At 36.9% G+C, this 136,798-nt stretch overlaps 1 protein-coding gene and 2 long non-coding RNA genes across 11 annotated transcripts; 1 reads left to right on the top strand and 2 right to left on the bottom strand.

The window, feature by feature from the left end:
- Positions 1–8,457: 8,457 nt before the first annotated feature.
- Positions 8,458–70,244, bottom strand: SCEL (sciellin). 9 transcript variants are annotated; one of them, XM_026120891.2, is made up of 19 exons: positions 69,970–70,244; positions 65,554–65,753; positions 58,576–58,648; positions 54,453–54,570; positions 53,733–53,795; positions 53,351–53,419; positions 48,449–48,517; positions 46,694–46,759; positions 45,372–45,437; positions 40,965–41,000; positions 38,728–38,799; positions 24,086–24,181; positions 21,665–21,724; positions 20,018–20,104; positions 18,105–18,176; positions 16,425–16,499; positions 14,965–15,073; positions 11,967–12,069; positions 8,458–11,028 (listed from the first exon to the last, which is right to left on the bottom strand). In XM_026120891.2, exons 3-19 carry the CDS (start codon positions 58,616–58,618, stop codon positions 11,012–11,014), a joined length of 1,221 nt encoding a protein of 406 aa, XP_025976676.2. In that variant the 5' UTR covers positions 58,619–58,648; positions 65,554–65,753; positions 69,970–70,244; the 3' UTR covers positions 8,458–11,011. The 9 variants fall into 9 exon arrangements, with proteins under 9 accessions (XP_025976676.2, XP_025976674.2, XP_025976678.2 ...); XM_026120889.2 differs by having other exon boundaries at positions 53,351–53,422; positions 69,970–70,243; XM_026120893.2 differs by having other exon boundaries at positions 24,125–24,181; positions 53,351–53,422; positions 69,970–70,242.
- LOC135327132 (uncharacterized) lies at positions 49,730–79,863 on the top strand. The gene is made up of 3 exons (XR_010387194.1): positions 49,730–49,899; positions 63,855–63,993; positions 77,979–79,863. It is a non-coding gene; the product is annotated as an uncharacterized LOC135327132 (long non-coding RNA).
- Positions 79,864–81,624: 1,761 nt separating this feature from the next.
- LOC135327131 (uncharacterized) lies at positions 81,625–88,205 on the bottom strand. Its single transcript, XR_010387193.1, has 2 exons — positions 86,734–88,205; positions 81,625–84,175 (listed from the first exon to the last, which is right to left on the bottom strand). It is a non-coding gene; the product is annotated as an uncharacterized LOC135327131 (long non-coding RNA).
- Between the last annotated feature and the right edge of the window lie 48,593 nt (positions 88,206–136,798).

The raw sequence follows: 136,798 nt of genomic DNA on the forward strand, positions 1-136,798 counted from the left end.
CACTGAGGAGAATAAAAATAGCCCCCGGTGTATTAGATTGCAGCCAGATATCACTTAATCCAAAACATTTGTTTGGTCTCCTCTGTCCATTAGGAAGAAAGAAGTGAAAAAAATGTTAACAGTGTAGAAAATGCCTGGCCCCAATTCTGTCGCACATCATCAGAGTGAGTAATATAATCCAGTTTTTGTTACTACAGATAATCTTCATTCCCATGAGAAAAAGAGGAATGAGTTTAGCCCCAGGCAAAAGGCCTGTCTCTTAGGCTGTTATCACTCATAGTGGTACTAGCCTTAATTCTTAGAAGTATGTGTATGCTAGTCCAGTAAAATTTTAAAATGATAAAAAGATAATTAGCAGCATGTGTAATATAGAGTTTATTGGACATTAGTGATAGACATACGATGAAAAAAAAATTGTAATTTGTGATAATGATCCAGTGGTGGATAATGCAATGAGGCAGAGAAAATACTGAAAGAGGTTCCAGATTGGAGAAATTACTTTTTCTCTTTGAACCAGGCAAGCAAAGTTATTTAGAGGACCAACAAAACTGACATCTGATTGTTTAACCTTTCAGCTACATGGCATTCTTTCTAATATTTCCAAGGGTTTTAGCACAGTTTTATCCCTATCAACCTTCAATATTCAACATTAAGTGTGGACTGGCAACAATATTTTCATTATATGTCAGCTAGATTATCACTAAAGAGTATTGACAGACAAATGTCCTGAAAATACTAGCAATCCAAGCTCCTCTGACTGCCTGAACAGGAACACTGCAGTGTGGTCGGGACATTTTAAAGGCAAAAAAATCTAACACAGACACCAGTTTGGACATACATTTGGAGATACGCTACAGGTGTCATAGTACATGACCTTAAGAGTCACCATTAAAATACTTACCTCCAATTATGAGTAGAAGTAGTTTGTACGTGAATTTTCAACTACCTTTTACCATTTACACTGCTTACGTAAATGTTATATGCAGACGTTTGTTCAGACCTAGTTCCAGAAGGGACAAAGCTTAGGACTGAGCATGGTACCTTAGCATGGGGATAAAAACTTTTTCAGGCAGTTTGTACAAACTGATCAAGTTCACTACATCTAGTCCCCACAAAAATGGTCCAGAAGTTTGGCTCTCCCTGGGGTGGGGCTGCTTTGAGCCTAATCTTCACCCAGCGGTGTAGACAGAAAACAGCTTAAACTTGTGCATGCTTCAACTAGCATGCTCACAATCTGTGTGAGAGACCCCATCTTTTTTTGCCAGGCGTTTCCTGAAGGGTTGGTTCCAGTGAATGGAAAAAATCAGTTTCACTATAGCTGCTCTGTGTTAAATGCACAGGTAGTTTCACTAACATGTAATCTTCACTCAGAGGAGCTGGCAGATACAGTGTGTGTACATGAACATGCTATTTCATCGTCTTTGTGCTGGCCTCCAACAAAGATGGTTTTGACATCCTAGTCATTAAAATGTTTTGACCTAAATAAAAATGATTTTTCTCCAGTGTCAACATTACTAGTAACTTGCTTAACCAGCTCCATTCAGAATCCTTACACTTGCTGATGTGTTTGGTCAGCCCAGAACCTTAACAGCTCTTTACAAACCACAATGAAGACTGTATAAAGACTGTATTCCTTTTTTAAGTTATTGATAAAATGTGTTTTACACCGACCCATAACATCCAAACATGCCTATGAAACACATTATTCCTGGACCTGAGAAACAGTTGTAGCAGAGAAGATGCTGTTCTAGGCTGCTTATGTGACATGCTATAGTATAAATTTCTGAATCAGTATAGTTACTAATAGACACCCAGTGCAGAGAACAAAGAAGCAGGAAGTCTATAAATCCCATCTGCTCTTCTCTGATAATAAGCATGTTGCTTTATTCTGTAATAGCTGCAGGCTGAACCTGCCTTTCAGGCAAGCCAGCATAGAATGAACTGCATTTAATCCGGTCTGGGCTATACAAAGCGTGTGTTACAATGAAGTCAGAATATGGACGGTAAAGTCCAAGTCTGGTGAGATTATTAAAGCGCAGTTGCATTCTGGAAAGTGACTATGAAAGTAGTTTTATAAAATTAGAGCAGCTGCCATGTGGAGTCAGAGCAGAAGTCCATCTAACCCAGTATCATATCTTCAAGAAAGGCTAATAGGAGCTGCTTAGGGAAAAATATATCAGAAACAAGAAAAATATTGAGGGCTTCTCTCCAGTTTTCAGTGCTGGGTGGATGGGACATCTGGACCATTTATTTTTAATTGCAACCAATGTGTAATAACATTACAGTTGTCAAGCCCCATTTTTAAACCATTTATACATTAAAACCTTACAACACCCTGTGGCAATTAATGCTGCAATTTAATTATGTATTGTATGAAAAACTACTTCCTATTATCCTCTTTAAACCTGCTGCCTAGTAATTTAATTGGGTGTCTCCGTTCTGGTATTCTGAGAAAGACAGAATGATTAATCATTCTCTGTTCAGCTTTTCTTTGTCATTCATGATTTTATAAACGTATTTTCCCTCAGTTACTTCTCTTCCAAGCTGACAAACCCTAATCTATATAATCTTGCACCCACAAAAGTCAGTCTGTACCTCCCATTTTTTCCTGTCTTCCTCCATAACGAAAACAAGGGTTTTTTTCAACTCATTGTTTTCTTTCTTTTATTGCTCCGAGTTTTCTTATATGATGATAGCTTAGGGAAAGAACATAACAAAGACTTACTGAAAATCCAAATATACTCAACTAAATAGTTCACCTTAACTGAAAGCATATTGGCTCTTTCGGAAATACTACTATATTTATGAGCATGCCTTGCTTTCAGAAAGCTCTATGGTCTATGCTCCAATATATTTTAAATACCCATATGTCTGTATATTCTGTTATTTATTATAATTTGTACAAATTGGCTTCATTGAAAAGTCAGATTTACTGATCTGCAGTTCCCCAGAGCAGCTTTCATATTTTTTTTAAAGTCTGATGTCACAGCTGATGCTTCCAATTTGCTTGGCACCAAGTCTGCTTTGAGTGATAGCTGCCTGTAAGAAGTTCAACACTGTCACACTTAAGTTGCTTTAGAATTTTTTCAGGAATACTTTCTGGTCTGAGAAATTTGTTATTGTTAGCTTTATAAATTTGTTCTAAAATATCTGAGTGGTTAAATTTTTCCTTGAGTTACAACATAGATTCTTCATTCCCAAAGCCTCTTGCAAAAGTTTTGCCTTCTTAGTTCTTTTTTTTTTTTTTTAATTTTCTGGTAACTGGCTTTCTCATTTTTATAAAATTCCTTCTTTTTTTTACTATTATGACTATGACTTTCTGGCCTTTTCCTTCCTAAATTAATATTAAACTGGAGTATATTTTGGAATATATTGTAATAATTATTAGAATGGATTTTCTAAGGGATTAAATCCAGAATTGCATCATTTTCTGTGAGTCCCACTTGTTTCAGAAAATCAGCATTTATAGTGTCTAAAAATTGTGTCCATATGTTAAGCATAGGGTCTGCTAGTCTGTAGATTATCTAGCTGAAACTATCCATGACAGTTCTAGTTTAATGGAGTGTTACTTTATTTTGACTCATCAATTCCCTATCAAATCTCTCTGGCTTCCAAATGCATTGATTCCTTACCTTCTTTGTCCCTTCCCTTCCTTAAATTCTAGACAGAAAGCATGAACCTGAGTCTTATAAATCAGGATAGGTTGTTTTGTTTTTGTGAGTTTTCACCGATTACAAAGACTAATTATGCTTTTAAAGACGAACATTTGCTTGGTCTTCAGCACACGTGTATATTGGAGGATGTAATTTGGTTCACAGAACCCTATCACTGATGAATAAGAATTCACACCATCTCAGTATGTGCCTTTGGGGGTAGAAGGTTGAGGAAGCGATGTGCGGTTCAATGTTATTAATGAATGAGCAGATAATGTTATAGCAAAAAGTTTTGAAACAGCAGATAGGCTGTTTGAGTATAAAATGCTGAAGACTATAATGACAAATGTACCAAAACAGCTTACCTCCAGGAGGCTAAAAATCCATAACACACATTTTGTCAAGAATTCTGATTTCAGCTTGATTTGTCTTTAGAGTAGCTGTTGACACACAAAAAAATTCATGATGATGTAAATATACTGGCAGGTTCAACTAATTCTGGTCATTGCTTGTTTTCCTTTTCTTCATCTTCTGTCTTCTTTAATTCTCTCTATCTACATTCAGTTAGAGAAGCTGATTTAAGAAATTCAGCAGCTTTGCAATAAAGTGGAAAAAAATATCATCTATGTTAGTAACTCTATCATATGGATAACAGTAAGTGATTTTTTTTAATTTGGAAATTTTTAGTAAGTTTAGGCCAACAAACTGAATACTTCCTGATGCTGTAGTGGTTGGTTTTGAAATTACTACGTTAAAAAAATAAACAGCAATATGCTTAGCATTGGTCATGTGACACGTAGGAAAAATTAAATATCACAAAGCCCCCTCAGTCCAATAGAAAATACGTTTTTTGAAACGGAAAATCTGAGTGGCACTGATAGCATGGCTGAATCAATGTCAAAAGAGCATGGAATGTTTACAGTTGTTTGAAACTTTTTTGTGTTAAAATGTGTATGTGTTAAATTCTTAGATGGGGGAATGATTTAAAACAGTCAGTACCTGAACCTTCATGCAATTTCAATTTGATTAAGCACAAATCTTTGCTGAATATCCAGAAATGCTTGTGCAATTTATTTTTTGTGATTTCTTTATTTCCTGTCAGAAGGGATGAGAAAAAAGCCTAGCATGCAAAAAAACTGTCCTTGCACTATCAATAACCCACTGAATCACAAAAGAGACTTAGGCCAGGATCTAATAAATGGCAAAGAGACCTAAAATGGAATTTAGGTGGAACTAAAGAACCTAAATCCACACTTGTTATCCAGAGCCTTAATTTGTAGAGTACTTAAATCATTAGAGCAACATAATAACATTTACCATGGTGTTACATCTCCTGGATCTGGGTAGTGATGGATCACTTTCTGGCTCTGGATCGTTTCCATCCATTCTGCAGGTGTACAGTCAGTGTCAGACAGACCTCCAAGGCTGAAGGAGAGCTGCTCTATAATCAGTCCTTTACAAGACAGTTTGGAAATAAAAGAAATACTTGCACTGCAAAGGCATTTCTTAAGAGCATCCACTGGTTTGATGATGGGCATATGAATTAGAGCATTATGGGAAGAACGTATTCCTCTTAGGTAGATGTTACCCTTGTGTTTGATCCAATTTCTTTGTGAAAGGCAGTCTCTCCTATCTCCACTCTTTTGTTTCACCTTACATTCCTACTGAGGAAATCCTGTTCTGAATGAGAAGATATCTAACTTTTTAAACAGTCCTGATGATCTCTGAGGTAAAAAAACAGAAAATGCCATCCTCAAAGCATGTGCTCTTCTCTGGCTGAGTATCTGTCATGTCTCACACTACAGCTGAATAGGCAGAAAAATACCACTCCTGCCGTTTTCTTCCTCCCACTTTCCACAAATGTCATTCATGTCAAAACTGGTATGCTTCTTCCCATGGAAAATTTTGTCTTGAGAGAATTAATATTTTATGAGAAAAAGCTGTTTCATTGGTAAACTGATAAAAGCAGTGTTTAAATGCAGTACCAACTGTATAATTTTGTGGATTTCCCAAATTTTAGAATTTTTAATATTTGGCTTTTTGAGATTATAATGCTACAAGTATGGTTAGCTGGTTTTCCATTCTTAATTCCAAGATTTGAACTACATACAGGGATAACATAACTAAGTTCAATAGCTGGAAGCTCCCTAGAGGAATCAGAAGATATGAAGATAAAACAAAGTTTTCTAGAGTATTCCTCTTGCAGTCAAGTTTTATTGATTTCAATGGCACCGTATTTATGGCAACACCACAGTACTACTGCTTTTTAAATTGCTATCCCCAGTTTTAAAATCACTGATTCTACTTGTCCTTAATTAGTTTCTTCGTATAATGCTCTAATCTTTCTCTTCATCTTTTCTCCTTTTTCTGCGCCTTTTGGATATTTTGATATGTGAACACTAATCCTGGATTCTTTTGTTTCCCACTAGGAACCATACTGGCTTGAATGCCAGATTTTTTTTCTGTTTTCCAGAAACAACTCTCTCTTTCCTTTTTTCTTTCCAAGGAGGTTGTTTTTAAATGTTGGCTGCCCACTGTTTTGACCACACTAGCTGTCTGAGCTCCCTAAACAGATGTCTGATGACTGCACAGCAATGCCAAGACACAGACAAGGGCTTCTGGCAAAATTATATTCAGATACTGACTCTAACAGAACAAAAACAACCAGTTTTAAGTCTTGGCACATCTGTGAGAGTGTGGCTGTCAGTTAGAAACTGACACATTTATCAAAACTCCATGAAAAAGCGTAAATTTGCAAGTAGCTTGCTTGGAAAGGGAGATAGATATCTGAGTTTTTCTTGTGCCACAAACATAGGTGCAGCAGTACCGCCCAGAGGCTACTGCTATTCTGGGCACTGCACAAATGCAAAGTCAGTCTCTGTCCAAGAGCTCACAGACTAGGAAAGCAAGTAAGATACTAGGGCTTAAAAGAGATTAGCATATTCTTTACAAAAGTGAATGGAGGCATTTCTAGGACACTCAAATGAAATCCCAAACTTCCATTTTCAAGGAGTGCCCTCACCATCCTGCTCCAGCCGAACCTGAGTGCAAGCAATGCCTCTAATCTTGCTAGAAAGGAGCACAGAATTAACAGGCATAAATAGAGAATCATTAATATTACTTTTAATTATGAATTAGACCACTCTAATGAGATGGAGGAATTCCAGGATCTGGTCTTTGCTTCTGGGACTGCTTCTATATTTTCTATTCAACCATCTTTCCTGAGAGGTAGATCTAGGCACATAGGTAGCAACTGCACAGGCAGTACAGCCGTTTTGTCGTTCACGGACCATAAGCATCCAGGCTCTACAGGTCAGGGAACATGGCAAAAACACTAATGGAAACATCTATTTCATTCCACACACCAGAGTCTGTGTCATTGTGTTACACCACTTCATTAAAACTTAGGTACCTTGAGAGGGGAAACCGAACTTGGCCCTCCCAGTTTCTGAGACAGTGATCTATTCAAAGAGAGAAGCAACACCATCTCCATGATTTTAAGAAACTGCAGTCATCGCTGTATTTTTGTGGGGGTCTGATCTTAGCAGTACGTGCCAAGCATGCTTTGAGAATACCTACAGATTCTTCTCCCTAAAACATATGGAATGTTTCTAAGTCCCAATTTTACTTATGCAGGAGATAAGAACTGAGTCGTTCAGAGCAGGCCAACAGCAAAATAGAACAGCAGGCTTCTAGAAACTTTGAAATCAAAGAAGGAAATATCTCATGAGGTTAAGACCTCAAGGATTATGCATCCATTAAGCAGCCCAACAGAGCTATTTTGGTTAACAATTTCAGACTTTATGGAATAAAGCATGTCTCTGTTATGCTGCTGTAAAGAAAAATGAGGTGTTTTGGTGCAGCAGAAGGGAGAAAGGAAGGCTACATTTCTCCCTTTTAGTCTGAAACTGATGGGACTGGAAGCTAAAACCACCTCCTGGTGTAACAGAACAGTTGCAGTGAGCAAGAAAGTATGATTGGAAAGCAAAAACAAACAGGGAAGTGGATATTTTTTCCCCTAAGTAATACAGCTATGTTAATAATATCAAGGAGGGCAACATGGGGAGCACAGGTCTGACCTATATACATTCTGAGTAAATAAAGTGAAGACTCAATACTATCCCAACACAATGTGCATCTCCATACCAAGGAGCAAGGAGTAGAGCTGACCTATTGAATAAAAGCTAGGAGTCTTTGATGTTGACTGGGTTTTTATAAGCCTAGGTAATGAAGTTCCAGAAAGTAAGACAGAGCATGTCTTGTCAAACTCAAGAGACTTTTGCTACAAGAAGAAAATGATGAGAGAACAAACAATGTTGCAGACATTCATCAGCTTACTTCAAGTGCTGTGAGAACCTACATAGCATACAACAGAATATATTAATTCAGCAAAACAGTTCTTGTGACCTTCTTACTGCAAATATCAGTAGTTTTGAAGCCATCTTCATCTTTTAAATGCATCAATATGCATTGTATGCATTATTTTACCACTTTCCTCTTACTGCTTGATTCTCCCCCCTTCATAGCTATGCCCCTGCTTTGTAAAATAAAGAAGTATCCATTGCATATTGAGAAAATGAGTCTGATGAATCACAAAATCCACATAATTTAGCACATCATCTCTCAATACAGCTTTTCGGTCTAATTTAATGCATTATTGAGGATAACACATTCATTAAAACAGCTGCCAGCAAACTGTTCCTTTGGATTGTTTCATGGAAGCACTAGTCAAATAGAAATAAAACACCACATGCTAATAATATGCAAAAAGGACAAAAAACAATTGAGTTTTGATACATCGGTATTGAGATGTTAATATGATTTTTTTTTAATGAGTATTGCCATCCAGGCTTTTATATGGTAAATATCAAGCATCACAAAACTGGTGTTTCTTTTCAGCAAACTTACAACATATAATAAAAATAAAAAATAAAAAAAAATGGCAAAATTATCAAGGCTGTACAGCAAGGATGAATTAATGAGCACAGAATTACTATTTAATGTTTCTGTATTGCTGCTTTTCTGTCAGTAAGCATTTGAGTAGGAGATACTTGGATCCAGAGTTTTTTCCTGGTTTCTAGTGAAGTGAACTACAGTATCACATCCCCTCAAAAGCTAGAAAATCCTGGATTCTAGTGGTATGGCTCAAATGAATACCTAATATCTTCTATTGTAGTCAAGCAGGAGCAAGTAGTGTTGGTCTCTAAACAGGACCAAATTTGCAACCCACCATTAAACCTTCTCCACTAATTCTCTCCAACTCTTGTAGAAGTTTCATTGTTGCCTAGTGAAATGCAGGATAACATCCAGTACAGTTTAACTAAAATACATTATCAGCAATAGACACACACCAGGAAAAATATTTGTAATGTTTATAATAACATGTTTTATTAAAGCTACTGCCTTAAATTCTTAAAAATTTTCATAAAAAATAACAGACCAAATTATCTGCTCTTTCACAGCTCCTTCGTGTGTAGCAGTCTGAACATAATTTAAGACAAGCAACCCAGATTACATCCCTACTGAGGAGAGATTCCAATGGTTTAAATTACAGACATCCATACCACCTGTCTCCACTACTGCAGGTGCAGAAGGTGGCAGAAAGTTTGGCTGGGACAGCCTTTCAGTAGTCTAACATTAATCTGTGGCTTTGCTACTTTTCAACCTTTTAAACTCTGCTCAGATTCCAGCAGTCTTGGAGCATTCTGTTTCTTGTGCCAGGAAGCCACAATCAGCTAGATCATAGGACTGCAAAGGTGAACTTTAAACCCATAGGGCCACCACTTTCTAGAATATGTAGCCCCTTCATTCTTTTCACATTTATGTTTGTTATAGATAATTAATTGAACCATCTCCTAAGTAACAAGAAAAAAAAAACAGATCTATTTACATGTCTGTTTTCCTTTTGAACTAAATCTGCATTACTCTAGAGTTACTTTACGGGGAGGAGTAATCATTTGGCTAATGTGTACTTTACTTTTTTCAGCCATTGGGGGAAAAATAGATTCTGTCAAAAATAGATATCTAAGAAGCTCTTTTCAGCTGAGATAAAAGGGAGAAAAATCAATTCTGAATATCACTATCTGAAACATCCCAAGGCAGAGGATAGCAGTTAACACGTCCGTTAGTCCAGTAAACCCCTGAACTATTTATTATTTGAGGCAAATAAGACATACAACTATTGACTGTAGTGGAAACTTGTACTATAACAAAGCGTGAGCTCTTCTTTGTATCTCTGTATTTTAACACATATACTCTGTCCAAAAGAAAAAAAAAATGCTTTCATTGTAGTCTCCAGGGAAGGAGTTCATCTGGCCTAATGTAGATGTCTAGAAATCAGTTACTCACTCCAAGTTTATTGGCAGACAATGGAAAGGAAGACAGATTTCAGAGCATGGTTTACCACATCGTAAAATAGATGTTTGCAATTTGATCAGATGAATCACTTCCTAAAAATGTCTACTTCTCTGTAATGACTATAAAGACAGAATAGAACAGGTGACTTAAATGTAGATGCCTACACTGTAGATGTTTGAATTTAGCTGAGATGAACCCATTCAAGGCACTTACAGATTCAGCTTAATAAAGTAGAAAAGATTAATACATGATGTCATGCAAGGTATATATTTCATGACTTCATGGCAGCTATTCAGTGTGCATTTTTTTAAAAATAGTACTACAGTAATTGAGGATTAAAAACATGGAGATACTACTAACTTAAACTTTCTAATAATTTTTGTCTAGAATCCCTCTATAGTCAATAGAGATAGGTATTTTCCCAAGATGACTTGTTTGACCTTAAAATTATTACTGAAGTTACTTGGAAACAATCTCCCACTGGAGACCGATACCTCTCTTCAACGGTACAGAGGGAATCCACTTCACTCTGTATGAAACCAGTAGTTTAAACTAAATAATTGACTTTTAGATAGCTAATTGTAGAGGAGATTAATCCCATTCATGCTATATAAAGATAACAGTTCTTCATATCTGAGGAAACATGGTTTCAGTAAAGAGAATACAGCCACTGCAAAACTTATGTTAGGTATTTGTATAGGTATTTCCTGCTGTTCAAAACATTTCAATACATTATTATAGTTTTACATACAATTTAGCAGTTTCACACATCTCATGAATATACTAAACAATATTTTGTTTTGCTTTCTGGAACGTGTATATAAACAGATATTTAAATTCTACTGGAATTCATTCCTTTGGGAACCATGCAGTAGGACTACATTTAGAGTATTTTAGTTCTAGTAATAATGATCATTTTCCATAGCGGTTTGAATTAATAGACCAATACACTTAACTAGACACCAGTGGAACTTCTTTATCTTGCTTTGTTTAGGTCCAAATTAGTAGATCCATTTTTCTGCAAGAGAAAAAAGACTGGTCAGAAATGCCAAGCAAATCAGTATTCTCTAAATGTCACATGAAGAAACTTTAGGGCAATTTAATTGGTCAGATACTTTTTTCTTCTAAAGATTTATAACTGTCACAATGCCTTATGAATTTTTTTAACCTGATTAATTGGAAAATTCACTATTCCCATCAAATGTTGCAATAGCTTAATAGCATTATATATTCTAACAAAACAATTCGACTAATATAATTTTATTTAACATAATGCTATCTCAAAAGAAGTACATCATTGAACACTAACTTATCAGAATGTTTCATCTAGGTTTCTATTTGTCTCTATTTAATACAGAGGTCCTAATTTATAGTATTATGAATTAATAATTGCCATGAATAGTGAAGACTTAAAATCCTGCAACTCCTAGAAAAATTAATGAAAAAAGCTTCATTCTTTACTGCTTTGCATGTTTGTTTACTCACTATGCTCCGCACAAGGGTAGGAATGCTACTCACTGTAAAATATTTTCATTATGATTTAATAGATTTTGTAAATTCTTTTCATTGGTCAGAATGACTACATGAGGTGAAAAGAATCCAGAACCCTGGCGTAATCATTTAAACATAGCAAACTGATTCTCAGATGGCCTTGGAGCATATTCCTGTGACTTTCAGGGCAAGAATCACTATACACAGTGACTGCACAGGTAGGTGTCTACAATGAGAACTTAGAGATCTCACTCACAGATACAGAAAAAAACCACATGTCTAGAGCCTGGAGTTGGATATCATCCTAAGCAACTCAGTCTTACTTAGCGTAATATTTTGGAAAGGTTTAAGTACACAGATATAAGCAGAAGCAATAGCTGTGTTGCAATATATTCAAGTTATTGGAATGAAGTTCTACAGGTTTTTTTTCTTATTTTGTACAATATAATACATCTTCAATCTTACCTCTAACTTTGGAATAGCAAGGCTCACAGTGTACGGTTTGTCTGTAAATCCAAATGCTGTCTCCGGCTTTCAGATCTTTCAATGGTCTTTTGCATATTTCACACTTCAACACACAAGTAAAAGTAACAATAAAAATTAAAACCTTTCTCTATCACTCATTCCCAGCATGCTGTCTTCTAGCATGCTAACATTCCCAGATCAGAATAGGGGCTATGAGTACTGCAGTATCATCAATCTGATGAAAGAGTGGTTTTCATCAACACTAAATCTAAAAAACTAATCTTTAAGCTCCTGAAAGTAAGATACGTAAGTTTGGACTTGTTCCCTAGGTTCTCTTTATAGTCAGCAACCCCTCCTGCCCTGATGCTTCCAAAGGGTAATTTCTCTGTCTTAGCTTAGAAATGTATTCTAAGATGAACCACCCTTTGGAGATCATTTTTTGTTTTCATTGAGTAAAGGAAGCACAATCAGACTTAAATATCCAATTAAGAGTAAATGTTCTCATCTCAAGGAATCTAAACCTACTTATTTCAAAATGTTTTATGGTACCTTATCTTATCCATTAAATATATCCCCCATAAATGTTGAATTGTTGTATGTTGTACTTTAATAAATTTGCAAAAAAGTGAACTTTTGAGATAGAGGAGTATCTCCCGTGTTTCAGACAAAAATACACAGAGATCACAAGGAAACTCTACAGTGGATCAAGGTGCAAACTTAACTCATTCAATCTACAGACCAGAATCTTGACCGTTAGATCATCCTTTTTTTCTAGCCCAATAGGAGAATGGCAAATTCTAGCGTCTTTAGGTATTTTATCCATTGATATGTGAAAATTAACATTGCTTTTACAGTGCCGTTCAGTAACCAAATTGTCAGCTAGCCCAGAAAGGCATTTCCATAATTTTCACATGATGGCTGTCTATTCAGATAATTTTGGATTGAAAATCTTTGTTAAAGTAAAAAATAAACAATTTTACCCAAGATATCCCTTTGCAGCTAAATGAATAAAGAATTTGCAAGATGTCAGGCAGCACGGTGGATTTAAAAACATTTTGTTCTATCAGACCCAGGATTCAACAGATCCAGATAACACACAGTTGCCTTATATTACATATGCTGACTAGGGCTAGTATGACACTGAAACTGAGCACTCAATATTGATAAGTGTAACAGAGCACTGGAGAACATTTTCCTTTTTCTTTGCAGTTTTACAGAACTATGGGTTTTTTTCTATATCTTTTCTAAATAAGCTGTTAGTATTAAGGTACCTAAACTATTCAAAACAGTCTGCTCTTTCTTCTCTCTCATTTCATGTTTTCTTGTATAAATCACCAAAATGATGGGAATGTTTTCAAAGCTTTGATCACTGAGTTTAACTAGTATTTTTATATAGAGAAAACACTCTACAATGCAGATGAATTGCTCACTGAGCTTTTGGTATATAGCCTTCAAGGAAAACAAAGACCTTATACTCCTGTCAAATTACACGCAAATCTCTAACGGATACAAGAGATTTGTAAGGAACTAAATGAATATTAATGATGAGGTACTGCAGTACTTAGCTGAGTACATAACTGCAAGCATGATTTTTTTGTAAATGCTTTCATAAATAGGTAGTTACACAAAAGCTGAGTTTTTCTGGCTAGACAAGTTTCCATTTGGGTATAAGTAGCAAAAAGAATACCATTTAAAAAGTAAACTTCAATTTTTAAAAAAGAGTTCAGCCAATACCAAAAGAATAAGTTAATGCTCCTAAAACTGTGTTAGAAAGCCCTTTTTTCTTTATGTGGGCCAATCCATTTAACAAGAAGGGAATCAAACCACAGTTTGTTTTTACTTGTAATAATGCATTTGAGGAAGTATTACATGGTTAATATCATGGAAGAAAATTATATGTCTAGTGCTCACAGAGCCCAGAAAATCCATACGAGACAAAAAGCATACACAGCTTCACAGATGTTAAGTACAACCTTACTTCTGTGTTCTGGTTTGGATTACTTTTCATGCAATAACTAGGTAAAAGAACTGCTGTCAGAAGCAAAAGTGTAAGCTATGCAAGACTGGGCTGCAAATGAGCTATGCTAATGAGGTAGTTTTGCTTAGTATTGTTTGTCAGAACAATGAACTTTGTGCATAAAGATACAAGGAGAATCAAGACAAGCAGGGCAGCAAGAAAACACAGACTATAGAGCAGAGCTCTGGTAGGTGAACCCTGAGAAAAGATTGAAATAGAGTTTTCGACTGAGTGCAACTTAGGCTTTGGAGTTAAAAGCAAAAATTTGTCTCCCATTCTTTCATTCTTACTGGAAATAGGAAACAAGACTTTCTACATAATTTTAATAAAGAAGACTGAAATAAAGACTTACCCAATTTCAACATCATTTTATCAATACAACGGAAACAATTCATAGGACCCAAATTTTAACCAGTTCTTTGACCCTGAGAGATAAAATGATTTCATCTCTGTTGCCTTAAATACCTCTTACTAGTGACTTTGAATATAGCTCCTTTATAAGCCATGATTTTAGGTGTCATTTAATATAGAACAAAACACTTTATATAAAATAAGCGGAACAAAATTTTATAATATAAAGAAATTGTAAGTAGTATATACTAGATATATCAGACTGGAAGTGAACATAACCGAAGGCTTATAAACATGTAGGAGATTCAGGATAAGTGTCACCACATCCTTTATCCTCCTTGTGGTTTCAAGAGGACAGGGAGAGAAAGAGACAGAGAGAGAGAGAGAAAAGAGCGAGAGGGGGGAGAGAGAGAGGGAAAGAGAGAGAGGAGGAGGAAGAGGGGAAGAGAGAGGTAGAGAGAGAGAGAGAGAGAGAGAGAAAGATGGTATTATCTAGATTAATCTTCCCCTCCAGTGTGCAAGCTTTCCTTTTCTCCCAGGTGGAGAAGGCCTAATTCTCTTATTATATGTGTAACATAATGTAGGTATTCTATTTATTATATTTCTTAGTAGCAGATTTAATCGTCTTACCTTGAAGCAAGCTGAATGACAGCAAATTTGCAAGGCATCTAAGATCATTTTGGCATCTATGCCCAAGGGCTTCCTGCAGTATGTACATATGTCTTTTCCAATTATACTCCTGTGTATACAATATAACATCAGCTGTCAGGAAAAAAAGCTACCACTGAAATCTCAAGGAGAAAATTGGTTACCTTAGTGTATTACATGGGAAAGACAGTGTACACAGTACACTGTACAATGTACACAGTACAATGATCATAAATGGAAACACGTCACATGTATATTCTCTCCACTCTAGTTGACAGGCATAATACATATGCTTCTGTGACGGGCAAATTGATGAATATAATTGTCAAGTAGCAAAAATACCTTGATAAAAAGAATGGTCATCTTTGGTGAACTGAATGATTTCAAACAGTAACGAGACTGTATTAAATTGCTGAATTTATGGGAGCATGTACACAAAATGGGGGTGAAGTGGAATGTAATGATTAGAACGTTTTAATCACAGAAGCAAATTGGTAGTTGAATTTAAACTGCCATCGTGTGATCAGCCTGGTACAAAATTCTCCTCTGTGTTGCAGAGGTGGCTGCAAGCATTTTTTATTTTCTGTACGGCAGACAGAAATCCTCCTTTCATGGCAATTATAATGAACATATGAAATGAATAAAACTGTCCACCTGCTATTCATAACAATAATAATCTTTTCTTTTTAGCTTCCCAGTTCTTTTTGCACCCTCATGTGATATTGATCTGTGCTTTCTCTAGACACAACTGCTGGTGTTGTTTTTGCACTGTAAAATTAACTGATCTTGCTTCTTTCCACACATTGATAAACCATTGTATTCATATTTTAATCATTCCCAGAGTTCCTTTTACATACTTTAGAAATAATATAAGTTTTTATGATTCTGTATATTTCCAAATAATGAGAATATCTACATTATCTGAATTGAAAATGGTGAGGACAGTTAAAAATTTTCTTTGTCAGGAAGTAAGATATTACTGATTTCAGCAAATATCCTTCTTATATTTAGGAATATCTTAACTTATGTGAAAAAATAAAGCTTTTAACAGCATTATCATGCCAACTTATTCATCCATATCTATACTTAAACCTGATCATCACAGACACTGTTTTCACACAGGAAAGAAATTTTAGAGTAAGCAGCTACCAAAGGTAGAAAACTACAGAATCACACAGGCAACTCTATCACTTAAGGCGTTGGCCATTTTTTCTATAGATATTTTAAATGTCATCTGTGACAAGCCAAATGTAAGATTAGGCTTCAGAATTATGGTAATGGATGGTCTGATGGCAAGATCCCACTGAAAGGGAGCTCTTTATGAAAAGCTCTGTGACTAGCCTGATGGTGACTTCCACCGCTTTCTTTGTCTAAACACTTGAAAGCTTATGCAAAATGTCTAAGCCCTTTGATGCTGTACAGCATTCTTAATGTGTACTTACCGATCAGAAGTAGAGTAAACCGTTTTGATAGTATTTCCAGTTATATTTTCTTCATAGGCACCTTGTGATGATTTGCTGTGAGGCAGTCAGGGTATAACAATTGTCAAACAGTACTTTTTATTTTTAAAGGTTTCACTACACTGATGATAATATGCAAATTAAGCAAATGTAACATTTGTATAAATACACTGAGTGATTAATTCTTTTGTCTCTTATTTTCATGACTATCAAGAAAAATATACCAAATAAAAATTTATAAAGTAAAAGTATAATGTATCCTGTCTTAGACTGTATTCTGCTACTGTATGATTCTTCAGCATTTCAAAATGAAATCTATGAGCCCATTGAGGAAAACCTACAAATATGGTATTGGGTTTGCCTGCACTCATATCTTAGTCTAAATGATACATGTCAGGAAACAGTGACAGGCTTTGTTTTTTCCTTCTGTTATTCTTCTTTCATGAGTCCTCAAATAGCTGTCAAACAGCCAAACAAAATTACAGTGTATTCCTAGAAGTAGAGTGAGGGTCTTCAGAGCACAGGCTATTCAGCGTGTGATTTGTGTTTACTACAGTAACTGTGTTGTTCCTTATTCACAGAGTAGGAAGGAATATGCTGAATTTAACTACCAGGGAAGTTAAATCTTCCTTTTTTAATATTCCCTGTTCTGGTAGCTTAACTGTCAGTTTTGTTTGGCATGGAAGGGATGAGCAAATATGTGACAGCTATGGAAGCCATCTTGCCATACATGTTTTGAACAGTTCTGAGCTGATTTAATTATCTTATTTCTTCAGAAATGCATAAGGTATATGGTAATCATTACACATTTCCTGTTACTGTTGAAAGATATTTAGCAATGCTACGAATAGTTTTTTTATAATCATGTGTATTTGCAGAACATGCCTTTTTTCAGGGAGAGTGTAATAGAGTTCCCTACAAGTGATAACATGTATGTGGGAAGTGGCCCAGATACACTGTTCCATATATCTGTCTTCTGTAATGAATATGTCTTATTTGATTTCTATGCAACACCAGAAATGTATTAAAATTGCACAGTTAGTGAGAAGTTTAAATGATAAATGCTTATATATGTTTCATAAAACATAGCAGTATGTTTATTATTTAATAACAATGTAACAAGCCTGGATTTGCTCATCACAGAAGTAGTCCTCTCAGTTGAACACCCAGTGATTCATTTACATTGCAGGCAATATGAAAGTAAGCTTCCTAAATAGGAAAGCAAACTGAAGTGAACTGATTTCCTTAGTTTTGTCCTGGCCAAGCTAGATACATGTGCAAAACACATGTCACTGTATAGAGTATATTGGCAGATGCAACTAAAGTGCCTAAAGTTTCTTAATGCAAACAAAAGTTGCATAGTAATATCAACTCCATATTCCTAAAATGTACTGGCCTCTCTGAGCTTCTTTCTGCTGTTAAACTTATTTCTCTCAAATCTTCTCTTTAACTCACTGTATTTAGCTGCAGAATCTGATCCTGGGATATGCTGACTTTGCAAATCATCAAGGTTAAGAATGGCAATGTGAGTACTGTGCATGGCATATTCATGGATATCTGGTGCAGCATGCCTGACAATAATACTGTATATCTCAAGCATGTATTTTCAGAATCACTGAAAAGGTTGTATAGAGAAAAATACTTGAGGTATCTCTCCAGTACCTATTTTCCTCAAATGTCCTTGTGTACACACCAGTGTCTCTTGGATTTGAGCAACTGGCTGAAGTATTATAGCTGAAATACACAAAAACATGAATAACTGCATCTTTAAAAAAAATAATTGTACTATATAGAACAAAAAGCTATGAAACCATAGTAAAAATATTTTCTAACCATCAGTTACCAGTCTTTCCCACCCAAAATATGAGGAAGCTCAGAACATATCAAATAAATGCATAGTGTGACACCTTGACAAGACAATAAGTTAACACTGAGCCACAATGCAGCCTGCAATCTCCCTACCTGACCAAGTCCTTTCTTTCAGTCCCGATCACCCACTCCTTTACTTGCTATAGTGTGACTTGTTTCTACAGCAAAATACTCTGTAGAACTTATTGCATAAAAAATGAAAGAATAAACGGCAAATACAGTTCATTTAATAAGCTTTCATGAATGAAATATGGATTTCTATTGTAGCTTCGGGTAGTGATATATATTTTGTCATGTATAAGGTAACACTACACACTGACGCACATTCTTTGTCCTGCCATTCTTGTGTTATCTTTCTCTTTCAATTTTCAAAGATAATCAGAACATTATACCTGAGAAGCTGTATGTCTGCAAAATGCTGCAAAGTGTTAATTAATTCGTGTGTTGAACACTCATTATGAGTCTTAAAAGTATATGCTGTTTGACTTTTTTTTATTATCAGGCAATTTATGGGTTTGGCCTTCATGGCCATGCAGAAATTTCAGAATATGCAAATCCCAACCATGCTATCTCACCCCAACTTCTGCAGCAAATATAAGAAAATGAGAGACCAAAGACTTTGTGCCTAGTCATACCCCACCCATGTCAAGGCCAAGGTGTGGGTAAAGGCAGGGAGAGGGACCCTGGTCATCATTCCCATAAAGTACCAGACTGTGAGACATTTTTTCTATTACTAAGGGTCAATAGAAGATTTCTCCTTCCCCTTCCAGATCCTCAGCTTTGAGTCCCCAGTTCATTACCACTGTATAACAATACAACCCCTTACACATAGGACTGTGTCTTCAAACAGTCCTGACTAAATTAGTACTTAAATCTACATGGATGGGTTGCTTGATATTGAAGAGTGATTTTCCTAATCCAAAAAGATCTTTCATTCAAGAATGATATATTACATTTTTTGTTGTCATATTGCTTGAAAATACATTTTTGACTGTGAACAAAAATATACCGTTTCCTTTATGTCAACAATTTTCCCTCACCAACAGACCTGAAGTTTAGTCAGTTCTATGAAATGCCCGTATATTGCATTTTCACTCAGATTTGCAATACATGCACATCTAGGGACAGAGTCCAGATAGAGCAAGAGAACTGCAAGAGAAATGCATTTTAAAACAGTCTGCATCCAGCCCCCGCAAAAAGCCAGAAACCCACGTTACAATTTCAGTGTTTAGGATAAGAGATGATGCATGAGTTCAGATTCATCCTGTATATTGTTAGAAATTTAACGAAGCACCTGAGTGAAGAGCATGTTTTCCTTATAGTCATGGAAAGAAATAAGCTATTCTAGAGCATAGTGCATCTAACATCCGAAGAACATGCTCGAGATGCCTTTTCTCCATGATTATCTTAATTCTGGCTTAACAACTCTCCTAAATTTCATGCCTCAGCTACGTCTCTACAGTTATGTAGCGTATGCTGGGCCCTGCCCACTCTGTGCACTACAGCTGTGCTTCTGTGGGCTTCTGTTCGTGGGATTCTGGAAGCAGAATTTGGAAGAGGGCTGACAGTATAAAAGTGTGATCCCAGGGACCAGCAGGAGGTTTTCAAATCTCCCTGAACTTTCTTGCATAAAGATGGTTTCTCTCAATTTTTTGCAAGATATGGCACTTTAGACATTATGGTTCTCAATTCATTGTATATAGTACCTTGATTTTCTTTCACTGTTGCTAGAATAGTTTGTAGGGAGATTATTTGGAGCACTTGGAGCATTTTCATACACTTGCTCAGTTACCCTAAGAAAGCAACAAGAAAACAAACACTTTTAAAAATCACTTTCAGCTATGCAGCTTTCAGTTACACCTACAGCCATAAATGTAGAAACTTGTGTTAGTAACAGTGGATAAAAGGAAAAGACTTCTTTTTTTTCCTAACAGTGTTAAATTAGTGCTTGTGAAAAGTAACAGAATCACAGCCCTATACTTTAAAGTTCTCCAGTTTATGCTGGTGGGTATATTTGTATCAGAAACTTCAATTAACTTTAATTGACCCCCAGTTTCCTCAAAGCATCCACTGAGGCTTTCATCTGTATACTAATGCTTCAGTGATTGAAAGCATTCTGCACTTTCTTGGTAGTATTCTGTACTGTTAGATTCATACCCTATTGGAAGAGAATTTAAAATAACAAGACAGAACAGAACAAATCCAGAGATCTCAAGAACTGTAACATGGATCATAATGTTTTATTCTTGGTTTTAGTACATTTTAGCTTCAACTGAGAAATAAGATGAGTTTGTTTCTTGCTTTGCTGTACTACAGTGATGGTTTTATTAGAAATGACCAGCTGAACAGATACATAGACTATTATTTCAAAGAACAGGATTATGATTCAAACAGAAGAAACCCTGTCTCCTGCAGTATTCTCTGCCATAAACATGGCATGCTACCAAACTTAAAAATAAACCTTGTCAGACAAATTATAGGATTTAAGTAATAAGTGCTAATAATTTTCTTGATGATATTACAAAGCAGCTCAAACAAAGGCTGCTCTTCTTTGGTTCTGCCAAAAGTTATATTCCAAAACAGTTTGATGATTATAAGCCTTAACTCTGGGTATTTGGCCTGCGATTTGATTTATTTCAGTGAGCTTGCCAAGGTCGGAAACTTCACTAAATGAACCTTGCTCAGTGCCGGTCACTGTTTTATATGCATGGCATGTTGCATGAAGCAGCACCCTCTATTGTGCTTGAGTCGTAATCTGGAAGGCCTCCTTTCAGAACTAAGAAAAACTCATTCACTGTACATGTGCAGGATTTGCTTCTCTGGTCAGACTGTCAAGTTGGATTGCTAGAATTAAAATACTTTATATTAAAAATAGCAGAAGTATTTATGTATTTAAATAGCTAAGTTCTTCCTCATCATTTAAATATACAACTAAATGAAAGACTCCAAAAAATACCATGTGAATTCTATCTGAAAACATAATACTAGCTTTGCTTTAATTAACCAAATTGGGTCCTAGTGCCTCCAAATACTATGAATCCTAGTAGCAGCAACTCATATTTCTTTGACATACTAAGGGCTGAGTTCACAAAATATCTAGATAAGCACAAAAATACTTTTACAGATCTTGTCATCAGGCATTTTCATTCACTAGAAGATTACGGGTTTCAATTATTACTTATCAAAATATATGCAGCTATATTGCACATTTTATAAATAATTCAGAATTCTTACTCTAGCTGTGCCAATTCTGTTTGTTTGTATTAGGAATAAACATTGTCAGGTACCCCACTAAACAACTATGACTCTTAATATTTGGTAAATCTTAGAGAGAACTATGAATTGAGTCTCACCCCTTTTTACTTTGGGCACCAGCAGGCGTTATTTCAGTGTGATCACCAAGGTCCTGATCTCTGTGAAAGTGAGAAATATCTCAAAATTAATCCAATCATGTGATTCAATGTAAACATGTTTAATAGGTCGAATTACTTACATTAAAGAAGAAAAAATTATATGTATTTCACAAGGAAGATTCCTGACTACACTGAATATGTATCACAATTGTTTCATATAGTAAGTTTTTAGTTATTTATGAAGTAAGAGTTATCCGTTCTAACCTCAATATTTTTCAGTTGCTCTCCAGTAAATATGCCACATTACAAAGGAATAACAAGATACTCAAAAACATTCATGGGATCATAGGATAATTCAGGTCAGAAGGGACATCAGGAGATCTCTAGTCCCACCTCCTGCTCAAAGAAGGTATAGCTTTGAAGTCAGACCAGGGGGCTCAGGGCTTTGTCTAGTTGGGTCTTGAGAACTTCTAAGGACGCGGACTACCCAAACTCTCTGGGCAACCTGCTCCACTGCCTGACTGTCCTCAGGGGGAAAAGTTTCTCCTTATATCCAGTCTGAATATCACCTGTTTCAACTTAGGTCCATTATCTCTCATCCTCCTGAATCAGCCCTAGTCCCTCAGCCTCTCCTCACAGGGCAAGTGCTCTACCCCAACCATCCTGGTGGCATGCACCCCAGTTTATTAATGTCTTTCTTGTAATGGAGGGGCAGGGGAAAAAACTGGATGCAATATTAATGATGTGGTCTCACAAGTGCTGAGTAAAGAGGATAATCACTTCCCTCAGTCAACTGCCTGTGCGTGTGTTCATACACCCCTCATGCTGCTGGCCGTCTTTGCAGCTAGAGTGCACTGCTGGCCCACATTCAGCTCGCTGCCTCCCAGGGCCTTTTCTGCAGAGCTGCTCCCCAGCCCATCAGCCCCTAGACTGTATTGCTGCAAGGGGGTCTTCCCTACCCAGGGGCAGGACTTTGCTTTTGTCCTGACTGAATTTTTTAAGCCCTCCTGCCCAGTCCTCCTGCCTGTCTAGGTCCTTCTGAATGGCAGCTCTGCCCTTAAGCATATCAACTGGTTCTCCCAGTTTATAAATCCAATCTAACACAGATATCTGGTAGACTTGAAAGGTATTAACATTTTAGCACCTCAGCTAAGCATGCTTTCTTCCATCACACTAGATCAAATTATTTGAAACTTAGATAGTACTTCTGCTATTAATATAGTACTACCTGTAAATATAGTACTACTATAGTACTGTAGTAATATGGGTTTCAGACTCTAGCATTTGTTTATAGAAATTTTTTCACTGTTACATTGTTTAATGTGATAGTTAGACATCAGCATACCTACTGAAGTTCATGGGAATATAAAACCAAAAAGGAATCATTGTGATAATCTAGCCTAATTTGTAAAAGTAAGCCATAGTACTTTTCTTAATAAATTTCCATTTGAAATGGAGTATACTTTTTCGATAAAGATGCAGTCTTGAAAAAAGAACCAAATTAAATAAGATAGGAAACTGCTCATAAGCCTTTTAAACTTCTTCCAATAGATAATTAGTCTTACCATTAAAAATGATACTTTGGGTGTGATTTGCATTAGGAATCTAAAGTTTGGCAACCCATCTAATCAGACATATTGTCTCCTTCCAAAACGAAAAAGAGACAAAGACATTAAGAGAGATTTACCTCAACCATTCTGGACATCTATAAATTGAACTACACAATTGTAATGGTGCAAAAAGGGATGAAAAGGTCTAAATGGACTGTGGCTCTACCATTATAACTTGATAACATCATTTCATTCAGTACATGCACCTATATCATGAGCTATAGAAATGGCTGCCAAACTGTAAAGTGCCTTTATTTGCTTTGTCTATACATCCAGACCAGATTCCTCAAAAAATGCTTTTATCCAGGGCTCTGTACAGTCTCTAGGACCATATGACTGCATTTATACTAGCAGACAAATCCACTGGCCGTGAAAAAGCTGATTCGATATTAACTGATCTGTAATGAAAAATAACAGTGTTATTCACTGAAAAACTTTTTAAGATAAAAAGGGACAAAGATTCTCATTCGAAAATGAAGAATGGCACTAAGAAAAAAGAGGATTTTTTTTCAATGATCCATTTTTATGGCACTCCTCTCTTGTATTTAAAGGAAAAGTTCTAGTTTAATCAGACATTTCACATGAATTTATAGAACTTTGATGGTCATGCACTGACTATTTAGAGTTTCAGTAAGATAAAATCACTTTCTTCCACAACAAATTATTTATATTTACTAGCATTTATTTAATGAGGAGTTAAAAAAAAGTTAAGATTCTATGGCTTAAATCAAATCAAAGTATTAACTTTGACTCTCCTAATTATCTTTACAGAACTGAACCTATTCATACCAAGATATAACTAACTACAAACATTTTAAAAGTGTGTAGGAGAAGATTATGACAGTCTTGCCTCCCATTTTTCTGAGCAGCAGTATTTATTTCAGTAAGCTCCTCAAAGTCTTTTCCTCTGGAAAAAAACAACAAAATAAAACAGTGTTATAATATTTCCCCTAGCTGGGAAGAGGTAAAGTGTAGTAAAAATAAATACATTTATGCATACATTTTAGAGGAAAAAAAGTGAATTATTGGATAAGTTTATGTTCAGAGTATTTGAACATTCATGTTATTGGCCATTATAACAAAATATGTTTACATTTTTCCACCAGCAAGGCAAAGTTCCGTAAAATTAAAGAAAAATATTATCTAGTATGGCTAAGAAAATAAAAAGAGTTTGCATTTAATCATATCAATGCCATAGTTTAAGATTCTTCATTGCAAGCGAAGATATTGAAGGAAAAATATGAACTTTCCAAAGAATTCAGCATTAATTCACAGGCTCCAAGCTTAATACTTGTGTGCATCATTAGTTTTCAAAAATATGTTTTTTTATTTAGACTAAAAAACTTCTATTTCTTAAGACAACATCTAAAAACATGTAGTTATTCACATAATTTTTGCTTCTAGAATGACAAGAAATTACCCCTGTGTGTCATCATAGTTAGCAGTTAAGGCATTGACTATGTCTATCCCTATACTAAAAATGTAAGCATCCAGAGTCACAAAGAGAAATTCCTTTTGTATATATTCATTCAGTTTACACCATTACATTTTAATTTACAGTGGACCTAAAGCTCCAATGCTGATCACTGCTTACAAATGAAAATGTTTTTAGATAACTTGAAATTAATCTAAAATTTAAACTATGTTACATATAAATAAAGCAGTTATAGTTTACATATAGAGAAACATTTTCTGCTTTAGAAATAAGATTAAACTAGTGGTTAGATTTTCTTCTGGATTCTTTTTCAATTTGACTTTAAATTATTCAATAAATTAGAGAATGGAATGACATATGGAAAGCACTGCAACTAGTGTAAAAAGAGAACTTGTCTTTAGGCAGAGGCAGGGAGAAAAAGCAAAAGACTAAATTAGCTTTGACTTAATTTAGACTTACTCAATAAGGTTGTTCCCTGAGGATCAAGAAAATCTTAGTCTGAATTTTACTTTTGCTGCTTTGCACGTTTTAGCCCAGCTACGAAATTGATAACCTAGTTGGCCACATCAATCCATAGTAGGCTTATTTATCTTAAAACTCCAGATGTCTCTTAAATTTCAGTAGTGCCTCAAAGTCTTGGATTCTGTCCTAATAAATTTCTCTGTGAATTAAAATCAGCAAAAAAAAGTATTCAAGAACCTACAGTTTAGTGGTAAATGTGTATATCTATATATGTGTCTGTGTATATATATATGTAAGTGTCTACTATAAAATAGATGATTATATCTTGGCAGCATTTACGTGCTGCTGACATTTATAACATTGTTCATGAAATTTCTGTAGAATTTCAGTGTTAAGTGTAACAAACATTACATAGTTGTTCCCAGCACAGTACCCTGGCAGCTTCCCTTTGCTTACTCTGAAGGGTTGCTTACAGACCACTAGAAACTTGGTCTGAAACACATTGAACTGATGTGCTGTTCTAAAATATAAGTGGTGCCCTTTATGAACCACTGTTCTTGCTTACTGAAATGGTTTGTTTCTCTTTGCCAGGGCAACACTTATCTTCCATGATTTCTTCAATATTTTATTTAATGCCCCCTTTGTAAATATATTAAAATATTTCAGTGGTAGTTTTATTGAGGAAGCACGTATGGAAGTTTGCCATAGATATCACTTATTCAGCTGATAGTGCACATGCCAGCTAATTCATCCTTATTTATGTTTTAGAAACAACAAACTATAGCTAATACTTGTGTCAAAAAGAATAATTCCTGCTGAGCACATCACATGGACAACTTCCAAGAGTGCTGTCCTTTAATACGCAATGAGGTAAAAAGAGTCTTTACCAGAACCAAAGTAGTACAATCAGTCGAACATTCCCGACGTGATCTAGAGAGATTTCTTACCTGAAAAGTAATTATGGACTAATGCTTTCTGGCTAAATCAGCCAAAAAGTCCCTTAGTCTATTTGGTAGGCTGTCTGGACCACCTCCTTCCCAACCAATTCTCACTTCTGACAAGAAATTTCAGGTTTAAACTGAGGAACACTGAGAACTGGTTACATCCGCATATTCTGAACGTCCATAAAGAGACAGCATGTAATTTACTATTATTATATGATGTTAAGAAAAAAAATTATTATTCCCCAAATTAGATTTTGTTGGTTAATTAATTTGCTGTTTCTTCAATATAATAGCATTAGACACAGAATATGATGGCCTAATTTTAGTGTAATATGCCTATTCAAAAAAGAATAGAAACATAAATCAAAGTGTTTTTCACTCTTCAAATGGATTTAGTAATTTAGTAATATCAATTTAGTAATATCAAATCAAAATATGGAGGTTTGCTTTGACTGCCTTTGACTGTTCCCTTCAAAGAATTTCTGTGTCAACATGCTTCTGTAAAACATTTTATATCAGTGAAAATGCATTTTCCACCTGAAAACTGTTATATTGAAATAAATTCAGCAACTTTACCTAAAAAGCAGCCCTGGTTTTGCCTGCATATATCTGGATTACCACCTACCATCCTTAACTTGCAAAAGAAATTAATAATTGACTGAAAATTTTAAGAAAATTTTTCTTAAAAAGAAGGCAATGAGAAAACAGTGAGTCTATGATGGTCTGACAGTGCTCCCCTGTAGGGCCCATTTTGTAAGCTGTTAGTCAATAATACTGCACGTCTCATTACTGACATTTCATTCTGAACAGTTCTGTCATGAAACAACACCTTAGTGAAAGATAAAGATAAAGCTTTTGAAGATGTCTTCTTGTCACATTTGTCAGCTTTGGGAGACTTTGATGAGATTATCATGATCTTTGTTTCTCTAAGAAGGAAACAAAACCAGTTCAATGCAAGGCGAGACCAATGAAATATCAATTAACTAGAATTCCATTTTAGTCATTAATAAATGGATAATCTACATATTATATAGCATTGAAGATTCTCTACACTTTTCAGTTTTCTCCAGAACCGAGAGCAATAAGCTTATCCAAGAATCTGAGCTGTCATTTATGAATTGGAAGGCAGATTCCTCAGTGCTTGAAGGTAGCAATAATAAAATGACTAGCTAAATGATGAATAAAGTCTTCAGATAGTTACTTTATTCACCTATATTTTTACAAATTTTTATTAAGAAAAAGCATCCAGCTGTTCATGCATCTAGCTTGAGTAAAACATAGATGATTAATCTTGTGTCCTGCATCCCTCCCCTTTATGTTCTCACAAGCATTTAAAATATGCATCTCAAGTCTACTATAAAGCCTACTGAAGCCTTGCAATTGCAGCTATATCAATTAAAATCTTTAGGTATTATGTGACCCTCACATATATATCAGCTTCAGTGTTGCATATTCACCCAAAACACAGAAGGCAGTAGATTTTGGACCCCTGTTCATTCTGGCCACTATCATGGGATTACATGCTGTTCACTCAGCAGGGTTATCTATCAGTAGCCTTTCTGCTTACTTCTGCTGACTTTCACAGCATGGAGCACCAGAAAGGCTGCAGCATTAGCAAATCCGTGCCTCGCAGGTCACTGAAGTAAATGAGCCCAGGTCCAAAGCTCCTATGTCCCATTTTCAAAATAATACAGGCATTTACGGAACCAGATTACAACTGGCTTTTTATGAGACATAGTTCAGTAGAGCAGATACAATTTTACTAAACATACACATAAAATGTTGTATTTACTTTGTTACAATTTTCAGTATGGTATTCTTTTTATACTTCCTAGCGGTTCATCTTTTCAAATCAGATAAATTAGTTGGAGATACCTTCCTATAAAAAAAATCAAATACTATGCACAGAGACAGATAAAATGTGTTCCCTCCAAAAGACCCACACACTAGAACTTTTTGGTATTAATCTGTGTGAGAACTGCTAACATAGCTCAGTGTTTCTGTATCAGATGTTACAGGATTGAATTAATAATACTCTAGAAATTGATTGTAGATCACTGGAAAGTTATATCACTTAAATACATGTTCTTATTGCAGATAATATTTTTCTATTACCAGAGAAGGAAGAAACTGAATCAAGATAGCAGGAAATATTCTGGATTTAAAGCCCCCCTCTTTTTAAATTTTTATATGTATTTTAACACTCTTCCCAGGTGACTTCAGTTTTGCTTTACCTTAAATTGTTCTGCTCACTTTTGCACAGAGATTTCAAAGAAAAATAGATGAGTTCTCTAATATAGTTCATCCTTTACCTATTGCCTATTTGGAAATCATGAACAAAAAAACAGATTCACAGACATCTTCCAATAATTTAAGAATCATTCCTTCAGAAATGTGTTTACTGGCCCATATTAATACTTGGTGTAACTCACGGGATAGATGAACTTGTCTCATTCTGTAAACTTTAAATCATCATGACTTAGCAGCCAACAGCATTTTTTACTTCTGTGTACATGCCTTTCAATAGATTGAGTATCAGAAAGCTTTGACTGGCTTGTGAGGAAGATTTTATATCCTGTCCAAAGGGATACTAACAAAAGCAATAAAAGTGTAGGCTGCATGTGCATGCCCTGTAAACTAGCAGCCTGATTTATAGAACAGTAACATTGAACAGCCCTAATAAGTGAACAAAAACTAGATGTACAATACAGCTTCTAAATAGAATCTCAGTTTAGGTTCCATTTGAGTGTTGTTTATATGCTAAAAATCAGCAGTGTAATTCATACCTTTTCTAATACTTCTAAAAGAGAAGTCAAGTATTAAAAAGGGGAAGAGACTAATGAATGCATTCATACTTAAGGAATCTCCTTTAATATTAGAATATAGATGTAGTGAAAGGGCATTCATTGTGGAGGAGTCTTTCTAGTCGCTGGTATAACTGTCATTTGGAAAAATAAAGTATTTTAGTGTCCAAGGCCAGTAGAATTGAATTTTTTTAAATTGGAAAACAATTTTTTTAAATATAGATGATGGAAAATAGAAAGCGGCATAAAAATTCTGAGGGATATGCAAAGGAATTTAGACTAACTTGGGGAAATACCTTTCACATATGGTAGGTGGTTGTGTAATGGATGCTGACATTTTTCATAGGTCATTCAAAGGGATGCCAGCTCCAAACATAATCTTTTCAGAGACAGCCATTACATCACTGTGGACATTATGCCTGGGGTGAGTATTTTTAGAAATGGATGAGAATAAGGCAGGTCAAACAGCCTGCCAGGAGAAGGATACATTGTTTGCTGGCAAATTTAAGAAGATGAAACATTTTAACACAACCTCAGGACATGACTGGAATTTTTAGCAGTACCTAACTCACAATAATGAATATATCCTTTTTGTTTTCTGTATATATACATATATACAGAAACATATATTCTGTATATATAACATATATCTAAAAAACAACTGAACAACAGTATAGAGGTTTCTTTATCACATTTTGTATAAAAGAATCTGTTTACATCCAGTATATCCAAAATGAATGAATTTATTATAAAATAAAAGCATTAAGTCTTAGATCTTTAGCCAGCGATGTGTTTGTTATTATCACTGAAGTATGAAAGCCAATTTTATTGATCCAGTTATAAGTGACCACACCCAGTGAAAAGGTCTATTTCTACCTTTAACATCCCATCCCAGAAAAATGCTTAAAATAACACTATGAATCTACAAGACATTCCTACTTTGAGGGGCAGAAAAGCTTACGTTCAGTTGGGCCATTGTGGGCCTCATGCTGTAAACTTCCTAATCATGAGTTTTGAAGCTCCTGCCTGCTATTTTGCCTCCAGCTCCTTGTGTAAAACAGGATTAGAAACTTGACAACCAATGAAGACAGTCTGGCAGAAGAAAAGGCTAGCAAAGAGGATAAGTAAAGTACTTCTGAAAAAGCTGTCAAGGCAGGCTGCATGCAAAGTTAATGGCTTAGTTTAACCAGAAAGTCCTATTCTGACACAGCTTGGACTTCTCTGGCTCCCAGACACAAACAGAAAGGGAAAGTATTCAGTGCTTGTGTGACAACCCTCCAGAGATCAGGTAATTTCTGAAAGCTTAATATCTCTGATCCTGAATCAACATCAGCAAAACTTACTTCATTTACAGAACAATTCTGTTTGGGGTTATTTCATTTTATTAATGTTAGGTATTTAATGCCTTTTTGGATTTAACACAAAAAAGACCTAATAAACATATTCAGCAGCCTTTAAAGGTGTTATAATGAAAGTATGAGGTAAACAAAAGTATGAAAACTTGCCTTTTATATTCTGCATTAAAAACTCAGTGAAACTGAGTTGTGTATATTTTCCTTTAACTTTCAGTCTGCATTTGATTTCTAACCCAGTTCACTTGAGAAAAGCCCTAACACTTTCCAGTCTTTCTGCTCTGTCAATTATGTCTGCAAGTCTCACATATTTCAGTGGTAACAGTTCTGTAATTCTGGTTTAACTGGTGACAAGTCAGATCACCATCAAAAACAAAAACACAAATGAATCCCATCCAGACATTCAAGCACAGCTAATACATTTTTTGTCTTGAAAACATTCAGATAAAGCTTTAAATGTCATAGAAACAGGAAATATGTGAACCATGCCTACAAAAACAGCTATAGCTAGTAATTGATTATTTGATCAAAGCAATGAAAACCTTTCTAGTGTTCTTATTTGCAAATTCTAAAGACAATGAATAAAACAATCAGCAAAAAGGATTTTTAGAAGTTCAATCACATTATTCGGATTGTCCAGCTAGAGCCAAATTGCAGTTGATCTTGCACATGTGTGATGGGAAAGAGCATGAAAAGAGAAATTTTAAAAGTGTCTCTTCCCTTTCATTTTAATTAGAGCCCAACCATGCTCTTGAACTATGCATCCCTTAGACTCTTCGGAGATGACAGGTGAGTATGTGGACACAACTCCCAGCTCATCTCAGCTAATGCTTACTTAAGCTGTAAAAGTCTTGCTGAGGCCCATTCTAGTTCCAGATGTCCCTAAGTCCTGCAAGTATTTTTGCTTTCTTACCTAGAATTCCACTATCACTCTTTGTTGATACACAGACTGTTCACATAATATCATAGTCACCAATATTGTAGGTGTTGTTTTTGGACCAGAAACTGAAGGACCACAGTAATTTTAGAAGATGTGCTGTAATGTCTTTAATCAGTGGGACATTTTATGTGAAATCTCAGGATATTCTGTGAGCATTTACATCTACTCATTCTGTCATCATAAAGCAAAAAAGAGATATATGCAATAAGTCATACACAACAGTTATTATAGATCTCAATCTTTTTTCTGATTCAAAGCCCTGAGCGAGATTATAAAAACTGATGAGGTGATCTCCTATTTCTAAGGAGATAATGCTGCTGGCAGAAGAGTTGTATAGAGCTTGAGCTCTATACAGAGCTTGCATTCAAGTTAATGGTAGCTATGTTGCATGGCTTCCTATGAATTCATGGGAATTCATCAAGACTGTATCTTGTCACCATCGTTGTGGACACCATCCTCAGCTGATTGTTGAATATGCTAGAGAAAACAGCTGTCCAAGGAATTTAATTAAATACCATTCTACTTCAAGATCTGTGGATGATATTGCTCTGATGGCTCCTCTCGTGAATCGCTACAACTGATGGCAAGCCAAACTGAGCAAGAAGTAATATGCATTCACCTGTATATCAGTTCCAGACAAAATTAGGAATCTGCCCATAATTATCAAGCAGCTTCCATCTCTAGACTCAGCATTGACTTTTCTAAATGTAATACCAAACAAGTAGCATTTGTTGTTGTCCTTTCTTCAGTGATCTTTCCCAGTCCACCTCCTACAAAACATTCTGATGAACAGCTTCGTCCTCTGACATGACTGAATATGCAAAGACCACACTAATGTATTCTGGCTAAAACCATAGGGCATTTCTGACCTAGTAATGTCAGCACAGAAAAGGACAGTTTAAAGTTACAGAAACAACAGGTTGCCAACTGGACCTTCCAAATCTGAAACAAAAGAGTTCATCTAGAGTATGTTAAGTATTTTAGGCATCACAGTTAACAAAGCTTAACATCACAGGCCTGTCTGAGTTTTGATTTGCTTTCTGTGGCTGCTTTACTGTCCTTATATCAGACTTTGTCATGTATAAATGAGAAAGAATAAAGAAGTTCTTTGAGAAAAGGGTGGCATTTATTCTTAGGCAGAGTGTATTTCCCTCCACACCACTATGCTGCACTAATCAGTGCCAAAAGCCCTCATTTAGACCTTTCATCAATAATAGCCAAGGATGAGAGAACAGAAGAGGTGTGCAGTCAACTGTGAAAACCAGTTTATACTCTGCCAAAACCACAGCATAATGCTTAGCCCAGAGGATTTCAGAGTTAAATACAGAGGAAGAAGCTGTTGATCAGAATGTTTTGCAGGAGATGGACAACAACTCACTCAGTTTTGCTTGGAGGATATGTATGATCCTGTAACCACTGTTTTAACTTCTGAATAATGGGCTTGGATCTCTTTACATAAGCTCTTCAACAGTAAGTCATTTATATAAACATGCAGAAGAGCTGTAAACCAGCACTCCATTGAGAGCCAAATTTGTCAAAACTGGAAGGCAAAAGGTCTCTGTCACTAGAAAATAAATTAATATTTTTGCCTCCTGCCAAGGTGCAAAAATGTATCATCAAAAATGAGTGCATTAATTTGTTCTATGAAAAAATATCTAGAAACTTTTAAGCTACTTTTCCTAACCAAATAAAATAGTCATTATAGCCAAAGCCAGATCTGGCTGCAGTTATTACCATTACGTTATGACTATGCATAAATAGTCCTGTTTTAGTATCTTTTAGTATCTTTCGAACACTTTTTGGGTTACACGTGTCCTCCAGAATATTTTAGAGGTCTGCTGAATCATTATATAGTCTATAAAAAGTGAAGATGGATCAGGAAGATATCACAATGGAAAAGCGACACAGGAATACTTGGTATGGGATTCATGCCTTCTAATTTTGGTCATCTAAACTTCAGTCCAACCTGAGATTTCTTAGATAGAGAAACACTCTAGAAAGTTGAGAGGTGGGCAACTCCAAAGAACCACAGATTCAGGTTATTTTAGATATCTATCTTAAGATGAAACAACGCACCTTCTGGAGATACTGAAGAACATTTAAACTAAAAGCCTAACTTTTAGAAGATTGAAGTGAAATTAAACCCTCCTTCTGTGATAAACATTTGGGGTGCCCTAACACAGGAGGAAGTTTAAAGTGAAACAAATGAAAGTTTCTTATATGTAATAATAAGGAATTGCTTCAGGCCAGAAGTAGATAAAATAAAGTTAGCAAAAGCAGAAAAAAAAAAAACAGAGGAAAAGGAAGAAATTTAAGGAAAATACTGAAATTCTCTTCGGGTAAGTCAGATGGAGCATAATTAAAGTTTTGTTACTGGTATAATTTTGTTGGTTAGAAGGGAGCACTTTTTAGTCTAAACAATTACATGGCTTCAACCCTTTGAGTAGATAAGGCAATATTTTATACTACATTTTATACCTTTCATATTCCCTACTCTTTTGCTATATGAGTAACAGTTATATCAGTACATCCAACAGCAGTGAGAAGAATCCCTCTTTAGCGATGCTACTATAGTTAATACAATTTTTGAGTATCACCATGTCCTTAATACTAGTATAGCCACTGAACTTTTAGGCTTTATTATCACACCTTCCACACATTTGCTCAGCTTTAGGTCCTGTCAGTAAAATGTTGATTGTTAAACAATTTACATGAATGAAGTTCTCTCTCCAAATTGTTCCAAGATACCATCACTTTACTTAGCAAAAGAAAAGAAAGGGAGGGGGTAGGCAGAAGAAAAAAGGTATCACTCAACAGCTACTTCACAGTAAAGCATCACTGCAGCTATGATTACTCTGATGTGGTTTTAATCCTGTTGCTTAAGAGGTCACAGTGATTTAAAGTTTGTCTTATCTTGCTTAAAAATCACCAGCCTATCTTGGAAAGTTCAATCTTCCTATAAACACACCATAGAAAACAGATCAAAAACAGGTTTTGCACAGGACTATGTCTGGTACAGCTCCAGGTAAACTTTCAGCTACACTTCTCTACGGCAAAATCCAGAATTTCCCCAGTTTTGAAAAGATGAGATAGTACACACAAAACTGAGGAATAAGCACAGAAATAGAGACGTCTATTCTTTTGCTGCAGAAGGAGACAGAAGACCTGAGGTACAACGTGGACTAGCAGCAATGCCAAGCAAATCTGAGGCGTCCCTTCCTGCTATTGCTAGGCAGAGGCAGACTCTACTTGGCAGGGATCCACTACCACCTAGTGCCTGACAACAGCCAGCCCATTTGACCCAGACAAACATACATCAGAAATGTTGGGGTACTGTGAGTTAGATGGCCTGGGAAGGGAGTTCAGGCACAGAAACATTTTGTATAGCAATGGAACAACCTACAAGGTTGTTCCAATAATATGTCCCACAGAGGGTGGTACTTTGAATGTCCCCACAGCAGAGCCCTATCAACTGTGTCCTGCTTCACTTGACAAAACTTTTTCTTCTAATGGGAGTTTGGACAATTGGCAAATGCCTGAAAATGCACCTACACGTTCTTTCAACCTTGCAGTCTTGGCAGCTCTATAGCAATATAGATTTTATCAACAAATGTTTGTTTAAGAGAGCAAACATTATGATATTAATGCCATTGGTTTGGAAACTTCCAAGCTGATACCAATTTCTCATTTAAAAAAAAAAAAAAAAAAAGGAAAAATCTGTATCTCATTTTTTTTGAATTCCACTCTTCAGCTGCCCAATGTTGATAGACACAGAAAAACGTGTCATTGTTGCAAGAGATGCTTTAAGCACAGGTAATTAATTTGTTGTTTTTTCATGATCTTTTAAAATGAAAACTGGCAACACATCTCTGTTAAATTGGAATATCAGTAAAAAGGAGAATAATAAAAATATATATACAGCATCATCTAAATTTGCTACTCTCTGACAGGAGTAATTATAGTGAATTACCTTCTACAGTACTAATGTTCAAGGAACTGTAACTTTATAGTAACAGATATAAACTTTATACTTTATAACTCTAAAGAGCCAAGAACTGCAGCAGAAATTTTGCAGTCAGTACGAATGGTGAAAGATTGAAACGTATTGAAAATTTTCATGTTGAACATTAAAAGAACATTAATCTCTCTTTTCTATGTGACTCTTTCATTTATATCAGATATGAGAAACCTTGTCATGTGTAACCAAAAACTTTTCATCATATACTACTAAATAAAATGTAACTATTCAAATATATGCCATTTGCTCATAAATCATACCTCAGACCCATCATTCACTAAATAAATATATGTATAATTGAAAAAAGCTAACAGGAAAAACATATATTATTTTGGAAAAGTATTCTAGTTCCTTGATTCTATTCCCTAGAAATTGCCTATCGACATCCACAAACATACAAATAGACAGCTGAAACATTTTCTTCAACCTCTCTCTACTACAGTTGGAATGGAAAAAAGTTGCCTTTATGTAGAATGCTCCTTTATTATGTCCTGTGCCCCTACAGACTTACAGTCATTCACTGGTAGCAGACAGTCTCACTACAAATGTTTTCAGAACTGAGTGAGATCTCTATCCAGCTCTTTGCATGGCTTGTCTTACTATTACCTCCAAAGCTTCTCAAATATTTCCAACACAAATTCTGATATATGTATGCAAAATACAATACAGATTCATTAATTCTACAATTTATGAACTGTTGTAAATATGACTTTATAACTATTCTGCATCTTTTGGTGGTAATAATTTTGTTACTGCAGTGATAAATGTGGCCAACTGTTACTTCCTCTAGAGATCATATGCAATGAAAAAATATAGTCAAATACAAGTGAACCCTGTCTAAAAGCATTGCATTGAGGTATACATTTTGCTTCCTAGGAAGTATACATTTTGCTTCCTAACTATAATCACTAGTGAAAGATTGACTAAAACTCTGCTGAACACCCTAAGGATGTTTGAAATGGTTTAACAAGACTGCCCACAGAACATGGTTCTCAATGTAGTTTTTTAAACACCTGCATTTAATTATTATAGTAGCTACAGTTCTGTAATGTAAAAATGCAGAGTGAGAAATACTCTCTCTAGATCTCCACTGAAATGGAAATAAAACTCAAAAAGAACTTCATAAGCAATGTGAACAAAAGATCCATAGCACAAATCAGGAGTGTGTTTGTATGTATCCATTGAAGTGTTCATATGTTGGCACATATACAAGATACCAAGGGATGTGATTTGAAGATCAGTTTTTAAGCTCTGAATAATGCACGGTAACTATTATTAGACAGTCATTATCTTCACTTTCACTAGCTCCTAGACTTCTTTTTTATGTTTCGCTAGGGTACCTATAGATGCTCTAAATAGTTGTGAGATGCCTATTCCTTTCTGTATATATACTAAGCTCTTGCCATCCACCATATCTAAGGTGCAGGTCCGTATGTCCAATATGCCTTTGGTATGCTATATATATCATAGTATATTCTATATAGATTTGTGGAATATATGGATATATATTTCTTCCAGATATGGAGGGTAGATGCCACATCTAAGTGTTCTACTTGAAAACAATACAAAAATTGCTTTTTGCATTAATAGAAGCAGACCTTTCATGGAACAGTGCACAGCAAAGCTTACATTTTTTTCCCGAAAGACATACAGTATCTAGTCATCCTTTTCAGGTGAATTCCTTCCAAAAGATTTTCCTTGTATTACTGAACAGTTTGATAGAGAACCAGTTGCCATATTCCTTCTATTCTCTGGTGGAATTAATTCACTATACCGTTAACATGCCTACCAGGATACAAATAATCAAGTATGGCTTTAAAAAGCATTACTTGAAAATCTTTCAATTCCCAGTAAAAGTACATAAAATTAAATCATTTCACATAAGATAAAATATTATTCTAATAAATAGCAGTGTCACTAAAAATATTTTTCATGTAACTCTTAACTTTCATTGTGTGGCACAATCATTCTTGCCAGAAGTATAATATTTATATGGCATCATTAACAGAAGAAAGACACTTCTGATGACAGCTGCTTAATACATTTTTGGTTAGCATAAATTTCGCAAAATTTGTAGTTTTGTGAAACTGGCACCTCAGTAGCAAATGAATGACATCTGAAGCATGAGCCAAATGTAAAGGAATCAGCAAGAGTAGGGGGTTGAACTTTGCCAACTAATATTACAGGCTACTTATGGTTTACATACTGACACAAATAACTGTAGCACATTACCATAGTAACTTGTAGACTAGTCAAATATCATTCCTATAGCTCTCCATCAATGGAGGAACTGGTATAGAAAGCTTGATATGCTAATGAGAGCCACTGGGGGATGATGAATGTGAACTGATTGAGGATGGGGATTAAATAAGACTTTAACAAGCCTTTATGAATGAAGAATGGCTGTGACTTCCCTAGTTAATATACAGCTGCATTTAATTCTCTAAGATCTCCCAGATTTGTTGACAGGAAAATGTTTCACTGAAGCATTGTTTTTTTTTCCCAGGGATTACATTGTCAGATTTCTTCTGGATGTATTTCTTTATTATTTTGTACTCTTTGGGGGGAGGGCTCAAAGTAATACTCTCAAGGTAGTATAAACTGTGGCTCCAGACCCCAGAAAATTATACATTGTGAATCAAATGAAATAAAATTAGCTAATATAAATTGATTTTAATAATTGCACCTTTTAACATTTCCAGTTAAAAAAATGAAAAAATGAGCTACTGTAATTCTCAGTGAATATCTAGAATTATCTATTTTTAATTCATTAATTTTTTAATTGCACATTCTGGCATTTTGTTTTGGTCAAGGTCATATGGTCAAATTTTTTGCATGGGTTATGGGTTTTTTTGGAAAACTTATCTTTTCCCTTAGTATAGGACCTTACAATTTGCTGGAACTTCAATAATCACCATTTCTATGTCACTTTCCACCAATAGGTTTCATGGAATTCTGTTCCCTTTCCAAGGTACAGTATTACATATGTTGTCTAACCCATACCACAAGAACAAGCCCATCTGTTTAAATGCACTAATTTTGTCACACAAAATGGTGTATTTTTTTTCTTATTTTGAATGTTAACAGTACTATGCACAAAAAGGGACTTTTTACATATGTAGTAATGTGTAGACACTCCCTTTCCCACAATTTGTTCACTGGGAAGCTGAAGCAAAAAGAAAATATAATCCTTACTACTGCTATTAGTCTACTTTAATTCATTTGCAACAAGTTTCTACATACTGCTTAGTAGGATGCAGGCTAGACATACGGAAACAAAAACAAAAACAAAAAAAAAGAAATATCTGAGACAACTGAGCAAGCCAATGAGATGGGACTCAAAGTTTGCACTTCTAGGCCAATAGGTAGGACTAGATAAATCCTGCATTTATCTCATACTGTGTCCTAATGAGCTATACGGATATTAAATACATCTAGTATTTAAAATCACATTTATCAACACAGTAACATCATTTTGATTATGCCTGCTTATGTTACCTTGTTATAGCTTGGTCATCTGTGTCAGTCTTTGATTTCTGAGGGGTCACCTGTACTGATGAAAAGGCAGCCCTGCAAGAAAATTATGAAAACGTGCTTAATGCATAGGAAGATATGTAGATATACATGATATCATTTAGATGGGTTATTATTGTAGCTTTTATTTTATTTCTTGCAAGCGTAACCACAGTAAGTTAGGATTTTTTTTTTTTAGAAACTTTTTCCTGCATTTTTTTTCCTTTAAATGTGGATCTATAGAGTTCCATAATGTTTCAATGTACTAGATTACTACATCCACTGAGCTTTTTGAATGGCTAGTATTCCAAGACTTTTTTTATTCCAAGGCTGTTTTACTAGTATTGGTATAATAATAAAGTGGAGTTCCTTTACTGTTTCAGATGATTTCAGTAATAAAAGAATTTCCAAAGAATAGATCTGATTGTCTCATATGAAGGATACTGTGTGAACAGGCTAAAAAAATAGATCTTTTCTGTCCTGGTTTCCTAAGGAAATGAGACCTGTGCATGCTTTTGTCTCTCTGACATATATTTGTCAGTCTCCTGCCATTATTATTTTTAATCCACTGGCTAATAGCAAGCAAAAGGATATTAGCTTCCACAACTTCCATGAAAATCAGTGGCCCGATAAAGGGGAAAGACTTAAATCTGGCATTTCATCATAAGCTCAGCTGTTATCTGGCATAACTTCTGGCCAATTAATGTGTTTTTACCAGCCAGCCAGCAAGCTGTACATAGATCCATTGCTCTATACAGCCATAATACATGCTGCTTCTTGCTCAGGCAGTAATTCAGAGAAGTGAGAGGGAGCTAAAGATAAAGGGTTATTTAAGGATTACAGTGAGAGATCAGAAAATGGTGGAAGCCTAAAGGCTTAGGATATGGCAAAGACCTGAGAGTACTGCAGTGGAATGCTGCAAGGGAGGAAATAGAGGAACAAAGACAGGGGAGGATATGGAGATGTGGTTGGGGTATTCTAAAGAGTCATTAAGAAGTGGAGAATACAAACCCAGAAAAAAATAGGAAATATTAGTTCTGTTCAAGGAACAACTTGTTATGTTAAGATCATACCGCACTACCCTTAGACAGAGTAACTATAACAAATAAGTAGCAAAATGTCATTCTTTTGTTATATACTTGCATAGCATTTACATTTTTGAATTATTTTATTCCTATAAATGTTCCCACAGAAGTCAATATAGCTATTCATAGAGAGAGAGTTAGGTATGTGCAAAAGTTTTTGAGAGGTCAAGGCAATTTTTATGTAGCGATTGTTACACATAATAAGAATGTGACAAATACCATAGATTTAAGAATGGTTTTGGGGGTTACTTTCCACTGAGCCACAAATTACTAGCTGCTCACAATGTCCTACATCTTCTGTTAACTGCCATCATATTAAAAGATAGCTAAAATCCCTGAAACACTTTCCTATCATTGCTTATTCCTATGAACATTCAGATCTGTCACTACAGGAATACTTTTAAATCATGAGAAAGGGAGAAGGTGACCAATACAATTGGAAATGAGTATATGCTCCATGAGATAATCTTCCTATTAGGATGGCAATAACACCATGACAAGTTTTGCAGCTCTCTTAATCATAAACCATGAAATTAAAGGTTGGTTAAGCAATCTTTTTCTAATTTAGGCCATGTGAAATGTACATTAAATTAATTAAGTTTATAAAATTATTTTCTAAAATTAGAGCAGCCTTTTATATGGACACTCAAATCAGTTTAGGAGTACTTTACATTAATGCAGTTCACGTTTATGCCTCCTACTACAAGCCTTCGCATGTGTACAGCTCTTTAATCTACCAGTTTCTCCTCCCTTTGCTCACCCACTCTCTTTTTCATTCACTGTCTCCCCTCTAGAACATCAGTTTGGTATAAAGGAATATTTGCATTAGCAATATGCTATATAGCAATAAACTGTGGAATTAAAATTGGGAAATAATTTTTAACTTTTTAAGCAGTTACAGTTGTTTTTTCAATGTGAATAAACATACAATGAAACTTGTTAAGCTATATGAAAATAATTACATCTACAAGCCAGGATGTCTTCATGTGCTTCTGTGAGATTGACTATTCAAGGAAATCCCCCAGATAAATTTTACAGTTTTTGTATCATAAATAAATGTAAAATAATATCCAAGGTTTATGCATGGAGTATGTTGTATTTCTAAAGCTATGATGAAGCAAGGTAAGCAAGACATACACTGTGGGAACTTCTGAATTTTCTGAAGGAGAGGTCCTGTAGAAAGAGAAGAGTAAAGATTTCAGAAACAAAGTAGCAAAATGCTAGAATCGAAGCACTTTGCAATTAATTTTTCTTTTCCTTCCTTCCTTCCTTCCAAGACAAAACTTAATACAGGGTTTTCTTTGTTTCTTAATGTAGCTACAAATGAACATAAGTTTTATTATTAATATTATTGTTACCAAAGTAACATAATATTTAATTTTATTCTCATTCTTTATATGTTAGTAAGACAATCATGCTTCAGTTAACCATTCTCCAGTAAAACACTCTGATCAATGACATGTTGTTTTCAACACTCAATTCATAACCAAAAAGTGCAACTACGGTGAGCTGTTTATATTTTTAGCTTCAATTGCAATTTCTTTCAAGTGTTCTGTAAAGTGTGCTTAATCAGCATGGAACCAAGACAAGGCACAACAGAAGTTTACATGTCATGCTTGAATATAGCAGCCTAGAATCAGGTCTCAGAATCAAAAAAGGTAAATAAATAATAAACCCAGAGAAAAACAATCTTTCTCAGCAGACAACCCATGCTTGCAAAACTCCCTTCCTGAAGACTGCAGGATAAATGGCTGCTCTAATATGTGAAGAAAAGACACAGCTCTTTGCTTTAGCTATCTTTAACACTGATGGTGACCTTTTCAAAGTGTGGTTATTAGCATCTATACTTGGCACTTTATTTCCTGAAACTCACTTTAGGCAAATAAAAGCATATCCTTTGGTGGCTATTATAAGTTATAGTAAAATTCAAAACTTCAGATAGCTCTTACATCTTCAAAGCACTTCTCAAGGATAAACAAATTAATCATTAAAAGCTCATCAGTGTTTAACCAAGTATCTTTGGTGACATCGTTCTTGATAGATGACCCAAGAATGGCAAGTGTCAGGAAAGATTAATAAAAAATACGCTTCTATTTCTATTATTCAGAAACAATCAGAGTAGAGGAGTGATTTGGTAATTAATTATGAGAATCCCAGCACCTTGTAGGAAGCTGGGCAGGCATCATATAAAGGATGCATCCTATGCTTTCAAAACCATCCTGTGCTTTCAAAACTATCATGACCATAATGAGATACTGAAATGAAACCAGATAAATTCATTGCAGTCAACATACAAAAAATATCTAGTAAGCACTGACTTAAAATAGAATAAAATCCCAGTATCCAGGAGCCATCTTTCTCTTGGGTGTTGAGTGATTCTGAATCTTTGCCAAACAGATGGACAGTAATAAACACAAGCTAAGATTAAAAAGTATTGCTAAACTTGGTTTTTTATTTTTATTTGGCTCAAAACTAGTTGCATTATAAGCTGAATAAAACTACAAAAGTAATGTAACACATCAATGTACATAGTTTAAAAAAAACTCACTGCCTTTAAAGATTAAAATTTATTATGGCAAAAGAAAAGATAATGGTAGCCATGTAAATTATAGTAGTTTTGCTCTTATTTTGCCTGTTAGCCTAACTATAACCAGCTGAAATGTCTGTACTAAGCTTCAGACAATATGAGAATGACAATGGTAGAAAGCTAAAGCAGCAGCCCAGGAACGCAAAGATAGAACTTCCCTTAAAAGTGCCATAAATTGTTTGCATTTTTGTTCTAATGTACACTGTAACATATTAAAGTCATCATCATGTGTTCTCCTCTGTAAAAGGAAGGAAAAGGGAGTCCACATCTTCCTTTCCATCAAGGAAGTACCTGGGCACTATCACAATGAGACCCAGTGAAGAGGGCTGTTGACAGAGCCCACACAATCCGGGTGTGAAAACTGGCAAGTTAAAGGGCATATTCAACATATCATCACCCAGATCCTAGATGAGACATGGTAGTCACACATGGTGCTTCGGCTGAGAAAAGCAATAGAATGATCCCAACATCATGGACTCTCAAGTCTCTGTTGGACTCCTACATGCTCATTAGGATAATTGTCACAATTTATGCCTGTAACTACATTTCTGTTCCTCTTGTTCTTCTGTATTTGTCTTGAAGCCTTAGATGTTCTATATCAAAGGCAAATAAAGTGAATCATATCGAGAGGTATGGCTTTTCTGGAAATTATATTACAGGCACAGCTCTAAAAGCCAGGTATCAAGGCATGTTAACTGCACACTTGTTGCTTCTTGTTTCCTGCCACTGCTCTCTCATTCGACTTTTACACAGTGTAGAAATTGCAAAGAAAAAATGAAAGAGCATAATAGTTAAAACAAAATTCCAGTTCTAAAGTATTTTTTAATTGGATTTTTAAAGAAAAAATGTTGTATCCATGTTTCTATCTGGAAGCTTATCAAATAGGAAAATGCTTCAATAATAATGTACCTCAGAATATTTCTAATACTAATGCATATAAATATTATAAGGATATATTTGTATTCTAAAGTAAGCAGAATGGCTAGAGAGAAAGTATACTACACAGGAAAAATGCTTCTACAGTAAATTGCAAATGAATAAGCTGTGGCCACTGAACTTGGTGGAACCCAGGATGATCTGTATAAAACAGAGATAGTTTTCTTTGCAAATAGCTCTCTGTGCAAGAAAAATCGTATGCATTTAGTATCTAGAAAAAAGTCTGGGAATGTCAAGAAGAATGATGAAAATGCAGAAGTCAGCAGAAGGGTGCGATTATAATTACAGTAAAAGCTTTTTTTATCCACCAAAGAGCTTGGTGAAACCAAGACCAAATCAGCTGAATTTGCACAGGTTGGCCACTGCCACGATGAAGATTTATTTCTACTTTTAGCAGACATGAAAAGCTAGTTTCAAGACTCAAGACTACAATTTGTGTCAAGTTTATAAAAGCTTTCAAACTTCTTGTTATTACTCCTTTAATTATCTATAAAATCAAAATTATGTCAGAGAGACAGAATGATCCATGTGCATGGGGACAGCACAGTCCTTCCATGACCCAATTCATGGGTCCAGTTTTGAAAACAATCTTTGATGTTATTTCTGTCTTGCCTAAACTATTGGATAGCTCAAAAGTTTTGCAGTATTTTGGTAAGTTAATATATTCAGACATCTATGAGTAATTCACTAACAGCCTCATATATAATATGCAAAAACATAAACTAATATTAATAAATACCATATACAAATTTTTCAGAAAAAACTGTAATTAAGGTGGCCTGACACATTCTGCTATAAAACCTTTACCAATGGACTCAGCTTGATCGATCAGCTTTAAGCACAACTGAGAGTAGTAGCTTTGTTCCTTTTAGTAATACTCAGCTAAAGAGAAAGACAGAAAGGTTTCTATCCCTTCAGAATGCAAAAAAGTGAAGAACTGATCCTGCATGGGTACTGAAAAGAAAGTAGGATGGAAGGGAGAGAGAAAAGCAGGGGTAACTGAAGGAAGCGGGAGTCCCATGGAAGCAATACAATACAACACCTCTTAAAATACAACTTGATAATGTAGAAACAGGGGCTCAAAGGATCTCATCTAGACAAACCTCCTATCTCAAGGCAAAATCAGCATCACTTAATGTTGGTCTAATGTATTCTCAAAGTCCTCCAGTGATACAGATTTCCTAGGCCATGACCAACCAGGGTATTCTATCTGGCACAATAATGCATCCATTCATTTTTGTTTTGTCCAATTTTGATCATTGATATGCATGAGACTTGTGTAGAAGGCTGCCCAGATTAAGACTAGGGAAGCACAAGGCCATGCCACACCCAACAAAGGACCTAAGAAAAGAGTATCATGAAAGTTAATTCATGAATATTTTAAACTATTCATATTCTGCTTTTAGATGAGAAATATTCTCCATTCCCTTTCTGATCTGTCAGTAAGCAATTACAATTTTAGAGATAAACATTAAACATTCATCTGCAAGTAATTTTAGCCTGAGAATTTTTTTCTAAACTATTTCTTGGACACCTCACTGAAAGCTGACTGAGCAGATTTTGAGGTTATGTCCACACTGGTAACTAAAAGGAGCCTGAATTAGCTCTTGGCTGTCATGCCAAATAGCAGCAATAAATTTCTGTCCACTTACGGTTAGCCACTCTATAGCACATTTGTCTGGAGAGTTAATTGGTTCTGATTTGGACTACTCCAAGAACAAAGCTAACGAGCATTGCAGAAAACCAGGAGTTCAACGCCTTAGTTCAGTCCCTTGCCTTCTTTCATTCTGGCAGCACTGGTGTAATCTCAAGCTGCCAGCTCACATATTCAAACCCCAGTCAATGCTGGGCATGAAGCTGCTAAGAACTCCAACAAGTATTTAGGCATGGGATGCTCTCTCTTCCTATGCCATCCTATTCAGCAAACTCAGTTCCTCAAAGAATTGCCATGTCTGCTCTCTCTGAAATCAGCTCAAGCCTAGAATTACAAAAAAAAAAAACTAGCTATCATCAGTACTTACTCTTTGGTTTCCACTGTATCTGTGGTGGTCTTACAACTCGAAACTGGTGGAGGCATCCAAGACTGCCTGTCAGTGTTAATAAATAAATAAATTCTTGAGTATGAATATATAATGTTATAGGGCTGGACAGCAGGTTGAATCTCTCTCTTTAAACACTATGAATGTTAGAAACTCAGAAACGGTGTGGAAATGTTTGTAACATTTCCTAAATTATTAGTGTTTTGAAAAACTGCATAATGACACTTTTTAGATGATTTTTTCAGATAGCTGAATGAAATTGCGAACAACATGTAATTTTAATTACTGTTGTGAAAAATATATTGTCTGACCCAAGATAGTGCTTTGTGCAACCTGAATGATACAAACATGTGAATTATTCTTGGACGGGAAAGCCAGATAGAATGTACAAAGGAAAGGGCAAATATCAGCTCAAGAAACAGATTCAGGATGGTATTAGAGGTCGCATAAACATCACAAGCACTTTCAGTTCTTTTTTTTTCCTCTTTCAAAAGTATCAATCTATCAATTGTTGGTCAGGGAAAAGCAATTGCACTATAAACAGTGCAGTTCAGTGTTGGCCTTTTGCATCTTCAAAGGGCCTGAAGAGAACTACTGAGCAAAAAAACCACTATAAACTCCCACTAAACAAGCAGGGCTGTTAACAAGAGAATGATGATATTTTACTTTCTATTTTCATAATTCTATTGATCATAACTTTCGCGTGCGGACTGTGGAAGACAAAATCACAAACAGACAGAATGTAGAAGTTGCTACTGGAAAGGTTGCATAAAAAAAGATAGGTATCGCCAGTACTACCTTTTAAATTAAAAACGCAGTTCTCTGTTCTACAGCCAGTTCCTGCTCTTGTCCAGATAATACTATACAAAATACAAATTTTTAAAGCTAGCTGTGTATCATGCAGAAAACCATACTGTGGTTCATCTATATTGAAACAGCACTGGGACAAGTCTGGCATGAGAGAGTTCAGCTGGTCCCCAGTACAATAAGCTGCAATGCTTTAACTTTGGTACCGGACACTGAAAAGCATACGCTTGCTGAGTTAGGGACTGTGGCAAAGAACTAGCATCTATTGTACTTTGTCCACAGGGCCCATCAACTGACTGTACAAAGAGGATTTTGCACCACAGTGCTCCCATGGAAAAAAGCCAGAGCCTGCAAAAGCTTATTGAAGTTTGTTGAAGAGTTAAAGCTTGCTAGAGGGAAAAATCAATAATGTTTTTTGATATAATCATGAGACATTACTGAGGTATAATAGAGTGTTATATATCCTCTGGCAGTCAAGCAAAGGCGGTAGTGAATACCTTTTTTTTTTAATAGGAGAAGTGGCAGCAGTGTTTGTGGATGATGTAGTAGGAGTCCAAGATTGTCTGTTAAGGAAATAAACTTAGTTTATTCATTCATCTTCAATAAGTGAAATGGGAAAACAAGAATAAGAAATAAGATTTCTACTATCCAAAATACACAAATGTATACAGTAATTGGTATAATTATGGTTATATATGCCAACTGAAATTTGTAAATTCCTCAAAGGATACTAGGTTTGGGACAACTTAAGGAATTCTGATGCTTAGAGGACAGATGTGTCCTTACTTGATATTCAAAGTCATTTTTGACTTCTGAAAATCTTGACTTCTGTACCTACATTTCAGTCTAAAATATTAATATATTTATTTTTCATACATTAAATTTTATGTTTCTTATTTAATTATGTCAGTGTTGTGCTATTTTATTATATGCCTGTAAAACGAACTGATATTCCTCATACTCTTAACTACATACCTTCTAAGCCAGTTATTCTTCTCATAAAGTTTATCATAAAGTTATTGTTTTGTCCTCTGCATTTCTAATGCAACTGAAGAATAGAACTTAACAAATTATTTTATTGCTATCTGGTAGGACAAGTTATATATCATTTAAGTCTCACTTAAATCCTACTTCGAAATTCACAGTAGGTCTATTCACAAATTATGCCTGGACAAAACAACACAAAACCCAATCTATATGATGTTTCATGTGCCATCATCATCATGTTTTACAACATAATGGTGCAAAATTGTTATTCAAAAGAATGACCTCCCTTGCACTTCAAATGCCAGAGTCACTCATTTGCTTTTCAAAGCAAAATCTCAACACTTTACATGATGATTTTTAGTTGTTGTTCTCAGTTCCCTGGCAACTATATTGACTGCAATTTGTTACTGATAGAACTATATTGACGCTGATGAAGGCACACAGGGATACATTTGTCTCATTAAATTTATAAATATGGTGCTGGGCTCTTCTGATTTCTGACTTTTTTAAATAACATTTTTAAATAAAAATTTCAATTAGTTAAGAGCTGTAAGTTCTTTAGAAACTAAATTTTTAGTGTTTTAGTCATTTTACATATCTAATCTGGCCATCTGAATGATAACAGAATTTTTTATGTCAAAGATTTTTTATTAACTTATTTTAAATGACAAATTGGCTTGAACCTGTTTTATATTAAAAACTGACCATCTGACAAAAGAAAAACTTCCAATGAAACCACATGTTTTCTGTTTGCCTTCCATTGGAAAAATCAGTTCCCCTTCCTATCAGAAAAGAGTATTTTTTACACTTTGGTTCCCAGCTTTTTCTGGGAACATACCTACACTGAACTATGTTTTCAAAACATGCCTATTCTTTCTTTTCTGTTTTTAAAATGTTATGTTTCTTAAATAATTGCTATGATGATTAGCTTTGCAAATCTGAGCACGTCTTTCTTTCAATCTATGTGGAGAAATACGCATTTCTAGAGAACAAGTCCTGTTATTCTAAGGAAAACATCTGAAAGACATCAGATGAATTGTGCTCTAAAAGACCTTTTTTCTGCCCAAGGACTGTGAAAAGAGCTTATGACAACTCCTACATAGCTGCCTACATTCCAGATGCCAGACAGTGAAATGAAGCCAATTATTAAGCTATATAATACATACATTATCTCCCTATCATCTTGAAATATACATACAATTAAAAGTAACTAATAATGATAATACATACTATTTAGATGATAAGAAAGCTTCCAATACTCATACCTGTTGCTTTGTTTATTATCCAGAGTTGGGAACTTATTTATTTTATCAACATCACTTCCGGCTGGAATTCTGTAAAAGCATGGAATTATTTTTCATACACACTATAAATCTTTTTTTAAACCCACTTTGAATGAAATGAAAATATGAAGCATCACTTTGTTTTCTGTACAGATTATAAATTACTCAGCATTACAATACGTACAGAACAGAAGCTGAATTAATATAAATTTAATGCATTACTGTTTGAAAAGCCTAAGTAGCTCAACTCAAAAAAAAATTGTTTTAAAAGGTTACGTTCAAACACTAATTGACAAGTAATTGCTGTCACAGTTAATTCATTATAAATCCTTTGAATTAGATCAGAATACTAGAAAGACAGCAAAGTCTTTCAGTGAAGTAGTACCATAAATTTAGAACATAAGCCATCCCCCTTCCTTCCCTCTTGCCATCTATTGAGAAATGTAATAGTTTGCTTGTCTTTATGGCTTTTAGAGACCAATGTGTTTTGAAAATACTCTGGTATAAAATCCCTGATAAAGCATAGCAGTGACATATAGGAATAACTTCTTTCACAGAAGTTAGATTATTTGTACTTAAATTGATATTATTAAGCTATTAGATTGACAATAAGAAACAGCTATGTGATTTTTCAAACTCTTTACAGATTCTATAGTTGTTTCCTAAAACCCTTCCAAAATTTTACAGAAAGCTCTATGTCACTATAATAGCTGACACATAGCTTATATACTTATATACTATGAGTTTCATTTCATATATGGGACTTCCTTTAATAACAATAAAAGGACTGCAAAAAGCTCCATAATAAACTGCTCTAAAGTAAGATAGATTACTAAATTGAGAGGTTTATCTTAAATATATAGCTAGAATAACTGAAAAATATTTTGAACTACCACTTATTTAAATATAGAAATTACTTAATTTTAGTTATTTATTCCCTTCTATAAACTGAAAAAAGCAATTAATCCTAGAACCATTAATCTAATATTAAGTGCTGAGACAAAACATTTTTTACTTTGCTTTCAGCCAGTTATCACAGGCTACTATTGTATTTAATGGAACCCTACAAAGAGGTTTCATGATACAATGTGCGCCAGCATGTACTCTGTAATTTTTTCAAATCTTAAATGTACCTGTGCAAATAGCTACCTCATATCTCTGGCAACTTGTGACTGTGACCAGCAGTTACTCAAAAGATCACTAGAGGTCTCACTATACTCGATAACATTACTGCAGCAGCAAACGAACATTTCTTCTAATCCATAACTATCCTGCGAACCATTTGCTTTCATTTCATATTTTCAACATTTAAACATAATAATTAAGGCAATACTGTATTTGGTCATTTTAAAGAAGACTTAAAGGTTACATCTGGCACCCTACTCCACTGCTGAACATTGTAGCAGATGCTTTGAAAAAAGTAAAAGAAAAACGTAAGTATAATGTTGTCTTTTCCTTGTAAAACTTTTCAGCTTCCAACAATCAATGTTTGAAGAATTTTCTGATGAAGAGTTTGCACCCAAAATGCTGTCTCCAACAGAAACCTTTGGACCAACGATTCATTAATTCATCTAACCTTTCTCTGAATCAGTTCAAACTTTTAGCCTCTGCAACATCCTGCAATGCCAAGTCCTACAATTAATTCATGGGTTAAGGGGAAAATAAATTTTTGTTTTGCTTTGTTTTGCTTTAAATTACTACCTAACCATTTCTTTGATTGCCTCCTTATTCTTACAGTGAAACAAACAGTAAAAATTAATTCCTTCTTTATTCATTTTCCCTGTATCATTCTCTTTTCCATGGTGAGGAAACTTTGACTCTTTAGACAGGAAAACTGTGCTTGTATTTCCTTGTGTTTGCAGCCAGTGGTGCAAATGGATGTAGCCACCCCCAACATCACTCCCAGAGGCTTAATACTGAAACTGATGTTTAAATTTTGTAGATATATAGGGTAAGGCACAATTCATATCAAACTACCTTCTTTGAACATGGAAATGGCAGTAGCCAGGAAGCAAGAAGCTGTAACAGAAGTACTTAAAATGGCTTGTAGAGAAGTTTTTGCTGTCACATGTCCATATGCAATGAGGAATTCAAAATTACTCCTGTAGTCCTCTATTTCTTTTTGTTTTTTGTTTTTTTATTAGAACTTCAATGAGTATTTTGCCAGTCTGAAAACTGGCTATTGAAGAGACTTTAATTCAAATACATCCAGATTTTTAAAATCCTTGTCTCTTGGAAAATTACAGTTATGGCCACAAGGGATGCAAAGTAGAAACGTGTAAAGATGTTCCAACCTCTGCCTTGATATGTGGTAACTCCTATAGGCCCTTTGCAGGATAGAAGCAAATTTCCATAACCATTTGCCATAACATTTTAGCTGGATGAAAATTATTCTCCTTATAAACAACATGACTTACAACAACTGTCTGTAAACAGCTCAGATCTCCAGTATGAAGGTCATTCTTCTCAAGGAGAAATAAGCCTTTAGATTTTATGCTACATTCAAGAAACAGTGCTGTATTTTTCAACTCTGCCTTTTAGATTTGAACAGAAAGAACATGAATGCTTCTTTTTTATATAAACAACCAAACAATATAGCTGTTCTGCAAGCTGCCCAGAATTCCAAGCCTGGAGACTCCTGTACTATGCTTATGCTTACCAGAAATCATTTGTAAGAAAATAAAGGAATTGTACCCGGTGGATAATCTTCCTTCACAGAGGAAGAAGGAGTACCAAATTTGACTGCAGGCTATGAAAAGGTGTTAGGATAAAATGAATCACCATAACCTTTTATGTCCTAGCTTGCAAATTTGAGGAAACGCAGAACATGTCGTCCACCCTTGTAGATGTGCCTTCTGGCAATGGATGTGCACAAATTAACCTTGGAATGGCTATATTCTACAGTTCTGAGAAGACTAGTGGTGAATGAGGAAAAATAAACAACTTGACTGCGACTTCCTCATTTTGATCATTTTAAGATCGAACCATGATTATTCACACCATTTATGGACATATTCTCTATTAGCTATCAGAAATGTATATTCACACATATAATCCTTTCTTTGTACATTCTGCCACATCTGGTGCATATTACGAACCCTTTATGTTAGATATTTGTATATACCAGAACACAAAGATAGTCAGCTTACAACCTAAAATAATTCAGACATCTTAATATCCCAGGATAAAACAAAAAGTCAAAGATAGATGCAGATGTATATATCTAAAAGGACAATGCTCTTCAGCAACACCATAGGAATTGAAATTGGCCTACGACTTTTGACACAGAAGTCAGGGCTTCTATATAGGAAAATCAAGCCTTAAAATTTTTTTTGAAGTCAATGAGTGTGTGGATAACAGCGACATAATTGATATATTCTACTTGGATTTCCAAAGAACTTTATAGAAATTTCCTCTTTAAAAGCTCTTAAATTGATCTACTGTGTCATAATAGAGAAGGTCCTTTCATATATAAATAACTGGTTAAAAGGTAGGAAACAAAGATTTGGAATAAATGACAATTTTTCAGATTGAAGGGAGGAATATCTGCAAGACCTGTGCTTTTCCATATGTTCATGAATTATCTGGAAAAAGGAGGAGAGTGAAATGATGTTGCTTGCCAATGACACTAACTCATGGTAGTCAAAACAAATGCTGACTGGCAAGGCTTTCAGAAATCATGTACTAAAATATCAGACTTCTAAAATGGCAGATAACATTCACTTTTCTAAGATGCAAAGTAATGCCTGCCAAGAAAAACAATTGGTCTCTGAAACAACTATTATCACTCAGGAAAGAGGTCTTGGCATTATAATAGATAATGTTATGAAAATGACAGATCAGTTCTCAGCAGCACTCAAAAGAGCAAAGTCAATATTATGAAATATGAGAGAAGGAGTAGAGAATGAACCCAAAGCCATTGATATACTATTTTACATATACAAGGTGTGCTCACATCTTAAATATCTATATACAAATTTGGTCCCCCAGATCAAAAAGATTGTTATAGGAATAGAAAAGACAGGGAGAAGAGCAATAGGGAAATAAAAGTATAGAATGGCTTCCTCGTGATAAGTGAACACAGAGTAGGATTCATGAGCCTGGAGAAGAATCAACAGAGAGGTGATACCACACAGTTCTACAGTCTATTCTATTCCAGAGCTCTATGTATAATGTAATTTTTAACAATCTTTCATTGTTTCTTACAATACAAGAAGTAAGGATCATCAAAGGAAAATATCCAGTGCCAAGACCCGAACAAATATACTTTTTCCAAATCGCGTAAATTCTGGTGCCTCAGCATATTGTGGATACCAGATGCTAATGTGGGCTGAATTTTGAAGATGCTATGCACAAATAATCTGCAAACATAGGCAATCAGATCTTAAGTAAACTACTCTACAGAAGTCTAAGCTGAAGAGGACTTTCAAATTAAGCACCTTATGTTAAGTACATGGTTCCGATATTTGTACTAATTATGGTACAAAGCGGTAGCAAGGATTTACAAAGGAGAACTAAGGTTTTAGCCATGTTGAGATTAACTGTTGGAGATAGGACTTTGATTACAGTTGTAAAAGAGAAAACAGGAGTGGGTGGGTTACCTGCACAGAGGTATTTGCATTTATGAACATAAGAATACACAGAAATTGATACAGAGAAAGAAGAGAAAGATGTCTGAAGAACCACTTCTCAGATCAGATTTACATTTATGTCATTGAATGTTTTTGAATGAATTGTCAAAGTCTTGCTATGCAGATGCTTAAGAAACATAAATATTAATTTACAAACCACTTTCATTCATTTTTCATTTTTAAGACAAGACAGAAACAACCTATCACAAGTATGACAATCACAAAATACAATGTAGAAGGAAAAAAGCCCTACCTGTCCAAAGTAGTATCAGACCTGTATCGTCCAAGCAGAGCTCTCTGATCTTCCTTTTCATTTGTGCTACTGCTGTAAAAAGGGTTAGAAATGCCACTTTGGTCACTGTTTTTATTGAACAACTCATCACCAGTAAAACAGTGTATAAATCTTGTATTAAGGCCTCATACATGATCTCAGACCATTCAGGTGTTAGCACCCATTGCAATTACCAGCTTAACAGTTATTGATACCAAAGTCTGATTACAACGGTAACATGACTAGGCTAAAACAGAATAAAAAAAGCTCTTGCTTCAAATAGGATTTAATAAAAGGATGTTCAACTTTCTTCAGTAAGAAAGGTATTAGAAAGCATTAGAGACATGTTCAGAGACTACTTTACCTGTGTAGGCTATCTTGGGATTTGTATTGGTTAAGCACAGCCCTTCCATAGTTTTCATCAGCACTTTAATAAAAAGAAAGACAATATTTAGTTAAAATTTGAATATTAAAAATAGAAAACTCCTTCTCGGCAAAAGATCTCTGCCTTCAATCAGACTTCACAGCTGTCTACCACCTCAATAACCATGCTCACTGGAGAGCTCTGCATTAGATTACTCCCATCACTTTGGAGTAAGAATTTTCTCTTCCTATGAGCCGTTCATGGTCCAAATAATTAGGACCTGCTCTCAAGGTGGAGCTGCTACTGTAATACAAGCCCAAGTCTGCATTACAGTAAATTTCAAATGACATCATTAAGCTCCTTAAAGGAATATGTCAGAATTTATAATGTTCATGACTGTAAAAAAAGTCAGATGGTATTATTGTAACCTAAATACATGAAATGTGCAATTTCTCGAGTTGAGCAGAAGCCTGAGGTTCTCAGTATATCAAATAAAATGTTCAGTGCACAAATATTCTATTGAAAAGCAGTCACTTAAAAACAGACTAAGACTTCCAAAAGGCAATCAATACCTTATCAAGGTGAGCAAATAACAGTTATTGATGAAAATTTTGTAATTCTAGGTGATAAGGGATCATCCATAAAAAACAGACATTCAAATAAAATATACATAGCATATTAAACTAAAGAACAAAAGAATGCTCTTCATATCTTTCCTACCTTTCCTCTTCAGATCTTTTCTTTATCCAGCTGTTATCTTGCAAAAGGGTCCGTCGTTTGTTAATATCCTGAATAACCTGTTGTCTGCTTTTAATTGCAACAGAGGGGCTCTTGTTATCTACAAACGCAGAGAAACATGTCTTTAAAATGAAAGTATGGGATAGCTTTGGAAACTGAAAGTTCTACTGGAAAGGCTGAAATCTGTAGCAGTTTACCACAGCTATCAGACAACACTTTTTTTTAATCATCAAAAAAAAAGTCACAAGGATTATGTCTGAAGCTCATGTTTAGTGCAGATTGATTCCTTGCAATGTTTGTGGCTCATTCCCATAAACCCTGAAGGGACTGCAGAAGCCCAGTTTACCAAACTGAATTCAGTTTCATTCCTAATATGAAACAGCTTGGTATATTCTTTAATGTAAACAGATATCACAGATTCGATAAAGAAATTATGAAATACACATACAAGAGTAATTCCCAGAAAGCAGAACTAATGAATCCCCATTTCCTATAGGTTTGTCTGTGGTTGCTGCATTTTCAGGTGTCCAACAAAATCCCAACTGGAAGCTAATCTTGAGATGATCACATGATCCTCCACCTACATGCTGCCCAACATGTGTTGATTTTCAGGTTTCTCAAAAGTGTCAGACTGACTCTGAAGCTTTTTCCTCAAGCAGTAAACTAACAGGGTCTCCTTCTAACCAGCTATCTAGTTTACCTAACTGTTTATAAATGGAATACCTTTAAGTTCTGTCAAATTTAACTAAAATTGGCTGATGGTTTCAACATTACTCATTAACAGATGAACAGGCACACATGTATAGTCACACAGTATGATCACAGACATCTTATTTACTTACGAAAACAACCTAAAACATCTGTGCTCAACAGTGCTAGTGCCTAGTATATTGAGGAATGTAACAAGACCATGGTCTCTTGATCTGTGAGAATATTCCTGATTGTATTAGAAAGCTGATGAATATCTCCTTTGGTTTCACTTTATGGGGAGTTTGGCACAGAAGCAAACAAAAATGTTCAAAGACCATTGTCCATTATTCTCATTTCTTTTTCTTCCTACTTAAATTTCTTATCATCAGCCTGTTTTTCTGAGGGGGGAGCTATTGGGCTATTATAACACTTCCCTTTAAAATGGAAGTCTAAAAGTTGAGCTCTAATAGAAACTCAGTTTTTGAGCTGTGATATTTGCACTGAACTTTCCAAGACAAGGGAAGGTGAAAAATTAAATATACAAAACCTTTATCAATAGCATCCAATTAATCAACAAACTGCTGAAGAATACTGAGTTTTGCAGGTTTTCCTTTAGAGACCTTTATGATTTTCTCAATAAAGTCCTCTCTCTCTGAGCATCCAGGCAAAAGGAGTTCAACACTGCTGGATTTCAGGAGACAATGATGTTAGGACATTTCACTGTACAGTTTGCATACAGAAAGACCACACTTCACAGAAAATGCATGCAGTCAGTATTGCATCATTTGTTGGAGCTGTATTTTGACATTCTGTTCTGATTTATAAGAAAACACAGCTCTTGCTTTTACTCCAAGTACTTCAGCTGTAGTGATGACCATGAGAAATGACAAATAAGTAAAGTTGATGGAAGACCAAATCATGACAAAGCAACCAAACATTTATTTTAAGTGAGAATGGCAAAGACTCATCTTTCAAATATATTTTCTCTCATGAAAAAAAACCCCACTGGAATACAAAGATAAAATTCAGTCTAAAAATCTATACCTAACTGTAAGCCATGCTGTGCCTGCTCTCATCTGTTGCAGTTCACTATGGCCAGTTCAAGGACTGGACATCAATATCAATCCATATTTGCTTAGCTGCAAATTCATTATCTGGCTCTGTGTTGGACTACCTCTCTCCAAGACTAAGCTGCTATAGAAGGGACAGACATTTAGAAAATACGGATGTGATGGATGCAACAACATATATATTGCTGTCTCTGGGCCCTCATGCCAAGTTTTAGCTTTGCCTTTCTCTTTTTGAGCTGCATAAATGTCGCCCTTTGAGACCATTAAGAAATGAACAGGCACATCAAAGATGAGATTTGCAAGAATGCACTTAGATTAAGGGCAGAAAGTCATCTATTCTTTTTGCACAATTTCTGCATCAAGCCTGTTCACTTCCACTTGAGCTATAGTTTGTCTTTTAAATCATGTATTAAAAACTGACTTAAAGACTTCAGATAATGGAGATATCACAGCCTCACCTGCATACTGCCAATGGTGCATTACAAGCACTATTAAAATATCCACTTTATTTCTTGCAAACTGAAGATAGTAAGGAACTGCATCAGTTTAAACAATGGTTGTACCATTTCTTGACTTACAAGAAAGGAGATAGTTGTAATTAGCAAGTTTTAAGTATATTAAGTGCATTTGCTCTAAACATTTCCAGTTTTGAATATATTGATAGTACTAGCAATGACTGGAATGCGACAGGGACCCAGACAAACATATAGATAGAAACAAAAATTGCATTATTCAAAATTCAAGAGTTGTGAATGAAGGTGAAACCACAAGAACTGCTGCTTCTCATTCTCATAACTATTTAAATATTTTTAATTGGGCACCATCACATGCATTGAAAAACAAAAATTTGTCAGTTTTCAAAAGCAGGAAAAATATGAGCTCAAATATACGCAATCCAGAGATAAAACTCCTCTTCAGCAAGGATAATTAGCAGTAACTAAAGGGATGGATATTATCCCAGCATTCCTTTCATACTAATAGTTTCGGCCAAAGATGCTTTCAGCTCTCTGCAATAAATTTAAATCTATGCTCTACTGGAGCCATAATCGCCTCCAAATGTTGCAAAGAAGAATTCTTCAATGACACGTACATAAGCACACCCATATATTCAAGAAGTGCTCAGCTATTAAAATTAACCTTGTATATGGAACACCGATTTTCTTCCAATGGCATTTTAGTAAAAATGTTATCGTCTACCTAAAAATCACTTGGATTTCATAGAAATCATGGATTTCTTAAAGCACACAAGTTTTCAGCAAGTCACCTATAGAGGCAGCAGCGAAATAATGTATACTGTATTTTCTTTCCAAGAAACAACACAAGGCCTAAGTTTTCCTGAACCGTACTAATATCTGTTCAAATAATTACCTGCCAAGCATAGTTGAAAAATTAACTACGGATATGATACAGCAGTTTAGGTCAGAAGAACATACACACATGGAGTTTATCCCCTTCTTATTCGGACAACAAAGAGTGTCTGTCCTTATCATGGCCCAGTCTGAAATACTGCTGTTTCTACCTGCTTTTTCATTTACTGCTTCCTCACTACTTTCACCCAAACCTTTTCAATGAGGCCTGAACAGAGTCACTTGGCGCCTCCAGGGTCGGCCCTTGATGCGCCACTGGCGCCCATTTCTGTGCACTTAGGCCTGGCATGTCCCACCAAAACCAGGCCCCCGTGCACCTCGGATCTTGTAGTCATTGGAAATATTTCATAGGGTCCGGAAGAACGGGAAATTTTGTGGGATTTCCAGCTTGCACCTGGGCATTTCCCTGCATAGAAATCAAACTCCAGCCCTCCTAAAGTTTCGTTCTTCTCTTGAGCAACAAATTATCCCACTTGATAATGAATCAGTAGCATTCCTTCCTCCCCATCCCCACACCCTCGTCTTCGCAAGCTCTTTTCCCTCAGTTTCTCCCCGTCCTCCCCTGTGCAGGTGAGGCAAAAGGAGGGTGCTGCTTCCCCTGCCACCTCAGGGAGCCGGCTGCCATGCTGCTGTGGCATTGCCACAGCAACCAGAGGCCTGGGCAGGGTAAGCCGCCATTTTGTGTCCCGCTGCTTCCATGCACCCGCTCTGCCTCACCGTGCTGCTGGGCGCTGCCATCCACCCAGAGTCTCCTCTGGTGAAACCATACACAACCTTGCTACCTCTGCCTCCAAAGCAGGTATTACCGCTGATTCAAATAACTAGTTTGTCACTGCTGAAGCGTGGCAGCATGCCCTGGGAGGTAAGTGTGTAAGGGGCACGGTGACGCTCGGAAGCGGTTCCTGGGCAAGGAAGGATGCAGTGCTTCAACCTCTGCTCTGAATGTCCCGAGAGTAGAAAATGGAGAATCAGCATTACCGCTTTGTTTAGGAGGCTGTTTTCGTATGCTGAAAGCTGACATTTTGTCCAGTGAGGTGTATTTCTTTGGGATCTAAAAGAAAATATTAAAAAAAAAAAAAAGAAAAAGACAATTGGCAATTAAGAGTCAGCCACAAAGACAGTTTAAGTTCACTTGCCACTTTCATCCCTTACTTACCTAAGTTTAGTAAGATATAGTAGAATTACCTAGCATTAACTGTAGTCCTCTTTGGACTGATGCACAAACACAACTGATGCACAAAAAAGTGTGCACTTTTCCCTCCCCGATTACGACTATAGATAGGCCTGCCCTGCATCTGTGTCTGTCATATGGTCTCTCACTTCTTTTCCCTCTGTCTGGATCTCCTTCCCTGAGAATATGCAGGGTGGTTAGAGCCCTTGGAGGAAAAGATAGTAATGAAGAGTTGTGTGAGATGATTTGCTTATGTGAAGATTTTATCATCTGGTGGCTCAGAGCGATGCCTAGGTGCACATGGGTTCACCCATCCAGCTCACAGGTTTCAGGGCTTTAGTGGCCTGCAGCTGACTCGGGGTTCAGAACAGAACAGTACAAAGTGGTTTTTTTCTTCCTTGTAACAGTTTTCTCATTTCAAATATTTTTCTCGTGTCAAATAAGGTTAAAAAACAAGCCTCCAGAATGCCTGATCTGAAAAAAAAAATGTTTGAGAGTTGAGCCACTCAAACGATTTCATGTTGTGTTTTGAAACACTGGATTTGGATTTTGATTAAGGAACGTTTATATATCAACTTTCATATGGAAAGCATCAAGCAGAACATAATGACATTTTAATTACAAAAAATTTCTCCTTTCAAAAAAAAAAAAAAAAAAAAAAAAAGGCAATCCTAACTTTGACTTAAGAGTATTGACAAAACTGACTCTATTTAGCAAAGAGATTCCTTTCCGAAAGGCATCATTTTCCAGGAAAACAATGTCGAACTGGAATGCTCCCAACCAGCTCCACTGGTCAGGCTGCTAAAATTTACAAAAGCCAAAGAAAACAGATTTTGTGACAGCTTTTTTTAAAAATCAGAAACATTCCTGGTTTTCTGGGTGACACAGTTATCCTGTTTTCTTACAGAAATCAAGAGTGTATTGCTCACTCACCTAACAGTGGAATGAGAGACTGGAGTTTGCAGTTGTTTCTTTACTGATGGAAGGGGAAAATGCTGAATTTTGGCAAAAGGTTAGCAAGGGTACTAAAAGCAGCTCTAACAATAAAGCATATTGGATACTTTTATTTGCCATGATAAATTGCACCTACAGCAGATCTTTCTTTTTTATGTTTTTACTGCCAAACCATTTGGTAAAAGAGCTTATGATAACTGAGAAATAAAAAAAGAAAGCAGAAAACCAAAATATGAATGTAAACAAATACAAATATTTTTATAAAGTGAAGATATAAAGACAAAAATTATATCTGAGTCCAAAAGTCTGCATATTTCTTATCCAGTTGTGAAATTCCAGATGTTTGTAAAAGTATAAACTTCTGGCATGTTGATTCAAAGGCACTAACCAAAACTCCTTCCTTTTAGCTTTATTTGTTGGTACCAAGCTCTCATTGGCACAGTGCATATACAAAATATGTGACTGCTGAATCTGGCTCCCACCCAATAAAAATATGTTCAGGGCTATGGTGAACTGTACTTACTTTGCAATATGTTACAAAATATCTTTCAAAAATATTGACATAGGATTTTAAGCAGATATTCACTTAATTTACTACAAAATATTCAGATAGGTTATCAAGCAGTCAGTTTTAGATAGTAACTAATCTGTCTGTATATTTTCCTGAACTGTCATGATCACATGAGAAACAAGATGATAGAAAGAGCTCTGATTTATTTATATTTTCAGTTTAGCAACAGCTGGACATCTGATACTGCTCTTCATTTCACTCAGTCCCTGGGTAATAGGAGGCTTGACATTTCAGTGTTTCACAAGCAGTGAGCACTGGCACTTCATCTGGAGAAAAACAGTACTGTGCATGGAAGTAACTTGAAATTTTTAAAGCAGTTTCCTGAGGGAAATGAATCACAAACCTTTGAAAACTGAGCCTTCTTTCATGAAAATTAAACCAAATCCTGTCAGTCTAAGGCCTAAAATATCTTATTAAAAACCCATATTTTGCAATTTTAATATTTCTCATTAAAAATAACAGGGAACTGCCATGTAGTCTTTATGGCATACTATATCCTTTCTTTTCACACATTCATGATGGGAACTGAAATTTTGCACAGAGCTGTCAGGAAAGTATCACACCTTTGTTAAAAATAAACATGGAAGCTTCAGACAATTGGACTGATATGTAAATTATCTCCAAACTTAAAAATCCATCACTGTCTTGGTTATATTCATGTTACATTTTGAAACTTATCTGTAAAATCTACAGAATAACTAAAAAATGCGTCAATGACACTGAGACCCTGGAAAGTGACTGAAAGACAGGTTTGCAACTCCCTGTTGTACCCACACATGACAAGAGAAAGTCCAGTGGAGAATGAAAACTGGTCCAGAGTGAAAGTGATGCACTCATCCTCTATCAGTTAACTGGAATGACATGTTTTCTGTTGTTCTATATTCTGTTTTCTTAAAGTTTTTTAGGGCAAAAATAATATTTCTGCTACACATGTATACAGCATCCAGAATAAACTACTACCAAGTTTCTAAGCCCAAAGGTGGTATGCATAAATGAATATAAAAATAGCTGTACTCCCTTTTACAATCGGCATACTTAAAATGTGCCAGGTGCTCTGAAATTTTAAACCCATGCATTTTAGTCTTAGAGAATGCTGTCGTGTTGTCCTCAAGCTCTACTGCTTGACATTGTACTTTCAAATTATGTATCAAAGATTAATCCATTAAAATGTGAAATGCAAATTGAAAAAAATCCTATTTTAATGTCTAGCACAGACAATTAAGAATCACCAGAGTAAGATTTAAATTTCAAGATCTTAGAAATGAAAAGAATCATACCTAAAGACTCAATATACAACTCCTCAAGGCATTTTTTCTAGGACTTCACTATTGTGGAGTCAGTGTGTGTATGTCTGTGTTTGTGGAGGGAGAAGGGGACAGAAGAGTTTGAGGATCACATTAGTTTAAAATCTCATCTCGTAAAGATCTGGAACCATCCCATTATTCAGACAGTCCAGTGAGCTGTTTATTTTCAGACCATATTTTAGGTGACAGCAAGAAAAGGTTCTTAACTTTGAAAATGAAATTTTGAGAAAGAGAAGTTATAGTGTTCTATAGTAAAGTAGTCAATTGTGTGCAGGCATTCTTAAGATCTCAACCACTGGAACAAAACTCATCTGGAATGCAAAACAAAAACAAACAGGAATGCAGCTCCAGTGTAATTTGAATTTAAAAACAGCATCAGGAAACTTTAAAAGAAAATGAAAACTGCCCCAGCCACTCCAATGAGCAGTTCCCATAGAGTTTTAAGACATGCCAGTCCTGGATTCAGACCCCCACAGCACACACACATTCTCAGAGAAATCTAAATACAATCCCAAAGAAATTCAGAAAAAACTTCAAATGACCTCAGAGAAAGTCAAATGCCTCTTTAAGCTGGTAGCAAGTCATGCAGAAACGAGTAGAGGTCTATGATTCTAATTTTATCATTAACAGCTACCTTCACACTTCTACATCTCCTTTCTACATCCTACCTGGACTGAGGGCAGAAGACCTCAATCTGCCATAAATCCTCAAAGCTAGAGCTTCTAGTTTTAAGCTAGTCTGAACACACCTATTCTTCCAAAGCAGAGTCCTCTTGCCTTCCTTGATCTCTACTTGGCTGTAACTTTCTACGTAATTTGGTTTCACAGGTATGCATTGCTTGATTTAAAAAAAATACAGAAGAATAATGCAAACATTTCCTGTAAGGATCATTTTTTCCACATCAGACTGAACTAGTTACAATAAAAAAGAAGTCTTTGTTCTTTAGCTTCTAACTATGATAGTGGTTAAGACCTTATATTTAAATATTCAGATAATATGCATTTTGTTTTTAACAGACAATATTTGTTTCCCCAACTTAAAGGTACTGCATGTCATCACACTGTATAATAAGGAATTCAACATACTGAATTTTAAAGTGTAGAGTGAGGTACATTCTTTTCTCATGAAAAGTCAAGTAATTTGTCTTCATAGTACAGTCTTTTCAGACGAAGCCTTGCAAAATGTGGATGCCTAAAAATATCGAATGTCATACTATTATATACATACTGAATGATAAATATATATATCGATGAAAATATCTAGATTAAAAAAATTGATTAAAAGAATTCCTGTCTTCATGCTTCTTGTGCTACATTGTTAAAATTGAGTGAGTACAGAATTGATGGAGTCTGGTATTTCCACATAAAATGCCATCTAGAACAAACAGATTTCTTCTATATGGCTCTGCAGAGCCATAGTTAGCTGGCTACTGCTTTCTACACCTACTGTGTTCTTGAAGTTCCAGCTTTTCAAAAGGGAAATATTTGTTATATGAAAAAGAAAGTAAACAGATTGTTTGTTCTTTCTCTACCCCAAATATGGAACTTTTCACCAAAATTTCACTTTCCTGAAGCACTATTCTGTTGTAAAATAAGTTGAACATTCAGTATCTTGTGACTAAACAGTGCTCAAAATCTTAGAATTATGGCATTAGAAATCTGATAAGTGGTTAGGAAATTAATATTCCACATCCTTCCTGTTTTAAACTATTTGCTTTCTTTCGCTGCAGTCCAAGAGAAATTTTTTGATAGAATGACTTTATTTCTTGATGAGTGAACAAAATGAAGGTTACCTTGTCGTCACTTTGTTTCTTTTTGTTCATTAGAACTGTTAACATCACTAATTCTATCCTATATAGCTTTTCTTTAATTTGTATGAGATGAATGTGGATGATACGACATTTTAAACAAAATGCACATTTGTTCCTACTTATTCACAGTTTCAAAACAAACTACAGTATTTCCTTGCCTTCAATTAACAACTTTTATGTCAGGTCAGGAAATTATGTTATTTTATTTTCTGCATCATTTCCCTTAAAAACAATAGGACCTAGATGTGTGAATGAGCAAATGACTAAGGTCACTTTGACCTGATAAAGGATCAAGATCTCCAAGCATTATAAATAAAACATTAGGGAGATATAATAACTTATCATTTTTATCCCTTCTTATGACAATTGTTCTTCTAAATAGGTATCTATAAGTGTGTGAGCTGAAATCTTGCTGGTGTGGGAATTCAATAGCAATTTTGCTTTTAGTTCTATACAGCATTTCTCCCTTCAAATGAAGATCCATCAGAACCCTATCAGAAATGCTGTGACTGTGCTGTCAGATCTAACTACCTCAGTTCAAAAAAGCATTTGGATTTCTAGACATGGCTTCACTTCTTCACTTCAGGTAAAGGCTATTTTTCAAATCATCGTTACAGCTAGAACCTGCTTCCTGCAACCAAAGCTGTGCCATCCTTCACATTTCCAAGTTTGCTATTTTGGTCAAAGATATTAGTAGAAGAGTAAACATCTCCTAAACAGTCTCAAGGGTCCAGTCCGTCAGCTTCAGATCTCTATAACAGATGTTGCACTTTCGTGCCCCCAAAATTGTCACCAGTGTCAACTGCCCATGTTCAAAACTGGAGATCAGGACATGAAATAGAAAGAGTAACGCTGTTTTTAACTCAGCACAGTACCAAGCATATAGTCGAAGCTTAACAAATAAACACTTGGGTGTCATTTATATCCTTCAAAATCACAAGTGGAATGATTTTTCTTTATTTGGCCACTACTTAGTCATTTTCCTGAAAGCTACATGAACAAATAACTAAATGTATTTTATAGAGATTAAAAACAATCCTAGAATGATCTTTTTTTCTTGAATCTCAGATCAGAGCAATAGTGATTTAATACACTTGCAAACTTTTGGAAATAGCATCTGTTTAAACAAGTATTTCACTATATGGTTTAGGCCACAAAATTGATAACAGCCCTCATAAAGAATAGGAATAACCTGTACATGTACATGCGAATAAAAGAGAAACTAGACAAGGTTAAAACAGGCGAGGTTGGACTAGAGAACACGTGGATGTAAGACAGAAATCATTCATCTATTCATAGCAGAAAGAGCTCTCAAAACTGGTTTTTCAGGACGTGGGTGTATGAGACTCTTTTGAAAGAAATTCAGCTTTGGAACTGTCACTAATATAAAATAAGCTGCTAGGTCAGAACCCAAACTGTATGTGTTTTTAAATGAAAAATATATGATCAATTTTAAATGCCTTTTTTGTATAGAGTGTACCAAGATGGTTAATTTTAGACTTTCTAATTTATTGCTTTCCTTTCACTTTAAAGTATTTTTAATGAAGAACCCTTCCTGCTTATGAGTTCAGTTCATGGTGAACAAAAGTGATTATATCAAAGTAAAATAGGTATTTTTGCTATATACTTTTTGCAAAGGTCAAAATGATTTACAAATACTTCACAAGTAGTTTGTTCTTAAAAGGCAAGCTATTGCTAAATTTTTTTCAAAATCATACACTTGAAGCAAATTCAAGTAAATTAGATTTTTATTCTCTTCATTTCATTTTAGATAAAAATAACAAAGGAAGTATAAAGAAACAGTAAAACAAACCATAGAGTAAAAGAGACATTAAAACAGCCGTTCATGAAAATCTGTGTGAACGGTGAGTTTGTCATCAGAGAAATATCAGTAAAATAAAATACAATTATACTGGCAATATAATGTAAATAATCAATTGATTAAGATAGTTTGGCCAAGACGAGATTTCACAAATGATTTGAACACCTAAACTGAGACACTTTAAGAGATGGATTTTCACAGGCAAGTTCTCCACACCTATTGAAAATCAGATCCCTTGAAGTTCCTAAATTGGTCATTTAGATATCACTGAACATTTGAAAATGTAGGACTTTAGATAAAAAGCAGACAAGTAAATCCCCTTACCTATATGTCGTAGAAGACAATGTCCTAGAGTGGCCCACTGTGGTATGTCAACCTGGGGATACCTGGAAGTGAGATACAATTAAAGCAGACAGAGAGCTGTCCTGTCGTTCTCCATCCAGCTGTCTGCAAAGTCAAGAGGCTTCTCCTTCAGAGGCTGAGTCACTTAGGGAGGAGGGAGGAGGTGTGGAAAAGGGTGGCACCTGGTAGAAATACCAGATCAATTAAAAATACCAGTGAGTTATACTCCTGTGCTTGGTGTACTTTTCAAGTGCACTAGGGCTGGGTTTCACCAAATAAAATGCTTTCACAGACCTTGAAACGAAGCAACTGTTTGGAAGAATATACTATGCTCATTTGGATTTTCCACATAAATATACATTACAGAGCTATATGGCTGCTTCTCAGCTTGAGGGTTTAAAGAATAGGATATAGGTATTTACATAGAAGAATATGGGGAAACGCTGTCTTTCATCAAAGGAAAAGTCTGCAGAAGTGTTATGTGGGGAATGCACACTGGAATCTGACACACATTAAGTACTTGCTCTGAGTATGTGGGCAGAGGCAAAACATCTGTGGGGAAAAACCCTCCCACATGAGATCTTGTTGCAAGTCCCTCTAATCTGTGCACATTTGCATTCACCTTTGGTACAGACTGTAATAAACAGAAAGAAGACCCTGTGCTTCTGTTTAAGATACAGAGTCTGCTTATAATGTGTCTTGTATAAGCCCACACTTATTCTATATTTGGGGAACTTTTGTAATGACATATGTGAGATGAGGTTATACAAGATGCCGAGTGTCGTTTAGTGCTATTGACTTCCATCAAAGTTAAGACTTTCTTTCTATGCAAAACACCAAACTCTGAGAGAAACTAACTTAGCAAATGTTTCTTCAGTCACATTTCTAACCCTTATTTTTGCTGATGGTTACTCCTTCATAAGCTTGGTACTTAATAGCATGAAGTTATTATCTAAACATTGCTTACATCTGGTGAAATGCAATTGATGAAGCACAGTAACAGTCCAGAAAATACAGAGTATAAACTACCAGCTACCACAAGTTTCAGAATTAATTAATGAAAGCGAGCATACCTTTCTGAACCTTGTACATCTCAACTTCCTGGTTTTTGAAAGTGAAAAATATTTACAGCAGTTGGGGCATGTTCAGGTACACGACGCTATATGTTTATCTTTTCACGATCGAGAATTTTGTGAATGCACCTCTCTGCATACATACTGCATTTTTACAGTTTTAATGCAGATGCCTCAAAAATGAAACAGGTCTTTCTTGATAAGCAATGCAGGACAGGAATGAGGTTTAAAAAATTATACATATCCCTTGAATTGAAATGGAAATATAATTTGACTGATAATAATTACACCTGAGACTAGGAGTATCTGTTTGTTTTGAAGAGTTTTTCTTTCATAATCCAGATACTGGACAATATTAACTCGTCATCATTTTACATTCAACTAAAAAAGTTCTGCTCATAAAGCAGGCAGAGGTAAACTTAACCTTTCTCATAGCACTGCGTTCTTTAGCTGGAATGTTTGAGAAACATAAAAAGAGAAGCACACAATAGAGTCTGGAGAAATTAAATCGATACTTTCCAGTATTTACTGCCTTTGAATGCAGAGAAGAAACTATGGGGCGCAGCAAGCCAGCTCCGCTACCTAAAGTAAGCCTCTGTTAAGACAGTCTTTGCTAAATCTTCATTGGATGACATGACAGCATGGAACCTGAATAGGAAAATGTATAAATACAAGAAAATCCAAGAATGGTTCTGAGGTCAGTTTAAGAATAATGCAGGTCAGCTATCCTTTATTGACTGATCTATAGCATTCAGCAGATTCAAGGGATGGTGAATTTTTGATGTTAGCTGTGCTGGTTACTTACTATTTCAAAGCTGGAAAAAAATCAAAAAGGAAACATGATTCCACAGCCTAAAGCAATTACCACTTACTGCTAATCATTCTGTCTGTTTTTCTCTATGGTAGTCACATACAAATATTGTACCTTGCCAGTAAGGAGTATATGATGCAATACCACATATCAAGAATTGAACATTTTCAGAATAAGCATACAGTGAAAGCGACCTATGACTGTTATCCAGGAACAAACTTCCCATACTTCAAAGTTACAGCACAGACAGATAGTATTCTGGATTATGGTGTCTATGTAATCTGCCTGTTGGGAATTAGGCAAATAGTCTGCTTTTGGTTCCCATTCTCTCAAGATGAAGGAGAAGATTTTCCAAGAAATAAATATATTCATAAATGGCCATATCCTCAGCTGATAAAAGGGGCTGTAACTCAACCAAAATCTAGCATAATTCACATTAGCAGAGGATGTGGCCTGATACAGGTTTATGCCTTAGAATTCCTTTCTACAAACCTCTATTTATTGACTCCACGTTTTTAATTATTAATAATGAGCAACAGGGACACACTACTGACTAGTACCAGAGGTCATAATATCTTGCTGCTCAGATGGCCAGCAAATTCTGGAGGTCATTTCTAGCAAGCTGATTTTAAATACTTTGTCAACAATAGAGGCTTAGGCTTATTTGTCATTCAAAGAATTCTTAAAATGCTTCCTAAGAAACAGCCAGTAGGGAATGTTGACTTATAAAATAGAGTAGCGCTGGCAGAAAAGTGAGCATAACTAGTTCAGAAATACCATAATTTAGATTTGAATAGCTTATTCAGTGCTATTAAAGTCAAATGCATGTGGCACCCTACAGTGGTAATACATTATCGTGCTTCCTGATTCTTATCTCTCTCTGAACAAGGCAGTCATGTTCTGTGCATTTAGCTTTAGCTTATACTTTTCTACAAAGTATTTTCTTTGATAGTAAGATCTTTTTCTTGATTCTAGTAAGATCTATGATTTTCTTGTCATTTTGTTGAGTTTCCATTTTTAAGTACAAAAGGTATTGCAAAGTATTGTTCTACCTCCACATTCTTATTAAAGTTTATAGGATGGTCATCGTATGAAAACAGCATAATGTAGCATGGTCCTATTGAGCTTTTATGCAGATCCATAAGAGAGAAGTGGGAATGAGCAGTGACTCATCAGGCAACTGTTTAGAAAAATACCATTACTTGACTCCTCCCAAAAAGGGAGGAATGGATTGCTGAATACATTTTTTCACACATACAGTCTTCCAAAAGAAAAATCCTTCAATACTTTGAACCTTCAGATAGGATTGGTAAGCTATTGTCTTCAGGGATATCAGATGCTATTATTATTGTTGAGTTCAAAAGACTTAAAGACATTCTAGGAAATGGTCTCCTAATTTTGAATTTCAAGATGCAGATAAAATAGCTACATCTATCCTAGTAAGATAGGCATACCGAAGCCCAGGCTCTGGCCTGAAGGCAGGTGGCACAGCATGGTTTGCATCCATATGGCTAAACTTGCTTTCCAAAAAACCCACCTGTGTGGCCTCATCCACACTCGTATTGGAAATTGGCATGTACTAGAGAGATCTCTGCCCGAGTTTTGTTTCAGAAAGTAATAACTGGCAGGGACAAAACTATGTCAGGGATTATGTTAACAAATAGTAGCATGGACAAACATGCGATATTGCTCAAGCCCAGGCCCTGCCCCTATTTAGTTAACTAGTGCGGCCCTACCTGCCCATTGAACCTGTTTTTCCCAAAGTGAATATTGTTAAATGTAACTAGCGTCAAAAGAATACCAAAACTAAATACTCTAACATGGAGAGAGGTGTCTGCAGTGAATGCTGGCCAGCTGCCAGCCAGAGTGGGTTAGCAAGTAAACACAGCTCATTAAAAGGTGACCTTTATCTGGGAGGTGGGTTCTACGTTTCTACTATAAACATACTTTTCTTGCTAAAGCTTGATCTAGGATCATCTACATATGAAGGCAGCAGCTCTAATAGGTAAATCAAAAGGAGAGGGGTGATTTAGGGAGAAAAAGACCCAACCCAGCAAACATCAAACTATTTACCTAGAAAAGAAAGTGGTGCTCATGCTTGGCATGACATCTTCCTCTTGAAGGTGGCTAACTCGAGGACCTCTCCTCCCTTAATTGCCACTCTGCTTCTTCATAAACTGAGGGATTTGTACTGGGATTTTTACTACATCTATATACAGAGGTGCTTTTCACCCGCAAGTGAAAATAGTTTATTAACCAAGGGAACATATTGCCCCTGGGCACACCCTTACCAATAGGTATGTGTGACTCAGAACCAGCCTAGAAACAGTTGTGTGAATCCCAGGAGCACTTACAGGTACAACAGAGAGGAGAGGGAGCAATAAGGAGTATAATTTTTTCTACAGGCAGATCATTCCATCATTATACACCCATGAGGTCTCTGTAACTTTTTTTCTGAAGATTCTGGTACTCCTGCTCCTAGAGAGACACTCCAAAATAAAATAAACTACTGACCTGATATGAGATGGAAACTCTCTTTCTCCAGGGGCATCCTAAATCAGAGCGAGGTGCAGGTTTTCAAGGTAGATAAGCAAAGTCCTGTGCAATTTTGCAAAGCCTAACTACTGGCAGTGCCAAACAGCTGGGCTCCTTTTTAACAGCTCTGTTCCTCCCTTAGTGCTCACAAAGCCAGCGATCCTCTGCCTAACCGGCCTGCCAGGCTCAGCTCAGAGCGTGCCTAGCCCTTTCAAATTACAGAAGGAGAAAGCAACAGCCTGCAAGTTGAAAAAGTCACTTAGATTATGGTTAAACCCAAGTTAAAATCCCTCCTCCTTTTGACAGGAGCCCACTTTTCCCAGCAGACTGCCTTACCCACCAAGTTACAAGGTATTTTTTTGTGGGAGGGAACACAGTTACCATAGTAATTCCACCCTCCTATGGTTTAAATACTCGCTGGAGAGAGAGCAGCTCCACAACCTTTTTATTAAGGCCTACAGATACTGGTTCCACTACTCTTTAAATGAATATTTAGACATAATACAAGGAATTATCTTCTTTCTTTTTGTATTGTACTTTGCAGAAGTTTATCACTTAGGTGGTTAAAATGGGTGTAGAGGAGAGTCATTTTGTAATATCATGCAGCAACAGACCTTTGCAGAGGCAAAGTGGCTTAAAGCTACTTTAAATTTTTATGTTACTGTTAAAATGAGTACAATATTTCAGTAAGTAATAAGCTGATCTGAAACACCAAAATGCACCAGGGATAGTGCTCTGTTTTACGGATTAATTTTTGCCAGCCTAGCTTACATTCACTACTGCTATTGCAGGTTGCCATTCTTGGGGAAGACCTTTCAGCTGGTGAGTGTAAGGTATGTAGACTGGCTGTTTAATCGTGCTTGCCTGAGTACAGGATGGAGCACTGTCACAGCTTTTTCAAATACATTTTTAAATGCTAAGAAATCGTTTGAGACAATGAAGATGTATTTGGCAGCCCATTGTTCTCCCGGAAGGTGTGGCAAAGTTCATAAGCTAAAGAGGGAAAAAAAAATTGCTATAAATAGTGTGCAAAGTGTCTTAACCATTTCCCTGCTTCTAGTCGCCACAAAAATAGGCAGAGCAGGTTCTTCTGTTTCCCTCTCTAAAACTGAGTAGTAGAGAAAATATGCTAATCATAGCAGGTGCCAGTACATTTCATGGAGATTTACAATCTGCAATGCAAATGGGCCTGCTTTTCCCACAATTTGAATACCTCCCTACTCTGCAAATGAATGGAGCATCTTGCAGAAGTCCTTGAAAGTCTGGTCCATAGTATGCTACACTTGTGTATCTTAACCTTGCACCATTATTACCCCAGCTAAAATAACACAAAGAGTTACTGATAAAATCAGTTCTAAGGAAAATTATGCTGAAAATCTGGCAAAGTTAAATTACATCTGCATGGTATCAGCTGAATGGCTGTAGCCAGTTTTGCAGCTTATGTTTTTGATAAATAGCTTATTTGTCAATGTGTTATCATCATCTGAATTAACAAGGAACATTGATATAAGTGGCTAAAAAAATGAAAATCAGACTCAGACCAATAATAGTGGGAGTGTGAGAATTATGATTAGATCTGTTCTTTTCATTTAAGAATAGACAAGACTTGATAAATACCCACTGCACTGACTCTCACTGGGAGCTCTGGGAAAGATGCCACAGTACCGATTTCCAGGAAAGCCATCTTGTTAAAAGGTGTTAAAGGAGGAGGAGATGTTAAAGGGAGGAAAGCTTCTCCCTGTTACCTATTCAAAATTTTGTTACAGCAGTTGGTCATAGACACTTTAAACACGTAGGAGACAACCCACAATCTCTTGTTTGTATCAAACAAGATAACCATGTGAAGAGATTCAAATTACACTTATCTGATATACTGGGTTTCTCTCCTTGTTCTGGTATTGTGCAGAGATTATCTGTCAGGGCTAAGCAGTCTTTGCTACTATAATGATTCTTTCTTTTATTCTTTGGATCAAAGTAGTTCATTGAGAAATTAACAAATATCTGTCATTTGAAAACTCACATGGAAATTTTTGTATCTGTCAAAATAGTGAACCAATATCCCACGTCTTTAACGAAACCTTCATGTGATAGGTGTGTTCCACATTTGTGTTACCAGCACGCCTAACTGATGTGCATGTCATCCAGATGTAACAGATCCTGAGCCCATGTGCTATCCACATCAAAGCCGAATATGAGAATGGTAAAAATGTTGTTTTCTTGCTCCTTCCTGGAACATGCCGGCTCTGGTACTACTAGCATAGCTTCTAGGACAAGGACAGGACAAGGTAGGAAATGTGGAAATGTATTCCAACAACAATAACCCCAGAAATAAGTCAAAGGCCAGAAAATGGGAAACAGAAAGGATGCAATTGAACTTTAAAAGGTAGAGAAGGAGAATAAGGATCACCAAAGACAGAATTATTTCCACAAAAGGAACAAATACATCAGCTATGAGCCTTTTAGTGTGGTGAAGGGATATCTGAGGGGAGATATAAGAGGAGATCTAAAAATCATGAGTGGTATGGACAGGGTGAATTTCAATTATCCCTCAGTGTAAGAGCCATTATGCATCCAAAATTAACCTGAAAGGAAGCAAAAAAAAAGAGTTGTTTCTTTATATGTATGTTAGCCATCCTTGCTGTAGGATGCTGTGTTTACAATAGTTTATAAACAGTTGGTTTATATACATGTATGTACATGCCTCTGTGTGTGTGTGTGTGTGTGTGTGTGTGTATGCATGTGTATATGTGTAGGTATATATATGTATGTACACACATGTGTGTACATACATATATATGCATGTATGTGTACATAAACATAAAACAGTTCAATGAGAAACAAGACAGTTTCATGGAAGAGAAATCCAGTGATGGTTACTAGGTACACAGAAAACACGTTTGGCTAAGAAAGACCCTAACATGCACACAGTTAGACTGTGAGGGCACTCAGGGAAAACAACATATATGCTTCACCTATCCTTCCGCTCTTCCTTAGGCATCTACTTTTGGCCGTTGTTGGAGACAGAATACAGGGCTAAATAGACCTTTCGGCTGATCAAGGACTACTACTCCTGTTATGCCCTTATGTGCAAAAACTGTATAATGTACATAAATAAAATTGCATTAAAATTGATATCTTCTATGAAATAAGTTTCCTAATTCTTTGATGCTAATGTAAACAATTAGCAATAAAATCAAGCTGGTGCCAAATTTATGTACAATATTGTTGCTTTAGTTGTTAAAATAAGACAGTCTCCATAGTGAAGGAGCTGGTTGAGAGTCATTCAGCATAGCCATTTTAGTTTCTTGGAACTGATTTTGTTCTTTAGTTGGATGGTGAATGTTTAAGACCTTTTCCTTACTCATATATACCTTTGCAGTCAAATAAAATTTCTCATCCCTTCGAAAGACAGATAAAATAACAAGGCAGATTTATGATACAAGTTGAAATGTAGGTCGTCTGCCAGTGTAAAAATGATAGCACAGAAATGGCATCTTCCCTCCATGTTCCCCTCCCGGTTTCTCCAGAGAAGAGTTTTGCTGTCTCATCATCCTTCCTTGTCCACAGAAGTAGAAGGATTAATAGCATTTCTAAGCACAGAATTAAACTACAGGTGCAGACTTCAATCACAAACAGAATCATGTAAAAGAAAGGACAATAAATTTCCTAAATTAGCACATCTGCAAATAGGGTTTAGTGGACTGAGAACGTGAAGAAACAACTGAACTCTCTTCCTGCTTTTACAGAATACTTGTTCTATGATATAAACTGGCCAATAGCCTGTTGCAACTATGAGGAAGTTAATATATTTTAAATATCAACTTCTCCTTCCCTTTTATTCTGAATAAATTATATTCCCCCAAATAGCTGTTTTCAAAACCGTAAGTACTTTGGAGAGTGAGACGGTAGAAACACTATTTTAAATGAGTTCTAATGATCAGTACACCAAGAATTGGGCTGGTATTTTTTTTATTGTTGTTGCTGTTGTTGGTTTTTAAGTGCAATGAAAATGAAATCTTTCTTGTGTTTTAAGCCTGGACTTTAAAACAGGATGATTTCAAAGCAATTTGGGTGATATTAAAAGGGAAAGAATCAAGTCAGAATTATTATAATTATCTGGACTTAATCATGGAGTCCCAGATCAGCTCCCGAAGTTCCAGATCCTGCCACCATACTATTGCAGCATACCATGAAGAAGCCAGTAATTTCAAGTGTGGGATGCTCTGGATCCTTGTACAGGCTATTAGCCTGAGAAAACTAAATGCCAATTAATGTCTAAGTAAATGATCCAAATTCTAGTCAATGAAAGGAGAAGCCAAACTGATGACAGGTATTTTCAAACATTTATTTTTTCAGAGCAGGGCAAAACTTTCCATCAAGGGCATTATTCAATAAAAAAGCTAGCCTACATCAAAAGTCAGGCTCTTGCTTCTGCATTTGTCGTCCAAGACTCCCCTAATGTAATTCATCTCACTCTAATGTGGATGACTAAAGTAGGTCAGAGCACTGGGCTCTAAAAGTGACTATTTCTCTCCACTGTCTTGAAAGGAGCCTAAAATGACAAGTCAGATGTAGGCATCCGTGTTGTAAACACCTAGACGGGTTGGATGAATCCAATGTAATGACAGGATTTCAAAGAAAAATTTTTCTCTTGCAGAAAGCAAACTAAAAAAAAAGAAAGAAACAGTATGCAAAAAAGTTCTTTCTCTGTTTCTGGCCAAAATTCAAGTTGCAAAGTTCATTCTGCAGCCTCGAAAGTACAGCAGCTATACTATACCAAAATTTGTCTCTTTGTCAACCAAACTATATCTCTTGTGATGCATCACAGAAAATTTCTTCCCTGCTACCCTGTGGCCACTTACACAGAAAGTATGGCAAGGGAACTATAATCCGGCCATGTGGGAGTCTGACCCACATAGAAATGACAAAGTGTGAGGCCGTAAACTGTAATTCCTTTAAGGCACTGCAGCATTATTTTCTAATCAAAATTGTCAGTTTTCAGGCAAAAGCCTTTGTGAGAATAAAATTTATTTTCTAACTACTAGTGTCTTTTTTAGATACTGAATCTTCTGACCCTAAAATTAATTAAGATTGTTTAATTATATACTCACAACCATAGACAGAAAAATGTGCTGGGTTGAAGGAAAACTACGTTACTTAAAAACAATTAGTGACGTGGGTTAATCAGTTAATATTAAAGCAGTACTTTCAAAATATATAGCAGCAAAGTATTTGTAATTAGCAAGTATAATACAGCTAAGTAGCCTTGGCTAATCTGTTTGGATAATAGCCAACATTTCCAAACTTCTGTTGCTAAAGTGAAGTACCCCAAATTTGCCAGGTTTAGACATCTAACCGAAGGCAGAGATGTCAGATGCCAGCAACTGATGTTAATGAATATTTTCTGTGCATACTTCAGAGTGGAACTTAAGGTTATTTAAATGTTATAGTTCATTAAAACTAGTCTTTTTTAAACCATGTGAGAATAGCTAGACCAGAAGCATTAAGAATTCCCTAAGGAAGCTACAGTGAAAATGCAGACAGGAAATACAGCCCAATGACATGCTCTACTCCAGTCTGAGTGACAGCCCTCTGGGGAAGTAAGACAACACACATATGCTGAAGAAGCCTTGCTAAAAGCAGGAATTAGTTAGGCAACAGCTAGGATGCAGGAAAAATACTCTTCAAGGAGCAGCACAGTTTTATTCTAGAAGTTCCCAGGGTGTGCTGTGATCTCTAGGGTACAGCCCCCCACAGCTAGCTCTTATATCTGTGGCTGGTAGTAAGAAAAGAGAGTAGGACAGGCCTACGAAAGGCTGCTTGTGTGTGAAATCTGTCAAACTGATTTGCTCTGGGACTTTTTATTCTATTTATGTCTCTGGCCTCAGCACCTGTGCAGGTCTGCACCACTGCATTCCCCATGGCTTGTAAGAAGGGGGAAAAGGCAAGACACCAAGAAATCACTGTGCTTTTCTGGCAGTTGCTTGCCTTTTGTCCCTGCGTTCAGAAGAAAATAGTGCTTCCATTTCTAGAAGGACTGTGTCAGGTCTTTCTGGATTTGAACCCTCTAGCTATAACCACAGCAATACTTGAATTTATAGACTGATTTCCTGCTTGTAGTTAACTATAGTCACTCAGCTCAGATGTCTGGGCTGCAGACAAACCAACATAAGCAGGGCTTGACCTCTTCTATGGATCAATGAGCTAAACCTCCATACTATTGTGCCTAAATCAGTGTCTTTGAATTCTTTGCCTTTTTCTTAATTTTCATTTTGAAATGTGTAATTCTGCTCCAGAGAATCTGAAACCTTTAGACTTATAGTAGTTTTACCATTTTAGATGGAATCTGAAAGCTCCAAGTCAGCTAACTATACTATAGCTTAATTATATGGCCAGGTTGGGTGTGTGTTAAAATAGCCACCGCATACGGGAGGATAAATTGCTGGGTTTGGTTTTTCTTGATTTACAAGTTGCTATGAGAGGTGCGTGTTCCCAGGGAGTGGTGAAAAGTAGGGGTGTGTTAAACAGGTTTAAGTACATTTTAAAGAGACACTGTCAGCTTTGAGACATAATAGATTTGGGGTACTTCCTCTTCCTTCCAAATAACATTTTCTGTTTCTGCAGTTAAAAAAACAGATGAGCTTCACCCCACCTCTCTGTTTAAGTGATACCACAAAATCCAGTGTAGCAGTATGTGTCACACTGATTTCTCTCTCTCTCTTTTTTTTTTTTTTTTTTTTTTTTTTTGATTGCCATCAGGCAGGAACTGAAACTGCCAAAACTGCTGTTCTTTTCACTCTTTGGAGAGCAGAACTGACTTGCCATCGAATCAAGCCAGTAAAATCTTGTGGTTGTCTGTAAAAATAGCTGTGGTGAGGACAAAAAGCTCTTGAATTAAACTGCTGCTCCACTCAGAGGCATGCAGAAGTTATTTGCTGGTGTTCCTAAAACCGTCGCTCTAGGGTCGGAAATACTCCAATCTGAAGTCAGGGTTGCGACTTCCCAGTAAACTTAGGAATAATCACATGATTATGTATCTGCATTTTCTAGTTTTTCTGAAGTTTTGCCTGGAGAACAGGCATTATTTTAAAGTTTTTCTATATATAGCATTGGCTTTGAGCCTTGGACAACTACTGGCTATTTTCTACTTCTGGGCAAAGATCTCTACTGGAACGAAGGATAATTTCCATTGGAAATGAGTGCAATCTTTCTTAAATGGCTTTCACAAGGAAGGACTGGAATATCAATTTCAAATCCTTTCCTAGCATGGGAGAAGAGAATTAGCAGAGCACAAAGCTGAGGCTACCTGTATCATGAATAACACTAATGTCTTCATTTGGAAGGGTTAAACCTCACTTCCTAGGGACCATTATAAAATCACCTTCCCCCCCACCCCACTGGTAAATATGCTAAATTTTGGATCTTTGCAATGGCATTATACTACAATACATACAGTTGTATCTGACTTTCTGTATAATACAAACTTTAAGCACCAAAATATACAGTATTTAGTTATTTGAGAAAATATCTTTTAAATTCTACCTTCCAAAGGTAATAAATGAGCACCATGACACACCCAAAAATCAGACCAAAACATGATTCATTAGAAGAGCACAGTGGGGATGTGACTTGAGAGTGCTACTATTTGGAAGAAGCAGAACAGAGCTAGTCTGAAGTTTGGAAATACATAGCAAAGTAACTGAAGAGGAGCTAAAATAAAAAGGAATGAAGACAATGTCAAAGAGAAAACTTTAGCAAGCAGAAAGACCTAGAAGACCTAGAAGAATGACCTAGAACAATGAAGATCAGTCCGTTCCCATATAATGACAGCACAAATCCTACAGAGGTGTACTCATGGGGGGTTTCAGGAACTGGAGTTTTGTATATAAAGATTTATGTCTTCTGTTGTTTTTAAGCAATGATAAAAGAAGTGTTTTATCATTATCATTTGTTCCTTGATTATCATTTATCATTTGTTCTTTTCCTAGATATCTTACAATCTCTAAAAAATGCAATCAAATGAAGGAGAGAGAGGATGAGCAGTGACATTGTATGAGAATTATGTCAGGAACAATGCATGGCATGTTAGCTGTTCCTTCCACATGACTTGTAAACTGAAGAGATGAACAGCTGAATTATCCTGCAGAAGGAGCAAATCCAGGCAAACGTACAGGCCAAGAACGGATGATTGTTCATCTGAAAGAGATGAGTTGAGAGATTTGAAGACTGCCACAAACAAGCAATCCTTGGAAGTTCGTGCAGAAGGCCCAGTTCGGTTATAACCTCGTAGTACAATTTTTCTCAGGCTTCCCTAAGGTGAGCCTCCTGAACAGTCAAAGGTGTATCTGCAGTGACTGTCCATTCAAAAATGCCACACAGATGTTCATCAATATCTCTGTCACTTATCTAACTGTACTGTGCGGTGATCCAATAAATGGGTGTTGACAATAAGTTTTGTAATTAACAACAAGGGTGCGGTTTCATTATCAGTTTAAACTGATGTAAAACTGCATTACTACCAAAAGAAGCAGTGAGCAGTTCTGCCTTCCCTGTCCTGCCCTTGGCCATGCTCTCCCACTATATCCTTAGACTGCACCAGCTGGGTCACTAAACTGATCCAACTCACTGCATGTCTCATGGTCAAAAGGACTGAAACAAAGCACAGAACAAAAAAAGAGAGGTACAGGGTAGGACAAGACCACCCGTAAGTGGTAGTGTGCTGTTAGGTGGGTTTACACCAGTCATGAGACCAGCACTCAAAACTGGCATCTTAATTTAGCAACTATTGAAACAAAAGCCCAGTTTGCCCCTCAGAATTACTATTTACTCTGTAAATTCAGGCATGTCATTACTAGTCATAGCCCTTCTCTAGATTGTTTTCCCATGCCCTAACAGATACAGATTTTTTAATACAAGAGAACTGTCCCCCAGGATTTCAGTTAGAAGGACTTGCCAATACTTGCAGTGAATCATTTATGGTCTTTCAGAGGTATATGCTAAGTTTCTTGATGTACTGTGCTAGCTCTGTCATCTACAAGTCACACCTTGCTGAAATGCTCACATGTATACATATGGCAAAATCTATTTAAAACATCAGCATTTGCCAAGTATTACCCATACATCTCCTTTTCTATATGGAAGAACTTTTGCTGATTTGAAAATTTGTTTTGGTATTAGTGATCTTTGATATCTGCCAGGAATTACTGAGAAGGGCAAAACCTGATGATGGGATTTGAGTGAGGGGAACCATTATCAATTTAGTTGTTAATGAAGTCATCTGACATTCAAAGTAGTCCACAATGTAAAAAGGAGAGAGAGACAACTTTCTCGTGTTTGCCTACTACCACCCATGAAGACAAACTTTAAACAAATAATAAAAAGCAATGCAACCATCTAAAGCACGACCTTCCTTCTTCTTATGATGAGCGACAATTTCTCTTCTCCCTTAGCTGTATGTACACTGTATAAATTGTTATTTCCCCATAGGGAAGACCAAGCCAAAATTCATAACTTTGAAAAGAAACTCACACTCTCTCTGTAATTATGTGCATTTTCTCTTCACAGGACAGTGCTAACCTCTTTCCTTCCTTTTTTTCCTCCCATCCTTGCTACATCCTGTGTCCGATAACTATGGTGGAGATTAAGGGCTTTCTTGAACTCCTAGTGTAATAACGAACAAGACGGAAGGAGGTAATCACACAAACATTGGCAACTCTATTATTATAAAGTCAATGAAATGTCAACTATCTCCACTTCTGCCTTATAATTAATTTATTGTAATTACTGCAATGTACTGATTTAATTTCATTCCTTGGTTGCAACAGAGGTGACTGTAAACATGTTTGCAGGCAGAAAGAATAGTACAAACTAAAAACCTGGAATTCATACACAAGAGGCTTTTTAAAAGCAAATAAAAATGTGTGTGAGAAGCAAAGAGGATGAACATAATAAGCAGACATATTAAATGGTAACATCTCTCCCCCAGCATCAAATGATATTTAAACAGTGTCAGTTTTATCTGAGTAAGGGCTAAAACTGTTGGTCTGTGAAAAACATCCAAGCTAGTCTGAATACACAGGCACATTACTGCCTAAGCAGGAGTACTATCATAGGTAAAATACATAACAGCTTTGATTTATTCAGCAAGGTGCAAAATATGCATTCAGGCAAGTGTAATATGACCAGCCAGTAGAAGCTGACATCACAGATGGTATACAGATGAGGGAAACTTTAACCATTATTTTGTAAATTTTCCTTCCACAGTAAACTTTATGTTTGTGAAAATTAAATATTGGTTTACTGAGCTTAATTAGGGTTATGTACAAAATTTATGTTCCAGGTGACGAGTTTTCTCTATAGCTGTCATAAACAGTGTGCCTTACAAACAGGAGAAGTCCCAGCTCCCATGGGTTACTCATGCAGATCTCTGAACACAGTGTGATGGTGTGTCCTCTGTATTACATTCTCTTTAATTTGTGTTTAAAAAGTGATCTTTAATCAGTACTTTGAAACAAAGACAGTGGACACCAATCTGTTTCTGGTTCCAGACGGGCAGAGCTCAGTATTAGGCTCCTGCAGGCCAGATGTGAGACTTCCCCTGCCCAAAATATGTTTGTACTGACAAGGCTTAGGCATCTCTACAAAGAGAAGGGCAATGTCAGGTGGCTCCATATTCAGGATTCCCTGGCTACAGGCATCATTTAAGGCATGCAGAGGCCTGACTCAGAGCTTCGTATGCCAGATAAAGTGGCAGAAGCCTCCCTGAACACTCTTTGTGGACACCTTGCATGCTCCTGCCCCGTCTGACCTTCCCTGAACCGCTCTGATGTCCTTGCTGAGATCTGTAAATCCAAGGAGAAACTTGGGACTAAGACTAGGGATGGATGAAATTCTGAAATCGCAGGACCAAATGCAAGGGGTCTCCTCTGTTAAAGGCTTACCTCTGACAGCAGATAGGGGTTTTCAGTACATGTGCTTAGGCTCATCCAGATACTAATTCTTACGGGTCGCAGGCTGGGGCTCTGCACCTGCCTCCCAGCCCAGTGCAGTACCCTTTGCATCACGGCAGCTGTTATATGTTGGTACACTGAAGCTTCAAGATAAGCAAGGATCAGACTAGAAAGCTTCTGCTGTAGTTCGGCATCACTCAGTACAATAGACAGAAAAATCTGGGAAGGGTTTATTCATTATTTCTGGCATCACAAGATGAGTCTTCAGCAGGCTGCTTGCTGTGTGTGAACAGCTTTATTATCTTCATGCTACAGGGAGGGCAGTGCCCCAATTTCTGGCTGCAGGTCCTTGCACCCCCCTCTGAGGCATCTGACTCTGAGCTCTGTCAGAAACAAATTACTGGGCTGGATGGTGTGTGGGTCTGATCTAGTATGTCTGTTCCTCTATAATGGAAAGTATTAAACCCAAAAGTTAATCAAAGGTGCCTTTCTTTCTACCATCCTTCACAGTAGACAGGAGTGATTCAAAATACGGTGTTGGCATAAAAATGTTACAGAAGTCAAAGTCAGCTTCCTCCCCAGTTTTTACTCCAGTAATTGATTTAATTTTCCACAGTATCTCCCATAAAACATTAATATTTTCATCCAAATACTCATTAGCCCAAAGATCACAGGGCACCACAAATGACATGTGCCTGAAGAAGACACACAGGGCTAATTTAATTTAGTCACTATCAATTAAATATTTGCATAAATACAATCCTCCAAAGAAATCTGTTTTTATTTTGCCAAAAGCAGTTCCGTGAAGGAAGATGGGGTAAGAAATAGTCCACATATTATTATAAATGATGTCTTAGAGGTGAACATACTGCTTTTGATTACATCAGGTATTTTTAAGGCTTCCCATACTTCCAAAAAACATTTATTCTGCCTGCCCTAGTTTATAATTGGATTTAGATACTGACAGTACTTTGTTTCCCCTTTAACAAAGTCCTGCCTTCTTTCCCTTGGAAGGTCGCTGCCGCAGTCCCACCCTGCCAAATATAACATAAAGGCTCAGATTGACTTCATCCAATGTGATCGCCAGGGAGAATAAAACAGCTCCTCGCCATACCATGATCCAAAAGAAAAGCAGCTGTTCTGGGATGGGTGGGATTTCCCCACAGATCCCACTTATAGACCCTACCCTTCTTCAGAGGCTCCCTTCTGTAGCACAGAGCTACAGCCAGTGACCCCTTCTCTGAAGTTAGCTTATGTGTCCTTCCAGATGATTTTACTGTAGGACTCAAAACAAAACAAATCTGTGCTTCAATGCAGAAAGCTCTCTTTCAGGGACAGAGCATTCAGGTAACTGCAGAGAATATCATAAAGTAGGGCTGTTCCAATTTTCCTCAATGTAAACTCCATTAAAAGCACTGTTCAATTAAGATTATTTCACAAATAAGAAGAATTTGACTATAAATACAGTTTGATTTTACTCTTCAAGCAAAACATTTGGATAGTAGAAGCTGGTCTAGATATGAGCCATTCCGTAGCTCAGAGTTCACAGTAATGCTCACAGCGATAAAAATAATTCAATGTTTTAACAAGCAAGCTCTGGTAGACAACTGCTGACTTACACAGTCTTACACATTTAGTCTTTCGAAAGGCTAAGCAAATTGTTCTGTTACTGTCACTATGTGCAGTCTGTAAATCAAAACAGAAACAGATTTCAGTAGAAAGGGCTTTTTCATACATATCTATGATATTAGGACATGACTTGTCAAATCTAGAAAAAAGGCTGGCTAGTAAAATGAAATGCAAATCCAAAGTGGCAACCCTGAAAATCTAGCCCACTTCTTGCCTACCCCTAGAACAATGTAAACTCCATAGACAAATCATTTTATTCAGAGTTCCTCAGCCATGTATGTGTATACTGCTGTGTCTGTACCTGCCCGGTTGGAGCAAGCACCTTGGTGCCTGGCTTACACATAAGCTGGGTGAGGAGCATCCAGAGATGATGCTCATACTCCCCTGAGGAACACCTGCAAAGTGTTCAGTGTAATAGGCGTTACCGGGTGATGCCTAACCCAGCAGCCAATTCTGGACACGTCACAAAAATAGAGTTGCTACAGATGCTTTATTTTAAAACAGAGGTGGAGAAGAAGGTGAACACAGCTGTGCTGCCTGCATCTAATAGACCAGTATATTGGAAGTGGAAGGTCTGAAGGACCAAGAAACTGCAAGTCAGAGATAGTATAGTTTCTTACTCATTTCCATTTTGTATGTGCTAAAGATGGAGTGCAAGGTAAAAACAGGCATTGAAGCCTTTTTCCTAAAGGAAACTTCCAAATTACAAAGCTTGAAGACAGGAGACTCTGCCCCCCTACACATCAGAAGCTGGGATAAATAGTCATCCTGAATTTTTCAGATGGTGACTATGGTGCAGCTAGGAGTCATTTAGATATTTTGCTCTGTTTACAAGAACAGGTGAATAAACAGAGATGCTCTATCTAGATTTTGCTAAAAAATGCATGAATTAAAAAAACTGTTTGAGATGATCAAAACCAATATTTTTTGACTTATGTATAAGAGTAAATAACCCTTTACAAAAGATAAGACTGAGGCCCAATTTATTTTGTCTTAAAACCTGAAAGCGATTTAAAATATCCCTTGCATGTCTGTATGTGCATTGTATCTGTCCATAAGCCTCCTGCTACTTTTCACGACATAGCATACTGCTCACAAGCTGTAAGTCTTCTAGCTGCACTGTAGTTAGCCTGCCGAAGAAAACACTTTTCCTCATTCAGCACAAAATCTCTCCTATTTTTTTTGTTCTGCAGCACAGTGGAGCTTTTGAAGCCTCCAGTCTCTTGTACTAAATCATTACCGCTGCTATAAAGTGAGAAAGGTACTCTATAGCTTGAGGTATATGAGGAAAGACTGTCCAGCTGAGTGCACCTGGAAGCCCCCACGCGGGTTCAGTGACCCCTTCTGGACCTCACCTTCAGCGCACGGTTGCCTGTGAGAGTAGCGAGCGCCTCTTAGTGACCTTGGTGCACCCTTTATGTCCATCCGTGTTCCTCTGTCCTCAGTTAACAACAGAAATTACACGAAAACTAGATCCACAAGAGAATAATTCTAAAAATATTCAAAGCAAATAACGAATGTCCTTCTCGTTTCTCAACAGCTCATGCAGCAAATACCAAAGTAGATAGTTGATGGTCCTCAGTCTAGGAGCTGGCACAAATACTTTCCTGTAAAAGAAATATTTAATCTTACTATATCCATTTGTTTATTTGCAAGGCAGATTCCAGCAAAATTGAGACCAATATAGATTTGCAAGTATCAGTTCTAGAACATACTTACAATTTAATGTAGTTTGCAGTTTGAGCACTAGGTGGAACTAGAGCAACGAAAATAAGACTTGTTATCACAAAACCTTCAGCACAGCAAATGGAAGAGCTTTCTCCAACACACATTACAGAAATCCCAAAAGGGAAAAATGGCAGCTTAAATCTTCCTCATTTCATTGGGGACCTCTAACATTCTCATTTCTTGTGCACAAGCAGAAGGGAAATTAATCTCCCTAGACTGCTTAAATTTGGATTTTTGATCATCTTTCCTTGCTGGTTTGCTTTAAATTTGGGGATATTTGTATTCAGAGTGCTCCCATATATTCCTATTGATTATTGTTCAAGTATTTCAGTGGAAACTAGTACATGAATTGGACATGTAGGAATTTTTCCTCTATTGTTTTTGCAATTTTGTATAACTTGAGACTGAATGTATACTTAGTCTGTGCTGATTTTGTCTCTTTCTGTTGGATTGTCATAGATTTTGAACAAATAAAACACTGAAAATGGAAATTAATGCTATGCTTTAACTTCATGGTTATGTAACAAGAAAAGCACAGCTAGAAAAGAGACACCCTAATTTTAGCCCTTCCTGTAACACAGTTCTCCGAACCTCTTTATTACAGTTTCCAAATTTCTCAGCTCAAGAAAGGGAACTGAAATGATACTTAGCTTTGGATATATCTTTTAGATATTTTGTTGCTGTGGAAAAACTAAACTCCAGAAAAATCCATATGCAGAATGCAACTGTAGTAAAAGCCCATAGAAATAACCAGGAATGATGCAGCAGTTCATTGGAAACCACAAAACACAACCGAGCTGTGCAACAGCAGTGCTGGTCCATGCATGCATGGATGGGATGCTTGGGCATTCTCTTATTTCCAATAAATGACCAACATTAGTGTAAGATGGTCGTCTCGTTGAAAGGATACAGCTATGATTTACATGACCTCAAAAAATATCGGCTTAGTGAGCTCTTCACCCCTTTCAATACTGTTTGCAGAGCTTGAAAGGCCTGGGTTAAGAAGGCAACAAGGGGCGCATAGCATGTATGAGGGGGTATTTCTAGCTTTATTTATGGTTCTCGACATGCTGGTTATTTTGTGATTGGTACCTTGTTTGTATCCAGAATGAATACATAACAAGTCAAATGGTTTTGGCAATATTTTCACTTCTTCCAAATTATTCTTACTTTTTAATGAATACCTCGCTGGTCAGCAGTAACTACCTCTGTTTCATTCTGCAAATTCACCCAAGTTCTGCCTCTTTGCCCACCTCTTAACACAGTAATGGCATGCAGAAGGCAGATATTAGCATTGCAGGCCAGTTTTACAAACCATTTGAAGCAGATTTTGACTGCCTGAGGTGACTTAGTCAATTGGTTCAGATGCCAGACTAAATATTCATACTGGTGGAATGCAAGTCAAAATCTTAACTGAACTTGAAACCTGTTGAAGCTTGGAGAATAACTGAGCCTATTGTTCCCAATCCAAGTGAATATAACCCTCTGTCTACTGAGTATTCCAAATCAATGTGTTACATTAAATGCTTTTGAATGCATTTTCTAAACTCTGCAGAAGCAAATGCTAAGTTAAACTTGAAGAGCAAAAATCAGGTAGGTGCATAAGGCCTGCCATTCCCATTTGTGATGAAAGTTTGTTTGTGATGGTTGCAAGGAAGCTTAGGGCAAGATATAAATCTAATTATAAAGTAAAAACTTCTGCTTTGGAAGAGTTTTGAGGAAGGCAGTGCAGATGCCCTTGAATTAATCCTACCAGTAGGATATTATATATTTCCTCAAAGCTTCTTTAAAATTAAAATAAGAATCTGTAGAACACAGTGTCTGGACAGAGTTAGTTCTTTCAGGATGGTCATCTCAATCCTTATCCTTAAGGTTCTCTTTTAGAGGAGACAGCACATGTTAAAGAGCATGAAAAGCTCCTTGCCATTCAATAAAAAGGTGCCAGGCATCCTTCACTTATCAGTAAAAGGTAATGAACTCCTAAATAAAATATAGCAATTGTTAAATGCAGAATGTCAAGACATCTTTCAGAAACCAGGTTCCTGTGTACATTCAACTCACCTCCACTTGAAACAGTGACAGAAGATGCTGGCACGTCTGCTATTTGTCCTACTATTCTACCTCTGCTAATTGTGTGCAAGCTGGATTTTGTATCGATGGGGCTTTTAAGTACAGTCTAGCTACATGACTGAACAGTTTATTAAGGCCAGCTTAAAGAAGTCATGTATTAATTCTGAGGTGAGAAGAGAAAAGACATTTTCTTGACAATCAGAGCCCAGATTACATAAGGCAAGAGTGAAAGGGGAAACACTACTTGTAAATTAAGCAGAGGTTATATGGAAATCACTGAAAGTCAAGTACTTTTTTTTTTTTTTTCTGAAATTAAACAGCATTTCAAAGTTCCCCAGACAAGCTTACGGCTATAACACAGACTTACCAATTTTGGCACAGAAGAGTGTAGCTAGGGAGAGCTTTCCAGATGCAAGCACTTTCACTGCTTATAAAGCCGCTGATCAATATTACTGAAGAGAGGACCCTGATGTGCCTCAAATTCCTATTTCCTGTAGCTAAAATCCCCTTGCACAAAGACTCGAGTTTCAGGTTAAAGCAGATCTAAAGCTTGTCTCTGCTGTTACCTCTTCTTGGTGGTTGGCAACTGCTGTCGGTGCCTGAAAGTGTTACTAGGAGTGGTTTTGGCTTTGATCAAGATAGTTGTGAGTCAACGTATGGGATGAATCCAGACATGCCCAGCTTTCCTCCTGCTCTGTAAACAAAGCAATCTGATGCACAAATTTGACTTGGATGATCTTTAGATGCAATAAGCACAAAGACTGTCCTTCATGATGAATGCAATGGGCATGTGACACGAGGGTTTTTTTGAGGCATTCTGAATTGCAATAACTTCCTTGCCTGCAAGGTCACGTCTGAGTGATAGGCATCAAGAGTGAGATCCTCGCTGCGCTACTGCCAGGAGTAAAATCCCATCAATCTCAACAGAATGATGATGCCATCCCAAGACACTGCAGTGCTTTGGAGGAGTCTTCCCATGAAGCCTAGTTTCTTCCTCTCCATCTTACTTTTCTGGCAGCTTCTTTGCATTCTTCCCCCATCCTTTCCTCCAACCAGTGTCATCTACCAGAATACTCCTTTTCACAAATTTCCTGTCTTGTTTCCAGCAGCCCCTCAAAAAGGCTGCCTTCATATTCAAGTTTGTTTTGGTGAAGAGAAATTCCAGCTAGCAGTGTAATCTGAAATTTCTACTCTCTAAATTTTTTTTTGAAGGTGAAGAGCTGCATTGAAGCAGCAGTCGTTCAGCTGCGTTCTCTGTGTTGCAGGGATAGCAATTTGCTTTCCCAGGTTAATATCATGCATTACAAGAGTCTTGGCACTGTAAAATCTCTTCTGTAAACAGACAGTATTTTAAGCAGATGCCCGGCAGGATTCTGTATCCACTCACATGACACTACTAATTGCTGGCATAAAACTGGAATTTCATATGTAAAATGTTAGAGGAATGTATTCAACAGACAAACTGGAGCTGCACTGTTGCAACAGAACATCAGGAATCTTATGTTTCCAAGTTTCTTACTCATATGGAAATAAGCTGAGACTAGACAGAAAAAGACATATATAGTCATGTGCTTTGTCAGGCAAAACCTAAACCTGCTCTCTCCAGTAAATGGAGCAAACAGAAATAAACATATTTTGCAGAATGCCTATTAAGAAAATTTAAGGAGAAATGAAGATAATGGAATTAACGAAATAAGAAGCTTGACTTCTATGAAATCAGGCTTTCACCATGATTGGCTACTTATATCACGTGCTCATTCACTAATGAGTCTGCATTTTTTGTCCCTGTAATATTCTAGAATCATAAATTAAAATCACAAAAGGAAACACTTTGATCACTAGTCTGACATCTTGTAGAACAGAGGCCACTGAACTGCCCTGATTTTTGTTTATATTAGAAAATATTTTTTCAGACAAAGCTGATAACATTATAATTTATCAGACAGTGATGTATAGATTCTGCTTTCTTGCAGATAATAGAAAACTGAATCTTTGCAGAAATGCTATGTCTGTAATGTAGTTATTTGCAGAATCTGTATGCAGGGCATAACAAAATTTTCTCATTACTCAAATTAGACGATCAAACTGGCAGGCCATGGAACAATCCTGAAATGGTCCTCAGATCATTTTCCACCATCCTTTCACACTGTAAAATTTATTTGCTGTCTGATCCTTGAGTAAACAGCTATAAAGTAACCTCTCTCTTAGTTGTCAAAAAGTTTGACAGCCCTTGATTAAAACATAAGCATCTTAGATGCAGTGCTGCTGCCTGTAGGATACTTTTAGAAGTAAAGGCCTTATCTAAAGCCAAAAATAGTTTATCCATGTTGTTTGCTTAGCTTTTGGAGGCTGGACCTCATCTTCATATCTAAAAGGTACTGAAAGTAGTTCATTATGAGCTCTGCATACATAGATGTGTGCATGCGTCCACATTCTATCAACTCAGTGTGTTTAATTCAGTCTCTGCACCAAATCTCTTTTGGGTTATTTAAATAGACTGTTGGACTGAATAATATCATTATAAGGGAGTCTTGGATAGCATAAATTATAATGATGTTGCACAATCAAATAAACAATTACTTCCTCCAATACTCAGTGAAGAGCACAGAAAACACCACTTACATATTAATATTTTAGGTCACCACCGTAATTTTCTATCAAAATAATTTGTAACTAAAAATACCTTAGAGTTTTTAGCATAGCTGATCATAAAACTGTAGTGAATACTTCAGTAACAGTTTCTCGTATGTAACATAAGTAACAGCATTTTAATAAGACAACACACTTACAGGGGTGACCATTTAATGTCAGTGAACTATGACTGTAATTCTACAACATGTCCACTGCCTACAAGACTGTGATTCTTGGGCAGTGATTCAGGACATGCTAATTTTATAACGCCAGTCCTCCTTCACCCCATCAAGACCTTTGATCCAACGCCCCTTGCAAAATGGCAGAAGTTCAAGAACATATCAAGGAGTGGAGAGCCTAGAGCACACACAGTCACTAACAAGTATTATCATGCACTCAAAATAATTGCTACTAAGAAAAGCAAGCAGCTATCAAGCAGCATTTTAATCTTAATTCAGAATAACTGCAGTGTATAAAAAAAACTTCTACTGTAGTTTCCAACTGGTGCTACTTAAAAATTACTTTCCTTGCAAAGCTGGAATGAAGGGGACTGTTGAACCATTCTTACTGATGTTTCCTCAACATACAGAGCACTGAGAAAATCACAACACGTTCAGTTGCAAGCAGACACAGGCTTTTCTTCATTTTATAGAGCAACACTGTAAAAAACAAGGTGGATTTTGGTCGATAACACACATCTGCTTATAACTGTTTTAAATCTAAGCCTATTTTGCATGTGAAAAATGAAATCTTGCCTTCCCACTCACACTGTACAGAGTCGTGTGACTTATATCTTAAGAATGCTTTCAGTGCACAGTGTTTTGTGTTAACCTGCTGTACTGTATCTTCTACGACTCTAGAGAAGCCTAAACTCAAATCCTGGGGAAGCGTTCTACATATACATACATTGACATAGACTGCTTTTGTTTTTGAATAAAGAACTTGTAAACTCAGGTAGTCCTACAATCAAATATGGACATGTGGTCCTTTAATGCCTTGATAGAAAAAATGGAAAATTTGACTTGAGCAGGTGGGACTCTCTCAAGGTAGCTCAGCACTAGATGCCTGCGTCAGTTCTTCAGAACTGCAAGGACACATCCTAAGCCATTGCAAGCCAAAAAGGGCAAGTGCCAGGCTTACGGGTGGCAAGGAAAATCTCACAACATCTGCTGTGAACAAAGCTGGCCCCAGTAGCTAAAACAGAAGGGAATATCGCATAATTACTTCCAGTGTTCTCAGGGGCCTTCCTCAAACTCATAACCATACAAATTAAAGCTATGCATCACTCTCCTCATTAACTAACCTGCTTCTTTCCACAGGTGTGATGTAAGAAGAAATAACATTTATGGAGGCATGAAGCGTCTTCAGGAGCATTGTCAGCGTGTCACTCAGCATCACACTGCAGACCAGGCTGCATGTGAAAGCTGCTTATTCACACCCTAGCAGGGAGAAATGTTTCCTAGCTTGCTTTGCTCGCGGAGAGCGTGCAGGCTAGCAGACAAAGAAGTCAGCTGGCCGCTTCAGCTTTGCAGAATGGGTGATCTCACCCTCTCCTCCCACTATTACAGAGTAAAGAACTGCTAGGGTTTGACTGATTGGCTTTATTTTATTGCCTACTCGGCTGACATATGAAAGAAGTGAACGCCCAGTTCTTGGCCTTTTAAACTAATTTCCGTAGTGCTGTTTGGAATTACTGGACACAAGCCAGCTGATGATGACAGCACTTGGGATTTTTTTTTTTTTTCTCCCTATAGAAAAAATCAAACGGTGGACATTTACATCACAGCTTTTTAGCAAGGCATTAATAAATCTTGTAAAGATTACTGATACTGAACACACAAATGATACTTCAGACCTCATGTTCCTAAAAAAGAACTAGATGCCTAAAAATATGTATTTCAGTGATATGTTCTGGATTAAAAATTTTTTCCTACTCTATATAGTTTGATGATATGACAGAGTTAATCACTAATAGAAATGCTATGAAAAACTATTTTTGATTGAACATTATTTTTGTATAAAAGTAGACATGGTAGTAATAGTACCTGCTGAATGCTGAGAAATTAGTGCTCCAGGAACAGAGTGCCTCAGTTTATTCATTGTTGCATTTAATAAACCACACTGAATTTCAAGTTACATAGAAACAGAAACAAGTCACGAAAAATGTTGGTTAAAAAGCTAGTTGTCACTCTCATGGAAAACAGAACATTGTTTTGGCTGTTGGGTTGATCATCTACAGAACTGAAGAATGGATATTGAAAAAAATCTAACATGCTTAAAAATCTACATGCAATCTATACAAGCAGTTTGGGTGAGAAAGAAGAAAGGGAAGAATGTCTCTCGAACACACTATTTCAGTACTGTATCACTTGATCTACCTGACTATGCTATTTTGCTCCCTGATAAACTGCTGAAAAAGCATTCTATAAAGTTTGGCGCTTCTGTTTCCTCCTTGCTTTGTGGTGCTATATGCAACTCTGGATCTTCTGCAACCCTGTTTTACTATTGCTTTAAACTCACAAAAGCTGCTGCTTTGATCATCTGTAAAATGTGCCAAAACACAAGACAGATGCTCCAATGGTGCAGTTGTGCAACCTCAGAAGAAAGCTCCTTTTTATTGGAGAAAATACTATCTCTGCACTTGAGATTAAAGAGAGGATTTGCTCTTCCTTTGTTTATTCTTCTGTTGCAGGCAAAATGTCAGTCAAATGTAGCTGCCACTGAGAATGGCAACTTAGTCAGGAGTGGAGAGAGATTTATGATTAATGCAAAGGACTGGGCAGGAAAAGATATACATTTTTGTGCTGGTCTTCCACTCTTACCTGGGCAAACCCCCTAACCATGAGACACATTACTTCCTCAGATAGAAAATGAAAATATTATTTAGTGGAGTTGCAGATGGTAAATCTTCATTCATGAATGAATGTAAACATAATAGGAGCTTTAGAAACAAAACACAAAGTAATCTTTGATTATTTTCCTAATTCTAAAGGGACATTCTCAGGTAGCTTGCGATCATTCTGTAGAAACCAAAGGATTTTATTGCTTTACCAAGAAGAAAAAGCTTGGACAAGAAGACGAGTGTGGCATGCCTAACCTTCTTCTCAGGAGGCAGGGCCCATAGCGGGTGGCAAGGAACTTGCTTACTTCAGAGGAGGTGGAAAGAGTCCCCTCTGTCACCAGAACCAGGGAGATAAGGGCAACGCCACTCTCTTCCCAGCCATCAGGAAGAGAGTCCTATTAGAGCTGTTACCATACTGCAAAATCTGCCTTTGTTGTCAAAGTGTTTTCAAAGGGCAGCTTTAGACTAACATGTGCTGCTACCATTTGGGGAGGGCTTTTCTGTCAGTTTGGTTTGGGGGTTTTCTCTATGTATTATTACTTTATCTTTTTTCTACTGCCAGCTTAAAACCAAGCACTGAGCTAGCCTCAAAGGATACTCCACACTGCTGAAGAAATCAGGCTAGAGTGCAGGTGCTTGCACAGAGTCCCTCACACATTGCCTAACTTGTGGTGACTCGGTGGCTTTGCTCTGGACCATGCCAGCTAGCTGTCTCCCAGACAAATCTGTCAGAGAAGGGATAAGCCACAGGCCATGTGGACACGAGCCAGTCTGTGACACTTGACCATGGGATCAGGAATTGGTACTTTGCCCTCTCTTTTTAGCAGTGTAGATGTAGCCAAAGGTTATTTATCAAACTATGGCCAAAAGTACTGTAGTCAGCACAGGCTGCAAAGCACGTTAACATCAGCTCTGTGATCGGCACTGGATTTTTTTCAGCACAGGGAAAAGTCTGCAAGATACTTGAGTTTTTGGGTTGCTGTTGGGTTAGGGTAGCATTGCCCAAATGAACAAGTAGCATTGCCCAAATGAAACAAGTAGCATTGCCCAAATGAAGCGCATTTCTATGGGATGAGTTGGTTGCTGAAAGCACAGTCTTTATTGACCATGAGAGGAGGACTGTGGACTAGCCAGATTGTAATCTAAACTCTCCTACTCTCTGGACCTTTCTTTTATCTTCCTATCCTATTCTTATTTCTGGGAAACAGTGGTTGAGGGACAAGAGGAGATGCCATCTGGAGTCAAGGTGGGAACTGTGAATGTTAAACGGCATAACTGGTAGATTGCAGTAAAGCAAAGAGCTGTTTAGATCTGGCATGAAGCCATGACTCTTGTTTACAGGAAGGTGGAGATACCACCATTTCACAGTGGTAGTGAACAGCAGCATGGTCCAGATGTCGATTGGCAAAGGAAATCTTCTACAAACTGTTCCCAGGAATGCAACATGTGGAATGAATTCCTCTAAACAAAAAACGGAAATATAAAATAACACATATGTGGCACTACTTGTCAATGAATAGCATCACAGCTAGAAAATGGGTACAGCTGAGTGCTAAAACAGCCAGTTTAATAGAAACATAGATTACAGAGTGCATTCACTTTTTAAATTCAATATACAATTTTATGGAAAAAAGAAAGGGTGGGGAAGGCTTTTATAAATTTTTTACTTTCCTAAGAAACTGCCTCAGTAAAGAAAAGATTTTTATCAGAGCTGCACAGAAATTCTATGCAACAGCCTCCTAGACTGGCATACTGCATGCAGGGTTTTTTTTGTTTTAACCGTTTTTGCTGTAGTAGAAATCTGTGCTCTATCTCCTTTGCAACTCCCAAAGAGTTTGTGACATAACCATCAGGGCTGTGTTAACAACTCAGAATGACTCAGTCATGCTGTTCTGCCAAATCATACCCAACTGCCCCAACCCAAGCACAAACTTTGTCATTTCAGTTAGTAGATAATTCAAATATGTACTTCTGAAAATAAACATGGTCCCTTATTTCCTATGACCAGACAAGAGCCACTTCTTAATGATAGTCCTCAAATATTTCTAGTAAAAGAAAAACAATGATGGCTGTTGGTCAAAGTCTTTCTTCTGTAAAGTATTATCAAGGGATGACAGTTTAAATAAGATCATAGACTTATATCAGAAATAACATGTATTTATACATCCATTTTGCTAAGTTTTGTTTTTGTACAAGACATGAAATGATTCTATCCAATGGCTGTGCAACCTCACTCAGAAAAAGAACAAAATGAAAAATAAATCAATTCCTTATTAATATGGTTCATCATCCTATCTTCCAGATCTCAGAGATATTTATGCTTAAGTAAGAGTCAGCTACATTTCATCATGTTGGTCCTGCACTGCGTTTGTAGCAGTGCAACGCCATTAGTCATTCCCAGAACCACAGCCATTAGAGATTGAAGTGACCTTTTAATGTCATCTTGTCCTACCCTGAATCCTACAAACCATGGCAACAGCCTAATGCCAAACACACATTTCTGACCTAATTGCAAAATGTGGCAAAGGAGAAGCTGACTTCCATCTGCAAGCTAAATTTCAGCAGGCAGAGGCCCAGCTTTTGCTACCAAACGAAAGTCATTTGAACTTCATTTGCAAGACATTTCTAACCACTCACCTTATTTAGGTACCTAAATGAAAAATTGATTGTTTACCTTAGGTAGTGGAAAGAAAACAAAAATGGCCAAATCATGGAGCAATCCGTGTTTGATCCGGGATCCTTCCAAACCAAGGACAGCTTTTTTGTAAACTTGGGTGGACATGGTATATCTGCCTCTCTTACCCCCACCAAAGACTGGCCCCTGACTCCCAGGACCAAGGGTTTAGTCTGGCCTATCTTTATTTGATATGGCAGTGACAGACACAAGCATGAACCCAGCAATACTCCCCCACCCCACCGAAGGAACTGCTCCATTTGCTGCAGATCGGAGCCTATGACTGAACTAAGGTGTCTGCAACATGGGGCGCTGGAACCTGGGACAAACACAGGGCAACACCAGCATCGTGGTGTAAGTGCACTTCATGAGATGAGAAATTAGTTTCAATCTGCCCAGGTATGCCCAGGTATGTGTATATCTGAATTGCATCACTGTGTAAAGATATTTCAGCTTGTTTTAGATGAAGAGCTATTTAGCAGTGTCAATGCAGCACTAGCCCTTCCTCAGACGTAGGACTAATTAGTCTTGGCCATTGCCATGTTAATATAGTCCTTTTGCTCCTAGGATCTAAGGTAATACATGTACAGGGCTATTTCCTGAGTTATACCTCCTCCAAGCATATTGCACTTCACTGAAACTCACACATGAGTTTGCTTGGTATACACATTTTTGTAACATGAACAATAATCAACCCTCTTTTACATATAGTTAAGTGAATTCACTACAGAAAGGTTATTTAGCCTACAGAGGAGTTTGAACTCCAAGTGTAGTCAGATCCAGATCTTCTGTCAAGAACTGACATGTGGGACTCAATTTTATGGTTGGGCCTCTCTCTCTAATAGGATTTAAAGGAAAATTCAGAAAGAAGAAAAAAACCCACAATAATTGGAGAGATCTAGGGTTCTAAAGCATCTCACCTCTAGTATAAACATTGACTATTACAGGCAGCGACCCACAGTAATATAGCAATGTGTAAGAGCAAAGTGAACAATGACATACATACAAGGGAAATTAATTCATATTGAAAAATATTGATTTTCCACTGCCATTTCTGTAATCAAAAAGAACAGGAAAGATACATCTTTAGTTTTTAATTTGACTATATTCAGAACAATTCCTATTGAAATAAATGGGATAAATTGAATTAGATAATTTCCCTTTGAAACGACTAAACAGAACTGTGTAAGGATTTACTTAAGAGTTGGCCCAGAGCTTTGTAAAATGCAGTGCTGGAAAACTGTTCATCTGTGGTTTTATATTTCAGGGATGAGGCAGGATTTCTCAACCTTTAAATTACAGCTTGTGCAAGCAGTACTCTGTTACTTAACTCTAACAGATTTGCAGATGCATCCATCTCTCTCCAAGGTAATGAGCATTGCATTTCTGACATTCAAAAGGCTAAAACTCAAAATAAATCAAAAAATGAATTAGTCCCATCCTCTCATTTTCTAAGAGTAAACACTATTTGGAGGAATTTACCAGAGATAATTATAGCGGTTTTTATAGAGAGACTGTTAAAAGAGTTTATAGACATAGGTAAAATGATTAGTTTCTGTTTTAGAAACAGAAGACACAAGAAGGCTTTACTTGAACCAGTTGTGTAGGCACTCACAGCCAAATATGGGTCCTAGGTCTGTGCCTCACTGAATATATTATACCCCTCTCCCTCTGCCCATCTCCTGAAAATATGAATGGAGGGATGGACAGACAGAAGAAAAAGAAGGAAGCTTGGCTCCGGAAAGTGAAAACATTGACAATGTTTTATGACAAGGTTAATCGGTGTTTTTCTTTCACTTTTGAACATAAGACTTATAAAAAGCTGCACAATTTTGTGACTGATAATATCTGCAGCGATGCAAGCTAAAATAACAATTCTGTCTTGGGAATAATGGGTAAGGTCAGTGAAAGGACAGACTGTTACGTGGCTTTTTCCCTTTTGACCTGACATGTCAGTGTTAGATTCCAATAGACAACATTGCCAAGTCTCAATTCAGCACAAAAACAACATTACAGAAAATAAAGAAACTGGTAGCAGATGAAACTAAAAACTGTTTCAATAAAAAAGAATAACATTTAGAGACAAACACTTGAAGACCACCATCTCTGAAAGTGTGTTTATTCTGTCGCCTCAAATCCAACAGGCCTATAATGAATTAAATGAACTACAGTTCGTTTTTGCAAAATGAAGTTTTGAGGGTGAACTAGAAACACCTTGCTTTCTTTTCCCACATTAGGACTCAGCCAACTAACATACCTCATCACAAGATACAAGAGTGTGACTCTGCCCTTCTTACCATGTGACGAACGCTTAAAAGTAAAGGCCATGATAAAATTAGAAATAGCAATCTTGGAAGCTTGCTATTATGCAAATTATGCCTTAATTCAGAATCAAAAAAGACTTTTTTACACCTCAGCTTCATGATTTTGAGCTTGTGGCTGTCAGTTTACAGGATTAAATTGCAAAGGAAAGTCAGGTTTGTGTGGGACTGAGATAAACTGCTACCTCAGCTCTTTGTGTTGCATTGGAAAGAACAGCTTGTTAACCTGCTCTTTCTGAAATACAAGAAATAGTATTTCTTACCTGTAAACAGATAAGATTTTACTAATAGGTGTAGTGGAAATCAGTCTTCTGAGAATGAACCTACCTGTGGCATAGTTTCCCCTGCTGGAAGAATCCCACTTGGAGATGCCTCCACCAGCACCAGAGGAGATCATGGATCCAGAAGGAGATCCAGAAACAACCTTAAAAAAAAAAAAAACCACTCAGTTTTATGTCTACGTTGGTAAACTGAAACACAGAGCTTGGCACTGCCCTTTTGTCATCTCTACTGTTAAAACTCTGAAGAGGCCTAAAGGCATGGCCTTGTCCAACCATCCAGCAAGTTCCTAAACAACTCCTTGGCACTGGTCTAGAGCCGGGAAGAGCCAGGGACTTTTTCCCAATAGGTAGCTCAAATGTAGCAACCTTGTTCATGAGACTTCAATGGTATGAACAAGACCAGACCCTGCCAGCTGGCCAGAGGAGCAGAGCATGGATCCTGGCCATGTTGAACTTACTGAATTAGAGGTAGCCCTTGTGTTTTAGGAGCAGGGTTACATCATGTTTTGAAGGGACAAACTCCATTACATTTATGGTTAGGAATGGGATGAAATATCTAAGATTCCTAACATAAGATCCTAGGATATTTAGAGAGGTGAAAATTCAGTTTATACCCTGTGGGCAGTAAGGGCCAATGCTAATTTAAGTAGGCAGAAAAGTAGGTAGAGTAAGTGGATGGGCTGTTCTGACCATAGCATAACGGATGGGAAACAGAGGCCCCCCCGCCCAGCACATTCTGTGCATTTACATTCTCAGGATTCTTCTATCCCACAATATTTATTTGCAGATGTGTTCAAGATTTTCAAGAATTTTTTTTGTATTGCTGTATTTTTATGGTCAACTACTTTCCACAGCTTCAGGAGATGTATTACAGCAAGCCAGGCTAGGCTTGCCAAGTCATGGGCTTTTGTTACAAATTCAAAGCGCAGAGCAAACTCCCCCAAAGTTGCCAACTTATTAGACAAACTGTTGTGATGTATCAAGGGCTAATCAAGCAGAATAGTAAGGAGAAAATTCCTATCTACTGCAACACTTAGACAAAAATAAGAAGGCAAATCGGTGTGATTTTAAAAATGTGCAAATTAGTCCTATATATTTTTTGTTATATATAGGTATAAAACACTTCATTATTACTACGTATTTTCTTTGCTCGGAAAGAATATTGAAACCAGTTTTTATAAAGCTGAGGACAACTTTAAAAGTCTGTAAAAATTGTCTTATAGTGTGTAGACAAAGTCAAGCAGCAAATTAAGTGGCAAAAATAAACCCTCTCATTATTTGAATTTGCTGGAAAAATTCACCACCTCTGAAGGTACAGTAAGAAGACAGATAAAGTCCAGAGTAGTGAGACTGGCAGATTTTAATAATTGCTTTTTCTCCAAGAAGAGGGTGGTAGTTTTATATCACTACACCTTTTGAAATTTCCATTTGAAATTATTTTAAAACAAATAAGGATTATTTCATTTGCACTTGTAAATTAAGAAAAACATATTTAGACTTGTTAGTTTTAAATTCCTTCTCTCTAGCCATTCTTATCACAACTAAGGCAGAAGAGTGGGATAGACTCTGCCCATTTTTTTAGGAATTCATTAAAATAGATGAAATGCTAGGTTTTGAGCATTTCTCTCATTTTATTAGAAGAAGATAATTTTCATTTTGGTACACACTGAATCACTAAAGCATATTAACAGCTATTTCAGCTAGGTGTTAATTCAACCCCTAGACAAACAGAAAAATTTTGCATGTCCTTGAGCCAAAAATGATGAAGATATTTCCCTAATATCAGCTAAACTGAATGTTGATTTCATCCTATGTCTCCTTTTACTGACATTTCTTCATTTCTTGTACCAACTTGTTCTGCAATGGCATTTGCACTAATATATTACACACTAGATTCTAATGAAAGATAAAAGATCTTAAAGCGTTTCCTACTGCAGGATGAAATTGCTTCCCCTGCTACCTCCACGCCATGTCTTCATTAAAATACCACACCCAGATAACAACTCCCAAAGACATTTTGGAGCAGAGAGAATAGATATATTTGGGGAATGTAGGTGCCCCTAAGCAACTTCTGTTTCCAAAAGGAGTAACAAGAAATGGTCAATCTGATGGCCATATCTTGAACATGGGTTTAATATGGTCAGGAAAGAGAAAAATCTATGTTCTGAATTACCAGGGCAACTTGACGCAGCACCTGCTGTCTTGCTGATGGCCCTGCTTTTGAACTCGGCTCCGCAGGGAAGCTCTCTCATCACCCCCCAGAGCGAATCTAATCCTGACAAGTCTGAGTCAGCTCGTGATTTCATATCACAAGAAGCCGAGGTGTGGAGTGAGTCCTGACCGTATGCTGCCAGGTACCACAGACACACCAAAGGCATGTATGTGAAGTGAAAGGTCAAGATGGACATCCTTCAGAATTAATCAGTTCTCTCTCTACCTAAAAGGAGCTGGGGTAGAATAAGTAAAACAGAGTTTTGACAGAGTCTGTGGCTCTGTATCCAAAAATGTGATACCAAATCTGCTGTTTTACTGCTCTCTAACCCTGAAAGCATCTAGACTCGCCAGTCATCTTGTTTGGTTTTAAAGTCCTTTATTGGTTTACCTTCCATACATATCTCAAGTGTCACACAAGCTATAACCTGATACCTTTCCTCTGCCTAACTTCCCCAAGGGTCCTGATCCAGTACTTGAGCTAAGAATAAGACTAACTGCAAAAAAATAAAAATATGCTGCAATTGCAGCCCTTAATTTTTTAAATGTATCTTGCAGGGGCAGAGATGAAGATGGTGTTACCCACCCTCTCTCTGCAAATGATCTAAAAATTAGGGCACTCACCAGGAACTGGTACATAGATCCAGCTCCCTCTTCAACCTGATGGAGGCTCCCATCTCTGAGAATGTAACCTACCCATTGGGCTCCAAGTCACACAGAGAAGTGAAAGACTGGCAACACTGCACGTTGGCATAGCTCCAAAATCAGAGGGAGAAGCACCTGAAGCCAGAATAGCCTGCTAGCGAGAGGGTTTATCTGGGAGGTGAAGGAGGTGGGTTTTATCTCTGAATCCCTCAGAGCTAAAGCAGAGGAGAGATCTGCATCTTAGTTTTCCAGTGCTTGGGCACATGCCGAAATGACAGAAAGCAAGGGGAACACCTCCATCTTATGACTTCATTCTTTAAAATGAAGGAGTGTGTCCGCTTTGAAAGAAAGGCTACAAGCCTCTTGTCTTCAGGAGGTGAATCGTAGTGGTGGATCACAAGTAGGTAGCGGTACTTAGTCCTGGCAGAGCATATACCTCACGAGGGAGGATTTAAGACTTCTTGTATGCCAGCAGTGCTTCTGCAGACACCTCCTTGCTCAGACTGCTCACTCTTCTGGATCCCATATATAGACATTTCACTGTTTAGATCAACCATGCGTGTAACATTAAAATCCAGCAGTGGGCCTGAAATTCAGGTATTCTGTCATCCTCATATTTGGGTGTCTGAGACCTGGCTTGACCCCAGCTCTCTCTGGGCGTTTAACAGATGTGCCTAGAGGTCTTTTTGTAGTCTACTAAGTGACTCAGCTCTAAGGAGTGCCTCAGATCTGAATTACTATCTGGAGATATCCCAGGGAATACGTTACAGTTCCCAGGCTTCACTGCATGCCCAGCCACACACACCCCACCTCTAAGACAAGCAAGACACCCAGCAGCACACCGCTATCTGCCTCGGTTTCCAGATGAAGGAGATACAGGTGCAGAAGCCAGAAGGGAGCCAACATGTGCTCCAGCAGGTTTCCTCTGTCATGGCAATCAGGGATGGGGGACCACAGGGTATGCTAACTTGTCTCCCACCACTGACTACATAGGTTGCTGACAGCACTAGGTTCCTAATTTAGACACTCTTAGGAGACTAAAGTGAAATAGGATCAATGTGCACCTTAGTTTTTATCAGATCTAGTCCTCCACTGGATTGTATCATCTCATCTGCAGAATTTTCTGTTCATGGTTCATGAACAAACATTTCAAGCTATTGGAAGGACTGTATTTTTTTGTTGTTGTTTCTTATTTAAAATATGAAAATTTACATATACACTCAGATGTGAGTCAAGGACCCATTCTTCTGCATGCAACCTACTATGTGACTTTTTAAATGGATGAATTTCTTTATCATTCTTATATTCTTAAGCTGAAAGATTAAAGATGAAATTAGACCAAATAGTCACTGAGTTATATATGAGATGAAAATGTGAATAAATGCAAGCAAGGTTAGAAAAATGCTACTAACTTACCACATTTTTCATTGTTCTTTAAATTCACGTCAGAAGAAGACTTTCTTTGATAATAATTTCTCAATTTTTTTCTGTTATAAGAATTGTCATGATGTTCTTGATACATTACCCACAACTCCAATAATAATGATGAAATATATAATTTTTGAACTGAAGATTCCAAAAGTTATTGCCTTATTAACAGAGACCTACATTTTCACCAAAGTTTTGGAAAATTAAAAAGGTAATCTGCAAGACTTCATCTTATAAAAATTAATTGTAATGAGTTGTTCAGAGGTGTGAACTCTGACCAACCAGATCCCTCAAGCCTGAAAACTAAATGGCATTCCTGAATAGTAATTCATTTTTAAAGTTCAGAATGCAAAAAACCTAAATAAATCATCAGACATCCCATAATGGTGCTAGTGAGAATTTCAGAATTGTAATCATGTGAATTAATAAGACTGCTGATATATGTGGTAATATGAATGAGACAACAGTGACACGAAGGACTTGAAGTTACTTTTATTTAGCTTCATGGCAGTATTGTTAAGACCTGTGATGCTCCAGAGAGAAAAAGAAGACTTTTCAAAAAGAAGCAAGGCACAACAAAAGTCAACCATTTGTTGTGCAAAATCAGGTAATGTGTTTGGCTTGGTGGTGTCCAGCACCTATACTATATTTCCTAATCTAATAGTCAGGTTTGCTTTAATCACTTGCTCAATGCAGCACCAATATTACTCTTTGGAAAGCAGTGTAAAATCTACTACAACACAGTTGACTACATAGAGATCATGCATGGTTGCAAAGGCAAGAAGGAGCTCTTGAACCCCAGAGCACAGAGGGATGTTTTTACTCCATTTTGGACTCTCTGCTCCCTCCCAGCTTTCGTCCATCCGAGGTGCAAAGAATGAGAAGAGCCTTATTCTGCCCCTCGCATCTCACTCAATGAATGCTCTGGTGAGCACTTGGCAAGCTTGTCCCAGCCGCAATGCAATGCTGCAAATCACTCTTATTACGCAGTTTATTTTTTTCCTTATCTAATTTAAACACATTGTGGAAATCCTGCTCTTTTAAGCAATAGATAAAATGCCACTGGATAACAAGATGAGGAATAATAATAGCTATTTATTTTTATTTTTATTTTTATATTAAATAGACATGCATTCTGGCCCTGGATCTTTTTAAAAGAGTTCTCTATAAGTTTGGTGTTTGTATATCTATGTATATAAAACCCATGGGAAAACATTGTAAATACTTATGCTCCTTTATATCAGGATACCTGAAAATTAGCAGAAAGGTGGTGTCCAGTATTGCAGTAGAAACTGTGACCTCTTGCTTTCTTAAACTAAATGTGTGTATTTTCACCTTGAAGGCTTGCCAGGTGGTTAGGAGTGAGTTAAAGCACCTGGTAAACATGAATTCTGGGTACATCTGAACTGTCAGCTCGGATTGCTCCTATTCACCGCATGCACATGCTGGAGCCTCGGTGGGGTGGAACAACTTGGTGTCCGCCCAGCTAAAACCTGGACCTGATTCGGGGCTGAGATCATCTCGGGGCCTGCTCCAATAGACATTACGGGTGGAAACAAGCCAACTTTCGCTACCTCCACCTGGTCCAGCCTTCGAACACCATCCTGCCAGGCTGTGAGCTGTCATACTGCATAACTCTTTATGCAAACATACCTTTGGCATCATGCACAAATACGCCAGCTTCAGAGACGCCTGTGAGTGGATGCAAAAGGATAGCTGCTGCACTAGCGATAACTGCAAGTGCTACACAGTAGGGATGAGGCTGGGCTGCTGGGGGGAGAGGTGTGAGTTGCAGGACACAATTCACTGGCTTGAGGAACAGGAATCCATCTCTGGCTCAGGTGATGGCACCGGTACAGACGTAGTCATCATTCGCCCAGTGGATCCAACTGAGAGAAGTCTGGCCATGCCGAGAACTGAAGCTTATTTCCTCCTGACTCTTAAGCAATAGTTTGAGGACTAGTATCAGCAAGATACTAATTTTGTGCCTTAAAAAAAAAAAAAAAAAAAAAAAAAAAAAAAAAACACTGAAATGCCCTGTGCTGAATGCTGTAGATCAGGTTTGGTTAACCAGCATTGCTCCAGGGCTTGATGCAGTGTACAGATTTCTATATTGCACAGCCTACTTCTTGTTTGATGACTGCAAACTCCTCCCCACTCAGCTGCAGATTTTCAGCTATCTCCATTCTCTGTGAATTTTGTGGTTTTCTCCAGATGTGATGTTACCTGCATTTTCCAGGATCTGAAAACAATTTTGTTATTTTTGTCTGCTCTAATTTCTAAATCCATCTTGATTTCCTTCATTTCAATTCTGTGATGTTTGCAACACTGTACCTGACAAGAACACAAACCTATTGTTCAACAGTTTGTTTTAGATCATTAACAACTGTGATTAGATGATAACACTGAACTCTGCAGAAGCCTAGCAGATATCTTCTAAATTCAGTACATTGCAAAAAACAGGCAATCTTTGTAGTTTTATGGGATATTTTTCAACCTATGTGGCAGAATTTACAGCCACCCCTATTTGGCATAAATATTTAAAGTGATAACAAGATCATTATTCTAATAGTTTGTTAAATCCACACATGAATTACATCATTTTCTTCCTTTCACCCACCAATTTCTTCCAGCAAAGATTTCTTGAATCACTAGGGTAATGTAAACTCAGGCTGTGCAATATTTTGCTTTTGCTTTCTTTTAGCTGTATAACATTTTTTTCTGTATACTTCTTCCATTAGTAACATAGGTTAAAACAGGATTAATTGGAATTACTTTATTTTCAAAATGCCTTACATCTTTATTTCTTATTAAAAATAATTGTTTCTGGTTTTATTTAAGAACCAGCTCTCTGTTCTGGATTTTTGATTTAACCTGAGTTTATAATCCCTTCTTGTTTTTTAACAAGAATTTAATAGAATTGAATTTGGAGTTTATTTAGAGGTTTTGAGTCTGTCGTTACTTCTCCCTCAAAACTCCGAACAGCTGTCTGTCATCTTTTATGGTCTTCAATTATAGTCTCAGATCTCAGATTTAATGAAGATTTTTTCCAACTTGATGTCTTGTGTTCTCTTTCAGAAAAACTGCTTGCAGGGTTTTCTTTCTTTTATTGGCTCTCTTCTTCTCTGCTTATAGAACTGATTAAGTCCCTGACTTACCTATCATTCACCAGCTTTCTCGGTTCTCCAGATATATCTGTCTTGAAATTTGATGGCCGCCTAATTTTGCAGTCTGTAAACTCTTTTATTATATTGTTAAATATAAGTATTTTTCTCTAACTGAATGCAAACTTTTCAGCTTCTTTTCACTCAGTAGCACAATCATAAGGAAGCAGAGTAAGAGCTATAGCTTTCAATGGATACTTTAGTATCTAAATTCTAGAACTGTTTTTTATGTATTTTAGGAAGCCCATCAATGATGATTTTGTAATTTGACCCAGTGGTGGCCAAATTACCTGAGATTCTCCTCCCAGAATATTAATCTGTGTAAGAGGTACCTTAAAAATTGATCTAGGAATGTGTTACTAAATCTTTCTTAATGCAAGTCTTCTGTAGTCAAAGTGTACTGAAACTTGGTTTTTCATTCATCCTATCCTTCCCAAGAGAATTTCCCAACCAGGCTTTACTGTCGTTTCACATTTCGTCCTGCTAGACTTTGCATCCTCGCACTATCTTCTTTCTCTTACATCATTTAGCCAACTATAGTAAAGGTCCTCGGGGGTCAAAACTGGACACACTGTTATAGATGGGAGCTACAGGTGAGCCAGCAGTGCACTCTGGCAGCAAAGACAGCCAACAGCATCTGGGGCTGCAGGAACAGGAGCGCAGCCAGCAGACTGAGGGACACGATGGAAGGCTTTGACACTCTTTAGACCACACCCGTAATATTGCATCCAGTTTTGAAGCCCCCAGTACAGAGAAGACATCAATACTACCAGGACAGGAAGACATCAATACACTACCAGGATAGTGAGGGCTGGAGCACGTGCCCTGTGAGTAGAAGCTGAGGGACTGGGGCTGTTTCAGCTTGGAGAAGGGATGGCTGGGAGGGGACCTCACAGCAGCTCCCCAGTACCTACAGGGGGGTCAGCCAGGAGACAGAGCCAGGCTTTTCACAGCAGTGAATGGAGGGAGGACAAGAGATAATGGGCATCATTTGAAACCAGAGAGACTCAGGCTGGGCATAAGGATAGCCCTTTCTCACCATGAGGCAAGCCAAGCTATAGAGATGTTGCCCAGAGAGACTGTGCCATCTCTCTCCTCAGAGATTTTCAAGACACAACTGGACAAAGCCCTGAGCGACCTGGTCTGACTCAGGGGTACCCCTGCTTTGAGCAGGAGGTTAAGTTAGAGACCTCCTGAGGTCCCTTCCCACCCAAATTATCCTATGAGATGATGGTTACAAATATCACCCACAGACTAGCACTAATTATCCAACAATATCTTTCTCATAGATCCTCTTATTAAAATTCTTCCAATTTACCGTTCCCCTGGTTAGCACAAAGACGAAATTTCATCACTTCTAATGATGGTGAGAGCTGTAGCTCTGGCTTGTTTCATACACTCTTTCCTATTGTGTAGAGACACTAGAGCACATTCAAACTCTTCTTGTTCTTTGCCTTCTGTCTCCTAGCAACTCCATCTGCTGCCTTATTTTGTATGTTGGAAGTACATTTCAGATTTTTTTTAGTTAGGCAAAAGCTGCTCCTTCCCTGTTTCCAGCCTAGCTTAACTACACAATTTTAAACGTAAAATGCTGGAATCCCTTTTGTGCAAGTGAAGTTCATTTCATCCTGCTTTACGTCATGACCAGACCCTCCTTTCCAGAGATCTAGGCCAGCCCTTTATCCACGTGTTCTTGGCCATGCAGGAATTTCAGTGAATATTAATATTTGCTTAATTGTCAGTTCTCTCCAGACTCATTAATCCATCTTTGGTTTGAGAGAATGCTTCTGTTGTTTTTTTACCCCATTGTTTGGTCTTTCATGAGCTATAATTAGACGTTCTCTGGCGTTCATAATTCACACAAATCTCTATTACTCATTCTTTGGCACATGACACATTTTCTTGTCAACAGTTGTGAAGCACACTGTGAAATGAGCGGCGCTGAGAAGTACGTAATAAAGAGTGCTTATGCTGTGTATGCCTGTCTGTTACACATCTGTTAAATTTAACTCATCCTTCTCCACTATGATATTGGTATCCTTGACTACAAGTGATTAATCATCACAACATAATCTCTTATTCATTCAACTGATAAAACATCATAGTATTGGAGGATGGGTAGAAAAAAGAGGGAAAATCAGTCTGCACTTGGAAGATGTGAGAGTGTCTCAAGAGACCACCAAAATACTATGAAACAGTTTGACTTTCTCAAAACATTTGATTATTTATACATGGAAGGGTGACTTTTATCTACAAAGTAATAGGCTGAAACCTAAGACTTCTTCATAGCCTACAGAAAAATCATGATATATTTCATGTAGTTTCAATAGAATCAGAACTGAACCTTTTTTTTATAGAGATCATTAGCTCCTCAGTCTGACTATTCCCGTCAATATCTTCACTCCTTTTCATAGCGTGTAATTTTTAGGTAAATTAATCATCTTTCCAAAGCTCTTCCATTGATCTCTAACTGCTTCAGGCATTGTCTTTTCTATATCAGAATAAACATTATTGGTCTGCTCATATCTGGAGTGCAATCTGTGTCCAAATTTTTTTAAAGTGGATTGAGGGAAAAAGTAGACTTTCCTTACTGCATACAGGTTAGACTTTCCCTAAGGATCTAAAATAGCAAAGCAGCAAGTGCAACAGCCAGAAAGATTTTTTTTGTGAATATTCATTTATTTTCAGCTTTATAAAACATCATTCCTTGAATTCTCTCTTGTGAACTATAGGGTTGCATTGTGACACTGAAGCTAAATCACCATGTGGATTATAATAGTTTTAGGAAAACAGATAAAAAGAAAAAGCAAATATCAAAGTGTATAATGACCCAGAAATCTTCCCTTATACAAAGTACTGAGATAAAGCTGACAGTTCAGCTGTAGTCCAGCCAAAATCTTAATTCTGACTCCTTTATATATGACTCCTTTATGTGTGACTCCTTAAAACAAAGGATGAGTTTCAAAAAAAACCCATGTAATGGTGTCCCTAAGGTGATATGAGAAGTGGCAACATTTTTCTGTATCAAGAATAGCAAGGTAACCACTATTTGAATCCTCAGTTGCAGGCATAAAATTTTCCCCAGTCTCACTTACTCAGAGGATTTCAGACTCCTGGGCAGACCCTGGCTCCTCTGTCTTACCCCTTTCCTTGCCCTGCCTCTGCCAATGTCTGTGCCAGCAAATTGTTTCATAATATTTTGCTAAATACCTCCAGTGATGGAAATTTTATAGCCTTCCTAACCCAGGCCTTCACTGTCCCTACCATTAGAAAGTTTTTCCTGGATCTGACCTGACTCTTCCTTGTTATTATTTAAACGCACTACTTCTTATCTTAAGCATACAGCACACAGAGTATAGACGGATTCCACCATTTTAGAAGCTACTTTTTTACCATCTGAAGATGTTTTCCTTTTGGTCTTCTCTTCATACCACCACAGCTAAGTCAATCCTTCCTTATATGCCATGTTTTCTAACCCTCGGAGTACTCTGGGCACATAGTTTCTAATTATAAGAGATCTGGGGCCAGAAAAATAAGACTTTTCCAGAATTTTGATTTTTTAAAACATTCTTAAGCAATAGCTAATGGCCAACAGTATAGGAGATCCCTGGGTTGATAAAGAGGTGATATGGTCAACCATAAAACCCCCCTCATTCCAGAATTCCCATGTGGAGATAAATTAGAACATAGCAAAGCCCATCTGCCCTAATGACCAAGAGGTGTCTGTTGAGGCTGTCATGAACACAGCCAATAATCTCCTAGTTTAGCAGAGCAAAATGGTGACGTTGAGTTAATCCTCTAAATGCTTCGCCCATCTCACAGTAACCACTAGAAAATGAGGAAGGAATACACTGGCTGTTTGTATTTACTCCTTCTGTAGTTGCCACTGGCAACAAGAAAATTAAGATGTAAAAAGTATAATAAAATACGTATTGATTTTAATCAGGAAAGGATATATTGTTTTGAAAATAAATAACTCTAGTGAGAACAAAGATGTAATGAAAAATATGAGCTTTTTAAAATTTCTTTTTAATTTGCACAGATGCAGGCTTCTATATCATAGTGATTGGACTAAAAGAAAAGTAAATAATAGGCAACTGACACTTAAATCATTATATATCTCCTAGTTTTCAGCTCAGCATCTGCTGCATGATTTCTCAGACTTCAAAGTATCTGGGAAGAAAGACCAAGGATAAGAAAAAACGAATTTCGTTAAATGAAAGCATATATTTTTCAATGACAATGGACTACAGACCATACTCCATTGCCATTACACAGTAGAAGGGCACTATGAAATTGTCATTTTAATATAAAGAAAAAGCTACCTCTGCAATAGCAGCTTTGAGGGAGGGGATAGTTAACAGTTACAGGAAAGAAAAAGGAAAAACCCCTAGTGAAAATTAACACGTCCATTTTTCCAAGGGTGTAACATTATAGTGCAGACGATGCTTCACAGTGGTGAACATCCTCAGGTACCAGTAGAAGCCGGTTCAGAGAAGCTGCTGTCTGTTCTTTGCTACAAGTGATTTTCAGCATCAGAGGAGAGTTCTGATTTCAAGAATTTCCTCCTTAGGGAGACCAAAGGGTCTGATTCTTTTCTTGCACCTATGCAAATCAGGAGAAAAAGACAATAGGATAATACTAGCATTAAAGGAAAGGGAGAATAAAACACAAGAGCTTGAATATTGCTTTATTTATCATCCCTTTCATTAAAAGGATTTAATTAGCCCAGCTTGTAGAGAAATTAAGGCATTCTATGGATATTGTATTTTAATCCTCCTGTTAAATTTTTCTCATTTTTCTCTACATTTGAACCTCTGAACCTCTGAACCTCTATAAAGGTGTATATTAGTGAGTTTGTTGCATGTCATTAGAAAAATCAATATATATTATTTAGAATCAAATCAAAAGATTTGATCAAAAATCAAAATAGTTCAAAAATAATTCAAAAATATCAGAACTGTAAAGCCTTATTTAAAGCTTTCCCTCTGCTAGCGGAAGTTATGCAATTTTCAAAGCGCTTTAGAAGCTTCAGTCCTTTAATTCAAAAAGATTGAAGCCACATTGCTAAGTACCAGACCCCAACTGTCTGCACCACTTAAGTCTCCCTGATGGTATTTTGCATGGCTTCAGGCAAGATCATTTTGTCAGAGAGGGATCTAACCCTGAGCAGCATGGATTTCAGCCAGTCAGCGCCATCTCACCCCAAGGCCGGCAATAAGCCCAGTAAGTCAGCAATCAATACTTTAAAAAATGGTCATATTCAAGGAAACTTGAACTAGGAACTCAGAGACCTGCAATCAGCCCAGAAATGGGAGGAGGGTAGTAAGAGATATATTCCCTTCCAACATAGGGTCTCATGGGCATGCTGTTAAGCCCTAACTACAGCGATGTGGTCAGAGCAGCAGTTTTCACCAAGTTGTAGGGAAAACTGATGAAGTATTTTAGGGAAAGGAATGGGAATGTAATTGCTTCCTTCAAATTTTTATGTAAGGGAGAAAGGTATTGCTGTCCAACTGGAAGGCCAAGAGGCCTATGGAGCGGCATACCCTGCAAGGACAAGAGCTTCTCTGGTCCGCATTCATCACCGTGAAGCGTTTACTGCTTTCCTGCGAATTACAAAAAGTGTCTTGAAAGTCATTTCTGTTTCTTGAAATATAGCTGGAGGGTAATGAAGGCATGTTAGGTGATTTCAGCTGCACTCACCACCTTCCCCAAACCCCTTCCATTTCTTAGACAGTAGGCTACCCTGGAAATAGGGAATATGCTCAGTCTTCCCTGTTGAATCTTTTCCACCTTGAATAAATCCATTAAAATGTGACACAGACTGGCAGATAGCATAAGAATGAAGCCTGGTCTCCAGTTTAGTTCATTACTCTGGATCCTAATTTAATGAAAATACCTCATGTGGCCCAGCATTAAACTACTCTCTTTTTGAAGGTGCCTTTTCCCCATTTTTCTTACCGTCTAGCTCAGGTAGCTCTTGGTGTTCTGGGGCTTTATGGTCCCCATTCACAAGCACCTAATTCTACATGCACACGCACACACACACAAATACCTCTCTTAGCGTGTATGGTACACTCATTCCCTGGCGCCGTGGAGGGATTCCACTTGGCAGCACTGTCCTTGCAAGTACATACTGTAAGCGTACATTTTTCTGTGAATCTAGCCCTGGTCTAGGAAGCTAGTTAGGTGTTTTTTTCAAAATGTTAGTCATGTTGCTTAGTTACAACAGATAATATTTAAGGGCTTGGACACAATAGACCTAACTAACCTTTTGTGAGAAATCCTCTGAGAAATAAAATGCAGTACAACCTACCACTGAATCACTGTTTTGAACTAATAGAGACTAAATCCTACAGAAAATGTTATTTTTGCCATTAACTTCAACGAAACAAGGATTTCACGCTATAGCCTTGCTGACAATTCACCTGGTTTGAACAGTAAACATGACAAATCATCTCTGAAAAAGGTTATTTTGTACAGTGATTTGAAAATTGTCAAGCAAAAAGTCCTTATCAAAAACATTTGAGGATTTTTGCTCCCGTTGTGGGAGAATTTAGCATTCCTTTTCTGGTGATCTGCCTTCTGCAATTAAAAAAAAAAAACTGGAAATGAGAATTCACTCTTGCAGTGCTAAATAAATGCAACAATAAGGAATGTAAAATCCCCAGCTTTGATGGCTTGTTTTTATAGCATTAATTTACTAGGCTTTCCTTCTGAAACATCAACATACTGTACAACTAACAAAGATGTTCAAAATCATTCAAATATAGATACAATCCACTGTCTGTTGCTATGATACTGTACTCATCTTACATTCTCATGTAGGTTATAAGAACACTTCCTCTGTTGTTTACTACCAAAAAGACAAGACAAAAAATGGCTAGTTTTGTTTCCTTTCCTGTTTAGGGAGAACTTAAACAGACTCACTATAGCCCTCACCTTGCCTTTTGTTAGAATTACAGGGCTGAGAAGTCAGTTTGGACATCAGCATTGGGTGTGCTAGCCTTTTCTTTTTAACCTAGTTACTAAAACACTGAAGAAGAATAAAATATTTTATGTGTAGGCTCATATGATGAGATGTATGTGTCCTATGTGGGAACAGCCCAGAAATGGTTAATAAAAGCCTTAATTTCCTCTTCCACCTGTGCCCAAGCTGACAATTAAAAGCAGCTAGTAGTGAGAAAAGCCAGGAATAGCAGGTGTGAAATTTGTCCTGGAGATTTTTTGGCCTTGCAAAAACAATGGAGTAGAGAAGCTGGGTGACAGATAAGACTTTTTTTACTCTTTCATTTGAAGTTTCTGGGCTGTGGTTTGAAGGATGGTTTTGTACTGGTTCACCTTTATCTTATGCTACTAATTTAGCTAGCTTAAGGCAAGATGGACTGATTTGCCTGTTCCTGAGGTGGTGATGGGGCTGTTCTGACCTAAAAAAGCATGCCTCTGCCTCCACGGTCCCCTGTCCCTCCTGAGGAGGTAATGTATAGGGGACCATCTCCAGCTATACGATGTGGCCCTGACTTTGCTGGGTCTTTCCCCATTCCTCTTCTATAATGGGGGTAGCCTTGCCTTTCTTGCTCTCTTCTGTAGCTTGAGAAACTCAGGGGGGTGAAAGGGCATAAGCAAAAGGTGTATCCTAATCTCCACAGGAAGGAAAAAAAACCAAAAGAGGTCTGAGAGGGAGCTGTGGCTTTGGGGAGGAATGAGGGAGCTGCCAGCCTTCTCAAAACCCTTGGTACTTATGTTGGTACCTTGGTTCTTGGTACCTGTCGGCCCCATCCATAGTTTCCCTAGAGTCCTACAGGCCTTTCCCTAGGGTATCCAACCCCCATGGGATCCCAGCAGCCTCCTAGAAACCTGCTCCTCCACAAAATTTGCTTACACTGCTAAAAAGCTTTGAGTTAGTCTTGGCCCTTAGCCAGAAAGGAAGCAGTGGCTTTGGAGATAAGGGAGCAATGGGCTAACAAGCACCGGAGTGGAGAGAAGGCCAAGGCTGACCTATAATTGCCCAGAATTTATGGTGGTGCTACACAACTCCAAATTCCCTGCTGGACAGGGATTAGTCGCTGAACTATATTGACAGGAGGCATTGTGGGTGACAACGATAAGCCTGTCTAGAGGGGAATGTGGACGTTGTCGGAGCTCTCTGTGTAGATACAAAATTGAGTCTCTCTTCAACGAGAGCACCAGGCAGTTTGCAGGAAGACACTTAAACTACATAGGGAATCATACCAGGCAGTGAGGGCTTTGGTAGGAGTAGCAGTGCAGCCACCTGTCATATGATCGTGCTTTCTCTACAGTCGAGATATTTATGGTACAACTATTCTGGCATAACAGTACTAGCAATGGGTTGTTACACTGGTCTGGTTATACACCAATACAAATGCACTAGCGAATTTCCCAGTGCAAACAAGCCTTACAGAGGAGAGTGCAATACCTTTTTTTGTTCCTTGATGAGGGACTGAAATGTAAAAAGAACAGCGTGCACAATCTGTCCTTTGAAAGGAAAACTGCTGTTCTGAGCACCCCTTTTCCTCCCAGGCACATACAAAAGACTTGAAGGGAAGCCTGTTGTCTGACTGCTTTAGTGCTCTCTGCCCCTCGTTTTAATTAATGTATAGCACTGAGCAGGAACTAAATCCTGCTTGTTTTACTCAAGCAAGTGATCCCATTGACTTGAATTAAGCTACCTGCAGGATTAGAAATGGAAGGATTAAGACCTCAGTGTAGCAAATTCATTTCATTCTTTTTCAAATGCAAATAGCCGTCGCTGGATTGTCAGCTTGATTTGTCTGTTGGCCGTTTAGCACAATGAGGCCCTGATTCTGCTCCCTGATTGTGTTTCCTAGGCTGCGCTGTGGCACAAATACACTCAAGCCGACAGAACAACTGGGATGGAAGTGGAACAGTAAGTGCTTTAACAAATACATACATATAGAAGAAGACAGGAAAGCTTTCTCATAAGGAGTTTGTTAATTAGTTGAATCTCTGAGTTTCTAGTTTGCAATGTGGCTTTATACCTATTTTCCTTTTTCTGTAGCTTTTGCTCACCTCTCTCCCCCACTGTCGTGCTGGAGGAGAGATACTGGTACTTGATATGCAATGTGGGAAGTCTCACAATGTATTACGACTGATGCAACTATCCTGTGAAACCACGTTATACCTGCTCTCATCAGAGTGTCTCCACTGAGTTCGATAAATTACTCAATGTTAACTTAGCTGTAACTGAGAACATATTTTGATCTGAAATGCTATTTTAATCCGTAACTTATTGTTTTAACATACTTAGTAATTATTTGGGGGGGAGAGCACTGGCATTTTATTGTTATTTTATTTAAATTATTTTAAAAATTCAATACTGGTCAGACTCATAAAATTCAAATTTGTTTCAGACTGTTTTTATCAGAAGTCTCAGTATCTTCAAACTCTCCCAAATTATTCCTAATTGTATAATGTATACATTTTCTTTATCTTTATAGCAAGGCTGAAACTTTCCAGAAATTCTCTTTGATCATTTACTTGATCTGCCGCTAAAGCTAGGTTTTACCTTTCTTCTGAAGCAATATGTTAAGAATTCTTACTAGGTCAATGTAGTACTTTCTTTAATTCTGACAAAAAATGTTTTAAAATTGACAGTATGTATCACTGAAAACTACTGAGAAAGGAAAGCAGTGGTATGTCTTGAGGTTATATCGTGTACCAAGGGGCTGAGTTCCAAATGGAAACTAAAAAAATGAGGAAAACAAAAAAAATGCAACTTAGGGGAGCACAGTGAAGTGTTGGAATTGTTTTTCAAAACATATAATCTGTTCTTCATCATTTAGCACATTTCTACAACATACTTTAAAATGACATGCTCTGTTTTGACCATTTCTGGGTTTGCAGCTATAATCACTGGATGAGCAACTACTGCCTATAGCAGCCTTCCAGCCTTCTGAGCCTAAAGAAAATGGAGCTCATTAGAAACAGTATATTTTGTGTAACTCCCAGAAACTGTAGGTACTGTACTGAGTGTTTGGATGTCAGGCTTATAGCTGTGTTTGCCTATGCTGATCCTCCAAGAGTCAATGAAGTCAGTGCACCTGGGTGTATGCCGTGTATTCCTATATGATTCTGACTGAAGGGTAAAATCTCAAAAGTTGGCACGCTTGTCTGAATCAATGCTTCAGGTCTTTTTTCTTGAAACTTAAATATTTTTTTAATGCCATTGCAGTACAACCCTCCTGGCTTTAGGACTACTCTTGTGTTGTCCTGATTTGGCAGTAAGACTCCTTTGAGGGAGGTTGGGCCAGTGCTCCTCTTAAAATGTGTGAATCTAGGATGTCAAATCCTTATGAAGTTTAATAAAAGAATAAGGAAGAATCGAGAAATTAACTATCAATTCTGACTTTCCGGTGAGGAAGATCCTGGAAGAGGTATAAGTCAATTACAAAGTCAAGAGTATGATCTCGATGAAAAAAATTAGAAGCTCCTGTAAGGAGACATGACAAATATGATGAAGTAAAAGTTAAGTACTGTATTAAGCATAGCGACTTTTTGAAAGACGACTGACATCATAATACAGCAGACAAAGAAACAGCCAAGCCCAAACTAGATGCTCTCTTTCACTCTTTAAAGAACTGCTTGGACTGAGGACAGGCACCAGTTAACTGAGGTTGTTTATGGGTCAAGGTGCAGACAAAGGCTTGCAATTGGGCTAATAAAAAAATGGGCTAATAAAAATAAGGGCTATTGTCCTGGTGATATTTCAACAGGAATACCACAATGTCACAAATCATTTGCTAAAACAATAACATGATTCCTAGTAACTCGGTAAGATACCCCAGCAAATCTTTACTGCATTGCAGTAAACATTTTACAGTTAAAATGCTCTGCAAATGAAATATTAATTTAAGTGTATTAGCTCTTTAGTCATGGGAATGCTAGAGGTGGGGCATGGGTCAGAGGGTTAATAAAGGTGCTGGGCTTAAATGTCATGTAAGCTCAGGAAGCTGCTCTTGCAGTTCTATTGCCAATCTGCACTGCATTTGATAGTAACTAAAATTCTGTCCATTGCTTGTTGGGTGACCAACATAAAGCAATCTGACAGCGTTCTGGAGGACTTGTTGGCCATATACTCAAATCCTTAATGAATATCCTGAGCAGGGAAACCGAGTATTTTTGAATAACAGAGCAGAACTCCCTCTGCTCACATGTGCCTTTTCAATAGAGAATAGAGGGAGAATAGGATTCATTACTGTGTTCCTTCATTAATGCTTCATTTAGCCCACAGCTCACACCTGCGACAGCAGTGTGACTGCACCTTTGTTTAGTGCAGGAAGTGTTGCCTTGTAGTATAACATATGTGTATGTTTTTAGAAAAATCTGGGTTTGTGTTGTTTCAGCTGCTTGTCAAAATATGAGGAAACTTGAAATATAATTGCAAAAACAACATTGTTCCTTCAGGATTGATGCTTAACTTTTATTTTGCATAAAATCATCCACATAAAAAGGTCGGAGAAGATCATTTTTGCACTAATCCAGAGAAAGAAGTTAAAGCCTAAAAGTTATGTGAGTAATATGTCTCCTGGGAACAATCTGCCTTGTTAACTTCCCCCATGACACTGTAAAAAGAGATGTTTCAGGATGGAATTCAAAACAGCTGGCATGCTCAGCATGAAAACATCCAGAGTCAAGGAGATGATGTCTGAAATCCCACTTTTCTCTAGAGCTCAGTGCCTCTCTGAAATTTTGATCAGCATAATTTTCTCCTGAAAACATGGGTTCACATCCTTCCTTTCACAGAACCCTAGAGGCTTACAAATTACTTTTCAAAAGCTGGTGGGTGGAACTACTAGTCAAGAGTAGAAGACTTTGTTCCATACTTACTATCCTATGACAGCTAAATGTAGAATCACACCAGTCTTACAGCACAGAAGTCAAATTTTGCATCTCCAGTGATTGTTCTGACCAGGAATACAGTGTCATGTTCCTTTTCTTGCTATTCTCTTGCTCCCCACTGCCCTTGAACTGTTTTCAGGTGTGATATGGGGCAGGATAGAGCCTGCTGTTGAGGCACTGCCCTGGAGTGGTAGATTCAAACTCCTTCAGATCTGGAAGGCACTGATCCAGAGCACCTGGGTTCAGAGAATGGTATCCCCATAAGGTTATTGAATAACAAGAATCACTCCTTCTTCTCACTCTATTCTAAAGGAAGAGATATTTTCAGCTGTGTTTTCCAGGGAGCCTGATTCACTATGTGTTTTGGAACCTCTCCAGAAAAATCCTTTGGGAATAGAGTTCTTCAAAGGATGTGGAAGCTGAGAGAAATGCCTCATTTCTGGTTCCCAGACAACCTTAGGTGGAGGGAAGAGGCTGAGCTACTCAGAAAGGGCAGTTCTCAGCCCTGACTGAAACTGCAGGGCTTAAGCATAAATTCCTCCAGTATATGCAAGTTTATTACAATGAGTAATGACAGATCATGCACGCTGAAATTTCAGTTTAAGTAAGTGTGTTGTATTTTTTCAGGCTTGTGCAAAAGCTTTCTCAACATGCAAAGAGAGAAGCATATTGCCAGAAAACCTGTGAACATTACCAAGGGCAAATGTAACAAAGAAAGAAAAAAAATCTTGGAGAGAGAGAAACACATGCCAGAAATCTAGCAATCCTGTGTTAGTGGACAGTCAAAGGATAAAAGGTTATTAGAGGGAGACCCGACTTGTTTTAGGCCCAGTAAGTAAGGTGATAAATTCTACTTTGTGTAATGCATTCTAAAACTAAATGGAAACCATTTTTAATTAAGTGGTTAGAGCAAGGTCTAGCAAATAAGGAAAGAATACTTGTGGCTATTTAGACATACATGATGGTAGATTTGTAATTTTAGAAAAAGTTGGAAGATTTCTCTTAAAATTGATTGATGGTGAAGGTGTGTGATAGATATCTGCCATCAAAGCAACTAAGAAGGTTTCAAGTGTACTTATTTTAGAACAGTGCATCATGAACACGATGAGACAGGAAAAAAATTTATGCAAATGAAAAGAAGAAAAAGGCAAGGACACAAATGTGCTCATAATGTAAGATTTATTTTGTGTGGTGCATACTTGTAATTATGCTGTCCTAGTATTTGTCTAAATTCATTTCAGTACAAAGTATAGACATCAGATACATGTACTTATGTATATTTTTCTAGTCCATACCAAGACAAGTATTCAATATTCCTTTGATTAGTTTTGCTACACCTCATGTTTTTTCATATTAGAGTTCAAATACAAAGACAGGGGAAATTAGAGTTTGCTATGAGTCTATCAAGGTCAGGTGGGTTAAAGAGCTTTTGTTTATAACATCTTCTTGCTTTGAAAGACTGCATTACAGCTTCTAACATACTGCATTTACCAGACTGCGGAGTTAGTCAGAATTTGTAAATATATATAATAATTAGACTGTTATTCCACATAAATGATTTTTCAAAGAATACTTTGTGTTGCAGCCATCAGGATTAACTCATTTCCACATCTCAATGCTTTGAAACAAGTGAGTACCTATTTTAACTTGCCGATTTACAATATTTTAAAAGGCAGAGCTTACTGGCTATTTTATTTTTTTAATTGCAGCAGGAATATCCATATTCTGTATTTTCAGTTTTTAGAATAGAGTTTCAAAGATACGCCTTCTGTAAGGAAAAGTGAAGCTGGCATTTAAGGCACAGTTCAGCTGTCCAAACATCGGCATCTAGCGCTGTTCTAGCTGTTCTGTGATATATGCTACATCCACATGGGGCTGGCAGATATGACACAGGACCTTTTGGGAGGCCTGCCTCACTTTGAAATGCCTGCTGGAGGACAGGTTGGATGCACACTCTTAATTTCATACTTTAAAAAAGCAGCCCTGCCATGGTTTCAGTCTTTTTGAACAAACAAATTCCACAGAAAATGATAACTTTTGTTTTATGGCCAAAGGGGCATCACATGGGCTCAGAGGAGATGCTAGGTAGGGCGGGTTGGCGGTTCACACCTTGCTGGTTGACATGGGTGATGACAGCAGTTTTCACCCCCATAGCCACAGGCACCACTGTGGTGCATTTTACATCCATGTGCTTCTGGGAGAGCAGTCACTGGGCCAGGACCAAGGGAGGAAACCCACAGCCGTGCCAGAGCTGCCTTCAGCGCAGTACCCTCATGTACATGCTGACGTTTTCACAAATCCCATACAGCAACTTTTCTATTGAGTAGGTGAAAGACTTGATGTTAGCTGACTGATCACTTTTTCCTTCTTTGTGTTCATAGTAGCGCACACCCACTACCATGATTATCAGCATTTACCAGCTATGGGGAGAAAATGTGAAATACGTGAATTATTTATTAGAAGTGCAGTTTACAACAATCTCTGACATACTTGGAACTGAGACCCTTTGCTTCAGATTTCTGTTTCCTATGACACAAAATAAGACTATCAAGTGTAGTATTTTTATAGCACTTTCCTGGAGGACAGTCTTGATACTGCAGTGTTATTAGCACTTCTAGACTCATATATTTATAAGATTTATAGATTTATAACAGTTTCTGTGACAGATAAGTATGAGTTTGTATTGACAGTATGAGTAACAACTTGAATGACTGAGGCTTTCATACTTAAATTTCCAAATAAAGTCCTCAATTGTTCTGTCTTTTTGTAGATTGTTACTGTCAATAACCATTCAAATTTTTTTGTATGGATTATGATTTATATTTTATATGGGAAATCTTTGTGCTTTTGCACTCATTTTTGCCTGAAATAGCACAATGGTATGTGATGTTGATTCACAGACATCTGCTATGATTCATCACTTTATTCTGTTCAGAAAAGAAAAAAGGCTAAGTAGCTCACATAACTTGAAAAATATATACGCTAAAATTAACAAAACATAAGCAAGAAGCTTCATTTGCTACTTCATAAGAAATCATCTATATTTTAAAACAATGTTAGATGAAAATACAGGGACCATCTCATTTAACTTCACTGATTTGCAAATGGTCTTACTTTAGTCACTGTTACATCCTACACATTAATTTGGTCTTTTAAAATATTCATGGATCTAAATTAAGTATTTGAAATAATTTCCATTTTGAGTCTTAATATGAATATTAAAATCCCAAGGCATCTCGGAACTTGCATATTTAAAACACCTTTTAAATTTACTTATAACCCCTTGAAAGTATGGTAATCTGTTGAGCTGAACAAGTAAACAAACTGTATAATAATATAACCTATATTTTAGTAGCAAGATTATGAATAGATGGTTGGTTGGCTTATAGATTAATCCTATGAATGTCCTTCCCTCCCAGGTGCAATCACAAAGAAAATCTGCATCTGCCTCACCTATCATCTGCACTGAATTAAAAGAAGGAAAGTATTTATTGTATTTTTATGCAAGTTTTTAATGCAAATTGGTAGCTGAAAATGCGAAGGAATCAGTGTCTGCTTCATCAAGACCCACTGAAAATAGAAAAGACAGCTCAAGCAACGTATGACCAGTTATGGTACCAAACACAACTGAACAATAGACCACTTGTTAAAGAATGTCTACTTTAACTATATAATTCCAGATAATCTCACAACCCAAGCAGATTTTTAGCTTTGCATAGAACATATGAGCTTAGTTTCAGAACCACTTCTGGCAATCTCAGGACCAAAACGTCCTAAATTGAGCACTCAAATGCCTCAAACTTTTCCTGCAGGAAGGAAGCAGAACACCAAAAGAAATGTGGCTGCAAGTTTTGATAAAGATAAAAATAATATGGAAATTATTTATTGTATCTCACCCACACTGCAGCATAATTCAAATAATTTCAAGGTGATCTTGTTGCATAGGCATCATATCGGTAACTTCCCAAAAATATCTAGTCTGTGCCATTTATTTTGTTGCTAATGCCGGAAGACTTTGGAACAAACCTGCAGGGCAAATTCTGACAAACTAGATGAGATTAAGGTGACAATTCATTTCTCTGAGTGATGGGCGGATGAGTTTTTAGACTGTAATACCTTTCACGAAGATGGATGTGAACAAGATGTGGCAATTATCTGTTTATTAAGCTCAGCAAATACACAAATCCATGCCTTCTGAAATTCATTTCAGTTTTTTGCAGTTTATACCATAACACTAAAGCTATGTGTTGTGAATCTAAAAAGTTTACTTATAACTCCAGCCTAGTGGAATACACTATGCTGTAGGTTTGCTGACTTCCACGTATGGTTACATAAATGCTGAGGACAAGCAAAAAGATTTATAGATTTTTTTTTTTTTTTTTAATGAGCAAACCTGTGTGTTGTGCTGGGCATTGCAGTCCTAGGTTCAAAGGTAGTGTGCAGTATTGCTGAGAAAGCATTAAGTTTGGCTCTCTTCACCTTAACCATCCTCCAAAGCTATTCCAGGAGGTTTTGAACTCTCGTAGGGCCCTACACCAACCTTTAGGAGTTTCCATATATACCTTAATTTCATTCTATTAAAACAGCACTCTGTTAGGCCCCATCACAGCCATCCCATTATTTCAGACACTGCCAACTGGAGCTGGATGCATTTGGCAACACAGATGTAGTCACAGAGTGCAGCCTTGCAAAGATGATGTGGCAGTGAAGGTCAAGACGAGGGAGAGCAATCGAAGTACAACCAGCCCCACTTCGCTTCAGCTTTCTTTACTTCAGCTGCAATGCAGTCAGCCTCTCCTCTTTTCCCATCTTTCCCCCACCTCCCACAGCAACAGAGGGAGAAGTGAACCTCGAGTTTCTCCACAGACTGGGCTCTGACAAGCTGGGAGGCCATCTCTTGCTTAACGCTATATTTTGTCTCTGGGAGCAGGAAGCTTGTTGTTGTAGGAACAGGCAGCTTTGAGAAACAACCTGCTTATAAAGAAATGTCACCTTAGCCCAAGTCAGACAGCAAAAAGAAAAAATGTTTTCAGAATGTTTCCAGAAGTCAAATATCCCAGGGTGGATACATCAAAGATACATGGGGTTTTTTTTCCTTTTTACCTGAAGACCCCATTCCTTGCATTCTTACAGTTTTTGATTAATTAGAAATTATCAGGAGTCTTTGGAACATCTTTGAAATGTTTTATAAATCTCTGAATGTGAAAAAGTGTCTTGCTTTTTGTTGTACCAGAATTATACCTTCTGTTATGCTCGTGATTGTTCTCTCAGCTCTAAGACGACTGGCAAGGTGGCCTCTAAAATGTAAGTTTGAATAAAGCAAGAGACATGCAGAGATAGCATGTTTTTATTTACTCATGTTCTGAACTGCATGGACTGACAATGAAGTAATTGCTCACAAATGAGCTCATTATATAAGGTTGTGGGCTTGCTCTCTTCACTAAGTCTTCAACAGATTATGTGGTCTCAAAAGGTGGGGAGTGGTAGTGCTTGCAAATATTACTTTCCACTCCATCTGGGACAAGAAATTTTGCAGCCCCTTCCCAGAGAAAAACCATTGAGGCTGCAGTATTTATTCATTTGTTTCCAGGATGCTTTCAGGAATCTCCAAGGGATTCATTAACAGACTGCAGAAATCAGTTGTCATTTTGAATGATTCTTCTTCCTCTTTTTCTCTTCCTTAGGGACCAATACAATGATTTCCATTAAACAAGATCAGCTTTTAGCTGCACTTTATATGAAGTTCTCACTAAAAATAAATGAACACAAACAATATTCATTAATATAAGTTACCATTTGTTTCATTTTCCTTTCTTCATTGGACAAGGGGATCCCACATGCCTCTGAAATGAGTTTTATTTCAATAACATGATTCAGATTCTTTACTGAAACTTTGCATCTGCAGGTTTTCAGAAATTTGAGGCATAAAACATAAATATGTACCTTTTTATGTGTATAAGTTTTTCATTTTTTGCATTATTAATCTGTTTCCTAGAGGTAGCTACAAGCTATCATGCTGCCAAGTCATTAAAGAAGTTCTGCTATCTAATTAGTCAGAGGAAGTTTTCATGGGAATGGTGTTTTGTGAAGCTATAAAGGTGAAGGTATACTGTTCCACAGAGTTCAGTACTGAAACATGCTCATTCTCTGTTCCTGAACTTTGGTGTTGCCCTGAAACTTTCATAATTCAAGCACAAGCCATTGTCCAGGAGGATAATTTTGACCCAGTGTCAGGGTTAGGTGTGCATGATAAGAGCCAGGTCTGCTCAGGTCTCCTAGATGATGCTGTGAGTCTTATCCTCATAGGAGAGATGTGGTTTTGGACTCCTTGAGACACCCATCAAATCTCCTGCATCAGTGCTTCAACACTTTCTCACTGAAATCAGCTACTTAAGAACTGCCTCAAAGAAGCACTGCTTCTAACTGCTGATTCAGCAGCTCTTCCAGGAGAAATATTTTTATCATTACTTAAACTGCTGATGCTTCAAGTGCGGTAGGAATATGCCCTGTACACGGGATAACACAGGAAAAACATTTTTCCTCATATGTTGAAGGGCGATATTGGGCAACTGTATTCCTTTGTTTTTTCAATTGTGATACATTATAGCAAAAAATTTATCTTAACTTTTCTTTAAATTTTCCATATAGCTAGTAGTTATATAAATAAAGCCTGAAACGGAATGATTTAGCAATATTTAGCATAACAAATTATTAGCTGGTAAGGACCGTGCCCACATCTAATCAGAGAAGAGTAGACAAAGGAGTACACGTACAGCTGAACAGACACACATTTTATAATTTGAAACTTTCACAGGAGAACAGTAACTCATGAAAAAATTATATAGAGAAAAATGTATTTAACCAAAATTTTGACTTTGCCCAGATCCCCAAAGATAGGCCTATCTAGTCAGTTCACTCTAGCTACTGAGGAACTGTCTCCTTATGAACTCCCTATTAAATTCTAGCATAAGTTACGTTTTATAAGCCTGCAACATTTCCTGCAAAATATATCTGGCAGTGGATGTGTGGTTTAGTGAGACATTTTTCAGGCATCTAGAAGGTGCTCGTCAACAGATGTTTCATTCAGTTAGACTTGAATCTCCTGCAGTTCAATGTTCATGATGCTTTTCATGAAGACTTTCTTATTGAAGTGAATATTTATATGCATGATGTCCTCTAATCACAAGTGCCAAAAAGCATTTGTAAGCAACCTAATTTGTGGGCAGCAACTATTTGTTACTTCTGATTTATAAATGTCTCAGACATTTAATTAGGAAACAAAAATGCCAACTTACAATTTGAGTTACTAGTATCACAGAAATTCATGAATATCAAGTTTGGAAATTTGGCAGTAACTTCGCTAACCTTGACCAATACACATATGCAAATTATGATAGACTTGCAAATAAGCAACTGAAAAAATGACTCAGTTCAGCTGGAATTTAACTGCAAAGTAATAGCTTGGATAAATCTCATCCTTATCAATAACAATCAAGAATATCTTAATAAAACAATTTAAAATAAAAATGTTCTTTTGTTATACAACAAAAATTGTTTAACTAAACACATGTACTTTTATTTATAGTAAACAGAAATATCAACTCTTTTCACAGCATGATACTTGGATCATCAGGAAATGTTAATCTGGTATCAACATGGTACCTTTCTCCTAATGAACTTTACAAAGCTGGTTTCACACCAGGTATGTGTAAACCATTTCTTGCTGAGAATTCCCTCACCTGCTATGTCCCATCTCTTAAAACCCTTATGGAAATTACTCTGTTGGTACTGCATGAGAGGATTTGAAGGAATATAGTCTGCATAGAGACGTAATTGTCACAAGCATCAGCATATTTTTATGCATACCGTCTTTTACCTGCTATAGTTCCCAGAGCATCTTAAGAAAGCTCTACCTGCTTCGATCAGACTACAAAAGGCAATCATGTCTCCCTTGCACTACCTTCCAGTTAGAGCAACTCAGTCTCTTACTAACAGAATGCTTAATTTAAACTGACTAAAAAACATAGGAAAAACATCATTTGCTTAAAGGAATCAAAATAATGCAACTTCTATAATTTATTAACCCTGGATACATGGTATTACTGAATGATTCCATAAAATTTACCATTTATTAAGAAAAGCTAAGATTCTTATTTTGAAACTGCAGAAGAGAGAATCAAAGGAAGGCTGATAATGATAAAAGGTGGCAAGATGCCATTATTCATTTGTTGTCATTGGCAAGAACACAGTCATGTGCCCTTTAATCTTTGTTTTTCAGCCTGCTGTTCATATGGATAACACAATCAACCACTTCTTTCAATCAAAGGAATAGGAACGGAATTGTCTGCATTGAGAGAGGTACCAGGACTAGACTGAATTTATGAAATCTAGCCACTGTATGTCCCAAACTAACAAGTAGTTCTAGGCTGCACAGATAAAAGTACTTAATATTTTCTAGCACAATATCTTCCTTATGAAGATATTGAAAACAGAGGACCAACAGGTTAAAATTTAGAGAGAAAATAGATTTCTTCATTACCCCATGATTTACCCAGAAGATAGGCATAAAAACAAGATGGCAGAATTAAGAGATTACCATGTTGTATCTGTGATCCCACTTACAATGCCATTATTTTAGCAAAAGTCTTGTTCACTGGTAAGTTTGTCAATCATATTTTATTTAAGACAGAATGCTACTGGTTCTCAAAGAAAACTAATGGAATAGAACAGATTACATGCATGCTATTCAATCATAGTTATTAATGTAAATATTGTATACAATCACAATTCAGTATTGTTTAATCTTATATGGATCGACTAATTTTGAATAGGAAATCAAGAAATAGTATATTATTTAGACCATCCAATGCACTGATCTTTATCAGCTAAGACAGCTGAGATCCTTACTAAAAGCTGAAACAAGTATAGGCCACCTCACTGAATCCTTGTCTAGATTATATTTTGTTTGAATCTCCCCACAGTCTACTATATCTCCCAGTACTAAAACAGAACAAACATTTCTGAAAAATGTTCAGTGCAGTTTCCCAGAATCTCATATGAACATTTATAATCAAGATGAATTATGTAAATACAATCTGTGCTCTAATTAAGAAAATGAGAATACCTCATACCTGCCTTACACAATTTAAGTAATTTGTGTGCAGAGCACCTTCATATTTATGTCATTGTATACAGAGCTAATCATACTCATACTAAATATTTTACTCCCCCCAGGCTTTTGTGTGACTCACAGTGGACTTATCTTATTTTTCCTTGAAGAAATCTCACTAGAACATCAAGTCAAAAAGTAAAAATGCTTATGATAGCAGAGGCCTCACATTTAAATGTATGAGAGCATTCATAAGACCAGTATTTTAATTTTAGAAATAGATAAAAATCAACTATCTTAACTTTAACTCTGCTCATCTGAGATCACAGGTCCTCGGTCTTCTTTTGTGAAAGTTCTTCTACAGCACAAAGACACCTTCATTCCCTTAATGACAGCTGGGTAACTTCATAGGTCCCCAGGACACACTCTTGCTAGAGTTCTGCCTTGCATCCTTATGTGTTAAGGACTCAACCTTGATATTTTCAACAGTTCACTATGTTTTCACTAATACTCTCTCTAGTCTAAGAATGTCCACTGCCCCTACAGAGTGATAGATCTCAAATGTCTCACCAGACATTTGGCTGATAATCTTATTAAATTTCATTCATTTGCTTAGCCTTGCTAAATAACTCGCTTCATAGCTTTTGATCACTTTAGATGTTTAGAGATAGATAATTTCTCCTTTTTGATCACTGTATGTGCAATTTATATATATACATATATATACTTGTATGCTTGTAAATTGTAGAAATATATACATTGTACAAGCAATTACTTATACAGTGATATATATATATATGAATATATATGTATTTTTGTGTGTATACACACATATATTTTTTTAACTGTAAGGGCAAGGGCTTGGAACTGACCTCAAGCAACTGCCTAATCCTTTCCTGTGCCCCCGAGGAAGGATCAGCCATGCCTAATTCACTATAGGACAGCTCTGATAGGGGAGTGCCACAGTATCTTGGAGACAGAATAGGGTAAAATTTGCACCAGCACTTTAGAGGTACTCCTAACTAAGCAGCCTAAGGATCAAGTAAACAAGGCAGCTATCAACTGGAAATAAATAGGGAGTTGAATTTCTGACACACACTGCTGAAGAAGGGCCATTCAAGAATAAAGACTTTGCTTCACAGTTTGGGAGAAAAGATAGCTGAAGCTCACAGAACCCATGAGATGATAAAACCAGAGATGGACTATCCACTGCTAAATGAGAAAATAGGGGCAAGGAGGAGAAGAGAACGGGAAGTATGTCTGACTAAAAGTCTGGCCACAAGAAGATACCTTTCTCATGGATACATATCATCTATGTAGCATGACTGCCTTAAAAAATAATAAACAGATAAATTACAGTTTTAAGTCACATTTGGTTTGTAATCCTCAGTACCCTGCCAGCTCCTTCGTAAAAAGCCCAAGTCAGCCTTCTCCATCTTGTATTTCTGCAGTTAATTATTCCAAAGTGTAAAAACTTCCACTTGTCACCATGCAATTCAAATATAACTATGTCAGGCCACTTCTCCTATCAGTCAAGGTCACTTTGGATTCAGATCCTGTCATCCAGACTACTTATAGCTCTTGCCAGACTGATATTGTTTGCAAATGTAGTAAATGTCCTTTCTGTCCTATGATACAAGTCATTAATGACAGCACTGAGCAGCATCCAATCTAGGATAGGCCTTTGTAAAACCTTTCTCGAAATATCCCTAGAGTTCAACAGCAAGCCACTGAAGCTACTCTTTTGAGCTCTATTTTTGCACCTAGCTGTGCATCCGCTCTGCAGTGGTACCATCTAGATCCCTTGCTTTTGTATGAAACTGTCATGTGAAATGGTGCCTGTAGCCTTTCAATGGTCGAATTAAATTATATCTGCTGTTGCTGCTTTATCCATCGGCCTTTATCCTGTCATAAAGAGAGATAATTTGGTTTGACATGATTTGTAACAGACAAATCCAGGAGGGTGGTTATTTTTCACCTTGCTTTCAACGAGTTTGATTATTCGTTCCAGTACTTTCATAGGAACTGAAGTTAGGCTAAATGGCATATAGCTTCCTGGTTTAGCTCCTTCTCCCTGGTTTTCAAGGATTAGTGCTATTTTTGCCCTTTTACAGTCTTTTGGAACTTTATCCATTCTGCATGAGTTCTCAGATATAAATGCTAATGGCTTTGAGATGGTCTCACTGAGTTTCTTGAATCCCCTACTGCGAATTTTACTTGGCTGAACAGATTTGAAAACATCTCCGGAATCTCTCACCTTTCCTTTTCTTCTGCTACATTGATTCTTACCTCTATTTCCATATGTGTTAATTGTGTTAATCAAGTACATTTTTTTTGTGAAGACTGAAAAAAAAGGCATTAAACACTTCAGAGTTCTCAGGATCTTCTATTGGATATCCTCTCCTTTTGACTAGGGCTGTTTTTTGCTCTTCTAACAGTACACTTACAGAATATTTTGTCTCTTAATAACTGTTTCTCATTTTACACATTTGTGATTTTGTCCCTACAAACTCATGCTATTCTTTTATATTCAGCCTTATTAATTTCTGAGTAGTTCCTTCTGGTGTTTCAGGTCACTGAAGAGCTCATATTCCAGCCAAACTCATTGCTTAGTATACTTTCTAAGTATACTTAGTCTTCCTTTGCACTGGGTTAGTCTGCATCTGTGACCTGAGTATCTATCAAACCTTGTCATCTTTCCTCCTTTAAGTTAACTTTGCATGGGTTCTTGACTGATTATTCTGGATCAATTTTCTGAGTTCATTGAAGTCTGCTTTCCCCAAATCCACTCATTTTAGTTGTTTTTATCCATCTTAAGATTCAAGAGCTTATCAAAATCATCATTTCATGTTAACCCTTGTCCATCCACTTTCATTTTCTTAGTCAGTTCTACCCCATTGGCCAGAATCAAATCCAAAAGCATTTAACCCTCCCTCACCTTACACTATGTCATCTGCTCTATTTCTTTGCAAGCTGATGACTATGGAGTTGGAGATTTCCCACTGACACTAACTGCTGACTTCAGTGTCACAAACTGAGTAAACAAATTGTTGTTTACTCATAAAAAACCCACATCTGACATTTATGGCTTAATGGTCTACAGAAGACATTCACAGTAACCTTTTGTCATTAGCCAGGTAAGTTCACGGTGTCTATCTGCCCCTGTGATTTGGGCTTGAATGCCTTTCTATACACCTTTGATATGAAAGGCAACATCTCTTCTCTCTTCCATTCACAATTAAGCTCTACTTTCCTATATCGGTATTCTAGTCCCATGAATTTTTTGTTATGCCAGTTAAGTCATTATTTTGATTATATACTAAGATATCAAGTTTATCCTTTGCATTACTTATCTAAATCTAATCTAATGCATCACACATCTAAAATGCTCACTATTTTTCTTTTCTATCACCATTATGGTGGTAGAAACTGCCCTCTTTTCAATTTTAGGCCTTTAATGCCTGCCTGTAAGCTTATGCTGCCATTGTTTGCTAATCTAGTTTAAAACTCTCCTCTTCCACAGCATGGAGAACGTTCCTCTGTCTTCGGTAGTGCCAGACTGAAAACCCCTGTGGAAGAAATGAACTGCACCTCTGCTCAGCAGTCCTCCTTAGAACAGCACCTGCAGTCAAGGAAGCCAAAGTCACCATGCTGGCATTATCTGCAGCCACGTATTTTTATCTAATTTATCTATACCTATCTGGACCTTGTCATTTACTAGAAAGCTTGAAGGGAACTCCACTTGAGCGTTTGGTGGCTTCACTCTTGCTGCAAGAGCTTTGTAGGTATTTACCTGCCTAAGATCACACCTGGCAGTATCATAGAGCCCATGACCCATGGTACTCAGTCATGTGAGTGTCAGGCTCCCTTTTCATAGCTTCACAGATCCTCTTTCCTGGAAGGCAGCACACTTCATAGGCTGTTACATCAACTCAGTGAATGGCTACCTTCAGTATCCCCAAAAGTGGGTCACTAAGGAATCCCTATATGTTTCCTCCTGGGAGTGGTAATCACAAACTTCTAAACCTTTTGGACATGCAGTTCCTCAGCATTCATCACTGAGGCCCGTTCATCACTCTTTCACAGGGCAGTGGATCAATTTTTGGTCTAGGAAAATGCCTAATTGGTGGTAAGACAATGCAGAGAGAACCAGCAGCTGGTTTCCATCCCAAAGCCCCCACCAGTGCACCTATCTTTCTCAGCACTCTCCCTATCACCTCTAGCTCTGTATTCTTCACCGTCGGATGTTCCTATGCATATCCATCCATCAAGGCCTCACAGTGTTGGATGCATTTTCATCTGCTTCCTAAGAAGGTCCGCAAGAGAGCACATTCATCCTGGCTGCAGTTCTTGCAGATCGAGACCAGGACCTGGGTAAATAAATTAATCTGCTTTCCCACCATTATTTTTCTGTGGTTCATGCACATTCTCTCCTCCCTTCTCCCTTGCAGAAGTACCATTTCCTACTTAATTTGACCGATTTTGCCTACCTGACTGCTCTATCCCACTGCAAATCACATTTATTCTTTTAATTTTATCTGAGTCTTCTTCATAAAGATGAACCCAAATGAACCCAATATCCCAAGTGTGATATAACTTCCCCTGTTATAACCACTCAGAGTACATGGTTAATTGAAGACCTGTTACTTCAAGATCATACCTCTTTTTTCCAGCTAGCCAAAAATAGCCTGAGATTTTTGTGACTTTCTTTCCCCCAGAATTATTGAAGTAATATATGCTCATTCAGATTCATGTTTGTCATAGTGACTCTTCTTTAAATTCACTGTTTATTGACCATTGCATATACTTGGGCAAAATGTCAAGTAACACATAGAGTACTGTCTATATCATTAACAAACCCATGAAAAGCTCTCAGGATGGCCACATAAATACTTAGTTCAAAGATAGGCACAGATAGATTTTTACATGATAAATATCTGTGGCACTTTCCTTTCCATATGCATTTCTGATAGATTCATACGCTCACAGAAACGAATGAAAAAAATGTAAACAAGTTCACATTTCTTGTTGAAAAGAATGGAAACATCTATTTTTATAGAACTATATTTGTCCAATTCGTTTCATTAGCTTTCTCTATTAGGAACTCAAACTCAAAGTGGGCTTTTTGCCCTACTGTATCTTCCTAAAAAAACCACTTCTCTTATGGACGTAATCATCCATGATCTTTTCACCAATTCAAGCCTCTCACAGAAATTAGTTTGCACCATTCCACAATGATTTCACTTTGGTTTACTCCTGTTATTATGTTACCCAGGCATGGCTTGCAAAGCTGTTGAAGTCAATACAGGTATCAATCTCAAATCACGGATCAGTAGCCTTATTATAATATTTTTCTTGTTTCTCTGCTGCTGCAATATACTGTCATTTGAAAATTTTTTTAAGGAAGGGAGCAAAGGGGAAGATATAAAACAGCAAAGATTCTAGGGGACACACAGAAAAATCCAGATAGAAACAGACAGAAAAATAAAATAATAGCAGATAGAAAACTAAGAATGACTACGATAAAATATTTTTTTAAATGAGTCAAATTTATTTTTTCACATGGCTCTACTCAGATTGAGTACATCCACAGTATTACGCCGGTTCAGTCACAGCTTTTAAGCTTACATACATGAGAAATATTTACATCAAAAAGCTATCAGGTACCTCTTGATGTCTTTTCAAGTTAAAAAATGTTAAGAAAAGGAAAATTAGAGAAATTTTAGGAAGGGATAATAAGAAATAAGTAGAATAATTTCAAGTCTAGTAACTTTTACATATTCACCATTCATACTTCCCTTGAAAATGACAGTTAACCCCAGAAGGTCGTGTAAATATAAGAAGTTTCTAAGTAATATGTTTGCATGGCCATTAAGTGGTAACAAAGTAAACATATCTCTGTTTGCAAGCATGACTAAGAAAAAAAGCCGAAACTGAATTGTAGCAATGAGCCTGAATATGGTGGTGAACTTCCTGGTAGCAAATATATGTTGTCCTATTCATTTCACTGGTATTATGTGTAAATGAAATAAGCCCTATTTGGCCCAATGGAATCTCTTAGACTAGGCAACAAGCTCTCAAGGGAGCCAGGTTTAAGCTCCTTCACTTAATTCAGTAAAATGTTACAACATAAAAATACTAAAAAATATTCTAATGGGCAGCAAAGTGTACTAGATAATCCACCATGATAGGTCTTTTCCATCTCTAATTCCTATGACTCAGGGACTTACAAAAGTGATTAATTTCTAGTGCCTATTCACTCAACATTCGGTGAAATATTATAATTTACATCATCACTGCAAAAGCAAAGTGATTAATAAAAACACCAGTGACGTTTTGCTAGTTCTCTCCTGTTAAAATGCACCTCTCATATTAATACTGCCATGACATATAGCATTTTCTGACAAGCCCTCTGATTTACATGTAACAATCTCCTAAGCATAAATATGTTGCAATCTATCCTCATGTTTCTCTGTAAAAATAAAAATACAAGAGAAAGTTAATATATTTTTATTATCTTATGTTCTCATCTTAAGTATCTTGAGTATAAGAATAAAGATCTAATACAGCTCTATTATCTAATTAGATGGTGCAAGTCCAAATGTTTTCTTTTGCTTTATTGAAACAAATCAGGAAACATGTTAGCTACTAATGGTTCAATATGCCACACTCCCATGAATGGGCTTTTTAACTACGTATACAGTAATTTAGAAATTGGAAAGTTTAATTTCATATCTTTGCAGTAGAAATATGAACACATTGAATATAAGTGTTCTCAGGCACTGTAATTACTCAGAATTATCAGAATTATTACTCAGAATTATTTTTATCTAGTTCAAGTTTTGGGGGTTTTTTTTAGTATTCTGCTGAAGTTCTGAGCAACACCCTTGCTTTTCTATTGCCAGTGAAAGAGAACAAAAATACAATTGTATGTCAACTTCCTACAAACCATGAGAAAACAAAAGTGTTAATTTTGAAATAAATCAAAGCTTTTAAGTCGTAGGACACAGACATCTAAAGTCTTATTTATGATGACATTACATTCTATTTCCACTCAGAACATGTGTAAGCAAGTAAAAAGAAGTATGTGGGAACATCTGTTTTATTACATATATAAAACTCAGCATTTCTTAACTTAAATTTGTCAACATGTGCACAAGACTTGGTGATGCTTACTTGGATGTTAGAAAATATAAAGAATAAGATGAAACTGATGAAAAGAGAGGCAATAGAAAAGAAAAACTAATTTCCATGTGAAAGCTCAGAAAAATATGCTAAGTAGTACAAATCCCATGTTAGGCTGTATTCCAGTCAGAAGTAGCATCTTGGAGAATACCATTTATTAGAAACACACACAATTACAAAATGTTAAAGAGGTTGAGATTTCCCTTTTTACACAATATTGAGGATTTTTTTTTTCATAATTCTCCTGAATGCAAACTCTTTCAAGCAGGTCAAACATTTGTCTAGGTTGACAAACTTTCAAAGTAATTTTATAGCTGTGCATTAAATACATAAAATATTCAAGTCTTTAAGCATATTTTTATGAATTGTAAAAATGTAACAAAATAATTTAAATGTGATGAACATTATTTCTTTTCTGAATTGTGGTTGTTCTTTTCTCTAGTTCTCTCAAATGCAATTTCCACTAATGTTCCTTGTTCCACTAAATATCTTTCTTTTTCATAGGTCTTTCTATTGAGTTAAAGAATGAGAAATGTATATTTTAGCTCCTGTTTTGTTTTGAGTTTGCTTTTTTTTCTTCCAGCTTTCCCTATGAGTGCTGCTGACTCTTCTCAGCCAGAAGACTTATCCTGTACTTTCCCAGTATCCTAACTGCTTCTGCTATCGTTTATATTTTTAATTGTAGGAACTGAGCTTGCCCATACCAAGGTTATGTGAATGGCCACTGAACACAGTAAAAATGGAGTCAGGACTTTAATCAGAAAACTGGGCATTAAAATATTAAAATGACACTAAAAGGTGCTCTCAGAAACTCTTTTGCTGTGGAGGGATTGGCCAGAAGACATATATGGCCAAAAATAGATTCCAAATTGGGAAATGAGACAAGTTACCAGCAGCAATGGAGACCAAAAAGAAAAAGAGGGGGAAAAAGTCACAAAGCAAGGAAGGAACTAAAATGCAGAAGGTAAATGTGGGAGGAAAGGAAATGAAAAAGAGAAAGTAAATAGAAGTGCAGGGAGAAGCATAGGAAGGGATATAAAAAATATAATCAGAATATTTTATTAAATGAATTAACACTAAAATTAAGCAAGGTGTTTTATTCATAACCAGTGCATTCTAATGTTTACATCATTTGGTTTAATCAAAATGTAGGAATCAAACTGGCAGCCTTTAATCAGATGTGACTGATGAAATAATTTTGAGAAAGTTTTTGTTTCCTGTTTTTTATCTGAAACTCTGATATTTCCAATACAAAATGTTCCAAGTTGATAATGCTAAAAACCCAGAATTTCGCATTGCTGAATTTAACAATGACTACTAAACACATTTTATAATGAAGGTGAAGATTCTGCTCATTCAGCATCTAGAATTTTCTGTATTTTCTTTTGCTTTATCATGCAAGTTCTTATCACTTTGTGGTCTCTGAGGGACTTACAAAGAACTTGTTCATACTTTTATTCATACTTTATAACACATTGCTTTTGGCACACAGTGTTTCAAAGGCAGCGATGCTAGCTCTAATGAATGAATCACACTAAATGAAAGCTGAAGAAAGCAATTCTCCCAAACAACATAACTCTCTTAATCTGCTCAGGACAAGGTTGGGTGTATGACCAGCAAAAAAACACCACTTGCCAATTTCTGGTTAGGTGAGGTGTTTTGAAAAACCAGAATTCTTTGATAGTAATGATGCAATAAAAGTTCACTTATGTTTTCTGCAGGACGCCCTCCCACAGAAAAAGTTACAATGGTTTAACAAGTTACCACCTTTAGCTGATAATTAAGCTGATAATTTAAATAATTATTCCAGCTAACCTGTTTTACTTCACATAAAGAAAACCTAGGAAAATACACTGCTGCTAACACATCTCAAGCGATGGTACCTTTTAAAACTGCTTGAGTTCAATTCACAACAAGCTGTCTCTCCATTCCCCTACCTTCAATCTGAAAATATGAAACAAGTAATGCTTCCTACTAAGCAGTACCATTTCCCATCTCAGAAGACTTTGTTAGAGAGATATGGACAGCAAGGACTAGCCCATATCTTTATTTAGCACCAATAAACAATTCACTAACTGGAATACTACTCTCTAGCCAGCATGCTGTGTTCAAAATCCTACTTGTATTTCTTTCTCACCACTATAATAAATCTTCAATTATTTTTTGCCAAATAAAATGTAGTGTAGCTTTGAAAGAAACACTTTTTGCCACCATCCTTCTCAGCATCCTACATCCCGACAGTGAGGTCACACTTCAGAAAAAAGAGGTTTTGGGTTGAATCACTGGGTCAGTGAACGTGAAATTTGAGACACTGGTATCAGCAAAGAGGTGAACTCTAATCACGATTCTTTAAGACATATATGCCTATACATTTTGCCTAGATGTGATAATATTAGCCTCTGAATGACGCATCTTCCTATCTGGTGATAGAGCTATATAGCTAATGGTATTAACACATACATGCAGTGTGAAATATTTTATATATTTCTTGGTCAAGAGATTTTTTTCTGCAAGTAGAAAACTGAAAAATACCAGCTTAAATGTGCCATAAACAAATATCATAATTTTCTCTTTATGAAAATACATTATATGTAATCTAAGGAACTTTTAAGATGGTGAGGGTAAGATTCCTCATCCCCATCTCAGATCTCACCTATCTTTAACTAATGTAAATGAGCTATCCAGTCTCCCTCTACAATCAATAAAGAGAAATACAGCCTAGAGGGGAATCCATCTTAGCTATTTTATTTCAAGTACCTTGTCTTCTGGCTTAAAAACATAGGTAATTTTTGACCGAATCTTTAGTTGTTTACTTCCATGTGACTTCAAAGATGCTTTGTTTCAATGTGAGGTCAGTCACTGTTATCACTTCCAGGTAATCTAAGAATCATTTCTGATGACTGCAATCATTCATGGTGTGCAGCATTTCCTATTTCAAAATGTGCAACTAATGAACAGTCTTTTCACGTTGTTATTTTTCCCTCTAAATGGTAGCATGCACTTAATAATGAGCTTTTACAGCTCCACTGACAATGAGCGGATCAGGCCATCCATCTCTTCTTTGCAATACATTGTTTTGTGTTTGCAAGTAGTTCATTTGCCAGCTTTCTCAACAGATATTTCATCCTTGTTCAAGTTCTGACAGCAACCAGGACTGGAATATACTGCAGATCCAGACAGCTCTCAGAAAAGCTTATCAGGAATTTGTCTGAATGGCACTGGATTAACATTTGGACATTCAGAAGTGGTGTAAATTTAATGTTTGCTGCACTCATCTGAAATGGTAGATACACACTCCTTCTTTGATGAGCTTCTTAGATACTACATGTATCCTCAAAACTTCAATAAAATAGTGCAAAAGAAATTATCAGCATCTTGTAGGCAAGAACATGAATGACAACTATGCAAACAAAGCTGGTACTGTGACATTTGGTTCTCATTTTGATGGTCATTGCCAAGGGTCACTCAGTATTTTACCACACATAAAAGACACTACTGAAGCTATACAGGTAAATCCATGTCACTTAAATGTTCCTGTTCGAGTTAGCTTTAGGTATCACCCCAAACTGTGGTTTAAAAGACAATGGAATGAAATAATTGGACCTGGACCTCTCTTTTTAAACAGATTGTGACTCTTACTTGATGCTTAGAAAAAAATGAGATATGTGCACTGTCTTCTACACAGAACTCAAGACCATAAACCTCTATGATAAGAACACATTTCCGTGAAGCCCTGCGCAGAGCACCAAAGCATCAGAGAAAAGACAAGAATTCGGATACTCTTCGCAGCTTCTACCTTCCAGATGCTTATTATTGCATCATTATGTAGTAATGCTCCATAAAGTCAGATACATTGTTTCATAAAGTCAGATACAAGTTTCCATTTTGAAGCTCCAAATTCTTCCCTTTCACAATACCAGAAGTTTAGGTCACTATCATAGCATTCTTATGTTTCAGTCTTCTTAGGCAGATGCCTAAAAGCTGCATGTTTGGGGTCCCTACCTTTAAAAATCCAAGCTGTTTATTGCCTACAGCCTTTCCCTTTGACAGCATTTCCT

Source organism: Dromaius novaehollandiae, chromosome 1 (genome assembly GCF_036370855.1).
Source record: "Dromaius novaehollandiae isolate bDroNov1 chromosome 1, bDroNov1.hap1, whole genome shotgun sequence".
In the NCBI taxonomy this organism is placed as follows: domain Eukaryota; kingdom Metazoa; phylum Chordata; class Aves; order Casuariiformes; family Dromaiidae; genus Dromaius; species Dromaius novaehollandiae.

Bases quoted from the DNA above. Each gene is read 5' to 3' on its own strand.
- SCEL (XM_026120889.2), bottom strand. From the start codon at position 58,618: ATGTCAGCTTTCAGCATACGAAAACAGCCTCCTAAACAAAGCG. The intron at 54,571-58,575 runs GTAATGCTGATT...CTGCGTTTGTAG, and splicing joins ACAGCCTCCTAAACAAAGCG to ATAACAAGAGCCCCTCTGTT. The intron at 15,074-16,424 runs GTAAGTACACAT...TTGTATACACAG, and splicing joins GTTTACTCTACTTCTGATCG to GAGTATAATTGGAAAAGACA.